This window comes from Capra hircus, chromosome 2 (assembly GCF_001704415.2).
Source record: "Capra hircus breed San Clemente chromosome 2, ASM170441v1, whole genome shotgun sequence".
In the NCBI taxonomy this organism is placed as follows: Eukaryota; Metazoa; Chordata; class Mammalia; order Artiodactyla; family Bovidae; genus Capra; species Capra hircus.
In genome coordinates, this window is record NC_030809.1 from 130,616,019 (window position 1) to 130,760,197 (window position 144,179).

Sequence of the window (144,179 nt, forward strand, 5' to 3'; positions counted from 1 at the left end):
GGGGAGCCAGATTCAGAGAATGTGCAGGAAACAGGGAAGTCCAAGTCTTAATGACTCTTTTCTTAACTCTGAATGAGGAAACGTTTTGATCTGAGACCAAGAGTGGAACTTGGGGGAGAGAAAGAGATGGGACGCCGTGAATCAGTGGTGACCGAGAGAGCTCTAGTGTGGCTTTGTAGGGGATAAAAGGAGAACTGGAAAGAGGAGCTGGTGTCGTCTCAACAAGTCTGATTTGTGGATGAATTGTGTCCAGTGGAAGTGAGCAAGAAGCCTAGGCTGGCATCCTAGCCCCGAGTGGTTCTGTAGAGTGGGGCAGGTGCTCCTACCCCACTTCCCACGTGGCCTCCATGGGGTGAAGATTGGAGACGGGGCCAGCAGAGCCCAGGACTCCCAGAGGAGGAGGAGTGGGTCCCTATGAGCCACATGCTCAATTCTTATCATTGCTCTGGGCATTTTTAGGGACGAGGTTAAGGTAGAATACCCTTGGCCCAAGGTAACCAAGGCCTTTCTCAGCAGAGCCAAGCCCAAAGCCCCCACACGAAACACTTAAAGCAGAACCATACAAAGTGACACACTCACTCACTATGACCTTTACAGAAATGCACTGATCCAATCCAGCATAGCCCAGCTTCTGTAGCTACTGTGGAGTGCGTTCTTCTGTTTGAAAATGATTTCTGGGAAATTGTGTTTAATGAACAGATAGAACCCAAACTCACCTTTATGAGAGAGTTTGAATAAAAGAGTTTCAAAAGTGTAAAAATGATATCCATTTACCTTTTATTTCCTATTAATGAGGTTCCCCTATTTTGAAGATGTTTTGCCTTTTAAGAGCGTCTCTGAGCCCTTGTAACTGGCCCTTTCGGTTGTTCCTGCAGGATCCTGCACAGTGATAGGCAGACTTCAATTGAGCAAGTCACAGTGACCTTTCCAGGACTGCAGGATCAAAGGTGTCCCAGTTATCACTCAGATGCTTTGTATTTCAAATGATTCCTTTTAAATATGTATTTTCAAAGTGATACTTCTTGGGGAAAAAAATCCAGTAAACTAAAAGAAAAAAATTAAAGAAACTCCTAATTTTACTTCTTAGAGATTACCCTTAGTAACATTTTGATATTATTTTCAAATCTTTTTCTAAAGTATATTTTGTATAAAGGACAAAATTTACAAATGTAAACTCTTACATACAGGATTGTGTCTTGCTTTTTCTCTACTTAATCCTTTTTTTTTTTCCATGAACATTTATCCATATTCTGTTAATTTTAAGTTCTGTTAAGTTCAGTTTTCCATCCTGTGGGTATAAGGTTCTTTTTTTCTCTTATGTTCAGATACATAATTCAGCTGCTTCTGTTGCTGATCACTGACTTTTTCTCAGTTCTCATCATTATGATAAACATCCATACACTTAAATCCTTGCCTTCTAGAAAGGCTTTTCTTCTACTCTCAGTTATTGAGAGTGCCTATTAATATTTATCTTTATCAGCATTGAATAATTTCATTTTCAAAAGTATTAGTATGGTATGTTTATTGCAGTGTCTTATTTAATGGGCTAGGTAATAAATCCTTTTCTGAAAGAAACTGATAGCACTTGGTAGCTCTGAATTCAACAGAGTCCTAACAGCATAAAAAGCAAGACAAATTAGATTACATATGCTGGGATGTGCTTAGTATATAAAATTTTGTTTTAAACTGCAGTGTAGTTAGGGGGTATAAGGAAAAGTCATTGGTGATAGCTACATGTCTATGGAAGAATGTATTTTAAACTGTGAGATCTATATTTTGATCTAGATTGTAAACTCATAAAAGACATGTTTGAGAAAGAAGCAACTATAAATTTTTGTTTAGAATGCCATGTCTTATATATATATTATACACTCTTTAAGCCTCTTAACTTTCTCAGTGACTAATAATGCCAGAAGAGCCAAGTAAGTCTTTTATTGAATAAGCCAGTCGTTTATTGAATAAGCATTTATCAAGCACCCATTATAAATATAGCATTATTTTACACAACTAACACATGTGCTGATGTTCTAACCCAGTGTTATATAACTAATACTTGGAGTTGTCTTTTTATCTCTCAGTATAATTCTTATTTTTCCACAGTCTAATTTCTTGTGTTTCTAGTATTTAGTATTTCCTGTATTTCTAGATTTTAGACTCATAGTCCTATAATAATTGTATTTGCTCAAGTCAGTCCTTTTCTGAACAAATTTGAAAAAAAAATGAATGTGTGTCTGTGTATATAAAGCATTCACATAGGTTTAAAAATAAAAAACCTTTTAAAAATCAAAAAGCATTTTAATAGAATTGTAATTCCTTTTATAATCATATATATTCTGTATAGATTGCTTCTGAAGTATAAAGTGGTACTTTACAGAGAAGAATCTAAAACTTTAAATAACTCAACTTTCATTATCAACCTTTTAAAAATTATTTGTTTTATGCTTTGAAAAGATAAGAAAAGAGAAAGAAAAGGTAAGATTTTTCTGTGTTAACTTCTTGGCAAAGAAACAAAGGTTGTGTTTATAATCATTAAAATGGTAAATAATTGGATAAGCGAGACAATTTTCAAATGATAAGGGTTGACTTGCTGTGGCTCCCACTGTAACTGGGTTTGTGCTCGTGTTGACCAGGTCTCATGCTTTCCTTTTTCTCCCCTCTTCTAACGCAGTACCTGTTCTGTTACCTTGAAGGTCTTTGCAGACACCATGGTTCTCGGGCTCCCACTTGACGCTAATTGCCCTTGTGGGGGCCCCTGTCTGAGAAACTGCATAATGTCAGAAAGCTAATCGGAATTGCATGAACATTTATTAGAGAAGAAGATAATATGATGGTTGCATCAGCATACATTTGAAAATGAGTGGAACATGTATGTACAACGCATTTATTCAGTGGTTTCAAAGACCGCTGGCAGGAACTCCACATTTTCATAGGTTAGAACTGTTGCCCTGGAGGAGGCAAGTGGCTGGTGGCGCCATGCCCACTTCCGTGACTCCTGGATGGAGGAAAGTGGATGGGGAACCTCTGAGTGGGCTTGTCTTTCATGACCTGTTGCTTATATTACAGGTTGAAAAGTATTGAGAACGAATTTCCCCTAATTTAAAAGTTATGCACGTTGTAACTTTTAGCACTCTTGGTTCAGTCATCTGAGTACCACCATTATTTGTAATATTATATCAGTGGGGAAAAGGTTTCTAAGCTTCAGCTATGGAAGTTCAATGAATATTGGAAACCCAGCCTATTCAGGAGCTTGGTTATTCTAAACAGTTTCATTGATGCAACTGACTATTGATCTTCGTTTAGAGAGAGATGACTGTGCACTGATTCTAATTTTTACAAACCTCTGTGACCCCCTTAAATCCTTATATTGTTTTTCTTCTTGACAAATAAATACAGAGTGTCACTAACAGCATGTCTAGTAAATTTCACTTCCAATTTTGAACACTTATTGGATTTTTTTGGTTTGGATAAATTAACAAGATATAAAAAATTCTTTTTAACATTTTTTTTCCATGCTATACTACCAACTGTTGCTTGTACCTCACACTGGGCTTGTTTTAAGACAGGAGGTTTATTTGAGAGAGAGAAGGAAATGAGGTTCTGGGCCTTGCTTCAAATTTATTCTGTAACCTCTTGACATAATATTTAACCAAAAGCCTTAAAGAAATGAATAGAAATCTGCTTCTATGATGGCTGATAAGGTCTGAGAATCTAAATTACAATTTTTAAAATTGATATTTAAGTGTATCTTTCACAAAGTAGAAGTGAAAATCCACTTGGCTTTAATCACTAAAACCTTATTTAGGGTTAAAGTCTATTCTGTTTCCCCTCTTCTTGAGATGAAAATAATTTGTTCTTTTCACCATCTTAGCAAGTGAAGGAAAATATGTTAGAGATAATTTCACCTCCTTTCTTTCACGTTTGCTATGTTACAAATATAATTAAAATGTTTTTAAGGGGGCTGTATTTTATTTTTTTACTTTACAATATTGTATTGGTTTTGCCATACATCAACATGAATCTGCCACGGGTATACACATATTCCCCATCCTGAAGCCCCCTCCCACCTCCCTCCCCATACCATCCCTCTGGGTCATCCCAGTGCACCAGCCCCAAGCATCCTGTATCCTACATCAAACCTGGACTGATGATTTGTTTCACATATGATATTATATATGTTTCAATGCCATTCTCCCAAATCATCCCACCCTCTCGCTCTCCCACAGAGTCCAAAAGACTGTTCTATACATCTGTGTCTCTTTTGCTGTCTCGCATACAGGTTTATTGTTACCATCTTTCCAAATTCCACATATATGTGCTAGTATACTGTATTGGTGTTTTTCTTTCTGGCTTCACTCTGTATAATCGGCTCCAGTTTCATCCACCTCGTTAGAACAGATTCAAATGTATTCTTTTTAATGGCTGAGTAATACTCCACTGTGTATATGTACCACAGCTTTCTTATCCATTCATCTGCTGATGGACATCTAGGTTGCTTCCATGTCCTGGCTATTATAAACAGTGCTGCGATGAACATTGGGGTACACGTGTCTCTTTCAATTCTGGTTTCCTTGGTATATATGCCTAGCAGTGGGATTGCTGGGTCATGATGTTTTTGAACTGTGGTGTTGGAGAAGACTCTTGAGAGTCCCTTGGACTGCAAGGAGATCCAACCAGTCCATTCTGAAGGAGATCAGCCCTGGGATTTCTTTGGAAGGAATGATGCTAAAGCTGAAACTCCAGTACTTTGGCCACCTCATGCGAAGAGTTGACTCATTGGAAAAGACTCTGATGCTGGGAGGGATTGGGGGCAGGAGGAGAAGGGGACGACCGAGGATGAGATGGCTGGATGGCATCACGGACTCGATGGACGTGGGTCTGAGTGAACTCCGGGAGTTGGTGATGCACAGGGAGGCCTGGCGTGCTGCGTTTCATGGTGTCGCAGAGTCAGACACAACTGAGCGACTGAACTGAACTGAACTGAAGGCAGTTCTATGTGCAGTTTTTTAAGGAATCTCCACACTGTTCTCCATAGTGGCTGTACTAGTTTGCATTCCCACCAACAGTGTAGGAGGGTTCCCTTTTCTCCACACCCTCTCTAGCATTTATTGCGTGTAGACTTTTGGATCGCAGCCATTCTGACTGGTGTGAAATGGTATCTCATTGTGGTTTTGATTTGAATTTCTCTGATAATGAGTGATGTTGAGCATCTTTTCATGTGTTTGTTAGCCATCTGTATGTCTTCTTTGGAGAAATGTCTATTTTGTTCTTTGGCCCATATTTTGATTGGGTCATTTATTTTTCTGGAATTGAGCTGCAGAAGTTGCTTGTATATTTTTCAGATTAGTTGTCAGTTGCTTCATTTGCTATTATTTTCTCCCATTCTGAAGGCTGTCTTTTCGCCTTGCTTATAGTTTCCTTTGTTGTGCAGAAGCTTTTAATTTTAATTAGGTCCCATTTGTTTATTTTTGATTTTATTTCCAGTATTCTGGGAGGTGGGTCATAGAGGATCCTGCTGTGATTTATGTCAGAGAGTGTTTTGCCTATGTTCTCCTCTAGGAGTTTTATAGTTTCTGGTCTTACGTTTAGATCTTTAATCCATTTTGAGTTTATTTTTGTGTATGGTGTTAGAAAGTGTTCTAGTTTCATTCTTTTACAAGTGGTTGACCAGTTTTCCCAGCACCACTTGTTAAAGAGATTGTCTTTTCTCCATTGTATATTCTTGCCTCCTTTGTCAAAGATAAGGTGTCCATAGTTGCGTGGATTTGTCTCTGGGCTTTCTATTTTGTTCCATTGATCTATATTTCCGTCTTTGTGCCAGTACCATACTGTCTTGATGACTGTGCTTTGTAGTAGAGCCTGAATTCAGGCAGGTTGATTCCTCCAGTTCCATTCTTCTTTCTCAAGATTGTTTTGGCTATTTGAGGTTTTTTGTATTTCCATACAAATTGTGAAATTATTTCTTCTAGCTCTGTGAAAAATACCGTGGGTAGCTTGTTAGGGATTGCATTGAATCTATAGATTGCTTTTGGTAGTATACTCATTTTCACTATATTGATTCTTCCAATCCACGAACATGGTATATTTCTCCATGTATTTGTGTCACCTTTGATTTCTTTCATCAGTGTTTTATAGTTTTCTATATATAGGTCTTTAGTTTCTTTAGGTAGATATATTCCTAAGTATTTCATTCTTTTCATTGCAATGGTGAATGGAATTGTTTCCTTAATTTCTCTATTTTCTCATTATTAGTGTATAGGAATGCAAGGGATTTCTGTTTGTTGATTTTATATCCTGCAACTTTACTATATTCATTGATTAGCTCTAGTAATTTTCTGGTGGAGTCTTTAGGGTTTTCTATGTAGAGGCAATGGCACCCCACTCCAGTACTCTTGCCTGGAAAATCCCATGGATGGAGGAGCCTGGTAGGCTGCAGTCCATGGGGTTGCTAAGAGTCGGACATGACTGAGTGACTTCACTTTCACTTTTCACTTTCATGCATTGGAGAAGGAAATGGCAACCCACTCCAGTGTTCTTGCATGGAGAATCCCAGGGACAGGGGAGCCTGGTGGGCTGCCATCTATGGGGTCGCACAGACTGAAGTGACTTAGCAGCAGCATGTAGAGGATCATGTCATCTGCAAACAGTGAGAGTTTTACTTCTTCTTTTCCAATTTGGATTCCTTTTATTTCTTCTTCTGCTCTGATTGCTGTGGCCAAAAGTTCCAGAACTATGTTAAATAGTAGCGGTGAAAGTGGGCACCCTTGCCTTGTTCCTGACTTTAGGGGAAATGCTTTCAATTTTTCACCATTGAGGATAATGTTTGCTGTGGTTTGTCATATATAGCTTTTATTATGTTGAGGTATGTTCCTTCTATTCCTGCTTTCTGGAGAGTTTTTATCATAAATGGATGTTGAATTTTGTCAAAGGCTTTCTCTGCATCTGTTGAGATGGCTTTTATTTTTCAATTTGTTAATGTGGTGTATTACCTTGATTGATTTGCAGATATTGAAGAATCCTTGCATCCCTGGGATAAAGCCCACTTGGTCATGGTGTATGATCTTTTTAATGTGTTGTTAGATTCTGATTGCTAGAAGTTTGTTAAGGATTTTTGCATCTATGTTCATCGGTGATATTGGCCTGTAGTTTTCTTTTTTTGTGGCATCTTTGTCAGGTTTTGGTATTAGGGTGATGGTGGCCTCATAGAATGAGTTTGGAAGTTTACCTTCCTCTGCAATTTTCTGGAAGAGTTTGAGTAGGATAGATGTTAGCTCTTCTCTAAATTTTAGGTAGAATTCAGCTGTGAAGCTGTCTGGACCTGGGCTTTTCTTTGCTGAAGATTTCTGACTACAGTTTCAATTTCCATGCTTGTGATGGGTCTGTTAAGATTTTCTATTTCTTCCTGGTTCAGTTTTGGAAAGCTGTACTTTTCTAAGAATTTGTCCATTTCTTCCACATTGTCCATTTTATTGGCATATAATTGCTGATAGTAGTCTCTTATGATCCTTTGTATTTCTGTGTTGTCTCTTGTGATCTCTCCATTTTCATTTCTAATTTTATTGATTTGATTTTTCTCCCTTTGTTTCTTGGTGAGTCTGGCTAATGGTTTGTCAATTTTATTTATCCTTTCAAAGAACCAGCTTTTGGCTTTGCTGATTTTTGCTATGGTCTCTTTTGTTTCTTTAGCATTTATTCCTGTCCTGATTTTTAAGATTTCTTTCCTTCTACTAACCCTGGGGTTCTTCATTTCTTCCTTTTCTAGTTGCTTTAGGTGTAGAGTTAGGTTATTTATTTGACTTTTTTCTTGTTTCTTAAGGTATGCCTGTATTGCTGTCAACTTTCCCCTTAGCACTGCTTTTATAGTGTCCCACAGGTTTGGGGTTGTTGTGTTTTCATTTTCATTCATTTCTATGCATATTTTGATTTCTTTTTTGATTTCTTCTGTGATTTGTTGGTTATTCAGCAGCATGTTGTTCAGCCTCCATATGTTGGACTTTTAAATAATTTTTATCCTGTAATTGAGATCTAATCTTACTGCATTGTGGTCCAAAAAGATGCTTGGAATGATTTCAATTTTTTGAATTTAACAAGGCTAGATTTATGGCCCAGGATGTGATCTATCCTGGAGAAGGTTCCGTGTGCACTTGAGAAAAAGCTGAAATTCATTGTTTTGGGGTGAAATGTCCTATAGATATCAATTAGGTCAAACTGGTCTGTTGTATCATTTAAAGCTTGTGTTTCCTTGTTAATTTTCTGTTTAGTTGATCTATCCATAGGTGTGAGCGGGGTATCAAAGTCTCCCACTATTATTGTGTTATTGTTGATTTCCCCTTTCATACTTGTTAGCATTTGTCTTCCATATTGCAGTGCTCCTATGTTGGGTGCATATATATTTATAATTGTTATATCTTCTTCTTGGATTGATCCTTTGATCATTATGTAGTGTCCTTCTTTCTCTCTTTTCACAGCCTTTGTTTTAAAGTCTATTTTATCTGATATGAGTATTGCTACCTCTGCTTTCTTTTGGCCTCTATTTGTGTAGAATATCTTTTTCCAGCCCTTCACTTTCAGTCTGTGTGTGTCCCTTGTTTTGAGGTGGGTCTCTTGTAGACAACATATATAGGGGTCTTGTTTTTGTATCCATTCAGTCAGTCTTTGTCTTTTGGTTGGGGCGTTCAACCCATTTACGTTTAAGGTAATTATTGATAAGTATGATCCCATTGTCATTTACTTTATTGTTTTGGGTTCGAGATTATACACCCTTTTTGTGTTTCCTGTCTAGAGAATATCCTTCAGCATTTGTTGGAGAGCTGGTTTGGCAGTGCTGAATTCTCTCAGCTTTTGCTTGTCTGTAAAGCTTTTAATTTCTCCTTCATATTTGAATGAGATCCTTGCTGGGTACAGTAATATGGGCTGTAGGTTATTTTCTTTCATCACTTTAAGTATGTCTTGCCATTCCCTCCTGGCCTGAAGAGTTTCTATTGAAAGATCAGCTGTTATCCTTATGGGAATCCCCTTGTGTGTTATTTGTTGTTTTTCCCTTGCTTTCAATATTTGTTCTTTGTGTTTGATCTTTGTTAATTTGATTAATATGTGTCTTGGGGTGTTTCGCCTTGGGCTTATCCTGTTTGGGACTCTCTGGGTTTCTTGGCCTTGGGTGATTACTTCCTTCCCCATTTTATGGAAGTTTTCAGCTATTATATCCTCAAGTGTTCTCTCATGGTCTTTCTTTTTGTCTTCTTCTGGGACTCTTCTGATTCAAATCTTGGGGTGTTTAATATTGTCCTGGAGGTCTCTGAGATTGTCCTCATTTCTTTTAACTCGTTTTTCTTTTTTCCTCTCTGATTCACTTATTTCTACCATTCTATCTTCTACTTCACTAATCCTATCTTCTGCCTCCATTTTTCTACTATGTGTTGCCTCCAGAGTGTTTTTTATCTCATTTATTGCATTATTCATTATATATTGACTCCTTTTTATTTCTTCTAGGTCCTTGTTAAACCTCTCTTGCATCTTCTTAATCCTTGTCTCCAGGCTATTTATCTGTGATTCCTTTTGATTTCAAGATTTTGGATCATTTTCACTATCATTGTTCGGAATTCTTTATCAGGTAGATTCCCTGTCTCTTCCTCTTTTGTTTGGTTTGGTGGGCATTTCTCCTGTTCCTTTACCTGCTGGGTATTCCTCTGTCTCTTCATCTTGTTTATATTGCTGAGTTTGGGGTGGCCTTTCTGTATTCTGGCAGTTTGTGGAGTTCTCTTTATTATGGAATTTCCTGGCTGTGGGTGGGGTTGTACAGATGGCTTCTCAAGGTTTCTTGGTTAGGGAAGCTTGTGTCGGTGTTCTGGTGGGTGGAGCTGGATTTCTTCTCTCTGGAGTGCAATGAAGTGTCCAGTAATGAGTTATGAGATGTCAGTGGTTTTGGAGTAACTTTGGGCAGCCTGTATATTGAAGTTCGGGGCTGTGTTCCTGTGTTGCTGGAGAATTTGCATGGTATGTCTTGCTCTGGAACTTGTTGGCCCTTGGGTGGTGCTTGGTTTCAGTGTAGGTATGGAGGCATTTGATGAGCTCCTGTTGATTAATGTTTCCTGGAGTCAGGAGTTCTCTGGTGTTCTCAGGATTTGGACTTAAGCCTCCTGCTTCTCGTTTTCAGTCTTATTTTTACAGTAGTCTTAAGACTTCTTCTATGCCACATCATTGATAAAACATCTAGGTTAAAGATGAAAAGTTTCTCCACAGTGAGGGACACCCAGAGGGATTCACCGAGTTATATGGAGAAGAGAAGAGGGAGGAGGGAGTTAGAGGTGACCCGAATGAGATGAGGTGGAATCAAAAGACGAGAGAGAAGCTAGCCAGTAATCACTCTCTTATGTGCACTCCATAGACCGGACTGCTCAGAGATGTTCACGGAGTTATACAGAGAAGAGAAGAGGGAGGAAGGAGACAGAGGTGGCCAGGAGGATAAAAGGGGGGAATGAAAAGGAGAGAAACAGATCCAGCCAGTAATCAGTTCCCTACATGTTCTCCACAGTCTGGAACACACAAAGAGATTCACAGAGTTGGGTAGAGAAGAGAAGGGGGAGGGAGGAGACAGAGGCGACCTGGTGGAGAAAAAGGAGAGTCCAAAGGAGGAGAGAGCAGTCAAGCCAGTAATCTCGCTCCCAAGTAAAAATGGGTACTGAAGATGGGGTTCTTAAAGGTATTGATAACAAATACCAAAAAGCAAAGATTAAAAATCTAGAGTAGAGGTTGGATTTTCAAAAATACAATATTAAAGAAAAGAAGGAAAAAGAAGTCACAAAAATTATTAAATATATATAGATGAAGTTTGCTTTTAAAAAATAGGATCTTTTTTTTTGCAAAGTAATAGTAGGTTATAAAAATGAAAATTAAAGGAGTAATAGAAGACTTAACAATTAAAAAAAAAAGAATGATTGTAAAAATAGTAAAAATATGTCTAGGACTTTCTCTGGTGTTGTGGGCAGTGTGGGGTCAGTTCATTTTCGGATAGTTCCTTGGTCTGGCTTATATTTCTCAAGATCTATAGGCCCCTTCCTATGTAGTCAGTACTAACTACAGGGTTTTAATCTATTGAACCTTTCACTTCCAAGGCGGTTCCCTCTATTTTAGCTTCTTCTGTTTGCTGGTCTCTTCAGTGTCTGATTTCCGCCCTGACACAAGGGGAGCGGTGGTGGACACTTTTTTAGGCTCACTTGTTCAGTCACGCTGTGGGGAGGGATGGACTGTTTAAACAAATAACACTGGCATGTGCTCGCAGTGCCTCAGCCACACTTGCCTGTCCCCGCTCACGGTGCGTGTGCCCTCCCTGCCCACACTGCTCAGGCTCTAGGTTGCTCCACCGGGAACCGTCCGAGGCCGGCCCTGGGCTGCATGCACCTCCCAGGTCTAAGCTGCTCAGGCTCAGGCACTCGGGTAGTCCTCAGAGGCGCAGACTCGGTTGGGCCTGCGTTCTGTGCCCTTCCCAGGTCCGAGCAGCTCAGGTGCTGAGGTGTTTGGTGAGCACACTCGCTGCAACTTACGGCCTTCCCCGTCCCTGCCGCTCGGGTTTCTGGGCATACACCCGGCGCACCTCCTCAGGCAGATCTGACCGTCCAGAACCCTGAGAAGTCTTAGTTAGCAAAGAAGCCTGCTTGCAGTTTGGTAGATAATGTCTCTCTGGGGCTGCAATTGCCCCCTTCGGGCTCTGGCTGCCTGTCACCGGAGGGGGATGCAGCCAGCTAGTTCTGTTCAGTCCTTTGTTCTGTGCGCGGGCCTGGCGGTGTCTTAGGTTAGGGCTTTTCAAGTGGTAGCTATCCCACAGTCTGGTTTGCTAGCCCAAGTTAGTTGGCTCATATTGCCCTCGGGGCATTCAGGCCCGGTCCATACTCTGAGCAATGCAGCCCGCGCCTCCCTGCCCAGCCCCTGCTTGCTGGTGGCGGGTGCAGGCGTCTGCACTGCTTCTCTGCTGTGAGTTACCATTGGGCTCATAATCTGCGGGTTTTAATTATTTATTTACTTTTCCTCCCTGTTATGTTGCCCTCTGTGCTTCCAAGGCTCGCCACAGACTCGTCAGGAGAGTGTTTCCTGGTGTTTGGAAACTTCTCTCTTTTTAAGACTCCCTTCCTGGGACGCATCTTCATCCCTACCTCTTCTGTCTCTCCTTTTGTCTTTTATATTATTTCCTACCTCCTTTCGAAGACAATGGGCTGCTTTTCTGGGTGCCTGATGTCCTCTGCCGGCATTGAGAAGTTGTTTTGTGGAATTTACTCAGCATTTAAGTGTTCTTTCGATGAATTTGTGGGGGAGCAAGTGGTCTCCCTGTCTTATTCCTCCGCCATCTTAGGACCGCCCCCAGGGGGCTGTATTTTAAATGGATAGTTATTTCTTGCCTGGTTTACTTAATTATTGTAGTTCATAATCCAATAGTATGTCCTCTAATGAGCCTATGCACCTCCTCCCCACTCCCCAGCTAGGCTGTGGTCATCGAAATGGTTATGGATGTAAATTCATGAGCAATGATGGATAAAATATTAGCTGGGTTCCAGGGTTCAAGGGTGATGCCAGAGATTACCATGAGAACACTCGGGAAGAATGCTTTTGGAGTAATGGCAAAATAAGATCCAGAGTTGTAATGAAATATCATGCCCACCACCACCAAATTTTCCTATGTTGCTTTTGAGTTAGAAAATTTGCTTTTTCATACATTATTTCATTTAAGCCCCAGAATCCCTCTGAGAGTTAGTTGACTTGGGTTTGTGTTTTCAGTCTCCATTTTACACTGAGGAAAGGCAGGCTGAAAGAGGCACTGCTATGTCAAAGCCAGGAGAGCCACTGGGACATCTCTCTGCACTTCTAAAATAAATGTCTGCCACGTTAAGCCTTAGAAAAAACCTTTAGAATCTTGCCATCAGGTGTTTGTAAAAGATAACCAATGTTTATTGAGAGCTCAAGAGTAAAGGGCGATATACTGAGTCCTGGATTCTTCCCTCAAGGTGTTTAAAATCTAGTTGGGGCACACAGGAAATATCTATTAAAAGAGCAGTAAAATCGCCCCTAAATCATGCAACAGCTCAGGTGTGAGAGCAACCTCCAGAAGTTGAGGAAGGAGTCAGGAAAATACTACCAGTTTATTTGATTTGTAAAAGATTGCATTAGATTCATAAAGTTCCATCTATCATGGTTCCATCACAGGATATTAGTATTTGCAATTAGTGTTAAGTGCAGTTGTTGTTGTTTAGTCGCTTAGTCGTGTCTGACTCTTTGTGACCCCATAAACTGTAGCCCGCCAGACTCCTCTGTCCATGGGATTTCCCAGGTGAGAATACCGGAATGGGGGGATCTTCATGACTCAGGGGCCAAACCCACATCTCCTGCATTGCCTGGCAGGTTTTTACTATTGAGCCACAGTACAATAAAAGATCAAATGTTAGGAAATCCTTAGTAGAGGTTACAGTAGCAGAATGCTGACGATCTGTTTTCCATACTGAAGCTCTGATGATCGTTGCAAAATACAGATGTTATCATTCTGCCCTCCTCTTCTCTTTGGTGGCCCTCCATTATGCTCAAAATAAATAGCATGCACACGTTCTTACAGATCGGGCGCCATGCTAAGAGTTCAACAGGCATCATCTTTTTTCCATCCTCACAGCTACTCTAATGGAAGAACATCCATGTATTCCACATATTGTAGATAAGAAAGAATAAGACTTTGAGAAGCTGAAAGCCTTCCCAAGGCTACAGAGCTGGGCGGTGGTGGAGTGAGGCTCTCAGTCTCTGCCCATCTCACTTCCCACTCAGGAACGCCTTGGCATCACGCTCAGCACCTCCCTTGCGCCTCCTTTGCGGGTGTCTCCTACTCATCCTTTAAGACTCCCACTCTGTTAAGACCCCACCCCAGAGACTCCTGTGTTACCCGTACCTGCACCTGCCTTTGGCTCACCACGGGATTCGATAGCAGGACAGCAGGCTCTTCACTGTCTGAATTGTTGCTCACCAAGCTTGCATCCCATCTAATAGTTGATGCTAGATTTGTGGGGTTAAAAAAAGAATGTCTTCATTGCTGTTGTTTACTCACTAAGTTGTGTCCAATTCCTTTGCGATCCCGTGGGGTGTAGCCTACCAGGCTCCTCCCTGTCCTTAGGCTTTCCCGAGAATACTGGAGTGGGTTGCCATTTCCTTCTCCAGGGGTCTTGCCAACCCAGGGAGCAAACCCGCGTCTTCTGCATTGGCAGGCGGATTCTTTACCACTGAGCCACCAGGGAAGCCTTTTATCTTCATTCTCAGTCCCTAATGTAGTATTTTGTATTCTATCCATTCGTTCCATAGCTTACTACTTGAGGCTCCTATAAGCTATTACTGTCTGCTCACCTCATTTGCCCATCAGCCCCAGGGTTAACCTTGTAAGGATGTCTTGCTGTCTTTTCTTTCCCCCATCCCAGAGTAGTTTTCTCATCCTCTTTGCCTAAAGCCTAACCCTGCACATCTGTTAAGGGTCAGGTTAAGTCCCTCATGCTCTTGACAGCTCCCATCTGGGATCTGCACTCTCTTTTCTGAACTCTGGAAGCACCCCTATTGTCAGTAACATTTTTTGATGATTATGCAGTGTTCTGTGGCTTCTGTTATTCTTCTAACTTGTCATTTAAACCTTCCTTGTGTTTTGGGCTCACCTTTGAACTATGAAGTCTTTGAGACCCAAGACCAGGTCTTTGGCTCCCTGTCTAGTAGCTGCCCAGCATGTCAAGAGGCAGTAACTGCTAAGAGAAGAGACTTCTCGATTTGAATCCCGGCTCTGCCACTTATTCCCTTGGGGTAATTATTTACCTTCTTTGTTTCTCATTTCCTCGTCTGAAACGTGCGGGAAGTAATCATATTGCCCCAGAGATCTGTTGTGAGGAATAATGAGTTAGTCCATTTTAAGCCCACAGCAAGTGTTGTGTTTTATTTAGTAATAATAGTGAGAATAATATACCCCACTAAGCTCCTATTAAAATACAAAAATGTTGTCTAAAGTGGGCAGCCGCAGGCTATGAATTAACCACCATATGGATCAGTTTGTCCCCTAGCAGACGCATTTTGCTACAAGCTTGGGAAAGGTCCACCATGAATGACAAACGGCAGGTTCTGGGTTCTGGGAAGGGTTGTGGGGAGTCTGTGGGTAGCACTGAGCACCCGCAGGGCTCCAGTTGGACCCTAGAGAATCAGACAGGATTGACAAGACTAGAACTGCTTTGGATCTTTCACAATTTCTTGCAGCCATAAAGGAGTCATGTCAAAATGCTCCCAGAGGAAAAGGCAGATTCCACAACAGTCATTCACCTTTGCATACCTTAGTGCCCTTGCAGCATGTGGAACTGTTATAAAACCAACCTTATATTTCTGTGTCATGACGTTTTGGCTTAGTGTGTAGCAGATGCTAAAGCAGTCCTTATTGAAAAAGGTCTGTTGGAATTGACATTGAGTGCTGTGCCTTTAAGGAAAACTCTATTCTGGAAAACACTGGGGGGTGAATTGAATGGTTCACAGTGTAGTGTGTGAATACCAGGATGCTGCTGCTGCTGCTAAGTCGCTTCAGTCGTGTCCGACTCTGTGCGACCCCATAGACAGCAGCCCACCAGGTTCCCCCGTCCCTGGGATTCTCCAGGCAAGAACACTGGAGTGGGTTGCCATTTCCTTCTCCAATGCATGGAAGTGAAAAGTGAAAGTGAAGTCGCTCAGTCGTGTGCGACTCTTCGAGACCCCATGGACTGCAGCCCACCAGGCTCCTCCATCCATGGGATTTTCCAGGCAAGAGTACTGGAGTGGGGTGCCCGATGCTAAGGCTCATTCACAGCGGTTTCTCCATGTCTGTGTTGGGAATAAATTGCAGCCATAGGTAAAGTTCTGCTCTATGATCTGAGTTGCTCAGAAGCCTAGTGAGTGGTCCATAAGAGCTAACAGGGTAGCTCTTTCCCCATCTGCAGCTTCAGTTCTGGTCTTTGGGCAGCATCACGTTAAGAGAGCAATGTTGCCAGGAGGGAATGTCTCCCTTCTGGGTGAGCCAAGGGTTGGCTCTCCATCACCGATGGTTATGTCACTGCTACAGTAAAGCACACATCATCGTGTGTTGGTAGAGCTGACCTTTGGCATTTGTTGTTCCAAGTAATATATTCAGGTTTAAGATTTTTTTCTTCAAAAGTTGAATCTACTTCAGTACTCATCTACTTATGGATAACTCAATATATGTTTTAGCAGTTTGAATTTAAATATTTAATGAAGAAAGCTATCAGTTTTAACAAGAATGATTTCATCACCTCTCGTCAATAATTCAGAAATACCTGCTATTTTTTAATGACTCGGTGTAGATACTAGTTGAATGCCTTTCCAGGTTTTCACAGTAATAATGTTGATTACTATCAGTAGAGAGTGCCAGGTGAGAAAATTTTTCTGATTTCTGAAAAACAAAAGCCTCCCCTGCCCTCTTCAACCAAGTAGGACTGACTGCAAACCTATAGTAAAGATTTCCCAGAGAAGTTCATAGATTTGTTTTTGCTTATAATTTAAAATGTCTTCTCTCTTTCTAAAAGTTTGTTTTAAAAAATCTTTAAGATTCAGAAGTTTAAAACAAAATATTAGCTTAATGGGGTCAAGTTGATGGACTGTTAAATAAACAAAATCTCTCCTATGTTTGCAAACAAAGTAAGTACTTCATCCAACATATAAATATTCTTACTGTTCCCTATACTTATTCTGTCGATCCTTATGGCAAATTAAATGTAATCTAAGTCAGCCAAAGCTGAAACTCCAGTACTTTGGCCACTTCATGCGAAGAGTTGACTCATTGGAAAAGACCCTGATGCTGGGAGGGATTAGGGGCAGGAGGAGAAGGGGACAACCGAGGATGAGATGGCTGGATGGCATCACTGACTTGATGGGTGTGAGTTTGAGTGAACTCCAGGAGATGGTGATGGACAGGGAGGCCTGGCGTGGTGTGATTCATGGGGTCACAAAGGGTCAGACACGACTGAGCGACTGAATTGAACTGAAGTCAGCCAAAGCATGTCCTGCTTTGGGACACTTTTTTAAAATTTTAAATTTATTTATTTTAATTGGAGGCTAATTACTTTACAATATTGTATTGATTTTGACACGTTTTAATTTTATTAAAACACAGAGGTTTTGCGGGAGTTCATTTGTTTCTTTTTTGTTCCTGATCTTTTAATTACACAGATGGCTATCAGTTCAGTTCAATTGCTCAGTCCTGTCTGACTCTTTGCGACCCCGCGAACTGCAGCCCGCCAGGCCTCTCTGTCCATCACCAACTCCCAGAGCTTACTCAAACTCATGTCCATTGAGTCGGTGATGCCATCCAGCCATCTCATCCTCTGTTGTCCCCTTCTCCTCCCGCCTTCAATCTTTCGCAGCATCAGGGTCTTTTCCAATGAGTCAGTTCTTTGCATCAGGTGGCCAAAGTATTGGAGTTTCAGCTTCAGCATCAGTCCTTCCAGTGAATATTTAGGACTGATTTTCTTTAGAATGGACTGGTTGGATCTCCTTGCTGTCCAAGGGACTCTCAAGAGTCTTCTCCAACACCACAGTTCAAAAGCATCAATTCTTCAGCGCTCAGCTTTCTTTATAGTCCAACTCTCACATCCATACATGACTACTGGAAAAACCATAGCCTTGACTAGATGGACCTTTGTTGGCAAAGTAATGTCTCTGCTTTTTAATATGCTGTTGGTCATAAGTTTTCTTCCAAAGTAGCGAGCATCTTTTCATTTCATGGCTGCAGTCGCCATCTGCAGTGATTTTGGAGCCCAAGAAAATAAAGTCTCTCACTGTTTCCATTGTTCCCCCATCTATTTGCCATGAAGTGATGGGACCAGATGCTATGATCTTCGTTTTCTGAATCTTGAGTTTTAAGCCAACTTTTTCACTCTCCTCTTTCACTTTCATCAGAGGCTCTTTAGTTCTTCACTTTCTGCCATAATGGCAGTGTTATCTGCATATCTGAGGTTATTGATATTTTTCCCAGCAATCTTGATTCCAGCTTGCGCTTCATCCAGCCCAGCATTTCTCATGATGTACTCTGCATATAAATTAAATAAGCGGGGTAACAATATACAGCCTTGACGTACTCCTTTCCCAATTTGGAACCAGTTTGGGACCAGTCTACAGATGGCTACAGTTATACCTTATTTTGTTTCTGTATTCACAATGTGGATTATCTCAGTTCCTTTTCTTCAGTATCTAAGGATGAACTGAAAATTTTAGAGTCTAAACACTAATATCCTGAGTTGAAACGAAAAGTTTTTGTTAGTATTTTTAGATTTGAAATTCATATAAAAAAGTTACTGAATGTGACATTCATATAACAGGTACTGAATGTCATATTACATGAACATTTTCTTCACTACCTTGCATTGGTTGATACTATGAGAACTACTTAACACCTGGACTCATGTAACAAGAGAAACCTTTCATAACCTTATGATAATCAAAAATCATTTGAATCTGATGGAGAGGAAAGAATGGTTTAGGGGAAAGTCACTCATCAAGGTTTAAATCAACCTGCTGCTGCTGCTAAGTTGCTTCAGTCGTGTCCGACTCTGTGCGACCCCATACGGCAGCCCACCAGGCTCCCCATCCCTGGGATTCTCCAGGCAAGAACACTGGAGTGGGTTGCCATTTCCTTCTCCAATGCATGAAAGTGAAAAGTGAAAGTGAAGTTGCTCAGTCGTGTCCGACTCTTAGTGACCACATGGACTGCAGCCTACCAGGCTCCTGCGTCCATGGGATTTTCCAGGCAAGAGTACTGGAGTGGGGTGCCATTGCCTTTTCCGAAATCAACCTCCTAATGTAAGATATTTTGCAACTTTGAATTATCATTTGGACATTAGTTCTGCATCATCCCTTGAACAATTTAGAAATTATGTTTTTTAAAGGCAAGTTTGTGTCCTTCTCTGACCTACTGTTATAGAATCAGCAGTTGATTTATGAGGAATAATTAAATAAAGGCCAGCTGGCTAGAATTCATGCAGTTAGAATTTGATCTGTACAAATCTGAAAAGTCTTTTTAGTCTGTGATGGAAGGATGCTAGTAACTGCTTTTGATTATTATCTTTCAGCAAGACAAAGCTCTTACAACTGCAAAATTATTTCCTAGCTTTGATTTTTATTTTTAAATTGAGTTATGTATATACAAAGCTTTTTTTAAAAAAACTGAACAAGTTTGCAGGGCTTTTTTTTTTTTTTTTAATTAGACTTCTTACACCATCTTGCCTCATTTCCTCTCTCAGAGGCAAATATTAATACATTCTCTGCTTTTAAGATGATTATTTTGATATTCACCAGTGTGTTTTGAAACAAAAAGCTTGTATTCTGAGTTCGTGGTTTTTAAATGAAGGCATTATCTATTGTTTTCCCATGGTGGAAGATACAGAGCTAAGTGTCCATCCTGCCTCGGCTCTCCATGGCCATTCAGCCTTCTCATTTTCCTATTTTCTTCATACAGGTACGTGACAATTTTGAATAGTTTAATAGTCACTGCTTACATTACTATGACCATGTAGCTGAGACATGCGTGAATAGTGAAGCATGATTATTTGTCTTTTCCTCTGCAACTTTTTGCTTTCTTATAGGGTTTTATTTACCTTTCTCTACACTTACAGTAATTAATCCCTAAACTCTCACCAATGGTCTAACCTTAGGACATTCAGATGTATTGGTATTCTGTCAATGTCACTTTGCTGACAAAACGTCTGCTTGGAGCCTGCAGACCTGCCCCAGTGACCCCGCCCTTTGCGTCACCCTAGGACCTCTCGTCAGCATCACAACATCTTTCCTTTGCCTCTCTCCTGTGTTGGTCCTCTTACTTTTTAAATTCCGTGTCTTACTCTCTCTTATTTTATTCCCTTGTTTTGGCAGTGTTCAACCTAAGAAAGGATATATGAGAGGTGCATTTGTTTTTTGAGAAATTGCATATGTAAAGTGTCTTTTTTCCCCCTATAAACTTGAGTGATAATTTGGTTTGGAATAGCTTCCAGGATTATTGCTGAGATTCCTGAAGCCATTCTGGTTCCTGGTCTTTAGTATGTGACACATTTTAGTCTCTGAAAGTTTGTAGGGCCATCCGATTGTTCTCGAGTTCTAAAAGCTTGCTCATGTGTTTTGGCTTGGGTCTGCTTTATCCACTATGTCGGTACTCCACGGTCATTTCAGACAACTCATATCTTCCAGTTCTGAGAAAGTTTCTTGAGTTAAAAAATTCCCATCTCTTCATTTTCTCTGTTTTGTCTCGGAGTTCCAGTTTTTTAGATACCTGTCTTTCTGGGTGAGCCTATAATTGTCTTTTCTCTTCTACTTTCATCTCTTTTCTTTTTATATTTTAAGTCTTTAAGTTCATTTTTTTTCTGTGCTTCACTTTATTTTTTTAATTTTATTTTTAATTGGAGGATAACTGCTTTACAATGTTGTGTTGGTTCTGCCATACAACAATGTGAATTAGCCGTGAGTATATGTGTGTGTATGTGTGTGTATATGTATATATATCCCCTCCCTCTTGAGTCTCCTTCCCACCCCACCCCCCCAAGTTAATTTTCTGTTGAAAAATAATATAGTTCACTGACTTCTTACAAAGTGAACACTTCCATTTAATAAAAGATGCAGATTAAAAAAGAAAACAATTATCAGGACCCCAGACCTTCTTCTAGCTACTACCTCACCCCAGGGTAACTGCTATCTTAAGTTTTTAAAATTAACATCTTTTATTCTGAGATCATTGTAGATTCACATACAATTATAGGAAATAATATAGAGATAGCCCATTTACCCAGTACCCACTCTTCCCCAGTGGTAACATCTTGCAAAACCGTTAGGATAACGGCTGACACTGATACAGTCAAGATGCAGAGCACTTTGAGGGCACCAGAGCCCTCCTGTCGCACTTTCGCAGCCACCTCCTCTTCCCTCCCACGCCACTCCTGGTGAGCCCCAGCAGCCTCTCTTGTGTTCTCCATACCAGTAATTCTGCCACTCCTGGGACGATCTGTGAATGGAATAATGGAGTACATCATCTTTTGAGATTGCCTTTTTTCACTCTTCTTAATTCTCTGGAGATTTATTCAGGTTACTGTGTCAATCATTTATTCCCTTTTATTGCTGAACAATTTTCAGTGGTATTTAGGTGCCAAGGTTTTTTTAACCATTCATCCACGATGGACACCTAAGCTGTTTCCAGGTTTTGGCTATTACAAATCAAGCTGCTTTATTTGTGAACAGGTTTTAGTGTGAAAACAAGTTTTCACTTTTCTGGGATAAATGCCCAAAAGTGAAATTGCTGGGTCACACGGTAGTCACTGTTTAAATTTATAAGAAATTGCCAAACTGCTTTGCAGAGTGGCTATACCATTTAACATCCCTAACAGCGATGTATGAATGAACTAATTTCTCTTTATTGACATCAGAATTTGGTGGTGTTACTATTTTTATTTTATCCATTCTTATAGATATGTAGTGGTATATCATGTCTTTACATTACATTTTCTTTACATATATCATGTTCTTACATTTTCTTAATGGTTAGTGACAATGAACATTTTTTCACAAGTTTATTTGCATCTGTATATCCTATATATTCTCTTTGATGAAATGTCTCTTCATGTCTTATCTGTTTTTTAATTGGATTGTTTGGTATATTTTCTGTTGAGTTTTGAGAATTCTTTACATATTCTAGATACTAGCCCTTTGTTGAATATGTGGCTTGCAAATATTTTCTCCCAGTCTACAGCTTGTCTTGTCTTTTTTTTCTGGCTGTGATGAGTCTTCGTTGTGTGGTGTATGGGCTTAACTGCCCCTCAGCATATGGAATCTTCCTGGACCAGGGATTGAAACCACTTCTGCACTGGAAGGCAGATTCTTTACCACTGGGCCACCAGGAAAAGTTCTCTTTTCATTCTTTTAATAGAGTCTTTCCCAGAGCAAAAGTTTTTAATTTTAAAAACATTTATTTATTCTTTTACAAGTGGTTAACCAGTTTTCCCAGCACCACTTGTTAAAGAGATTGTCTTTACTCCATTGTATATTCTTGCCTCCTTTGTCAAAGATAAGGTGTCCATATGTGTGTGGATTTATCTCTGGGCTTTCTATTTTGTTCCATTGATCTATATGTCTGTCTTTGTGCCAGTACCATACTGTTTTGATGACTGTGGCTTTGTAGTAGAGCCTGAAGTCAGGCAAGTTGATTCCTCCAGATCCATTCTTATTTCTCAAGATTGCTTTGGCAATTCGAGGTTTTTTGTATTTCCATACAAATCTTGAAATTATTTGTTCTAGTTCTGTGAAAAATATGGCTGGTAGCTTGATAGGGATTCCACTTGTAAAAGAATGAAATTAGATCACTTTCTAACACCGCACACAAAAATAAACTCAAAATGGATTAAAGATCTAAATGTAAGACCAGAAACTATAAAACTCCTAGAGGAGAACATAGGCAAAACACTCTCAGACATAAATCACAGCAGGATCCTCTATGATCCACCTCCCAGAATTCTGGAAATAAAAGCAAAAATAAACAAATGGGATCTAATTAAAATTAAAAGCTTCTGCACAACAAAGGAAAATATAAGCAAGGTGAAAAGACAGCCTTCTGAATGGGAGAAAATAATAGCAAATGAAGCAACTGACAAACAACTAATCTCAAAAATATACAAGCAACTTATGCAGCTCAATTCCAGAAAAATAAACGACCCAATCAAAAAATGGGCCAAAGAACTAAATAGACATTTCTCCAAAGAAGACATACGGATGGCTAAGAAACACATGAAAAGATGCTCACCATCACTCATTATTAGAGAAATGCAAATCAAAACCACAATGAGGTACCACTTCACACCAGTCAGAATGGCTGCGATCCAAAAATCTGCAAGCAATAAATGCTGGAGAGGGTGTGGAGAAAAGGGAACCCTCCTACACTGTTGGTGGGAATGCAAACTAGTACAGCCACTATGGAGAACAGTGTGGAGATTCCTTCAAAAATTGCAAATAGAACTGCCATTTAACCCAGCAATCCCACCGCTGGGCATACACACTGAGGAAACCAGAATTGAAAGAGACACATGTACCCCAATGTTCATCGCAGCACTCTTTATAATAGCCAGGACATGGAAACAACCTAGATGTCCATCAGCAGATGAATGGATAAGAAAGCTGTGGTACATATACACAATGGAGTATTACTCAGCCGTTAAAAAGAATTCATTTGAATCAGTTCTGATGAGATGGATGAAACCGGAGCCAATTATACAGAGTGAAATAAGCCAGAAAGAAAAACACCAATACAGTATATTAACACATATATATGGAATTTAGAAAGATGGCAATGACGACCCTGTATGCAAGACAGGAAAAAAGACACAGATGTGTATAACGGACTTTTGGACTCAGAAGGAGAGGGAGAGGGAGAGGGTGGGATGATTTGGGAGAATGGCATTGAAACATGTATACTATCATGTAAGAATCGAATCGCCAGTCTATGTCTGACGCAGGATACAGCATGCTTGGGGCTGATGCATGGGGATGACCCAGAGAGATGTTATGGGGAGGGAGGTGGGAGGGGGGTTCATATTTGGGAACACATGTAAGAATTAAAGATTTTAAAATTTAAAAAATAAATAAATAAATAAATAAAACAAGAAAAGAAAGAAAAAATAAAAAATAAATAAATAAAATAAAACTCTGGTCCAAAAAAAATTAATTAAAACATTTATTTATTTTTAATTGGAGAATAACTGCCTTACAATATTGTGTTGGTTTCGGCCAAAAGTTTTTAATTTTGATAATGTCTAATTTATCAATTTTTCCTTTTATGAGTCATGCTGTTGATATTAAGTCTAAGAACTGTTTGCCTAGCACTAGAATCTAGGGGGTTTTTTTACTCTAAAAGTTTTATAGTTTTACATTTAAATCCATGATGTATTTTGAGTGAGTGTTCATATAATGTATGAGCTGCCTCAGTTATTTTTTGCCTCAGTTCAGTTCAGTTGCTCAGTCGCGTCCCACTCTTTGCGACCCCATGAATTGCAGCACACCAGGCCTCCCTGTCCATCACCATCTCCCGGAGTTCACTCAGACTCACGTCCATCGAGTCAGTGATGCCATCCAGCCATCTCATCCTCTGTCGTCCCCTTCTCCTCCTGACCCCAATCCCTCCCAGCATCAGAGTCTTTTCCAATGAGTCAACTCTTCGCATGAGGTGGCCAAAGTACTGGAGTTTCAGCTTCAGCATCATTCCTTCCAAAGAAATCCCAGGGTTGATCTCCTTCAGAATGGACTGGTTGGATCTCCTTGCAGTCCAAGGGACTCTCAAGAGTCTTCTTCAACACCACAGTCCAAAAGCATCAATTCTTCGGCGCTCAGCCTTCTCACAGTCCAAATCGATGTCTAATTGCGGCAGCACTGTTTGTTGAAAAGGCCATCATCTTTCTCTCACCAAATTGTTTTTGCATCTTTGTCAGATATCACTTGGACATGTGTGTATAGATTTATTCCTGAGCTCTCTGCTCTGTCCCACTGATCTATGTGTCTGTCCTTCTGCCAGTATCACACAGTCCTGATTAGTGTGTGGCTAGGTGATAAGTCTTTTTCAGTGTTGCTTCCCTGGTGGCTCAGATGGTAAAGCGTCTGCCTGCAATACGGGAGACCTGGGTTCGATCCCTGGGTTGAGAAGATCCCCTGGAGAAGGAAATGGCAACCCACTCCAGTATTCTTGCCTGGAAAATCCCATGGACTGAGGAGCCTGGTAGGCTACAGTCCATGGGGTCGCAAAGAGTCAGACACAACTGAGTGACTTCACTTCAGGTGATAAATCTTTTTCAATGTTGCTTTAGCTATTCTAATTCCTTTTCCTGTTCAGATAAATTTTAGCGTGATCTCGCCCAAATTCCCAGAAAGCCTTACTGAGATTTTGATAGGGACTGTGTTAAACCTGAATATAAATTTGAGAATAATTGAAGTCTTTACTGCGTTGAGTTTTGCAGCCCATGCAGATGATATAGCTCTCCATTTCTTCAGATTTATTTCTTTTACTGGCCTTTTGTAGTTTTTCAGCATATAGTCCTGTACATGGTTTGTTAATTTATGTTGAAATATTTCTTCTTTCTAGAAGCTTTTTAGATTTCTTGGGATTTCCTGCATGGACAATCGTGCCACTGTAAACAGAGACAGTTTCTTCCTTTTTGATCTGTATACTTTTTGTTTCCTGTATTTCCCTGTATTGCACTGGCTAGAACTTCCACCACGACGTTGCCTAAGAGTGATGAGAACATCTTCCCTTCTTCCCTGTCTTAAAGAAAAAGCATTCAGTCTTTCACCATTAAATGTAATGCTACCTGTGGGGTTTTGTAGGAGATCTTTATTGAGTTGAAGAAGATCCCTTTTATTCCAATTTTCTGAGACTTTTCAGGAATGAGTGTTTAATTTCGTCAAATGCTTCTTCTGCATCAGTTGTTAGGACTATGTTACCTTTTTTTTTTTTCATTTGCTTGTTTATATGGTGGATTACATTGAATGTCAAGTACTGCAGCAGCCTTGCATCCTTGGAATAAATCCCACAGGGTCATAGTGCACAATTCTTCTTGCTAAATTTTCTTTCTAATATTTTGTTAAGGATTTTCGTGTCTGTGTTCATAAGGGATATGGGTCCATAGTTTCCTGGGTTTTGGACTGTCTTTTTTTCTGGATACTGGATTCTTGCTTGACAGTTTTTCTCTTTCAACATTTAAAAAATATTGTATTCCTTCTTGGGTCCCTAGTTTCTGGTTTTAAAGAAACAAACATACTATCATTTGAATGCCTTTTCCCCTGTTGGTAAGTTGTGATTTCTGTCTCTGCCCTCAAGATTTTTTTGTGTGTTTGGTGTTTACAGTTTGACTATGTTGTGTCTCGGTGTGGGTTTCACTTGTTCAGAGTTCATTCAGCCTCTTAAATCTGTAGGTTTATGTCTCTTGCCAGTTTTGAGATGTTTTCAGCCTTTGTTTCCTTGCATGCTTCAGCGCTGCTCTTTTTCTCTTCTCCTTCAAGGACCATGATGTCATCAATGTTCAGTCTTTTGTTATAGTCCCACAGGTCCCTGAAGCTCTGTGAATTTTTCAACCTATTTTCTTTCTGTTGTTCAGATTGTATAATTTCTATTATACTTGCAGTTCACTGATTCTTCCCTCTCCTCCATTCTGCTGTTGAGTCCATCCATAGAGTTTTGGTATTTTGGTTATTGTATTTTCCAGTTCTAACATTTCCATTTTGTTTTTCTTTATATATATGTATTTCTTACATTGCTGAGACTTTCTATTATTTCTGTTCTTCAACTTTCTATTTTTTTCATTTGTTTCAAGCATGTTTGTAGCATGTATGTATCTTATTTATAAAAATATTAATATTATATTTAAGAACTATTTTCCTCCTCATAGAACTTCTGTTTTCTCCATATTGATTTTTTTCCCGTCTGTTTTGATTCCATCTTTCCTGTAAGAGCCATTTGTTAAATGTCTTGTAATTCTTGGTGACTGCTCACATTTAGTGACAGGGCTTGTTAAGACCCTGAGCTCCTGTGTGGAGTGATTTGGTTGGATTGTTTAGTTAGGGAGGTTTCAATATCATGATTGAGAGGTCATTTCTCTTGGGTTGGTCAAATTCTCCAGGGAAGAACCTTCCAGCCTCTGAGAAGCTAGTGTGGAAAGTGGGGCAGGGCTTGGGGTCCAGGCCAGGGCTTGAATCTGGGATGTGTATGTTCACTCAGCGGCCCCCTCTTTTCAGTGTGGTACCCGTACTCTCAGCTCTTACTGGTCCTCTGTGACTCAGGAACTCCATTTTATCCTCTCCAGAGGGATATCCAGTTGATTGGCTAGCTAGGTGGAGAGGGGAAGGGGACTGAGCCTTCTGCGCTGGGGTCCAGACTTTCTGGTAACTCTGTTGTTAGCAGCAACCCCTCCTTAAACACATGCCCTCTTACTTGCAGATGAACCTCATATGGCCAACCCGTGAGCCTTTGAGGGACTCTGAGGAAAAAATTGTAATTCGTTGTTCTTGGCTTTCCCCACTGTCAACCAGGGTTTCAGTTTTCTCAGATTCACCATTATTTACCAGTTGTCTATGTGTTGGCTTCCAGGATTTTATTTTAGTGCTATTATGTACCTTTAAATGTTCACAGCTTGGATTATGACTTTTAAAGCGTGGGTGTTCGTTGGTGTTGCCGTTTGAGTCAGGTTTGGGGACGCAGTGAAACAGATGTGCTCAATCTGCCATTTTTACCAGAAGTGTCACGTCATTTTTATACATTTTAAAAATGACAAACATTTCTTTGAAGTTTGAGCTCAAACTGAAATTAATTTAGAAAATAAGTCCAAAGGAGAATGACTGTGTTTTTCAGGTGATGAAATCGAATTGGAGGTGCTGACTTGAGTAGGTGCAGGCGCTAATGATGAAAGGAAAATAAGGGAGAATAGTGAGGAAAATCTTCTAGCCTGGCAGCAGAAGGTTGGATTTTGCTTTTCCTTCAAGTTTTGTGGGAGATGAAAAAAAGTTTTCCAGTATGATTAAGAAAACTGTGATTTGGGAACTAGAGAGAGGTGATGGTTGTACAACATTGTGAGTGTGCCAAATTCCACTGAATTATTCACTTAAAAATGGCTCCTTTTTTGTTACATGAATTTTACCTCAAATAAAAAAAAAACTTAAAAGAAATATATGAACGTTTTCAAAGCTAGAACTATGTTGACACCTGGCTTTTGGTGGTAAAAGATAATTTGACTTATTTGACTTATTACACAGGCCTCATCACGTTATGTTTCTACTGTCTGCCTGAAGCTAGGTAGAGATTCTTAAATGTTTACAAGCATGATTTTGGAAGATCTTCAGAAATTTACTTCTCATTTTGGGAAAACGGAGAGGAAAATGTATTCCAAAGGGTGGAGTTATTTCTCTCTAGTAAAGAAGATGAAAGGAATTAATAGGTATTTAATATGTACACCTCCTACATACAAATATACTCATTGCACCTTGACAAATCTTGATGCAAGCAAGACCTTTTGACTCTTTAATCATTTGTATAATAGAAGAAAAGGAAATTCTGGGGAATGTGGCATCATTCTGATAAGTTTCTGCCTTTGTTATATTATCTCTCATATGAAACACCCTGTCTCATAAAAAGATTTAGTAGCACTTTATTATCCAAAACGTGGTATTTGGCAGTTTAGTGTGGTATACTAGGGTATATGTCCTAAAGCCGTAATCTCGTTTTAGTCGCTAAGTCATGTCCGACTCTTGCGACCCCATGGACTGTAGCTTCCCAAGCTCCTCTTCCCAGGCAAGAATACTGAAATGGATGGCCATTTCCTTCTCCAGGGCATCTTCCTGATCCAGGGATTGAAACTGCATCTCCTCCATTGGCAGGTGGATTCTTTATCACTGAGCTATATGGGAAGCCTACAATCATAATATTGGAGTTCAAATCCTCGCTGTGCACATGTGAGTTATTTAAACTCACTACGCCTCATTTTTTCTCATCTGTAAAGTGGAGGAGACAATAGAGATATTGTGATGAATGTGAATTAACACATTTAAAGATCTTTCAGTGTGGTCTGGTGCAGAGGATGTACTCAGTAAATGCTATCTGCTATTTTTCTGACATTTTCTTAAACTACAGTCTATAAAAGCACATCTGGAAAATGTATGTAATATAAGCAGCATAAAGACAACTTCCTTATCAGGATATCTTTGTTATGGCTGTAGTGACCAAGTGCAGATACAAATGTGCGATTGGGTCCCTTTTTCTCATCACATTTGTGTTAGTGGTTAGGGGCTTATTTCTGTTTTTTTTCCAAGAAACTGAAATGGTTTTAGCTGTCTTTATTTTCTAAGCATTCTAGACTTCCTAGTGCAATGGATTTGTTTGAAAAATAAAACCAAGAAACTGTAAATATTGTTTACCCTCTATTTGGTTTAGATGTAATCCCTGTTATTTGTACATTTTCCCTAGGAATCAGTGAAAAGATTGAGAATGAACCTGAAGAATGAACCATTAGAAGATGTAATTTTAGCCAGTCAGTGGCCACAGAGAGAGCACTTGAATTTTGTAAAGTTATTTTCCCTTATCATTATTGTATGGCTGCAAGTGAATGGTGATAGTTTTCTCTCACAATTATTACTTTAAGTTGTAGTTTGAAACTCCTCTTTCCCACCAGGTGAAACTCTTATGTTTAAATGTTATCATTTTCATTCTAAGCCGCCTTTAAAATTTTTTTTACAGATCAACAGCCAAAATTTTGAAGGCCGTCAGCTTTCTGATGGTGGTGATAAGCCATGGCGACAGATGATAAAGTTGCCATCTTAACTGATGATGAAGAGGAACAGAAGAGGAAATACGTGCTGGCCGATCCTTTTAATGGTATTTCCAGGGAACCAGAACCACCTTCAAACGAAACGCCGTCCCCGTCTGAAACAGCTGCTATTCCTGAGGAGGAAATAGACTGGATAGAGAAACACTGCGTTAAGATAAACAATGATCTTCTCATTTCCAAGGTCTTTTATTTTTTCTTTTACTCTGCATATGGCTCTCTCTACCCCCTTTTGCCCGTGTATTACAAGCAGCTGGGAATGTCACCCAGCCAGAGTGGACTGCTGGTAGGTATTCGATACTTCATTGAATTCTGCAGTGCCCCCTTTTGGGGTGTAGTTGCAGATCGCTTTAAAAAAGGCAAAATCGTCCTCCTCTTTTCTCTTTTGTGCTGGGTTTTATTCAACCTGGGCATCGGATTTGTCAAACCCGCTACCTTGCGATGTGTACCAAAGATCCCCCCAACAGCTCATCCCACCAATTCAAGTCACCCATTCACTATCCTGCCGACAAATTCCTCCATTGTCTCTTTCATCACCACCTCTCCAAGAATTCGTGAGAAAAGGCACCTGCTTCCTTATGATGGGCCAGTGATGTCAGAAGCGGGGCCCAATGTCACAGAAACTGTCATCTTCCCGACAGCTCCAAACAAGACCAGCGCACCGACTCTGCAGCCTGAGACCGATGAAATTACTGACCATATTGTGACCTTGAACCCAAGCACTGCAACCTCCTCTGCCCCCCCAGGAAATGCAACCAGGGAGACAACCACTTCCATGGTCACTACCACCAAGCCTGTACCTTCTGACCGAGTCACTCTTGTTTATGATCAGCAAGAAGTGGAAGCCATATTCCTGGTGGTCTTGGTCGTCGTCGTAATAGGAGAGTTTTTCAGCGCCTCCTCCGTCACGATCGTGGACACAGTGACGCTCCAGTACCTGGGTAAGCACAGAGACCGCTATGGCCTGCAGCGAATGTGGGGCTCCCTGGGCTGGGGCCTGGCCATGCTGTCTGTGGGCATCGGCATCGACTACACCCACATGGACGTGCTCATCGAAGGGAAGGGCTGTAAGCCGCCCGAGTACCGGAACTACCAGATCGTCTTCTTCGTCTTCGGGGTCCTCATGACCATGGCCCTGATTGTTGCTACCCAGTTCCGGTTCCGCTACAGCCACTTCAAAAACAGTGAAAGTAAAGGGAAAGAGGTGGAGATCCCTCAGGTGGAGAGGAACAGCTCCACGGAGTCCTCTGAGGAGACACCGACCACCACCAGCCACTCGCAGGCCTTCAGCTTCTGGGACTTGATCAGGCTGCTTTGCAGCGTGCAGTACGGCTCCGTGTTGTTCGTGGCTTGGTTTATGGGTTTCGGATATGGCTTCGTGTTCACCTTTCTCTACTGGCATTTGGAGGACCTGAATGGAACAACAACTCTCTTTGGGGTCTGCTCAGTCCTGAGCCATGTGTCTGAGCTGACAGCTTATTTTTTTAGTCACAAGCTTATTGAACTGATTGGCCATATCAGGTAAGAGCATGCCTACTGTTGCTGCCCCTCAGCAGTTGAACTTCATCTTTTCATAGTTTATAGCTCCTTTGAGCACGTTTACGGATATTATAATTTGTGTTGGGGGTAAGGTTTAGGTGGGAGTGGGGATTTCTGTAGCTCTTTCTCTTTAAAATAGAATCAAAAGGAAGGAAATGAAGAACTTAGTTGAATTATCTCAAAATATGATGTTTCCCTTCTGTATGCTAAGAGACTCTTACATTAAGTGTTTTCAGGTATAAAAGCACCAATTTAGTCAACTCTATTACTCCATGGACCTTGAAGGGTCCAGCTGTCTAAGGCATTTATGAAGAAGAGTTTAAGTAGATAAAGAGGATTATGTTTTTTCAGCCTTCAGTTATTCTCAGCCACTTGCTGATGCAGAAAGACCTTGAATATATGGAGTATTGAAGATGTCCATTATATTTAATAAGGCTGTGCTGTAACACACCAAAATCATTAATCCATGATATTACATGGAAGAGCATCTTATATAATTTTTTCTGATTATTACATGGGTCTCTGCATTTTTATCTGCCATGAAAACATGGGATACTTAAAAATCTTTCTTCTACCTAAAATTTCCCATGTAATCTTTTAAGCAAAAAAATCTAGAAATACTTAGTGTTTTTTATGTAATGTTTCTTACCACTAATGTTTGTCTGAAGTTGTTTGACTAGTACCTTGCTCTTTATGTCTTTCTGCTTTGCTGTTGGCTCTAAAATGTGGAGCCAGATACACTTAAACCTCATAGAAAAGCATGGCATGTCTGTCCCTAAAATTTGAAGTTGCTGTAATTAAAAGCAACCGTGTGCGTTTGTGTGTATGTGGTCATCTTTAAATCTACTGTTTCTATGAGAAATTACAAAGGAGAAATAGACACTGGCAAGATCTGAGAAACACTGATCTTTTTTCCTTTAATATCCCTTTGACGAACTGAAGAAAATATTTTCTAATGTCTAGTTTCAACCTAGAATCTTTCTTTTCCCAGTGCGATTGTGGCTATTTTTCCTTGTTTGATTTTGCTTTGGGAGGCTGTTTCCCGTTCCTTCTCCGTCTCAAATCTCTGACCCCTTTGTTGTCACAAAGTCAGGCACTGTATGGACAGCCACCAGAGACACAGGGTCCCTGAGGCACACTCACAGAGCCTTGTGATATTATGGTCTGGGGTTATCCTTTAACCTTGTCCAGGTTATGTTTATGTTCTCCGAGCTGTGGTGAATTAGACTCACAGTGATGAATTTCTCCAGCTTGGTTGGGTTGTATGAGCAGGATCTCCCCTCACCTAATAGTGTGTTTAAAACCCACAGCCATTTATTCCCAGAAAGGTACCTTGTCAGGTCTTACTCATGAGTGGCTTTCCTAGACATCATGATTTAATCACTCAATAATGTTAATTGAATGTCGACTCAGTACACAGTATGCATGTAGGTTTTATTTTCACAGAAACTTTTAAGGTCTTCTCACATGCTAAGAAAAGTAATTTCTCTTCTATCTTTGCCTTTTCTCTAAAGTATATAGCTTTGTGATAGAATCCTAGCAGGTTTACTATTAGGTTTGGTAATTACATAAACTTGACACTTGTGTTTTCTTTTTTTAAGAGAGAACTCATTACATGAACGCTAATGTCTCCTTATGTAAAAATGAATGACTCACTTAACCTTAATATTCTAGTTTTACATACAAAAGCATCTTTTTTTCCTTAAATGATGTAATGGAAGAAGAAAGCTCTTGCGGTCACATTGTTGTTCCCAGAAGCCTACTGGGATTCCATCAGTTTGTGGTCATTTACTGCTTTTGAATTTTTATCCTGTTCATTGAAATGAATTAACTACTTTTAAAAGATTCTGATAGTTGTGGTGAGATTATGCCCATGTATTTAGGTAGAATGGATGTTTCCTTTAGTGAGAATTTTTGGAGTCAGGTTAGTGGTGGTTGAGATTTAAGGGCTTAAAAATTTAGTGATGACAGTTTTACTTTTTAATTGGAAGAATATCATGTTGCTAGTTGATAAACAGCAATCATCTTTCTATGAATTCATAGCCTTTATGTTTTCCTTGTAGGATCATACGGAGAGATCTGTCTGGCCCGTATATATGCATGCATGTTTTTCAGTATTCTGTGACTATCTTAGGCTTCCCTGGTGGCTCAGAGGTTAAAGTGTCTGCCTGCAATGCGGGAGACCCAGGTTCGATCCCTGGGTTGGGAAGATCCTCTGGAGGAGGAAATGGCAGCCCACTCCAGTATTCTTGCCTGGAGAATCCTATGGAGGGAGGAGCCTGGTTATGGGGGTTTGTTTAAAGGAGTCAGCATAACCATAAAAATTGTAACTATCCTAATATAGTCAAAAGTTGATGTATGGCAGAAACCAATACAATATTGTAATTTTTCTTCAATTAAAAACTAAGAAATTAAAACAACAACAAAAAGAATTTTTAAAAAGTAGATTTTCATAAGTTTATATAGGTTCATAGTGAAGAAACCATCATACCAGAAAACAATTTTTAAAACAGCATGTCCAGTTTTGAACCATTTACTATTGTAACAGTTCGGCGGCTTGGACCCCATTTTTCATTGACTAACATATCTATCCGTCTAAACACACACAGAGTAAATGATTTCTGATTTCAATCTTGGATTTTGTCCCCACTGGAAAGTGGCTATCTCAGGTAAATAGGATAATGCTTCCTATTTCCACTAAAAAAGTAAATTTCTTTTGATTCAAAACCACAAGACTTTGGTATTTACAGCAAGTGCATTTTTAGACTAATTTATGTAATGACTAGATTTCTTTATCTAGAAATATAAATGTATTTTAAGGCTATATTCACCTTGTTGAATATTTCAGCAACCATGAGTAGAGTTGTGATCAAAATACATTTCAATTAATCATTTGTTTGAGCAAACTTCAGGAGAAAGTGAAGGACAGGAAAGCCTGGCATGCTGAAGTCCATAGGGTCACAAAAAGTCAGACATGACTGAGTGACTAAGAAGAACAACAAAAATCATTACTATTTAATATTAGGCCATCACCTATGTTATGTGATTCAAATTGATTTACATTTTAAGGCACACACAAAAATCTACTCAAGCAGTTCTAACTTTGACCTGAAATTGTTATACTCAGTCAGTTTTGTCATGCAAATACTATCTGGAAGCGATAATATATTAACCATCATTAGCCATTAATTACTACTAAATAGTTGCTAAGTATCCAAATGAGTTGGCTGGTCATTTAGGGAGGAGAGAGGGAAATACACGACGCTACCAGCAAGAGGAGGAACACAGACATTCCTGGTGGGCACTGCACAGAGAGCAAGAGCGGACAGCAAGACGCCGGCCCACAGCTGAGGACACGCGGGACAGTGTTAGCAGTCTGTCACTGGAGGGATAGCCGTCAGCGTCAGAATGGGGAGGAAACTGCAGTTGGCGAGATCAGGGGAGCGGACCTGGAGCTGGAGATTTAGGACTGTGTTTATGATTGTATTGCTTCGTACCCTCTCCCTTGTTTCTACCTGCCTCTTTGGCCTTGTTGTTGATCCTGGCCCCTTGGCTCTCGGGGCCTCTCTGCACCTTGCGGGGCCCAGTGCAGGCTTCCACAAGCTGCTTCTCCCAGCCCCTGGTCTGCTGGGTTCCGCTGCTGCAGTGGCTTTTAAAACTCCTAACGCTCCCGCTACACTTAGACCAATTGCCTTAGACGGTCTGGGGGTGTGTACCTAGGTATTCCAGCCGGGGTGGTAACCGCCAGGCTGGTGAGAGGCCCGGGTGGAGGACGAGAGGGTGTGAAGAAAGGGAAAAGCCTTCCCTCTTCCGTCTTGGGTGAACTTTGGAGATTGTCCCCTTTAATCCCTTTAATTCCTGTGGTTCTCGCCCCGGCTTCGGTGGTTTGCTCAGATGCAGGTGTTGGCCAGCACTCAGCTGGAGACTAGGGCCGCCCTCTGCAGCCCTCACTTGGTGTGCTGAGAGTTCCCTCCTTTGCGGTGCTGAGCCCTGCTCCCAGACTCAGCCCTGCCTCCTGCCAACCCGAGTCCTCCATGCCCTGCCAAGTCGCCTCTCACCTGTGGCTCTGCATGGTGTGGGTGACTTTGAGCTCTGGTAACACGGCCCTCACCCTGTCCTTCAGACCTAGGCCTTGCGGAGGCTATCTGGGGCTTTCTCCAGGTTCTCTGGCTTCTCAGCTCTTCCGCCGTCTATCTAACCACCCTGAATTAAGGTTGGTGCCTGTTTCCCTGTTTCCCTGTTTCCCTGGTCATATCCTGACATCCACAGTCCTTAACTGCTTAGCTGGCAATCGCCACAATGAAGGGAAAGAATGGAAATAGAATAACTCAATTCTTGATTTAAAAAATAACAACTGAGGAGGGCCCTGAAGATTTTTTCCTTCTCTTTTCTTAATGGAATGTTATTTTTTATTTACAAAATGACTTTACCACAATAGAAAAAAAATGATAAGGCCTATTTCTCACATTGTCATTATAGTTCAGTCACTCAGTTGTGTCCGACTCTTTGCGACCCTGTGGACTGCAGCACTCCAGGCTTCCCCGTCCTTCACTGTCTTCTGGAGCTCGCTCAGAGTCATGTCCATTGAGTTGGTGATGCCATTCAACCATCTCGTTTGAAATTATACATGATCTAAAGGAGTAACTATTGCTCTTATCGTTTAAAAATCAAAACTCTGCAAACTTGTGAAGTTTAATTGAAGAGTTTAATTAGGCCTGGACAACCCAGTTTAATAGGATGCAAGGATGAACACTAAAAGGAAGGGGGTTGGAAAAGATGGGGAGATTGAAAGCCAGGTAGGAGCTGGGATTAGGAAAGGAACTTTATCCTGGGTGCAGTAGGGCATCGTGGCGAGGTTTGGAGCAGAGGAGAGCCAGCGGTGTTCATTTATTTGGAATGCAGTGGGGAACTTTGAAGCAGAAGCCCCCTGAGAAGGTTCTTAAAAGAGTCCAAGTGAGAGATGATAGAGGCCTGGAGTAGAGCAGTAGCAGCAGAAGCTGAGGGAAGGAGTGTGGGGGGAGGTAGAATCAGTGGAATGGTTTGGTGTGAGAAGTGATGAAGAGGCCTTCGTGTTTCAGTTTGGGTGCAGTGGTTCTGCCAAATCCAGGAGGAAACTGGAGAAGATACAGAATAGAGGAGAGAGTGGAAGTTCATCAGAATCCAGCGATCGGTTGGTTTACCTTAAAATTGAAACATCTATGTGGGAATGTCTAACAGACAGTTGACTGTTATAAAAGCCCCCAAAGAGGTTAGGGTTGGGAATACAGATTTGGGATAGTAAAAACCAGGAACATGAGCAAAGTGAGCAAGGAAATCTTGTTGTGGAAGAAGAGAAATGGGCTGAGGGAAATCAGTTATGCTTGTCTCCAAGATCCTGTTCTGAGTTTCTGATCTTATTGAAATGTTGGTCTCTGTTTTATGATTTAAAGTAGGTATCCTTGTATCCTCATGTTTATGGGGAATTGTATGATACTGTAACCTGTTTCTACGTCTTGCTTCAGGAGCAAATGCCTTTCTGAGCACCCCTCCAATGCCATCACCTGAGCCTCGGTCTTCTAGACATGTTTACAGTGGACCAAGGGAGACGTGAGTTAGGGAGAGGGAAAAATAAAGGGACAGGAATAAAAGAAACAGGGATCAAGAGTAAGAAAATAGAGAAAGGAAATAGCTGCGGTCTCCAGGGAAAGGTCTCTTCCTGTCCTTATTCATGAAAGGCAGTGTCCATAGTGGTTACAAGCACGGACTGGGAGGCATGTTGCCTGGTTTAGAGCTTCACTATGCCTCTTGGAACCATGTGGCCTTGGAGAAGTTATATAATTTTTGTATCTCTGTTTTGCCATCTATAAGTAGGAATATCATTAGTATTAACCTTTTTTTTCATGAAAACTAAATGAGATAAAGCACATTAATTGCTTAGAACAGTGACTTGCATATATTAGTTCTCTTGATTTTTTAAATTATTATTTAGCCAATATTCTGGTAGATTATGTTGCTTGATAACCACTGTGGAGACCAATTCAGCAGTCCATGGTAATGTAAAAGTTGGACATTTCCTATGGCTTGATAATTGCATTTTAAGATACTTACCTGCCTAGAGAAACGTTTGCTGTGTGCTGTGCTTAGTCGCTCAGTCGTAGCCGACTCTGTGACCCCATGGACTATAGTCTGCCAGGCTCCTCTGTCCATGGGAATTCTCCAAGCAAGAATAATGGAGTGGGTCGCCATGCCCTCCTCCAGGGGATCTTTCCAACCTAGGAATCAAACCCAGGTCTCCCATGTTGCAGGCAGATTCTTTACCTCGTGAGCCATCAGAGAAACTTTTACACACATGCAGAAAGACATGTACAAAGATGCTACTTGCTTACTGTAGCTTTCTAACAGTGAGAAAGAGAACTGGTCTAAATATTCATCAATTGGGGAATAGATGCATTCAGTGTAGGGTGGTCGTAAGATGGAATATTATGCAGAAAAGGAACGGACTATATCAGTATGTCAACATAGGAAGCTCTCAAACCATGATGTTGAATGGGGGAGAAGGCAAAATAATACACAGTTTGGTACACTTACGCAAATTTTAACAATGCATTTCAAAAGTTATACATACTTTTATGGATATGCCTAATTGTATAGAAAAAAAACCACTTAAATTTATGGAGGGAAAATGCATCCTGAGTTCATATAGCCCTAGCTTTCTGGACAGGATATAAAAAGAAGGGGACTGGTTGGGGAAGAAAGAAGATGGGGAAGCCCTCCGTTTATCTGTAACATTTTGTTTCTTTAAGAAAGTACAGAAAAATATTCAGTTTCCATTCTTGGTACTAGATGTATATATATTCTCTCCCTTTTTTGGTATTTTAGATTGGAAAATAGCTTGAAGCTTAGGTCAGTTTATAGTGGATCAATATAATTATCTTCCCATAAAAGAACCAGATGTGTGTGTGAGAGAGTGAGAGCGTGTGTATGTTTAAAACTGTATATGTTCTAAGGAGACATATTGTATCCTTATATATCAGGTAAAATAAACATTGAGATTTTGCGCCGTTAATATGTATGTGTCTCAGTTGAAGAAGGAAGTGGCAGCCCACTCCAGTATTCTTGCCTGGAGAATCCTGTGGATGGAGGAGCCTGGTGGGCCGCTGTCCATAGGGTCACACAGAGTCAGACACAATAGAGGCGACTTAGCATGCATGCATGCATTGGAGAAGGCAACGGCACCCCACTCCAGTGTTCTTGCCTGGAAAATCCCATGGGTGGAGGAGCCTGGTAGGCTGCAGTCCATGGGCTCGCTACTAGTCAGACACGACTGAGTGACTTCACTTTCACTTTTCACTTTCATGCATTGGAGAAGGAAATGGCAACCCACTCCAGTGTTCTTGCCTGGAGAATCCCAGGACAGGGGAGCCTGGTGGGCTGCTGTCTATGGGGTTGCACAGAGTTGGACACAACTGAAGCGACTTAGCAACAGCAGCAGTTGGGTCCAACGTTTTCTGACCCCATGGACTGTAGTCCTCCAGGCTCCTCTGTCCATGGAATTTTCCGGGCAAGAGTACTGAAGGGGGCTGCCATTTCCTCCTCCAGGGGATCTTCCTGACCCAGGGATTGAACCCTCATCTCCTGCATGGGCAGGACTCTCTACCATCGAGCATCTGGGTTTCCCGTATAGCTTTCCCTAAGTAGCATACATTTGAATGATCAAAAGCCTACTTTTACATAATTATCATGGCTTCAAGTCTTAGTTCTTTTTCTTTAAAATGAAATCAGATGGAAATTTATAGTACCTCATTAAGAATTAATATCAAAATGTATCAAACAACCTGACTTGGGCAGTAATTATAATATTTCTTTATATATTAAGAGATCAAGGTACTAAAAAGTCAAGTCAAGTGATATCCCAGAGATATTGCATTTTATTGCTGACACGAGTCCAAGTATGAGTGTTTGCACCAGCTGTTTAATTATCTCGAGTCATACAGTGTCAATTACTGCCTTTTTTGTGCAAGTCAAAAGCCTAAGCAGTGTGGCTAACTTATTTCTACTTATTCTTGGGATGCTTGGTAGATTTTAATTATATAATTACAATAAGATACTTTGAATAGTAGATAAGAATTTTTCTTCAAGCTTCCTTCATAGCATACCCCTCCAAAACCTTTCCAACTGGAAGAATTGCACCCCATTCTTATTTCTCAAGTATTAATCATCTTTTCTTTGCCTTTTGTCTGCTGTCAACAACATCTTTGAATAGTAGTCTGGGGGGCTGACAAACAGTAACTTGTTAACTTTTTCTTTCCTTTAAAAAGATAACATGTAGAAGGAAGCTCAGACATTTTCAGAAAAAATCAGTGTCGAGTTGCGTTTGTCTGGGGACCGTAGTTTTGGCCCATGATCCTGTGTGGTGTGGTTGGCTGCTGAGTGCAGTGAGGTCACCTCAGCAATGGGTGATTGGCATGGTCCTTGGTTGTAACTGTGGATGTCGGTCAGGCGTTCACTCCACTTAGGAGAATGAACAGGAGCAGAAAGTAAATTGGCCCAGGCTTGACCCTAGTCATCTTCCCAAACCCTGGTAGGAGTGTTGGGTAGTCTGGTAGCTCTCCTGTTTCCTTGTGTTCTTCTTTTTGCCGGTTCACCTGTAAAGAGTGCACATGTGTGCGTGTGTGCATTTGACCTGGGTTCAAATCCCACACTTGCTATAGTGTCTAACTTCATACCATTGTTAAGAGTAATTAGATAATGCATAGCATCTAGTAAGTGCTCAACTGTATCTGACCTTGGATAAGCCAGCAATTTAGCTTTGTTAAGCCTCAGGTTCCTCATTTGTAACATGGTGGTAATAATTGTATCTGACTTCATACCATTGTTAAGATTAATAAGATAATGCATAGGATATAGTAAGTGCTCAGCTGTAAACAACGGGTGGTGTTATTCCTGTTGTTATTAATTCACTCCTTCAACACATATTTCTTAAACATGCCTTAGGTGACAGGCACTTTTGTAGGTCTTGGTGTTATTTGGAATGTGTGATGAGATAGACAAAGGCCAGTCCTCGTAGGACGAACCTTCTATTGGGGTAGACAGTGAACAGTACACAGATTATCTCATTTCTGATCATGATGAATGATGACGTGGCAAAATTCACACAGGACGCAGGTTCCCAGAGCGACTGAGAAGAGGCGACTGTTTCCGCTTGAGCTAACAGAGGCTTTCTCTAAGGAAGAGACATCTGAGCAGAGTGGTGTTTGCACAGAAGCCACCCAGGGAAGATGAGGGAACCGCAAGTGTGCGTATCGCCTGAACGAGGAGTGAGGAGTGATAAAAGTCAGCAAGGTGGGCAGGGCTCGTGCAAGGGCTCCGGGTTCCACCGAGAAAGAGTGTGTTTCCCTAAGAACAATGGGAAGTCACTGGTGAGTTTGAGCAAGAGGTGGCAGGAACAGATGTCTGCCTTGATGTTTCTTTAAAACACTTCTATTGCAGAAGGGGGACCCCTTCCAGGGCCCCAGAGGGGGCTGTTGTCTAACACTTGGAAATGAATGTCCAAGGAGACACAGAGGGTGAGACTTTACTGGGAAGGGCGGAGAGCAGCAGGCTAAAGGAACCCAGGAGGACTCTGCTGCGTGGCTCGCCATCTCAGGTTTTATGGTTTGTCGGCTGTGTCTCCTTGGACCATTTGTTTCCGGACAATTCCTTTCTGAATGTTAGACAAGAACCCACTCTCAGGTCCTGGAAGGGGTTCCCTTTCTGCAACACTTCTCTGGGTGGAGCATTTATTATTGTTTATTCTGCCCTACTTTAGAGAAGTCCCATTTTACTTCGTTCCCTGAGTTTCAGATAAATAATGAGTTGTCCTTTCTTGCTTGAGTCACAAGCTGGTGACTCATGCATGACCTTTGTTGATGTTGTGCCTTCCACCAATCCCAGATAAAATTGTGGGTTCTTTTTTTTTTTTAGCAACTTCAAAATTGCAGAATAGCAATAGAATTGCAGAATCGCAAATTTTTTTAATTAAAAATTTTAAAATTTAAATTTTATTGAAAAATAAAAATTTTAAATTAAGAAATCTCCAAACTTAATAAACATTATAATTATAGTATAATATTGAGAAAAAGCGCTTATTACATCCAAGTGCCCTCCAAGGCACTGGTGAAATGCTTTACCTTCAGGCCCCCATTTATCCTTGCAGTAGCCTTGTGAGTTAGTCATTGCTGTGTCTGTCTCAGAGAGGGGAAGTTCAAGGTGCTAAGGTAAGTTGCCCACAGTCATACAGCTGGTAACTAGCAGAGGTAGAACTCAGACCAGCCACTCAGACTCCAAAGCCTGTGTTCTCAGCTACCTTGTAGGTTCATAGGCACGGTCTTAGATTGGCGAGTATATTGTCCCTTTATGCAGCCCAGCCTCACATCTTGGACTGCTCTGAGTGACCAGTGTCTGATACAACTTTTTCACCTGCTCCAACCACCCTCTTTTGTCTTCCTGGTGAGCTCTCCCTTCCTCTAAAATACTCAATTCTCTCAAATTATCTTTTTTTACCCCCAGTGAAATTGTCATTCCTCCGGATTAACTACCTTCAAGAAGTGTTAGGAAGAGAGTAATGTGATTAAACCAATTCACACTGTATCTAAGTGGCAAAAATGTTTTTAATGATGACTAGGCATCATACAGAAATGCATGTATGATGACTAGTTATCAGACATGACTAGGTATCATACATCATTAACAGAGTTAGTTCACAATTAAATATTATGTTCTTTCAGTGTTTCTCTAAAGAAGTCTTTATTAAATGATCAGGTTCTATTCTGGGAATACAGTACTGAACCAGACAGATAAGGTTCCTCTCTCACAGAGTTCACTTTCTGGTAGGGGGTGGATGACCATAGCATAAAAGGAAAATACTAGGTGTTACAGAAGTGTTAGCTTAGGTACCTGAGACACTTGGAGCTGCAAAAGAGAAAAGCAAGTAAAATCAAGAGTTTTGGGGGGGCAGGGCCTAGTGTAGGTGGAGTGAGAAAGAAGAGTTATCTTGTGAATTGGGCACCAAATGGGTGGTGGTGCCACTCACCAAGCAAGGAAACCCAGGGAAGAGCTATCAGTGCGGAAGAATGGGGCTTGTGGAGGTCCTATCAGATGAGAAAGATGCCCATTGGGAAGTTGTGTTTATGAGTCGAGATCTTGGGAGAGAGAATGAAGCCAGAGATGTTTGTGGGAAACCTTGGCACATAGCTGGAACAGCTAACTTCAGCCCGGGGTTTCTGTAACCATCCTCCTCCTCCACTCTCCTCCCTTCCCTTCAGCTAGTAAAGCTATCTGGGGCAAGACACATGACGCTATCAGCGTTACTTCTGGAAGCTGTGCCATGGAACAGGACTTTCGGGAAGTGACAAGTTCAGTGCTTCTGAGGGGAAGAAAATTATATTCTAAAGTCAGGACATGAAGTCGTGGCCATATCTTTAATGCTCTTTTGGTGTTATTAACTCATAACTGAAGGAGTTCATTCTAGAGAGAGTCTCCATTCACCCTTAGGACTGTGGCCCCTCATTTCTGCCTGGAGAAACGCAATACTAGAGGGAATGTGATGCCCCAAACGGCCTAATGGCTTAAGCGTTATCTTCCGTGGCTAGTGTTTATCTGTTAGGTGCGATCAAACTGGGAAAGAAAACAAACCAGGACTAGACCAGCAAACAAATCAATTATTATTGTTTTTTAACACAAATGCCCGAGTGTAGGATTGGTTTTTATTACCTTACCTCAGGAATGCTACTAATAGCTGTAATATACTTTATTCCACAGAGAAGATTCTTGTAGTTTTTATAGGGGAACAGTTTTATGTTCAGTGTCCTAGTTAGGCTAAATCAGAAAATCATTGTTTCCATTTCCAATTCCTAGATCACCAATAGAACTAAATCTAAACGATATTTTTGTAGGCTTTATAATTTGAATGTGTGAGCATGCTGAGTTGCTCCGTCGTGTTTGGCTCTGTGACCCCATGGGCCATAGCCGGCCAGGCTCCTCTGTCCTTGGGACTCTCCAGGCAAGAACACTGGCGTGGCTCTCCATTTCTTCCTCCAGGGGATCTGCCCAACCCCGGGAGGGAACCTGGGTCTCCCACGTTGCAGGTGGATTCTTTCCTGCTGAGCCACCAGGGCAATCCCTCTGCTCCTTACCCAACCCAAACCATACAGTCAACTTCTGATTATTTGATTTTGAAGTCTGCTTGCTGGAGGCAGCCCTTTTCCAGCCCGTGGGTGGAGGCAGAAATGCTGGTTCACCTTGTGTCCTGCCACAGCACTGGTACTTGAGGTCTCTGGTTCTGCATCAGTAGAAAGGGTCTTTTGAGCCATTCCCTCTAGGAACCCCAAATTTTGTTTCTGGGTCAATTGTTTCTTTTGTGATCCAGGATATTGGGCAGCTGTTGAGTGGCCTTTGTGTTTTCTACTTTCCTCTTCCCTCATTCCTACCAACTCATCAAAGTTTAAAATCTGAACCGTCTTCTAAAGTCGACCTAAACATACACCCAACTTCCTGAATCCAATTCAGAGGTGTTTCTTCGAGCCCGTGTGTAGGTTTGACTTTGCGCAGGGGCCTCGCAGTAGGAGCAGAGCACTTTGTGGCCGGCCTAAGAGCCACAGAGCAGAGGGCCCTTGGCCTGCCACTGGCCTACTAATGGTGGCCCTATCCCGCCTCTCTGTATTTTCCTGTCTCTGGGAAACAAGGGTGTTGGATTTGATGGCGTGTCTTTGGTGACGCTACTGATCTAAGTTCTCGCTTTGCTTGGTTTCTCTATGTGAAACCCGCACGTCCGATCTCACTCCTCCCTGGCCACCCCACCAGGGACTTAGGCTTCCATGGGTTTTGCTGATGAGTCAGCAATGTACACAGAGCCACTCATGCTGGCTCATCCAGGCCATGCCGCGGCAACAGACCGTCGAGTCAGCGACGGGGGAGGGGGCAGACGATAGCAGTCACTGGGATCTGTATAGAGAATTTCTTTCTCCAGCACCAGCTGACTTCAGTGGATGTTAGAATCCTAAACCTTAAACATTTCTCCATGTGCTGGCTCAGACGGAATTTGTAAAAGACTTGGCTGCTCTCGCTGAAATATGTGCATTGTATCTAATGGTAGTTTACACATTTGCATTTTTCTTAACGTGCTTATTTGATCTTTTCAGAATGCCTGTAGTATGACCCAGGCAGTTATGACCATTCTTGAGAAAAGTCCCCTTCCTGTGGCCTGTGCCCTGGATGCCACCACTTCAGCCCGAATGCAGCAGGCGCCCTGTTGCACTGCCCCTTGTGAAAATGTGTTAATTAGCACTGTTTGTCAAAGCCTTTCATTTTACATCAACCTCTGGAAGAGTAAATAGCAATGCCCTAGATAACATAAATGAGTAAATACAGTAGATTGGGTTATACAAAATGCTAACAATCCTCCCCTAGGGATGCAGACTCACTTTGACTTTAGAGGCCCAGAGAAGCTGCCTCTGCTTGCACAGGCTCTATTTCTGGTCCACGGAGCAGATGGCTTTTTTTTTTACAGTCACACTTGCCAAGTGTATATGTTTTTTTCTGTTTAGCTGCGCTGGGTCTTTGTTGTTATATGCAGGCTTCTCCAGTTGCACATGAGAAGGCGTGGGGGGTGCTCCCCAGTTGCAATCTGTGGGCCTCTCTCTGCGGTGACTCTCGTTGTGGAGCACAGGCTCTAGGGTTCTCTGGCTTCGGTAGTTATGGTGCGTGGGCTTAGTTGCCCCAGGACATGTGGGGTCTTCTGGAGCAGGGATCAAACCCGGGTCCCCTGCATTCGCAGGCAGATTCTTAACCACCGGACCACCAGGGAAATCCTAGATGGCTTTTGAGGAAAACAAACTAGGACTTTTTACTCAACTTTCTTTCATGTTGGAGTTGTAAGTAGGCTTAGAGGTCATTTTTGTGAGCTGAATTGTGGCCCTTGAAATTCACCCCTTAAAGTCCGAATCCCAAGTACTCCAAAATGTGACTGCATTAAGAGATATGGTCTTTAGAGAGGTAAATTAAAGTGAGGCTATGAGGGAAAGACTAGAGTTCTTGTCAAGAAAATTAGAGATACCAAGGGAGGATTTCATGCAAAGATGGGCTCAATAAAGGACAGAAATGGTATGGACCTAACAGGAGCAGAAGATATTAAGAAGAGGTGGCAAGAATACACAAAAGAACTGTACAAAAGGATCTTCATGACCCAGATAATCACGATGGTGTGATCACTCACCTAAAACCAGACATCCTGGAATGTGAAGTCAAGTGGGCCTTAGAAAGCATCACTACGAACAAAACTACTGGAGGTGATGGAATTCTAGTTAAGCTATTTCAAATCCTAAAAGATGATGCTGTGAAAGTGCTGCACTCAATATGCCAGCAAATTTGGAAAACTCAGCAGTGGCCACAGGACTGGAAAAGGTCAGTTTTCATTCCAATCCTGAAGAAAGGCAATGCCAAAGAATGCTCAAACTACCACACAATTGCACTCATCTCACACGCTAGCAAAGTAATGCTCAAAATTCTCCAAGCTAGGCTTCAGCAATACGTGAACCGTGAACTTCCAGATGTTCAAGCTGGTTTTAGAAAAGGCAAGGAACCAGAGATCAAATTGCCAACATCCTCTGGATCATCGAAAAAGCAAGAGAGTTCCATAAAAATATCTATTTCTGCTTTATTGACTATGTGGTTCACAACAAAATGTGGAAAATGCTTAAAGAGATGGGAATACCAGACCACCTGACCTGCCTCTTGAGAAATCTGTATGCAGGTCAGGAAGCAACAGTTAGAAGTGGACATAGAACAACAGACTGGTTCCAAATAGGAAAAGGAGTACGTCAAGGCTGTATATTGTCACCCTGCTTATTTAACTTATATGCAGAGTACATCATGAGAAATGCTGGGCTGGATGAAGCGCAGGCTGGAATCAAGATTGCTGGGAGAAATATCAATAACCTCAGATATGCAGATGACACCACTGTTATGGTAGAAAATGAAGAACTAAAGAGCCTCTTGATGAAAGTGAAAGTGGAGAGTGAAAAAGTTGGCTTAAAGCTCAACATTCAGAAAACTAAGATCATGGCATCTGGTCCCATCACTTCATGGGAAACAGATGGGGAAACAGTGGCTGACTTTATTTTGTGGGGCTCCAAAATCATTGCAGATAGTGATTGCAGCCATGAAATTAAAAGATGCTGACTCCTTAGAAGGAAAGTTATGACCAACCTAGACAGCATATTAAAAAGCAGAGACATTACTTTGTCAGCAAAGGTCCATCTAGTCAAGGTTATAGTTTTCCCACTAGTCATGTATGGATGTGAGAGTTGGACTACAAAGAAACCTGAGCACTGAAAAATTGATGCTTTTGAACTTTGGTGTTGGAGAAGACTCTTGAGAGTCCCTTGGACTGCAAGGAGATCCAACTAGTCCATCCTAAAGGAGATCAGTCCTGGGTGTTCATTGGAAGGACTGATGCTGAAGCTGAAACTCTAATACTTTGGCCACCTCATGCGAAGAGCTGATTCATTTAAAAAAACCCTGATGCTGGGAAAGATTGAAGGCAGGAGGAGAAGGGGATGAAAGAGGATGAGATGGTTGGATGGCGTCACTGACTCAATGGACATGAGTTTGGGTGGACTCCAGGAATCAGTGATGGACAGGGAGGCCTGGTGTGCTACAGTTCATAGTGTCGCAAAGAGTCGGACATGACTGAGCGACTGAACTGACTGATTAGGGTGGCCCCTGATCGAATACGACTGATGTCCTTTTGAGAAGAGATTGGGGCACAGACACGTGGAGGGGGTGCCCTGTGAGGACACAAGCGGAGGGTACATCATCTACACGCCAAGGAGAGATGCCTCAGAAGACCCGGATCTTGCCGACACCGTGATCTTAGACCTAGAGCCTCCAGAGTTAGAAGAAAATATATTCTGTTCTTTGAGCTGCCCAGTCTGGGGTATTTGTTATGGTGTCCATTGCTTAGTCGCTGAGTTGTGTCTGACTCTTCATGACCCCATGGACTGTAGCCCACCAGGCTCCTCTGTCCTTTGGATTTTCCAGGCAAGAATACTGGAGTGGGTTGCCATTTCCTCCTCCAGAGGATCTTCCTGAGCTAAGGATCAAACCCACATCTCCTTCATCTCCTACATTGGCAGGTGAATTCTTTACCACTGTACCACCTAGGAAGCCCATTTGTTATGGTAGCCCCAGGAAAATCACAGGGGCCTAAGTTCAGCCCAGTTGGGTTCTCTCCCCCTAATCCTTGGTAGATGGTTACTTAGCCTTTGTTTGGACCCTTCTAATCATGTGGAACTTGCTACCTCACAAGGCAGCTAAGATCTTGGGTCACTTAGGACTCTTTCACTTGAGGTGGCAGAAAACCTTACCCAGGGTATCTTAAGCAAAACAAAGAGTGTATTGTCTAGCTGAACAGTCCAGCAGATGGCCTGAGGTGTGGCTGTAACTGGGTCTCTAAAGGTGTGACCAGAGCCTGCTGTCTCCTACCGGCTCTCGCCTATTGGGTATATTCCAGGCTTTCACCGGAGGTCCAGGCAGGTCCACATCTTCCCAGGATCAAATGCAGCTAAAAGGACAAAGTGCTGCACTCCCGTAGTTTCTGCTTAGCAGCTGAAGCAACGTGCCTGTTCTGCTGACTGCTCACAGGTATGACTCTGGGCCCACACAGCCCACTCCCTGTTCAGCAGAAAAGCCCCTCACATATCTGAATGTCCCTCCCACAGCTTTGCTTCTCCAGTTCCCTCAGGGATTTTCCGCAGAACATCTTATCCTAGACTCTCCTCTTTTTATCTTCCCACTCATTCAGACTCCTTTTTTTTTTTTTTTTTCCCTTTGGTCAGTGATCTCCTAATTGTAACCACTTCCTGCTGTGGTCTGGCCAAAGTCACGAACAGTAGGATTATTATGTCCTTTTGGCTTGGTCATAATATTCCTTCAGCCTGAATTTCGATGGACTTGTTTACAGCATGCTGCTGCTGCTGCTGCTGCTAAGTCTCTTCAGTTGAGTCTGACTCTGTGCGACCCCCTAGGCGGCAGCCCACCAGGCTCCCCCGGCCCTGGGATTCTCCAGGCAAGAACACTGGAGTGGGGTTGCCATTTCCTTCTCCAATGCATGAAAGTGAAATAGGGTCAACTAAAACTCCTGAGGCCTTTTTCAAATTAATTGCTATGACAGATGTCAGTGGTTCTTGTCTGGAAATTACAGAGTTTGTATTTTATGTATACTTATGGAAAATTTTTAAACAAAATCGTGGTGTGTGTGGATGTATATGTATGTGTATGTATATGTAAGTGTAATTGGCCATGTGATTTTTGCCCAAATGGAAAGTATAACAACATAGCAGCATATTGTGCCTTTCAGCTGGTTGGGCTCCATTAATCAGGGGTCTGTTCTGTTTTTGTTTTTTCCATTTTATTTTAAACATCCTTAGTTTTCTACCTAGAGATATACACAAGCTGAGAAAAAGTAGATTGACAAAAACTAAAAGGGCAATGGAGAAATGTACAAACGGCCAGGAACCGGCACCTTGACCTGGCCGATGGTTACCACTGTCTTTCTCTTGGCTTAGCTTATTGGTCATTTGGAGAAGAAAGATTTGAAGGCAGCAAATAAAGAATGACTAAGACTTCACTTTTACCTTCTCTTTCTCCAGCAGAAAAAATAGAAGGAAATATTAGCAGCTGTAGAGAGCATACACAGCTAAATGGATATTCTCCCCCAGCCCCCGAGTTTACTCTTCTGACGAATGGTGTGAGTCTTATGCTGTGTTCTATGAAGATGGGCTAGCGGCCAGCTGTATTTGGCGATAGAAGCTTGATGTCTTCCAGAGGCCCTGTCGGTGATCCCTCTGGCTGTGCTGTGGTTGGCATGGCAGCACCACTGACTGACTCTTTGAGCTTTGCGGCTTGTGTGCTGATTCTCACCCTGGTGAGATAGGCCTGTGGGTGCCCAAGAGCTTTGTTATCTGCTTGTGCACATGTGCTGAGGTTCCACTGAATACTACTTCAGGATGCCCCCCCCCCAAATACAAACTGCAGTCAACTATTCATTGAACTACTGTTTGTTCATAAATGACTGGATATTTGTCTTTAAGCGTAGCCTATTAACATTGATCAAAAATACTGCCAAATCTGGACATCCATTGTTTTAATCATCCTAGTTGTAGGCCTCTTTTATAAGACAGTTTAATTCTTTCACGTGAAAAGAAAAAGAAAGACCTTCAGCCTTTGGCTAAGTACACATATTTTCAGTCATTCAATCGTGTCTGAGCCTTTGTGACCCCATAAACTGTAGCCCACCAGGCTCCTCTGCCCATGGGATTTTGCAGGCAAGAAAACTGGAGTAGGTTGCCTTCCTTTTCCAGGAGATCTTCCAGACCCAGGGATAGAACTCATCTCTTGGATCTCCTGAACTGGTAGGTGGATTCTCTACCAGTGGCACCACTTGGAAAACCCATATACCCATCACTTATTCCTATACCATGATCAAGTATCTTATTATATTATACACATGTATGTAATTACAAGTATGCATATATAATCACCAATATAATGGGAGCCCGTGTGTTGCAAGAGAGTCAGACACACTCTTTTGCAGCCCTAAAGACTGCGGCCTGCCAGGCTCCTCTGTCCCTGGAATTTTCCAGGCAAGAATACTGGAGTGAGTAGCCATTCCCTTCTCCAGAGGATCTTCCCAATCCAGGGATCGAACCCAGGTCTCCCGCATTGCAGGTGAATTCTTTACCAGCTGAGCCCAGCAGAGAAGCCCAGCAGGTGCCTACATATACATATAATTACAAGGATAGTTTTGCATAGTTTACATTCATACCTTTCACTGCCCTATACCTGGCACTTAGCACAGATTATGTTCAAGAAATATTTGTTGTATGATGTTCTATTTAAAGTATTGATATTTTCCTACTGCTGCTGCTAAGTCGCTTCAGTTGTGTCCGACTCTGTGTGACCCCATAGATGGCAGCCCACCAGGCTCCACCGTCCCTGGGATTCTCCAGGCAAGAACACTAGTCCATGAGTATTCCCACTAGTCCATGAGTATTTATTGAGTGTGTACTATGTGTCAAGCACAGTGAATAAATCTATGTCAACATATTAAATAGACATCACCCTGCATGGAGCATACAGTCAAGCTGTACAGTTACAACCAGAAAAGGGTTATGAGGAGAAGCACATGACACTGTGATCACATATAAGGAGCTGAGTGAGCTCTGAAGGAGGAGTGGGACCTCAGGGCACAGGTAGGAATGGGTGGGGACAGTGGCCCAGTGGGTCCCTTGGGAATTCATGCAGCTAGACGACAGAGAGCAGGCAGAGCACTGTGTCATAAAGGCCACTGAAAAAAGCTGTATAATAGAAACTTTTTTGTTAGCAGTTTTGATTCAGAGTTCCGTATTGTATTACATATAATACTTTCAGTTGATCCAGGTAGCTCTTGAAGCAAATGAATACTTTCTTAAGTTTATCTCTGCAGAATGCCAATTTTCTTTGTCTAGAAGGAGCCAATCATGGCAATACTGAGTATTTCATGTGCCTTTCTTAACTATTTGTATGACTGTTTGACTTATATCTCATGATAGATTCAAATATGAAAATAATACAGAAGATTAATTAAGTTAGGAGGTTGTATTGCTTTTTCATTTAAGCGTGTGACTTTCTGTTGAAGTATAGCCGATTAACAATTTTGTGATGGTATCAGGTGAACAGTGAGGGACTCAGGTGCACACACACATGTGTTCTTTCTTCCACGATGTTGTATTGTTTTAAAACCAAAATAGGAATCTAGAAAATGATTCCCTCTGGTAGGAGAGCCATGGGTCAGACATCATGCATCATTTGCTGTGTCTTTATAGCTACATGAGACTTAATAACTGATCTCTATTCTTTGAGAAAGTAGATTTACACAAAGGGCTTCCCAGGTGGTGCTAGTGAAGAATTGCCTGCCAGTGTAGGAGACACACGAGGAGATCCCCTGGGGAAGGAAACAGCACCCCACCCCAGTATCCTTGCTTGGAGAATCCCATGGACAGAGGAGCCTGGCAGGCTACAGTCCATGCGATTGCGAAGGGTCAGACTTGATGGAGGAACTGAGCACACACATATGAGGGCACTGAAAGATAACCAGTAAGCCTCTCCATCCCACCCTGGGACAGCCCCTCAGCCCCCCACCGTGCCCCCTGGAGCCCCTCAGTGACATGAGGGCTAGCATCTTCTTCCAGAGATATTCTCTTCACATGTAAGTGCACACATGTGTATGTAACTCTCTTCCTCTGATGTGAGGATTAGAATGCTGTATTTGCTATTCAGCAGTTCCAAAGAACAGCAAGAAGAGCTAAGAAAGCCTTCCTCAGTGATCAATGCAAAGAAATAGAGGAAAACAATAGACTGGGGAAGACTAGAGATCTCTTCAAGAAAATTAGAGATACCAAGGGAACATTTCATGCAAAGATGGGCTCAATAAAGGACAGAAATGGTATGGACCTAACAAGCAGAAGATATTAAGAAGAGGTGGCAAGAATACACAGAAGAACTGTACAAAAAAGATCTTCATGACCCAGATAACCACAATGGTGTGATCACTCACCTAGAGCCAGATCCTGGAATGTGAAGTCAAGTGGGTCTTAGGAAGCATCACTACGAACAAAGTTAGTGGAGGTGATAGAATTCCAGTTGAGCTATTTCAAATCCTAAAAGATGATGCTGTGAAAGTGCTGCACTCAATATGCCAGCAAATTTGGAAAACCCAGCAGTGGCCACAGGACTGGAAAAAGTCAGTTTTCATTCCAATCCCAGAGAAAGGCAATGCCAAAGAATTCTCAAACTACTGCACAGTTGCACTCATCTCACATGCTAGCAAAGTAATGCTCAAAATTCTCCAAGCCAGGCTTCAACAGTACATGAACCGTGAACTTCCAGATGTTCAAGCTGGTTTTAGAAAAGGCAGAGGAACCAGAGATCAAATTGCCAACATCCTCTGGATCATCAAAAAAGCAAGAGAGTTCCATAAAAACATCTACTTCTGCTTTATTGACTATGCCAAAGCCTTAGACTGTGTGGATCACAACAAACTGGAAAATTCTTAAAGAGCTGGGAATACCAGACCACCTGACCTGCCTCTTCAGAAATTTGTATGCAGGTCAGGAAGCAACAGTTAGAACTGGTCATGGAACAACAGACTGGTTCCAAATCTGGAAAGAAGTATGTCAAGGCTGTACATTGTCACCCTGCTTATTTAACTTCTGTGCAGAGTACATCATGAGAAATGCTGGGCTGGAAGAAGCACAAGCTGGAATCAAGATTGCCGGGAGAAATATCAATAACCTCAGATATGCAGATGACACCACCCTTATGGCAGAAAGTGAAGAAGAAGTAAAGAGCCTCTTGATCAAAGTGAAAGAGGAGAGTGAAAAAGTTGGCTTAAAGCTCAACATTCAGAAAACGAAGATCATGGCATCTGGTCCCATCACTTCATGGTAAATAGAAGGGTAAACAATGAAAACAGTGAGAGACTTTTTTTTTTTTTTGCTCCAAAATCACTGCAGATGGTGACTGCAGCCATGAAATTAAAAGATGCTTGCTCCTTGGAAGAAAAGTTATGACCAATCTAGATAGCATATTAAAAAGCAGAGACATTACTTTGCCAACACAGATCCATCTAGTCAAGGCTATGGTTTTTCCAGTGGTCATGTATGGATGTAAGAGTTGGACTATAAAGAAAGCTGAGTGCAGAAAAATTGATACTTTTGAACTGTGGTGTTGGAGAAGACTCTTGAGAGTCCCTTGGACAGCAAGGAGATCCAACCAGTCCATCCTAAAGGAAATCAGTCCTGAATATTCATTGGAAGGACTGATGCTGAAGCTGAAAGTCTAATACTCTGGCCACCTGATGTGAAGAACTGACTCATTTGAAAAGACCTTGATGCTGGAAAAGATTGAAACTGGGAGGAGAAGGGGATGACAGAGGATGAGATGGTTGGATGGCATCACTGACTCAATGGACATGAGTCTGAGTTAACTCTGGGAGTTGGTGGTGGACAGGGAGGCCTGGCGTGCTGCGGTCCATGGGGTCACAAAGAATTGGACACGACTGAGTGACTGAACTGAGTGTTTTAGCTTGCTTTAGGTGACAGCATCAAGTGGTTAGTGGCTGGTGGATTATTGATGAAACGTGATATATTTAGAACTTAAGCATTTTAAAACACAAAAATATAAAAATGTTTGCTAATCTTTGGATGTAGGGCCAAACGTTTTCCTTGAAAATGATTCTGTTATTGGGGTTTATGATTTCCATTGGTTTTGGTTTCTTTAGTGTGGAACACAGATGTAAAGATACTTTAAAGACCGTCTGACTATGGAATTCTACTAGCCTTTCTGTTATTTTAGCCTAGGTTTTTAATGCTTGGTTTCCCGTGCCTAATTTTATAGTTTTTCCCATCTTTTAAAATCTTAATTTTTATATTGCACTCCGTAGACTCTGAATGGTCCATTATCACAAATCTCTAAGATAACCATCGGTCATGTTTTAGTGTCTGTTCCTTGTAGATTTGTTTATGTACTGATATAACTTGAATATGGAGACACACACTCAACATTATAACACAGTGACCAGGAGGCCTTTGTTTCAGAGGGATCTTTCTAATAGTTCCCAAAAGGAGGTTTAGAAGTGTATGTGTGTCAGGGGTGGAGGGGAGAGCATTTTAGTTTTTCCAGAGATTGACATTTCGTGCCCAAGAGCCAGGATCCTAAACATCCCCCAGTGAATGGGTGTGTCCCGTATGATGAAAAATTGTGCCATCCAAAATGAGAGTGGTGCGTCCTGAAATACTGTTTTCTTGAGAATAGTGCTGCTTTTGGTCCTCAGGTTTTATCCGTCTACATAGACTTTATTAAGTTGCTGTGACTCACAGAGTGCCTGAGCAGAGGGGCTCCTTTGAGAACACAGTGAAGGAGACCCAGCCCTTGCCTCCCAAGAACGCTCAGTCTTCTCTGCCAGTGTGGGTAGACTGTGATGAGCGCTCGGATGGAAACAGCGTCTAACAGAAGAACAGGGTGAGAGGGGATCAGTTATACCTGGGGACATTTGAGAAGGTTCCTTAGGAGAGATGAGCCCTTTCAAGGGTCGGACTCTCACAGTCAGAGATACTAGTGCCCAAGGTCGTGTCTTGGAAGAAGGAAGCGGCGGTGTGTCACCGGCCTGCCACCTCTGGGTGAGCGCGAGGCATGCGGCGTGGGGGCTGCCGCCACACGCTGCTCAGGTCCCTGGCTCTCGGCCACACCTCCACGCCCTGTCGGGTTGCTTTGCTACCACCGCAGCATGAGACGTGTCCATGATTTACCTCGGGTGGGAATTCCCAGGAATGCCAGCTAGGGTCCACTCAAGCCAGCCAGCCCTGGGTATGGGGCAAGAAAGGGGAGGCAGGACAAGAGGCTGCAGACAGTGACCGTGAACCCCTTCCTACTAGACAGGAGCACACCCACAGTGAGCGTCCCTCATGGAGGAGGGATGGGAGGAGGGGGATGGATATGAGGAACCAGGAATTCTCTAGCTAAAATGTAACTCTTCAGGGCTTAAATCTTCTAGTTTAGTTGTCTTCTAAAATGTCTGTATGTATGTTTTCCTACCTTTTAAAGCTGACAGTCGGGAACATCATCTTACTATAAGGTTGTCAGTATGAACTGGTAATTACACTGGAAATAAGCTTCATTCTTCATTCCCTGTTCACACTGAATGCTGACTTGAATTAGCAGCTGGTGTCTGCCTGCTCTAGAAAGACATCTGTAATGGTGTCTGAAGGAATTTGTTTGTTTGTTTGTTTTTCTGACAAGTTTATATAGACCAGAAAAGAACGACCTGGGAATAATGGAACGCAGCCTAAGGGTGAAGCCATATACTGTTCACCATTCAGCAAACCTAAGCTGACTCAGGGACGAGGCAAACCGCAGACAGTACTCCAAGCGTCTGGTACTTATGACCACTTCCTCCCCGTTAGGAATTGGTATTCCTGTGAAACTCCAGCCAGGTGTAGCTAAGGACATTGTCCTAGTGGTCTGTGACCTGTCAAAATGTTACTGTCTGAATCTTAGCTTGTTCCAGTCCTGGAGCGACACTTGTGTACATTGGAACACTGTGTCTTTGTGCAAGGACTTGAACCACAGGCTGAGAGCATGTTCAGTCTCCATCTGCAAATATTTCATGTCTGGTTGATTAAAAAACATCTTTACCCAGGGTATTTTGTTTTCTCCAGTGTTCTTTAAAATTTAAAAAAATCAAAAACTTTTTTTTTTTTTGGTTGTGCTGGGTCTGTATTGCTACACTTGGGCTGTCTGTAGTTGCAGTGTGCAGGCTTCTCACTGTAGCAGCTTCTCTTGTTGCAGAGCACAGGCTCTAGAGTGTGTGGGCTCAGTAACTGTGGCGCATGGGCTCAGCTGCTCCATGGCACGTGGGGTCTTCCTGGACCAGGGATCAGACCTGTGCCCTCTGCATTGGCAGGTAGACTCTTAACCACTGGGCCAACAGGAAAGCCCCATCCCATGGTTTTCCCTTTTTGAGAAACTTTTCTGTTTCTCCATTAGAGGCTTGGCAACATGCTTGCTGCCAGTTACTCATTCAGCTGAGAATGGGTTCTCTCCCCATGATACTGCTCTTCTGTCTCATTCGTTTGAGAGCGTTGTAGCATAATCCTTCTTCAGTCTTCCTCTGCTGCTCATAACCTGTATTGTCTCTGGAACAGGGGATAATTTCCAGAGTGGATCTGGACTGGAGAGGTTCACTCATCTCTTCATAAATCCTGAGACTTTGATCCTTCTTATATCTTTCAAACACTCTCTCAACCTACACATGCTTGAGGTTTCATGGTTAACCTTCTACTCTTTCCTCTGCCTGTGATGCTCAGCCCTCCCTCTTTGTCCATTTGCTTCTAACCCAGGTGCCTTGTGGAGAAGGCAATGGCACCCCTCTCCAGTACTCTTGCCTGGAAAATCCCATGGGCGGAGAAGCCTGGTGGGCTGCAGTCCATGGGATCGCTAAGAGTCAGGCACAACTGAGCGGTTTCACTTTCACTGTTCACTTTCATGCATTGGAGAAGGAAATGGCAACCCACTCCAGTGTTCTTGCCTAGAGAATCCCAGGGACCAGGGAGCCTGGTGGGCTGCCGTCTATGGGGTCGCACAGAGTCGGACACGACTGAAGCGACTCAGCAGCAGCAGGTGTCTTGGAACGTCTCCTTTGTCACAGCCTTAGCACTTTGTGCAGACCTCCTGGAGTACTGTATTTAACTTAACTTGCTTCTGTGTCTGTCTCCCCACTAGACTAAGTTACTTGAAGGCATGGAGGATTTCTCCATTTTTTAAGAAACATTTTTAAAATGTTTATTTTTGCTCATTTATTCTCTGCACTAGGCCTTAGTAATGTCATGAAGGCCCATCGACCTTTGTTGCAGCATGTAGGATCTTTTCATTGCAGCAACAGGGGACCTAGTTCCCTGACCAGGGATTGAACTTGGGCTCCCTGAGGTGCAAGCATGGAGTGTTAGCCATGCACCACTAGGGAAATCCCAATTTCACTTCATTTTTTAAAATTCCCCTTTAGTCCAGCATAGTGTATAGCACAGAGTGTTACCTCAGTTAATGTTTATTGAGCAAAGTTCGTGTTCTCTGTGGTTTAGAAACGTTCTCAGGGGGCATTCAGCCATGTTATAGATGGTTTGAATTACAAAAGTAGGGCATCGTAATTAACCCACAACTGTATTAGGAATTGAAGGATGACTCACAATTAATTATATCTGTATCTTGAATACGGTTTTTCTGGTGGGGGGAAAAAGTACCAGTTTTATTATAAGATAATCACCAATCAACTTATCTTGTTAATACTGTGAGTTGTGGTTTTGTAAGAAATTAGAATCTCAAGAGTACTTTTCTCCCATCATTATATTTTGCTCAAGCATCAAATCAAGGAGTTTGATGTGTGATTTGAGTGTTCTATGGTGTGGTATTTTCTGCTGAATCATCTGCTGCTACCAACTGTGTTCTTTACAGATAATTTATCTATGCCACCAGTTCTAAAATTGTCTTTATTCCCTGTCTACTTTTATACTTACTGACTTCCTGCTGTGAAACAGGAAAGCAGTGATATTGTTTCTGAGCTGTTTCACGATAGGTGTTTGGTAGGTCTCCATATCTCACTGAGAGGCATTTTTCAGACTCTTCTGTATTTCCAGACCTCTTAATGCTCAGGAAAATTTTTGGACTTCAAACGTGTGCTCTATATGCAGTATAATGAATTTGATTGTCCAGAAGATGATTTAGTAAAACATATTATAAATTCCTTTTTATTAGCAAGTTCTTAATTCCACGAGTGTGCATGTATTCATTTGCTAGAGCTCTCAGTCCACAAAACAGAAATGTTATTTCCTCACAGTTCTGGAAGCTGAAAGTCCCAGGTCATGGTGCTGGCAGGATGCATGTCTTCTGAGGACTTCTTTCCCTGGCTTACCTTCCACTGTCTTCACCTCGTCTCCCCTCTGTGTCTGTCGCTACCCTATCTTATCAGGGCACCAGTCACGTAGGATTAGGGCCCACCCGTGTTACATCACTTCCTGGCAAATAGATGGGGAAACAATGGAAACAGTGGCAGACTTTATTTTGGGGGACTCTAAAATCACTGCAGATGGTGACTGCAGCCATGAAATTATAAGATGCTTACTCCTTTGGAAGAAAAGTTATGACCGACCTAGACAGCATATTAAAAAGCAGAGACATTACTTTGCCAACAAGGGTCCATCTAGTTAAGGCTATGATTTTTCCAGTAGTCATGTATGGATGTGAGAGTTTGACTATAAAGAAAGCTGAGCGCCAAAGAATTGATGCTTTTGAACTTTGGTGTTGGAGAAGACTCTTGAGAGTCCCTTGGACTACAAGGAGATCCAACCAGTCCATCCTGAAGGAAGTCAGTCCTGAATATTCACTGGAAGGACTGATGCTGAAGCTGAAACTCCAATACTTTGGCCACTTGATGCAAAGAACTGACTCATTTGAAACAACCTTGATGCTGGGAAAGATTGAGGGAGGGAGGAGAAGGGGACAACAGAGGATCTTCCCCCATCTTCTGTACATTAGATGGTTGGATGGCATCACCAACTCAATGGTCATGGGTTTGGGCAAGCTCTGGGAGTTGGTGATGGACAGGGAAGCCTGGTGTGCTGCAGTCCGTGGGGTCGCAAAGAGTCAGACACAACTGAGAGACTGAACTGATGTTACATCATCTTACCTTAATTACCTTTTTAAAGGTCCTTCCTCCATATCCAGCCATACTCTGAAATCCTAGGGTTTAGGACTTAGAATTTCAGCATGCATTTTAGAGGGGACACAATCAGCACACAAGTCAGTGAATAATGTCTCAGTTTAAATATCCCATTCAGATAGTAGAGAGATTCTTAGCTTGCTGCAGTACTTTTCCGTGATTATTCAATAAATATGTATCTACTACTTTCTCTTTTGATAGACCAAAATGCTGTCTTCCTTTCTGCTTATCCTTTTCCCTTTGATTTTTTGAAGCCATTGGCTTCCCCAGAATGGTTGGTGAGGATGGAAAGTTCATGTCCACACTCTCTTTTGGAATTCTGGGATCAAAGTTAAAAACAGATACTTGGATACTTTTCTTTACTAAGACTAGTAATAATAACACCTTTCACTGAGTGCTTATTACGGGCAACTCACTGTGTTGTGATGATCACCATGAGCCTGCAGAGCTGATGTTATATCTACTTGATATATGAGGAAACTGAGGCTCTGAGACATGAAGTAACTGGACCTGGATACTTTCTCTGTGGTTTTTCCTTTAAGGCACATGTTTGGTCCTGAAGGACTATCAGTTGTGAGATTAGAAGTGTGGAAAAGAAGGATGTATCAACTTGTATCCACTGGGTTTATTGGTGGTAATCTGAGACCTAAAGCTCCCAAAAGTTACAGATTCCGGTGACTGAATTCCACATGGGCAGAGGTTTGAAGGCATAGCACAGTCCGCCTCTTACACTGGGCCAGTCGATTCTGGGTTACTTGGAGCCAAGAACTGTGGACCGTGGCCTGATTGAATAGTGGTTGTTGTGGTAACTGGTTCAAAAGTGGGCTTAAAAGAAAGCTTCAGGATAGGCAATATGACGTAAGAGACATGGGTTCGATCCCTGGGTCAGAAAGATCCCCTGGAGAAGGAAATGGTAGCCCACTCCAGGATCCTTGCCTGGAGAATCCCATGGACAGAGGAGCCTGGTGGGCTACAGTCCATGGGGTCTCAAAGAGTCAGACAGAACTGAGGCAACTTACCACGAACAGGCAATAAGAACACGAGGAAGTTGTATTACCCAATATTTCATGATGGGATTATGGGCAAGAATTACTGGGAGCTGCCTGGAAAGGGCTAGACCAGTGGTTCTCCATCTTTGGCTCAGTATCCGAATAACCTGGGGAGCTTTTAAAAGCACAGAGCCTGGGTTCAGCCTAATTGAGAAGTGGTATGGGCCTTGATGTCTGTACCTGTTAACAGCTGCCCAAGTAGCTCTGATGTACAAAGTTAAGAAGAACTAAGGAGCTAGGTCAGAGGCTGGCTAGCTGTGACCCAGGGGCCAGATCTGGCATGCTGCCTATTTTGTAGGGTCCAGGAACTAAGAATTGTTTCTACCCTTTGAGATGGCTGGGAAAAAAAAAATCTCTATTTTGCAACATGTGAAAATAACATGAAATTTACATTTCAGTGCTCCTAATTCAGTTTGTACTGGAACACAGCCATCCATGCTCATTCATTGGCGTTTTGCCTGTGGCTGCTTTCACGCCACAACGGCAGAGTTGAGTAGTTGCAGAAGATCCGAAAGCATGCTCACTATACGGCCCTTTATAGAACATGTTTGCTGAGCGTGAGTGAGGTGACGCTGATGTCATCATCAGCGCTGCCTTAGAACCTGGAAGGAAACATTTGTGTAACCTGCTTGTATAGTGTACTTGACATTTTAATCGCCTGTGGATTTTTTGTTATTTCCCAGCAGAAGGGCCCTGGTTGATGGATTTATAGCAAGTTTGTTCAGCTGACTTTTTATCAAACAGGTTTGAGACATACTTTTTCCCTCAAAACATACAAATAAGAAGAACACAGAATCCAAAGGTTCTGATAACCCAGGCCATTTCACTGTTGAAGATCTCCTAAATTGCCTAGTACCCATTTCCTAGCCCATCCCCACCACCTCAGTCCTTTTGTTGTCTTCCCCCATCTTCTGTACATGTTTGCAGTTAATACCAGCTGGATAGCTCCGAGCATTTCCTTTCCTTAATCCAGTGTTGGAAAAAGAGAACATTGTTTATAGGAATGATTTTAGTATAAAAACACAGTTGAGCAAAATTAGGAAAATAACTGCTGACTGTCAGACTGGTTTCTTTCTTTTACCTTCCAGTTTTCATTCACTTGGGTTTAGAAAACAAGAAAAGTATTAACTTTGGGAAAATTACCCAAGAAATGGAAAACAACCAAGAAAAGGAAACCCCCCAGGCTGTATCTTGTAGAGAGAAGCAGCCACCGTTTGCTTCTAAACCAGCCCATCTGTCTCAGAAGAGAGAGATCGTAGACTTGTGCTCGGATTCACCACTTTAGGCTTTGGTTTATTTGGTTTTCACTCGTAATTTTGGTGGTGGTGATTGCGAGGGTGAAAGCTAGAGGCTGATATACATTTATCAATTTCATAAGCATGTGATATCATGGATTTTTTAAAAATAATGAGCTTGTATCAATTGAACTCATAGGAGAAAAGTATTTGATTTCCAAGTAGTTTATTATTCATCATTGGAGGGTAGTTTTCAGTGACCCTGCGAGTCTCCCTGGGAAACCACTCGGTGTCTTACATGTTGGAAGTGAGGCCGCATATTCATACGTTCTCATTTTTATCCTGTCCTTCCCCGACATAGCGAGGTAGCTACAATCCTAGGCGTGTTTACCCTACAGCCACCTGGAAGGAAGCCAGCAATGTCATTACAGATGGCAGTGTGCCCAAACTATCTTAAAAAAGCATCATCTCTGTGACTAATTAAGTTTCAGGAAGGGCGATGTTCGCTTTTATATTAACAAGCATTTTGAAAAGGCTGAGAGCAGATATGTTGGAAGCCATCTTCTTCTTCCTAAGAGTTCATGGTTGCATTTAATTGTCCTTTAGTTTCTCCACTCCTGAGTTTGGAAAGCCATCTGCTGGATCAGGGATATTCTGGGCAGGGGGAAAGGAGTTGATGTTTGCGTGTTTTCTATTTCTACTAGTGACTCATTTTTCTTTCTTTTTTTTTTTTTTAGGGTTCTGTACATTGGTCTGGCCTGCAATACAGCTCGCTATATTTATATTTCCTACCTGGAAAACGCCTGGACTGTTCTGCCCATGGAAGTTCTTCAAGGTAAGTTAATAGTTGGAGTTAGGATTATTTTTCCACCTGAGTTATGACTACATGAAAGTTCAGCATCTGACTCTCCAGAGGAAGGACAGACCCACTGTTTCGTATGAGTTTGAAATGGCTGTGAAGGAGAGGTGACATGAGCGGGACTGGCTCTTCAGTTCCTCTGAGTGTTCTGTGTTTGTCAAGCCAAACAAAGCTGGATTATTTCCCACACCCTGTGATTCAACAAAGAAAGAGGAACTCTGCAATAAACTCTTACATGCAATTGTGAGGTGTGCACATCCAAAGGTGGTTTTAAATATAAAAGGATTTATGTTTTAAAGATTTTGGTGTTTTCGTCGATTAACTAATTGATAAAAAATGTTTGCCGTAATTATTTTATTTCTTCAGTTACTTTGATCACAGCTAGTGATTTGTAACTAAAGCTTTACAGTCAGACTGTTGTTTTCCCATGAACCTTTAAAATCTTTGCTCAAATATCCTGACCTAAGTTCTTCTCTTTGCTTCACTGGACTGTTTCCCTGAAACATGTAACTTTGAAAAAAATTTCTTGCCGTGTGGTTTAAGAGCAGTGAAAACATAGATTTCTGTTCATTAGCTCTATATAATCCAGACTGAATCCGGAGAGGCTCTGTTAGCAGCTTGGCTGTTCCATTTGGTGATTGGTATTATGATTAAAATAAAGGTTCAGGACCACATCACTGGAACTGAGGTCTTCTGGGACCACCCAGGCTCCTAAATCATTAGTTGTACCAAATAATCTGTGACTATATACAATTTCATTAGCCTTATGGATTGCTGTTATCATTTTCCATAACCATGAAGATAAAAATACAGTACCATCAACATAATTCTTCATCCTAATACAGAAGATGAAAGATTCACAATTATATATCTAAATGAAATATACTGAATGCAAGGTCATTCATCAAATGCCGTTTCAAGAAAAAAAAATATCCTAATTGAAAGGAGACATAATTTATAGTCATATGATAATTATAAAATTCAAGTATGTACACACTTTAAAGATGTTTTTCTCAGGTCTGATGCAGTGGTATAAATGATGAAAACAGATTCTATTTATAAATATCTATATAAAATGGAAGTTTGGTCTTATGGTAAGAAATTGTTTGTAATCATGAGAACTCTTGCAGAGTCTTAAGGTGGAGCATACATCTCAGTGTTCTGTCATATAAGAAAAAGCACAAAATATGAAATGCAGGAAAGAAATGTGCAATGATAACAAGATACATGCAACACAGTTCTTAGGAATTCCACCTCTAACTCCTGCTCTGTTCTATGAGGAGGATACTCACTTGATTTAACGGCTTTATTTATTGCTGTGATAGCAGGTGCAGACCCTTAACTAGAAACAAAACAAAAACCCGGTATAACTGTCATAATAATACATGCATATACTTTTTTCTCTCCTTTTAATTTAATATGAATTAGATGAAAAAAGATGGTTTGCATTAGTGACTTAAGAAAATAGAGCTAATGAGAGAAGGCTTTTTTTTAAATGATTAAAGAAGATATTTATAACCGAAGAATTTTTTAAGAGGGAATAAAACAAATGCTGTTGTGAATCGAGACACTTTTTTTTCCTGTTAATTTATCAAAGAAATGTTTAGCAGCCACCACAAGTCAAGCAGGATGCCGGGCCCTGGGAATGCGGGTGCTGGGAATGTAATTGAAAAACAACATATTAACTTAGCCCCCAGGGTCGCGCTGACTGTTCTGGAAGGCAGATGTGCAGACACATGCCTGCTTCCCTGTGTGTTAGACGGAATCAGGAGCGATGTGCCAGGTACCAGAGATGCTGCAGAGAGGGGGTGATCAGCTTTGTGAAGCAGAGATGGGAGGATGGAGATATTGGTAAAAGATTCCCCAGGGAGATCACAGATGAGCAGGATGTTGAAGGGGGACTAGGATCCAGCCAGGGACCTAAAGAGAAGTGGACATGTTGGCTCAGAGCAGAGCCCCCTGCCAAAGCAGTCTGTGCAGAGCAGACTAGCCTTCCCGGGAACCCGAGTGGGAGACCCTGGCAAGGGCTCGGCGGGTCTGTCGTCCTCAGCTGCTGACCCAGGCCTGGTTTTATAGAGTGTACTTACGTGCCACTCCAGGAGTCACCCTTGCCTCCTGTGGCAGGCTTCAGTTTATACCTCTGTGTTTGATTTTATTTCACCTTGTGCCAGCAGAGACCTAGTTATTGATCTGAAGTAAGTAAAAAGGGGGAATCTGTAAATACAAAGAGGCTCCTCGTCTGACAGGGCTCTGGGACTGGCTCCACAGGGCTCTCTGTGTCTAAGCCTGGAGGGCATGGGTCCATCCCCTGGCAGAAGTGAGGCCTCAGTGTTCTGGCTGTACACCAAAGACTCCCTTGCCTTTGTTTGACCCATGCCTGCCACGGAAAACAGTGGATTATCTGTGTGGAATAAATCCTGCATTTTAGGAACACACTTCTGACCAAACAGGGTTGTTTTCCAGTCTGGATTCTTCCATATTTGCAAGGCTTGTCCAAATGACTGTCAAGTCCCGGTGCTCTAGGCAGCTCTACTGGCGATGCAGTCAGACAAAAAATGATGACAAAGCAGAAACGATTTAATTACAGGCCAAGCCCGCTGTCATGACAGATGCCCCGTAACCCCGTGACAGGAACTGCTACCTGACAATGTCCAAAGCCCTAGCCATAGCAGGGAAGGCTGGGGTGGGGTGGGAGGCTGGCTTTCACCCCTAATGGTCACGACAAAACTTCCACTCTTTCATTCCTCCCCCACGCCACACGAGAGGGTCTTCTTAAACAAAAGAGGTGAGGGCTGGCTCCTCATCGTCCCTCTCACCCCTTGCCTCGTTCCCCAAACACCATGAGAACCAGTACCCTCTGAGCAACCCAAGGGACAGAGACAAGGGGTGTGCTTGAACCCATATCTCGGGCTGTTCCTCTCTTCCTTTTTGGGGCTGCCTGTAACCGATGGAGGAGGATGCCTTGTTATTCCACATTCCTGGAAGCTGTTTATCATCATCTTAGCATTTGGCTCCTCAGGCCGTGCTGATAATCATTGGCAGATGGGATGGGGATAAAACATATTTTTTCTCCTCTCGGCCCCTAGGAAGGAGGCCATGTGGGTAAGACTGTTGGGGATTACGAGCATGTTTCTTTTCCATGCTCTTTCTTACATTTAGTAGCCAGTGTCTCTTGCAGCAAACATGTTGTTCAGTAGGCAACTGGTGCTACCATGTAAAGAAGCAGAAAGATATATTTCCTATTCATAAGGAGCCTGTGGTGGTTTAGCACTAAGTCGTGTTAGACTCTCTGACCCCATGGACTGTCGCCCGCCAGGCTCCTCTGTCCACGGGATTTTCCAGGCAAGAATACTGGAGTGGGTTGCCATTTCCTTCTCAAGGGGACTCTTCCTGACCCAGGGATGGAACCCAGGTCTCCTGCATTGCAATGCAGGCCGATTCTTTACTGACTGGTAGTCAGTAGTAAGGAGCCTGTAATTTATTTTAAAAAGACATGGTGAGTCTAAGTGCCTCAAAGCATTGCTGGTTGCAATGGAGGGGGTGGGATAGTTATACTTATTTTAAGATCTCATTTTCAAAACCCATAGGTTTTTCTCCTTTACTTCTGTATGAGAAGCATTTAAATATATTCTTGTGAGCAGGAGTATGCACTTTTGATAAAAATCAAGGTCAGATGTGTTATGCTCATTTTCATGTGGCTGTTAGTTATAAACCCTTGCAAGACTTAGAGATGCATGTGATCCAAATTATTCTTGCTATTAACATGTATTTAAGGAGAGGCAGGCCAGACCAGGGCTGCTGTAACTGAAGAGGTCCTTCTGTGGCGCTCACCTTAATGGCTCAGGCACTGAAGGGTGAAAATGAGGTCTGTGTCGGTTCCTCGTGTGCAGGACGCTTGACCAGTAAGATATGGGTTAAGATTTTGATAGAAGATAGTTTTTTAATGTCACCAGTAGGAAGGCTTGAACTGACATTTATGCAGCTTTGCTTTCTTGTTTAGTATGCCTGCTCAGCCAAGTGAGCATCACATTTCCCGTCCTCTCATGTTCTGGTAGAGTGCGGAAGAATTATGGAAGCATTAGCTTTGCGGTCCTTATCTGACAGTGGAAATCCTAGCTGTGATTCTAGGCTGCTATCATCCATATTGGAAATTTTCTGTCTGACTTAACTCTTGAAACACAAGTAGCTTGTCACATGATTATATAATATATACAGAATGCTCTTGGTATTTCAGTGGGTAGACTGACATATGGAGGTCATTGATGTTACTGTGAATTTTTAATCAGAAGAATCTCATAAATTGTAACAGAGCAGTTTTATTCTTTATCGCTCCCATGCTTTACAGTTACTAAAAGTTTTTAATACATAGCATCTTCAAAATAGACATTATTTTGTCCCTTTAGAGTTTAAATATCTCCTGCCCCAACAATGCTTTGCTGGCAAATTGCATCTGACATTTAGCTCTTCCTTTTCTGAACTGTTCTCAAACTTAGGGACTATGGTACAGTTTAGCACTTGCTTGCTACCCAGATATTTTATTGAACAAATATTACTTCCTGACTTGGTTTTAACCCTTAAGAGCAAAGACCACATCTTATGCTTTTTGAATTTTCCAAAGAGACATGATCATAGGAAGACGTACTATAAATGCTTGTTTTTCTGGTTTCACAGTCCCCTGAGAAATGAACTGTAGTTGAAATTTTCTAATTAGTAAAGCTTATGAATAATAGAAGAGGTTCTCTCAGAGACTTACAAATATGGGAAGAAAAGCTGAAAACTAAATTTAAAAGTTGAATCTTTAATCTGCTAGCTTTTTCCCTAGGATGCCATCCTGCCATCCATTGCACCTTTCTAAAAACATCAGTGCATCTTAATTATTTACTTATTTACGCTCCTGCATCGTCCTGTATATTATTTGAGACAGCTTAGCAAAATATGCAATAATCTGCAAACCATACAATGCTTAGCCTTGAATTAGATCATCTTGCCAGCTCCCCTACCTGTAGGTCTGTGTCCTTTACACAAACTGCTTAATCACTCACTCTAAGCCTCTTAGACTTTGGTGCTACAGATTAGGCTGAAATAAGTGTTAAATAAATTAATTTATGCAAAGTATTTAGCATATTACCTGGCACATAGTTCGCTTTCAATAAATGTTAAATAATATGCATTAAAGTAAAATAAAGAATTATCATAAAAATTAGGACCAGGAGAAATATAATTTAGAAGATCCTACTCTAAAAAGTTAAATTGCAACTATGCATTAAAGCCTTGCCATAAGTGACTAGTCAGTGAAGAGTTTTTTAAAGTTATCTTCGGGGAAGTGAAATGTTAACCAGCTCTGCTAAAAAGAAGTTCTCCTGTGTGGCTGCTATGAGGAGACACTGAGTGACTAGTACATAGTGTCATTCAGTCTTGACCTTAAACACAGCAGTTTGTGGTGGCAACTTCTCAAACTCGTTTTAAGATATGCCAAGGGTGAAAAGAAGAGAAGCGAAAAGCAAAGGAGAAAAGGAAAGATATACCCATTTGAATGCAGAGTTCCAAAGAATAGCAAGGAGAGATAAGAAAGCCTTCCTCAGTGATCAATGCAAAGAAATAGAAGAAAACAATAGAATGGGAAAGACTAGAGATTTCTTCAAGAAAATTAGAGATACCAAGGAAACATTTAATACAAAGATGGGCACAATAAAGGACAGAAATGGTTGGGACCTAACAGAAGCAGAAGAGATTAAGAAGAGGTGGCAAGAACACACAGAAGAACTGTACAAAAAAGATATCCATGACCTAGATAATCACGACGGTGTGATCACTCACCTAGAGCCAGACGTCCTGGAATGTGAAGTCAAGTGGGCCTTAGGAAGTATCACTATGAACAAAGCTAGTGGAGGTGATGGAATTCCAGTTGAGCTACTTCAAATCCTAAAAGATGATGCTGTGAAAGTGCGGCACTCAGTATGTCAGCAAATTTGGAAAACCCAGCAGTGGCCACAGGACTGGAAAAAGTCAGTTTTCATTCCAATCCCAAAGAAAGGCAATGTCAAAGAATGCTCAAACTACCGCACAGCTGGACTCATCTCACATGCTAGTAAAGTAATGCTCAAAATTCTCCATGCCAGGCTTCAGCAATATGTGAACTGTGAATTTCCAGATGTTCAAGCTGGTTTTAGAAAAGGCAAGGAACCAGAGATCAAATTGCCAACATCTGCTGGATCATTGAAAAAGCAAGAGAGTTCCAGAAAAACATCTATTTCTGCTTTATTGACTATGCCAAAGCCTTTGACTGTGTGGATCACAGGAACCTGTGGAACATTCTGAAAGAGATGGGAATACTGGACCACCTGACTTGGCTCTTCAGAAATCTGTATGCATGTCAGGAAGTAACAGTTAGAACTGGACATGGAACAACAGACTGGTTCCAAATACGAAAAGGAGTACATCAAGGTTGTATATTGTCACCCTGCTTATTTAACTTCTATGCAGAGTATATCATGAGAAACGTTGGGCTGGAAGAAGCACAAGCTGGAATCAAGATTGCTGGGAGAAATATCAATCACCTCAGATATGCAGATGACACCACCCTTATGGCAGAAAGTGAAGAAGTAAAGAGCCTCTTAATGAAAGTGAAAGAGGAGAGTGAAAAGTGGGCTTAAAGCTCAGCATTCAGAAACTAAGATCATGGCATCTGGTCCCATCACTTCATGGGAAATAGATGGGGAAACAGTGGAAACAGTGGCTGACTTTATTTTTTGGGTTCCAAAATCACTACAGATGGTGATTGCAGCCATGAAATTAAAAGACACTTACTCCTTAAAAGGAAAGTTATGACCAACCTAGATAGCATATTACAAAGCAAAGACATTACTTTGCCAACAAAGGTCCATCTGGTCAAGTTATGGTTTTTCCAGTAGTCATTTATGGATGTGAGAGTTGGAGTATAAAGAAAGCTGAGCACCAAAGAATTGATGCTTTTGAACTGTGGTGAAGGAGAAGACTCTTGAGAGTCCCTTGGACTGCAAGGAGATCTAACCAGTCCATCCTAAAAGAGATCAGTCCTGGGTGTTCATTGGAAGGACTGATGCTGAGCTGGAACTCCAATACTTTGGCCAGCTGATCTGACTCATTTGAAACAACCCTGATGCTGGGAAAGATTGAGGGCAGGAGGAGAAGGGGATGACAGAAGATGAGATGGTTGGATGGCATCATGGACTCAATGGACATGAGTTTGGGTAAACTCCGGGAGTTGGTGATGGACAGGGAAGCCTGGTGTGCTGTGGTTCATGGGGTCGCAAAGAGTCGGACATGACTGAGCGGCTGAACTGATCTGAGCTGAAGGGTATAACAGCTTCCCAGGTGGCGCTAGTGATACAGAACCACTTGCCAATGCAGGAAATGTAAGAGACTCGGGTTTGATTCCTGGGTCATGAAGGTCCCCTGGAGAAGGGCATGCCATCCCACTGCAGTATTCTTGCCCAGAGAATCCTATGGACAGAGGAGCCTGGTAGGCTATACTCCATGGGCTCGCCAAGAATCGGATATGACTGAAGCAGCTTAGCACACATGCACGGGTATTATGCCAGCATGTAAAATTCACAAAGGCCCCCAAAACATTGGTGTAGTAACTATAGACTTTTTTTTATATATAAAGCAACTTATCAGTCTTTTTTTTTTTTTTTTTTTTGCTAAGTTAAGTTTATAGAAGCTTCATTTCTTCTTTCCACTTTCACTCACACATGAGAGTTAGTTTTCTCCATCCTTACCCAGGGTACCTTTTTTCCACAAATGCTTTCTCCTCACATCCCAGCCCGCAGGCCACTGCCTGCTGAGTTTCATTTCAGCTCTTTTGCTCAGCTGCCAGTATGTGTCAAGCCCTGAGCCAGGCCCTAGCCTGTTCATCCTCAGGGAGCTTGGTCAGCCCCTCCTTCGGGTGCATCCTTCCCCCTCCACCCTCGAGACTGTAAGCTCCGCAGCGCTTAGAGACGTGTTCTGCGTATCGCCACAGTCTCAGCGCAGAGCAGGGGCCCGGCACCTAGTCTGGCTGCTCAGCAGGTGCTGGTGAAGGAATAAACAAAGCAGGTTCTTGCAGCAGTTTCTTAAGTGTGTTGGCGGGCTTGGGAGCATTGACTGTTGCCTGCCACTCATAAAGTCACCTTCATGCCAGATGCAAAAGGTTCTTGAAGCTTCTACTAGGACCATTGTTCTTTGTGGGGTCCTCTACTCTTTTTGGAAGGTCCCTTGCTGTTGGTGGCCCTGACTTCGGCAGAGACTGGCTTGCTGTTTGCCTGCTGTGTCCCTTCTTCATAGACACACGCTGGCCTCCCCTTGCCTGTCTCCCTGGCAGTTCGGTATGAGCGGATGACTGATTCTGCCTGGTAGTAAGCAGGAATGATGTCGCTTGTAAACCCAGCCCGTAAAGGCTTCCCCGTGTCATCTTCTCCTCCCTCCTCTACCAGGCACCGCTGCCCAGGTGCCCATGTGTGGAGCGCAGCAGTGAGCCCACCTCGGGGCCCTGAGGGACTCCTTGCCCACTGGGCTTGACGTGAGCAAGGAAAGAAACCACGCAGTGGGTGAGGCCACCAAGGCTCCAAGGCCTGTCTCTTAACACAGGAGCATGACCGTAACCAGTACTGACTGCTTTTTGTATTGCCTGCCCAATGGAAGTTTTGTTTTTTTTCTTATTTTCTTGTGTTGTTTTTTGAAGAAGAGTCTCTTAGTGATTTTTACCACGTTGATCTCTCAGAAACGTCTTTTAATCTCAACGTTTGAATGGTCCAGTGAACTAATGGGAATGTCTGCTTTGGTCCATGCATAGAGAAGGTTTGTCACAGGTGATTTAGTATGCCAGTGCTAAAGCGATGTGTATATTTTGTTGAGTAAGCGCATGTCAGTGACAGAGCAAGAAAAACAAAGCAATCCTTGTTTCCCAGTACTTTGTCAGTTCTCACCCCTCCCTGCCATTATGATGTGATTTCCCCAAGCCAAGCAGGACTGTACAAAGAGCAGCTGTCTACTTGGGAAGAAAGGATTTTTTCTTGTTCATACCTGCCATGTATTGTAATAGAGCATGCCTGTCAGCCAAGACTGAACAATCTTGAACTTCATGTGGCAGAATCAGGTGGGAATGTTGAGTATTATAAGGTAGAGAGCTCTTTGGGGCATATAAAAAACTTGATATTATGTGTGCTGTGAGCACTTTTAGAAGGGAGGAGAAGAAGGCAGTAAGAATATACATTTTTAAAAATTGATAGGTTCTTTGGGATATTTGATATTATCAATAAAACCTCTCAAATTAGATGATTACCTTTATTATAGAATAATAAAGAGAAGGAAATGGCAACCCACTCCAATATTCTTGCCTGGACAACCCCATGGACAGAGGAGTCTGGACGGGTCCAGGCCATACAGTCACGAAGAGTCAAACACAACTGAGTGGCTAACACAATTATAGAACACTTTCAATAGTTATGAGAATGTACAGTATATTTCTTAAGCACTGAAGTGCTTCAAATTCTGTCCCACTACCCTGATGTCTGTATCACTTTGGAGAAGGCACTTTAATCTCTGTGCCTTGGTTTCCGTTTTGGAAAATGAAGAAAAAAATGGTACCTATTCTTAAGAACAACAGATGAGATAATGCTATATAAAATACTTAGCACAGTTCCTGGTAGAGTAAGCTGCTGTAATAACATCATTAATGGAAATTGTTGTTGTTGTTTAGTTGCTAAGACATGTCCGACTCTTTTTGTGATCCCATGGATGTCGCCCTCCAGGCTCCTCTGTCCGAGGGATTTCCCAGGCAAGAATACTGGAGTGGGTGCTGTTTCCTTCCCCAGGGCGTCTTCCCGACCTAGGGATCAAACCCACGCCTCTTGCATTGGCAGGCAGGTTCTTCACCACTCAGCCACCACAGACTTAAAAATTATCATTATTAATGGGAAAAGTTAACCATTAATCTTAATTCTTTCCAGTGGTTCAAGGTTATTGAAAAGTAGTGTATTCACAAACAGCTAAGGTCCTGGCAGTATCTCTAAATTTCTGTTAGCCTTGAAGGTGATCCTGAGGGACCCCAGGGAAGGTAAAAAAGGCTGAGAAGCTAAGTTTTCATGACCTGAGTGATCCTGGAGAATCACTAGTTGTCAGTTAACCTATGGCGTTGAATTGCCAGTCAAACACATTTATTAAGAACCTGTTATGTGAGTTGGTGTTGAATTGCCACTCAAAATTACCAGTGGTATGATGACAAGTAGTCAAGGAAGAGTAATACATATTGCAAGGAGAATCCGTTCATGTGCCTTTGTTACTATTATCAGTCAGGGAGGTAACATCTTTTTATTTGTGCTGTTTGATCCACCAACTTAGTTATCTCACACTACAAGGTTTAAAAATGGATAACTCTAGTATAAACATATTTACCCATGCCACTGAATACATTAGCTTATTTCATTATATACAGAATAATCATCTATTCCTTTTCATAGTTATCTAATAAAAGGCAAGCACATAAGAAACATTTTCTTCTTCCTGCTTATGATATCTCTTACCCTTTACATTTTAAAGGAAAGTTTTTTTATACCTAAAATACAATTTTACAAATACGGAAAATGGTGGGATTTTTTTTTAGATTTCTAGATTGCTTTATAATGATTCAAACTTAGAGGACTAGAACACAAGCGTAGTAAAAATATTGAAAGTGTTTCAGCTTATTAATATAATTACTAGAAGTTTGCATTAGTTTAAGAACAAGAACCGCAACTCCACAATAGTCTTTTGTATACAAGGTGTTATTATCAACTGAGTGCTCTCTTGTGGATTTAGATTTACTAGTTCTTGGAAGTAATATGGATTCTTCCATTTATATGATATTTTGAAATAAGGTATCTCAGATAAACCAATTTTAATTCTATACCTCTTGGAAAATGTTGGAGCATACAGACAGAATTGCTTTCATTCTTCTGCTTTTAGTACCAGAGAAAATTTTTTCTCTAAATGCTTTACTATTTTTCCCTTCAAGCCCTGAGTTGCTTTAAAGAATGTAGTTTCCAGTTATCTAATTAGTCCCTAAAAGCAATAAGGAAACTCTAGAATTCTAACTATAGAGAATTTTTTATAACTGCCACTTAATACCAGCCAACAAGTTTAGTTTAAAAGTATCCTAATTTTCAGTCATCCTGCTGGAAAATGCTTTAATTATCCTAAAAGACTCAAAGTTTTAGAAAGCCCTTAGGACTGGGAAAAAAAAAAGAAAAGAAACTCTTTATTATTGAAAGATTTTGTGTGTGTCCAAGGCTTCACATTGAAGAGAATAACTACTAGAATTATATTTGATATAGAATTATAGCAGAAATACATTTGTTACCATTTGGTCACGTAAAGGGCTTCCCTGACGCCTCAGCTGGTGAAGAATCCGCCTGCAATGCGGGAGACCTGGATTTGATCCTTGGGTTGGGAAGATCCAACCCACTCCACTATTTTTGCCAGGAGAATCCCCATGGACAGAGGAGCTTGGTGGGCTACAGTCTATGAGGCTGTAGACTCAGACACAACTGAGCATCATATAAATATGTAGACCAATCTATGTCTCCTTGTAAATCCTGTCACTGATTGCTGAAACATAGATATAACAATATTAAAATTAATATTTTAACACTATTAAAATTACTTTAAAACCATCTCATGTGGTTTCAGGTCTTTGATGATTCATCTTTAAGAAATGACTTCTAAAACCTATGCTGGTTATTAGTTAGAATTGATTTTGAATAAATTTCATTTATTATAATTTTTTGAGGTTTTTCCCTAAGTGCTAATGAAAAAATAGTCATATCTGAAAAGTTAGCCTCATCTTTAGTAATTATTGTTTACACAGATATATATAATAATATTTAAATTTTATACTACTGTCAACATTTATAATCAAGATTCTATCCAGGCATTGTTCAATTCAGAGAAGGCTGGCATTATCTAAGGTACTGTAGTTGTTAAGCCAAATAAAGCAAATATTTCATTTGAATTCTGTTGAAATTAATTAAGTATGCATACTGCCTCTAATCATCTAGTATATCTTTCTAGTTAAAAAACAACCTACTTTAAATGATTACTGAAACATACATAAGAAAAATTATTGTGCTATTTCTCAAGGCATATAATCTAATGTACCCAGTGAAAATAATGTTTATTCTATTATGGTCAACCACTGATGCTGAAGAAGCTGAAGTTGACCAGATCTATAGAGACCCACTGTATAATCATAAGGGATTTCATTTAGGTCATACCTGAATGGTCTAGAGGTTTTCCCTACTTTCTTCAATTTAACTCTTAATTTTGCAATAAGGAGTTCATGATCTGAGCCACAGTCAGCTCCAGGTCTTGGTTTTGCTGACTGTCTAGAGCTTATGATTATAAAGTAGAAGTGACAAATAGACTCGAGGGATTAGATCTGATAGACAGAGTGCCTGAAGAACTATGGAGAGAGGTTCATGACATTGTACAGGAGGCAGTGATCAAGACCATCCCCAAGAAAAAGAAATTCAGAAAGACAAAATGGTTGTCTGAGGAGGCCTTACAAATAGCTGAGAAAAGAAGAGAAACTAAAGGCAAAGAAGAAAAGCAAAGATAAACCCATCTGAATGCAGAGTTCCAAAGAATAGCAAGAAGAGATAAGAAAGCCTTCCTCTGTGATCAATGCAAAGAAATAGAGGAAAACAGTAGAATGGGAAAGACCTGAGATCTCTTCAAGAAAATTAGAGATACCAAGGGAACATTTCATGCAAAGATAGGCAGAGTAAAGGACAGAAATGGTATGGACTTAACAGAAGCAGAAGATATTAAGAAGAGGTGGCAAGAATACACAGAATAACTGTACAAAAAAGATCTTCATGACCCAGATAACCACGATGGTGTGATCACTCACCTAGAGCCAGACATCCTGGAATGTGAAGTGAAGTGGGCCTTAGGAAGTATCACTATGAACAAAGCTAGTGGAGGTGATGGAGTTCCAGTTGAGCTATTTCAAATCCTAAAAGATGATGCTGTGAAAGTGCTTCACTCAATATGTCAGCAAATTTGGAAAACTCAGCAGTGGCCACAGGACTGGAAAAGGTCAGTTTTCATTCCAATCCCAAAGAAAGGCAATGCCAAAGAATGCTCAAACTACCGCACAGTTGCACTCATCTCACATGCTAGTAAAGTAATGCTCAAAATTCTCCAAGCCAGGCTTCAGCAATATGTGAACTGTGAATTTCCAGATGTTCAAGCTGGATTTAGAAAAGGCAGAGGAACCAGAGATCAAATTGCCAACGTTGAAACTGGATCATCAAAAAAACAAGAGAGTTCCAGAAAAACATCTATTTCTGCTTTATTGACTATGCCAAAGCCTTTGACTGTGTGGATCACAACAAAATGTGGAAAATTCTTCAAGAGATGGGAATACCAGACTACCTTACCTGCCTCCTGAGAAACCTGTATGCAGGTCAAGAAGCAACAGTTAAAACTGGACGTGGAACAATAGAACTGGACATGGAACTGGTTCCAAATTGGGAAAGGAGTACATCAAGGCTGTATATTATCACCCTGTTTATTTAGTTTATATGCAGAGTACATCATGCAAAATGCCGGGTTGGATGAAGCACAAGCTGGAATCAAGATTGCTGGGAGAAATATAAATAACCTCAGATATGCAGATAACACCACCCTTATGGCAGAAAGCAAAGAAGAACTAAAGAACCTCTTGATGAAAGTGAAAGAGGAAAATGAAAAAGTTGGCTTAAAACTCAACATTCAAAGAAGAAGGGGATGACAGAGGATGAGATGGTTGGATGGCATCAGTGACTTGATGGACATGAGTTTGAGCAAGCTCTGGGAAATGGTGAAGAACAGGGAAGCCTGGAGTGCTGCAGTCCATCCATGGGGTCGCACAGAATCAGACATGACTGAGCAACTAAACTGATGAAGACCTACAAAAACTAAGATCTTGGCATCCAGTCCCATCACTTCATGGCAAATAGATGGGGAAACAATGGAAATAGTGACAAACTTTATTTTCTTGGGCTCCAAAATCACTGCAGAAGGTGACTGCAGCCATGAAATTAAAAGATGCTTGCTACTTGGAAGAAAAGCTATGACCAACAAATACAGCATAATTAAAAAGCAGAGACATTACTTTGCCAACAAAGGTCCATCTAGTCAAAGCTATGTCTTTTCCAGTAGTCATGTATGGATGTGAGAGTTGGACTATAAAGAAAGCTGAGCACTGAAGAAATGATACTTGAACTGTGGTGTTGGAGAAGACTCCTGAGAGTCCCTTGGACTGCAAGGAGATCCAACCAGTCCATTCTAAAGGAAATTGGTCCTGAATATTCATTGGAAGGACTGATGTTGAAGCTGAAACTCCAATACTTTGGCCACCTGATGTGAAGAACTGATTCATTACAAAAGATCCTGATGGTGGGAAAGACTGAAGGTGGGAGGAGAAGGGGATGACAGAGGATGAGATGGTTGGATGGCATCACCGACTTGACGGACATAAGTTTGAGCAAGCTCCAGGAGTTGGTGATAGACAGGGAAGCCTGGTGTGCTGTAGTCCATGGGGTCTCAAAGAGTCAGACATGACTGAGCTACAGAACTGATAAAGACCTCCAACACCTTCTAGAACTGACACCCCCAAAAGATGTCATTTTCATCATAGGGGACTGGAATGTAAAAGAAAGTCAAGAGTTACCCGGAATAACAAGCAAGTTTGGTCTTGGAGTACAAAATGAATCAGGGCAAAGGCTAACAGAGTTTTGTCAAAAGAACATGGTGGTCTTAGCATATACCCTTTCCCAACAACCCAAGAGATACCTCTACACATGGACATCACCCGATGGTCAGTACCAAAATCAGATGGATTATATTCTCTACAGCTGAAGATGGAGAACCTCTATACTGTAGTCAGCAAAAACAAAACCTGAACCTGACTGTGGCTCAGATCATGAGCACCTTGTTGAAAACTTCAGACTTAAATTGAGGAAAGTAGGGAAAACCACTAGGCCATTCAGGTATGACCTAAATCAAATCCCTTATGATTATACAGTGGAAGTGACAAGTAGATTCAAGGGATTAGATCTGATAGAGTGCCTGAGGAACTATGGATGGAGGCTTATAACACTGTACAGGAAGTGGTGACCAAAACCATCCCAAAGGAAAAGAAATGCAAAATAGCAATGTGGTTATCTGAGGAGGCTTTACAAAAAGCTGACGAAAGAAGAAAGTCAAAGGCAAAGGAGAAAGAGTAATATATCCAACTGAATGCAGAGTTCCAGGGAATAGCAAGGAGAGATAAGAAGGCCTTCTTAAACAAACAATGCAAAGAAATAGAGGAAAACAGTAGAATGGGAAAGACTAGCGATCTCTTCAGGAAATACCAAGGGAACATTTCATGCAAGAATGGGAGGGAGGTGGGAGGGGGGTTCATGTTTGGGAACGCATGTAAGAATTAAAGATTTTAAAATTAAAAAAAAAATAAATAAATAAATAAATTGCCTAGGGAAAAAAAAAAAAAAAAAAAAGAATCCCACCAGTTGTTAAATGGTGATTTATAAGGGTGATTGTTCAGTCTATTCTAAGGAACTAGTATGGTACATTTTTAAAAATCACACAAAAAAATCAATTTGAGAATAAAATAATACAATGTTAAATCATTAATATACCAAATGTGACATGAGGGCTTCTGTTTCACAGACATGTATGGCTTTACATGTGAAATTAATCCATGGAGAGAAAGTCAAGCATTTTGCTATCTATAAAAATTTGGCATTCCAAAGTATAAGCTGAACTGTACTGTGACCTGGATTTCAATCATAATGCAGCAGGAGGGAAAATGTCGGTGAATTATGGTAAAATAAATTTTATTTTCAGCAAAAAAAAAAAAAAAAAAAAGAATGGGCATGATAAAGGACAGAAATGGTAAGGACCTAATAGAAGCATAAGAGATAAAGAAGAGGTGACAAGATACAAAGAACTACATAGAAAGAGGTCTTAATGTCCTGGATAACCGTGATGATGAGGTCACTCACCTAGAGCCAGACATCCTGGAGTGTGAAGTCACGTGGCCTTAAGAAGTATTACTATGAACAATGCTAGTGGAGGTAACAGAATTCCAGCTGAGCTATTTAAAACCCTAAAAAGCTGATGCCATTAAAGTGCTGCACTCAATATGCCAGTAAATGTGGAAAACTCAGTGGTGGCCGTAGGACTGGAAATGGTCAGTTTTCATTCCAACCCCCAAGAAGGGCAATGCCAAAGAATGTTTCAACTACCATACAGTTGCTCTCATTTCACATGCTAGCAAGGTTAGGCTCAAAATCTTTCAAGCTAGGCTTCAGCAGTATGTGAGCCAAGAATTTCCAGATGTACAAGCTGGGTTTAGAAAAGGCAGAGGAACCAGAGATCAAATTGCCAATGTCCATTGGATAATAAAAAAAGCAAGTGAATTCCAGAAAAAAAAAAAAAAACTGCTTCATTGACTACGCTAAAGCCTTTGACTGTGGATCACAACAAACTGGGGGACATTCTTAGAGATGGGAATATCAGACCACCTTACATGTCTCCTCAGAAACCTGTATGTGGGTCAAGAAGTAACATTTATTACATTGGTGTGATGTAACTGCAGTTTTGGATCATGAACTTGAAATCATTTTAACTAGGCTTAAAACATTTTTATTAATCAAAATAATAACAATTACAGTCAACACATTTTTGCCAATGAGAAATAAATTTGTTTATTCCTGTAGCATAAAAATCCTTTCTTCAGGATTCAATGAACTCTTGGAAAGCATTTTCTGCCTCCTGCTGGTTGTGGAAGGCTTTTACCTGCAAAAAGTTGTCGAGATGCTTGAAGAAATGGTAGTTGGTTGACGCGAGGTCAGGTGAACCTGGCTACTGAGGCAAAACTTCAGAGCCCCATTTGTTCAACTTTTGAACCGTTGATTATGCGACATGCTGTCGGGCGTTGTCATGGGGAAGAACTGGGCGCCTTCTGTTGACCAATGCCGACTGCAGTCATTGCAGTTTTTACTGCATCTCACCAATTTGCTGAGCATGCTTCTCAAAGGTAATGGTTTCACCAGGATTCAGAAAGCTGCAGTGGATCAGACTGGCAGCAGACCGCGAAACAGTGACCGTGGCCTTTTTGGTGCAAGTTTGGGGCTCTGGAAAGTGCTTTGGAGCTTCTCAGTCAACCACTGAGATGGCTATCACCAGCTGTCATGTAAAATCCACTTTTGGTCACAATCTGATGGAGAAACGGTTTGCTGTTTTGTAGAATACGAAAAGACACTTCAGAACGATTTCTAAAACTTTTTGGTCAGCTCGTGAGGCAACCACTTACGGAGCTTTTTCACCTTTCCAATTTGCTTCAATACTAAATGACCATAGAATGGTCACCGTTGAGTTCTTTCACAGCTTCAAGATGGTTCTTGGTTGTCAGCTGCCGCTGGTCGGCCACTGCACTCCTCGTCTTCAGGGCTTCTGTCTCCTTTGTAAAACTTCTTGAACCACCACGGCCCTGTGTGTTTGTTAGTAGTTCCTGGGCCAAATGCATTGGTGATGTGTCTCTGCTATTTTATGACTCATTTTGAACTTGAATAAGAAAACTGATCAAATTTGCTTTTTGTCTAACATCATTTCCCTAAGATAAGTATAAACAGCAAATAATGTCATTAGCAAAAAAATGAAGCGCGAAACGCCCATTAAAATGATGTGTAACATAACCACATATATTTAAGAATGTATTCTGATATCAAATGGTGAAGTTCTGCAGTGCAAAACTGCAGTTACTTTTGCACCAACCTAATAGAACCAGACATGGAGCAACTCACTGGTTCAAAACTGTGAAAGCAGTATGACAAGGCTGTATACTGTCACCCTGCTTATTTACCTTATATGAATGGTACAACATGTGAAATTCTGGGCTGAATGAATCACAAGCTGGAATCGATTGCTGGGAGAAGTATCAAAAGCCTCAGATATGCAGATGATATCACTATAATGGCAGAAAGTGAAGAGGAACTAAAGAACTTCTTGATGAAGGTGAAAGAGGAGAGTGAAAAAGCTGGCCTAAAATTGAACATTCAGAAAACTAAGATCATGGTATCTGGTCCCATCACTTCATGGCAAATATTAGGGGGAAAAGTGGAAGCAGTAACAGATTTTGTTTTCTTGGGCTCCAAAATCACTGAGGATGGTGACTGCAGCCATGAAATTAAAAGACGTTGCTCCTTGGAAGGAAAGCTAGACAGTGTATTAAAAAGCAGAGACATCACTTTGCCGACAAAGGTCCATATAGTCACAGCTTTGGTTTTTCCAGTAGTCATGTACAGATGTGAGTTGGACCATAAAGAAGGCTGAGCACCAAAGAACTGATCCTTTCAAATTGTGCTGGAGAAGACTCTTGAGAGTCTAGGCAAAGCTATGGTTTTTCCAGTAGTCACGTATGGATATGAGAGTTGGACCATAAAGAAAGCTGAGTGAGGAAGAATTGATGCTTTTGAACTGTGGTGCTGGAGAAGACTCTTGAGAGTCCCTCGGACAGCAAGGAGATCCAACCAGTCCATCCTAAAGAAAATCAACCCTGAATATTCATTGGAAGGACTGATGTGGAAACAGAAGCTGCAACACTTTGGCCACTTGATGCAAAGAGCTGACTCACTGGAAAACACCCTGATGCTGTGAAGGACTGAAGGCAAAAGGAGAAGGGGGCAGCAAAGGATGAAATGGTTAGACGGTATTATCGACTCAATGGACCTGAATTTGAGCCAACTCTGGGACATAGTGAGGGACAGAGGAGCCTGGTGTGCTGCAGTCCATGGGGTGTCACAGAGGCCTACACAGCTTACCAACTGAATAGCAATGTATTTGATTACATGCTCAACACTGTGAATTTTACGTTAGGTGCTGGATATTTTTGCTTTCCTACAAATATTCTTGAGCTTTGTTCTGGAACATAACTAAACTTAGAAATAGTATGACCCTCTTGAGTCTTGCTTTTAAACACTACTTAGATGGGACCAGAACGTCGTTTAAACTAGGGCTAACTCTTTCATAGTACTAATACACGACCTTTTGTTTGTTTTTATCCTCAGTGTTTTTTTAAAAACTTATTTTGTGTTAGAGTGTAGCTGATTAACAACATTGTGAGTTTCAGGTGGACAGCAAAGGTACTCAGCCACATGCAAACATGTACCCATTCTCCCCGAACTCCCCTCCCATCCTCGCTGCCATGTAACAGTAAGCAGAGCTTGCTGTGCTATACAGAAGGTCCCTGCTGGTTGTCCTAAAACAAGACCCTTTTGAATCTAGCAATCCCAGGAGTCATGAGTTTTTCCAGTTTGGCTGGTAGAAACAGATACTATTCCCAGCCCTGGATGGGTTCTGAGGAGTGTTTTTTGTACTGACTTGGGCAGTTCTTTACCTGGCTTTGGATGGTTCCTGACACACGCACTTGTTAATCAGTGCTCTGCTGCACACTCGAGGGAAGCCACCTGCGGGCCTCTGGAGTCCCTGTGGAGCTCTGTCCTCTGGCTGTCTGACCTGGGGTCCCAGCTGCCCCGTCTGCCCCATCTCCTCAGTTTGCTGGTCTCAGTTTGCTCCTCTCTACCTTGCGGCTGTGGGACTCTGGCCCAGTGGGCTGGGCCCCGCACTGCTTCCCGTCTCTCAGAGATCACTGTCCTTATTGCTGACAGCCAGTGTCTTGGGAACTATTGTTTCATACATTTTGTCCAGTTTTTGGTTGTTTCAAGAAGGAGGTAAATCCAGTACCTGTTATTCCAGTTTGGCCAGAAGCAGACTGTCAGATTAAATCTTAAATGAATATTAATTTTTCAATTTAATGCTTTCAATTTTCCAAAACATGGGTTAAAACTTTCTGATGCTATTATCTCCAAGTGAGATTATTTTTCAGGAGCAAGTCCACATCTTAATGTAAGCAGTACCAGATGGTTTCTTAATCCTTTGCAGCTGTTTATAAAACCTGTTGTGACAATATCTTCCTGTTACATGTAAAGCTGTGTTCTAATAAAGATTTAAATTCATACAATGTGTAGTTCCTATACGTTAATGATCAATTTTTTTCCAACCTGTTATCTTTATCCTCCTCTTCCTGCCAACCAATAGTGAAAATATAATGAAACTGGTAATGAGGCATTGTAAATAGTCCCTGCAGTCTTTTGGAAAACAAACTGAAACTATATATTAAAAGGCAAAATCAAAAAAATGATTATATCCTTCAAGTCATTAACCCCACTTATAGAATTATAGCTAATGTAAATAAGATACATAAAAGCTATCTCTCTGAAAATGTTAATCATAGTGCTAATATAATGGAAAAACTGGAAATAATATTTTTTAAAAATTGTATTGATTTACAATACTGCATTATTTTCAGATGTACAGCAAAGTGATTTTTTTTTAGATATTTCATTATAAGTTATTACAAGATACTGAATTTCCTGTTATACCGTAAATCCTTATTGCTTATCTTTTGTACAGTAGTTTTATCTGTTAATTCCATATTCCTAATTTGTACCCCCCTCCCTCCCTCTCCTCTTTCATAACTATATGTTTGTTTTCTATGTCTGTGAGCCTGTTTCTGGTTTGCATAGATTCATCTGTATTATTTTTACATCCCACATATAAGGGATATCATATAGTAGCTGTATCTGACTGACTTCATTATACCATTTCTAGGTCCATGCTGTTGCTGTAGATGGGAATCCTTCATTTGGGGGCTGGGTTATAGCCCACTGTGTGTCTGTGCGCCACATCTTTTGAGGCAGTCATGCACTGACGGGCATTTGGTTGCTGCTCTGTCTTGCTATTGTAAATGGTGCTGCTGTGAACATTAGGGTACACGTATCTTTTCAAATTAGAATTTGTGTCTTTTCCAGATAATTGTCCAGGAGTTGGATTACTGGGTCATATGCTAGCTCTGTTTCAGTATTTTAAGGAGCCTCCAAACCTCTTCTGCCATAGTGGCTGCACAAGCTTACATTCCCACCGAAGAGCAGGAGAGCTCTCTTTTCTCCACACCCTCTCCAGCACTTCCAGACTTTTTAAATGATGATCATTTTGAATAGTGTGAGGTGATACCTTACTGTGGTTTTGACTTGCATTTCTCTAAGAATGAGCAATGATGAGCATCTTTTCATGTGCATGTTGGTCATCTGGCTGTCTTCTTTGGAAAAATGTCTAAGACTTCTGCCCATTCTTTGGCTGTGTTGTTTTTACAATATTGAGTTTTATGAGCTGTTTGGAGATTTTGGATATTAACTCCTTGTTGGCCGCATCACTTCCAAGTATTTTCTTCCATTCCTTAGGTTATCTATTTATTTTGTTGGTTTCATTTCTGTGCAAAATCTTTTTAAGTTATATCAAGTCCCATTTGTTTATTATTGCTTTTCTTTCTTTTTTGCTTTGGGAGACTGATCTAAGAAAATTTTGCTACAATTTATGTCAGAGAATGTTTTTACCTATGTTCTCCTCTAGGAATTTTATAGTGCCATGTCTTACATTTAGGTCTTCAAACCATTTTGTTTTGTATACGGTGTGTGGGAGTGCCCTAATCTCATTGACTTACATGTAGCTGTCCATGTTCCCCGACACCACATGTTGAAGACACTGCCTTTCCTCCAGCGTATATTCTGGTCTCCTTTGTTGTAGACTAATCGACTACATGTGCATGGGTTCTGGGGTCTATTCTGTTCCATTGATCTATGTATCTATTTTTAATGTCAAAACAGGTACCCCAAAAAAGGTTTTAATATCCAAAATATATTTAAAAACGACTACAACAGCAAAGAAACCCAAACAACCCAATTTGAAAATGAGCAAAGACTTGCACAAATTTTCTCCAAGAAGATTTACAGATGGCTAATAAATGAAAAACATTCAGTATCAGTAGCTATTCAGTTCAGTTCAGTCGCTCAGTCGTGTCTGACTCTTTGCGACCCCATGAATCGCAGCACACCAGGCCTCCCTGTCCATCACCAACTCCCGAGTTCACTCAGACTCACGTCCACTGAGTCAGTGATGCCATCCAGCCATCTCATCCTCTGTCGTCCCCTTCTCCTCCTGCCCCCAATCCCTCCCAGCATCAGGGTCTTTTCCAGTGAGTCAACTATTAGGGAATGCAAATCAAAACCACAGTGCGATACCACTTCACACCCATTGTGCTACGTCGCTTCAGTTGTGTCTGACAGTCTGCAGCCATGCGGACTACAGCTTGCCAGGCTCCTCTGTCCCTGGGGATTCCCCGGGCAAGAATACTGGAGCGGGTTGCCGTGCCCTCCTCCAGGGGTTCTTCCCGACGCAGGGATCGAACCCGCATCTCTTCATGTCTCCTGCATTGGTAGGGGGGTTCTTTACCACTAGCGCCACCTGGGAAGCCTGGACACCCATTAGTATTGCTGTTATAAAAACACAGAAAATAACATCTGGTGCGATATGGAAAGACTGAAATCCTTGAGCACTTCTAGTGGGAATGTAAAGTGGAGCAGCTACTGTGGAAAACAGACCCTCAAAGTGTTAAATGTATTATTACCATGTAACCTAGTAATTACACTTTAAGGCATACACCCCGAAGAACTGACACGGGGACTCAGACACTTGCACGTCAATGTTCACAGCAGCAGCATTCGCAACAGCCAGAAGGTGGAAACCCAAGTATCCATCAAGAGATGAATGGATAAATGGAGTGTTACAAGGCTACCTATCCATGAGCCGTAAAAAGGAAGGAAATTCTGGCATAGGTAACATGGACGAACTCTGAAGACGGTATGCTAAGTGAAAGAAGCTAGACACCAAAGAACCAACCCCGTATGAGCCCACCTGGATGAGGTACCCAAGCAGTCACACTCACAGAGATAGAGTACACATGGTGGTTCTCAAGGCCTGGAGATGGTATTGTTTAACGGGTGCAGAATTTCAGTTTGGGCTGAAAATAAATTCTGGAGATGGACGGTGGTGATGGGTGCACAAAACTGGAACTGTACTTAAAACCACTGAACCATACACTTAAAAATGGTTAAATGACAAATTTTGTTACGTGTATTTTACCACAAAAAAGTATGCATGTTTGTTCGATGTGCATATATGCATGTGTGTGTACACATGGATGCTCCTCATTAGCAACTCACACTCCGAAACAGAGCAGCCTGAGGAGTGCTGACCAGCCGTCCCGCCTGCCCCCTCTCCCCAGGAGTGACACACGCGGCCATCTGGGCGGCCTGCATCTCTTATCTCAGCGCCGCGGTTCCCCCTGAGCTGAGGACGTCTGCCCAGGGCATCCTGCAAGGCCTTCATCTGGGTTTGGGGAGAGGCTGTGGTGCCATGATCGGAGGCGTGCTAGTCAACTTTTTTGGTAAGAATGGCTTGCTTTCTTTCCCTTTCTTCTTTGATGAAACCTTACAGTTTTTCAGCAACACCTCCATAAACACTCAGATTACTACTGAAGATTGCCAGACTCTCGTTTTCACATTCTTTTTCTAGCTCTCACAGTAGTCAGAACTGCAGTGCAGTGTGCTTTGGTAGTTAAGATGATTAGAGCAGACGGACAGTTAGCCGCGTGCCACACAGATGCCTCAGAGGAGCCAAATGAAGGAATAATCCCGCGTGCTTTTGGTTTGAAGTGCCCTAAACCTGTGGATGAAAATGCTGGAGAAGAGATAATTCATCACTGTTTTTCCATCTGGCTTTGGTGACGTCCCTGCATCTGTGATAACAGTCTGTTTGCTCCATCGGTTCCTCGTTACCGGAAATACAGGGGCCAAGGTGGAGGTGGGATTATTCTGCTCCAGGATCTTCACTACTCAGTGGGCTCACAGATGTCTGAATTTATAGCACCTATTGAGCTTGGCTGTTTTAACTACAGATTAATAGGACTGTTTAATAGGTAGATGGCCCTTATGAAGAGGAGAGCCCACTGCATTTTAAAAAGGCACTCAGAGACAGTCTTTTATTTTATAAATGCAGTTTGAAAATCTGATCAATGACAGATATCCAATACCAGCTCTTGGGTCTCTTGACAACTACCCAGACCTGTGTTTTTCCTTCGGTATGAAGCTAATGGCCACTCTCAGCTTTAGAACATGGACAGGCCTGGGTGAGGGCTACCCGCCTTTCCAGGAGCTACTCTCTAGAGCGTCACTTGTTTTCACAGGGGCTGCTGCAACCTTCCGAGGAATCGGCATGGCCTGCCTGGTGATCCTCCTGCTCTTTGCCCTGATCCAGTGGCTGGCGGTACCAGATGAGGAAGAAGGTAGACATGTGCATTGACCCTTAATGGTTCTAAAGGCTGAAGCCAAGGGGAGTTCTGCACAGACCCCTGAGAAACCCAGAGGTGCTAACAGTGTGCCACAGACCCGCATGGCTCTGAGCTCGTGTGCACCATGGCTGGAGAGATGCCACTTGCTGTGTTGAAAAGAATACTGGTTTTTTAAATAGCTTGTGGTTTTCTTCCTTTTGTTAAGGTTCTGGGGAAGTATTGGTTTTAAATTTCTCTGGTATTCTAAAGAGATTTAAATTTTAAATACATAAAGGACTATACAGTAATTTTACTATTAGGGACAGGAAGTGACATTCATCTCTGTGCCTTAGCTTCATCTGAAAAAAAAAAGCCTAAGTGTCAATTTGAAGTTTTCCCTTAATTAGGCATGAGAGTGAAAGTGGTAGCTGCTCAGTCGTGTCTGAGTCTTTGCGACCCTGTGGACTGTGGCCCACCAGGCTCCTCGGTTCATGGGATTCCCCAGGCAAGAGTACTAGAGTGGGGTGCCATTCCCTTCTCCAGGGGATCTTCCCAACCCAGGGACTGAACCCAGATCTCCTGCATTGCAGGCAGATTAGGTATGGACTTCATTAAAATTATTATACAGCAAGAAGGTTATATCCAATATAATACGTGGATGAAAACAAGTTTTCAACTTATTTGGGCAATCAACTTTTTAATTTTCTTTTTTTGAATGAAGAAGGCCAACCATTATTCTTTCTCAGCTCTTGAGTCCTGGAACAGGCTCATCTTCTACAGTGTCTTGTCCTTTGAGGAGCATTTGCCTCAAGTACTCAAAGTGCTTCTATTCAGAGAAACACTAACTTGTTACAGAAACCCCAACGACAGATTTTAATTCCAACAAGTTACTCAGAAAGAAAGACCAATACTGACTTTTCTCACTCTTGTTCTTCCATAATCCTAACCAGATCATATCTCTTACGTAGCTTGGTCCATGCCTTCAGTAAAAGTCTAATAAAAGCATCTGTCATGTGAGTTTCCTGTTTTGATGCTTCTCTTTACAACTTCAGTACTGTAAGTGGTTATACCAAAGCTATAACCTATGCCCCACAAATACGACATACTGATACACGAGCAATACATTTCATACATAGGTTCGTGTCTGTTAGGCTCTGGAAGGAGACCTGGAAGGCAGACATCACATTCATTTGCTCAGTAATCGCCACCAGGTGGGAAAGCCACCCTCGCTACACTGCCACCTGCTGCCGTTCCCAAGCACACGGGCATGGGCTGGTCGAGGCTGTCTGTCTGTTTCTCACTATTTATATATACTTACATGCGTCTGTTTAAATACGCCGAAAACTGACAAATGACTTAAACATGATTTTCTCTCCAGACAAGACGATGTTGGCAGAAAGGATTCCCGTTCCCTCTAGCCCTGTTCCCATAGCAACCATCGACCTGGTCCAGCAACAGACAGAAGATGTTATGCCACGCACTGAGCCCAGACTTCCACCCAAGAAAACCAAGCACCAGGAAGAACAGGAGGATGTGAACAAGCCAGCCTGGGGGGTCAGTTCCTCCCCCTGGGTGACCTTTGCCTACGCACTCTACCAGATTAAAGAGATGATGCAGCTCACAAGGGACAGCCGTGCTTCTGAGATACAGCCTCTGCAGGTAAAGGTCCTCTGCTGCTCCCCCTTACATAGGCCTGGTTGTTTCAGATATTCGCTCAGCGAAACTTCTGGGAGGTCTGACGGGGAAATAAACATGCAGACAGGTAATTTCAGTACTTTTGTGACAACTGTGTTACAGAGGTGTATACAAGGTTTCATAGAGGGAAAATTCTGCCTTACACAGTTCAGAAAGGCCTCACAGAGAAGACAGTACTTCTTGAAAGAAATTCACTCTGATCTTCTATATTTCTTTAGAATGTCTGTGTTGATGGACACTAGTTACTGTGTGGATATATGGTTCTTGCCTTGGTGGATTATATATATTAATCTCTAAAAATTCTAGTGGGGACTTTCTATATAGTAGTACATCAATAAATATCTGATGAATTAGTTAGTACTCTGAGCCACTGTAGGGGTCTTATAGGATACCCAACTGAGTGGAGTGTGGATTTGCTGGTGGGCTCACCTGAAAGATAAACAGTGTGGTTTTTCTTACCCTTAGAGTTGTGGTCTCTCCTGAGTAGAGTCGAATCTCATGGATAAAACATTGTAGGTAATTGTCACTGAAGCTATGTTAATATTTTTGGAAAATGATTAAGTGTGACTTCTATGAACAGTTTAGCCAAAGTAATGCGTTTAACGTCCCTGTGTTTTTTTAATCAAATCATTCTCTTTCATGGGATGAGTCATCAGTTTTTTATCTAGAGCAGTTTCAGAGGACATAGGAGGAAAAAAATAAAGGAGAAAGACTTAAAAAGTAATTTGATAATTTGTTTAATTTGAAATACATTAATTAATTTATCATAATTTTGTAAACTAACATAATATTTCTATAGCTTAAACCAAATCTGATTCTTTGCTGGTAACGTCTAGTCCATGCATGATCTTATTGGTCTATCAAGATAATAAACTCATGCAAATCCTCTGCTCACAAGTCAAGAGGGACGATAAGAGGGTGGGAAGAGCGTATGAAGGAGGTGAAGCAGGAGGAAAAATGAGGTCTTCTGCCCAAATGGCAGTGTTTTCCTACTTCGGACACTTATCCTCATTTTCACAGAAGCCTTTGAGGCTTAAGCATCATTAAACATTTTTTTCTGGTATGTTAAGATTAATTAAAACTCGCTGGTATAACTTATTCTTATAAAGAAGTCATCATACAATTTTTTCTTTCACATTTTAGAATCAATTACAGAAACAAAACTTTTTGAAGTGATGGGTATTAGTTCAGAGAGCAATCCATTAAAGAAAAACAAAAACATATTTTCTGATTTTCAGAAACCAGGAATATGGTATTTTACAGACACGGTATAGGTGATGTTCTGGAGTGACAGGTACTCCCTCAAACCAGCTGGTCACATAGGGGCTCGTTTACTGTTTTTTTTTTTACATGGATGTTCTGCCTTACTTGTTTAGTTAAATACACATCAGGATTCTTCATTTCGGGACCTTTCTTTTCCTGGTCCCTTCTCCAAGGCCGAGAATGCCTTCCTCACTCCCTGTTAGACAAGGTGCCTTCCAGCCTTGAAGGCTCTGGCCTCAGCAAACAGCGTGAGTTTCCACTCCATGCTGCTCACCCAGCGACTTGCCACAGTGGCCAGTGGGAGCGCAGGAAACACCTGCTGATGCGGACTGTTTTCCTAGGAGTAGCAGGCATTGTGGTAGTAATGTATCCTCTATCCACAAGGTACATCTGCTTACAGTGTTTATGTTTTTCATGCGGCTTTGGCAGTTGCACATAGGAAAGGAGATGAAAGGTAAGCCGTTCCACCCTTATTCCTCTATCACTTGCTTCCTGAAGCGGTTGCTTCAGGATGCTCTCCCCATACTGCCTCTATCTCACTTGAAAGCATATAGAAAGTTTGCTAGCACTGACCATGGGGCACGTCCTATCTTTACCTTCCAGGGGACCAGTGAGAGTCAGAAACATTCTGCAGCTGGTGGAGCCCAGCCTGGACCATGTGAGGCTCCCCCTGACCCACCTAGAAGCCAGCCATCCCCTCCAGCAGCCGCATCCCAGACGCAGAGCAGCCCTGCTCACCCCAGTGTGGACCCGCGCACAGAGGACAGTGAGGACCACCAGGCTCCGCCTGCCGCTGGGGGACACTGAGGCGTCCCGCTCACCTCACACCCTGCATGGAGCTGGGCTCCTCTGCCAGGACAGAGGGAGAGGCGCCTGAACCCAGGACACGCCTCACTTGAGTGGCACAGCACCACACACGCTTCTAACACCTGAACTCATCGCCAAGGAGACACCCACACACAAAGGAGCTACAGTACATGTTGGCAGGGACAGGCCACCTCCCACAGCCCCACCGGAGTCACAGGAGGAGAATGGAGTTCAGTGAGGGCTTTCGGTTCTTGGGTTTGTAGGTTAAGGACCACAGGACTTCTCTGCCAGGGCAGTAAGAGTTGGAACCAGCAGTTACACTGAATGGGTGGAGGGCAAAAAGTGTTTCAAGGTGAATGCTGATATAAGTTCCCTCTTCTGATTATTTATTCTAATTATTTGGTTCTTAATGCAAATGGAGAGGAAACAGAATACATCTATAATTTTGTTTCTTTTAAAAAGAACCATTTAAAAATTATAAGACTTATTTTAAAAGTAACCAGATAAAAGTTGGTAGCATCTATGTTTTTGTTTAATAAGAAAGAAAAACAAAGGAAAAAGTTTCGTCAGAAACTGGGGATATCTCTAGGAAATATATTTTTATATGTGTATGGTATATGATGAAAATAGTCAATTCTTGGAGCAGCAAAAGCTGTTACTGACCACTGCAAGCTAAGCTGAGCTTTAAAATGCCTTCTGTTTTAAATGGCCTTTAAGACCAGAGGAAGGAATATTTGAAATCAACCAACCAACTCAGTATGCTGTGGCTTGATAGACAAAGGTTTACTAAATATATTGATACTGTAAATAGCCTCTATCACTATTTACAGCTTTCTAGTGATTTGGGCTCTAATTAGCTGATGGAAGAAAACAAACGCAAAATCAATGAATTCCTAAGGGTTTCTTTTAATTAAGCAGTACTACTTACAAATAACCGTATGAGATTTAAGTGCCTGGGGGAGGGATACAAGTTTTTAAAATTACGTAATGGCTCAGTTTTTGTTTTGTTTTTTGGTGAGGGGAAAAAAAAAGGTGGTGAACAGGAAGCCAGGAGTGGGAAAGACAGAAGTAAGTACACTTTCCAACGACTTAAGACACAAATATCAGTCTATTCTTTCCCGTGAAGACACAGTCAGACACTGGACAGTTCAGGTATGAACACACTACTGTAAATACTACAGCTGCAGTCAGGACAGTGGCCAGGTGACTCCCGCATCAAGCTTGCTGCTCAAAGTGAACGCTGAGGTTACAGGAAGCCTTGGGGGAGGGCTGTGGGCAAGGGAACGCTGCTTTAGCTGAAGGAAGGGCGGTTATACAGTGTGTACAGTACTGTGGATGAGCACAGAGGAGAGGAGAGAAAAGAACAGAGTTACAAATGAAAAACTCACCTTACTCTCTGACCCTGATTAGGCAGGACCAACTGTAAAGTAAGGGCTTCCCCACGACACCACACTTCTGCCCACAACAGCATCTGGGAGAAGGAACTCGACACTTGGATATCTAGCTTCACCACAGAACACAGCCTAAAAATAAAATGGGAAGGAATAGAATTAAGCAAATAGTTATTTTTGCACTTGACTGAAATGTACTGTACTGTAAATTATCATAACTCATTTTAAGTGACCTTTAAAAATCAGATGTATTTATTATGCTTATGTAATTATAGAAATAGATGGGTGACAGGCTGAACCTCACCTGTGAATATACAGTATGTGGATTTGTGAAACTGACTGTAGGAAGTCAAAAAACTTCTGTGTCTTGTGTTTACAGTTCTGATTTATTCCTCTGAAAAGCCTGCTGTTTTGGAAATGCACAGTTGACATGTTCAAATAAAACTAAATTCCATTTTTAAATGCTTCCTAAATGATAATGATGTGACCAGACAAATAAAAGTCCCTTGCTCTGTAATGAATGAGATCAAATTCTACAGGCCTTTATTATGAGACATTTACTGTGAGAGCTGACTCAACAATGCAGTAATTTCCAACCTTTCAGAACAGACACCTTCATGGGTTTGTAGACTTTGTGACTTCTGTCTTTAAAGTGCCATTAAAAATAGAGTGCAAATTAAATTTTGATTTTATAATTTTATAATCCTTTTGAGAACCCCTGGAAATACCTAGGGAAGTCACAAAGCCCAGGCTGGCAATCACTGCCTTAATGACCTGTTTCATAGTTTTCCCTTAATTGCAGAAAAAGTAAATTACACAAAGCGCTGAGCTCCTGTGGTATCTGAAGAGGTTAGTTACGAATTAGTAAACTATTGCTCAAAGCCTTCAGTAGAATAACAGATGACAGACACTAACACATATCCCTCCACCTACCAAAAAACCTCATGAAAAGTGTAAGGAATTCACAGGAAGAACATCACAGCCTTACTGGCTTATTCATCTTGTCATGGGCCACAGGAAGCAGAATGCTGGTGAACTGCTTCCCTCTGATGGCAGTTCCTCCAAAACTGCCAGGGTGGAGGCTGCCAATGGCGCTGGGACCATTGTTTAAGCAGTCTTAAACCTAAGTATGAGGATTCTGCAGCTAACTCAGCTTGTGTTATGGGGCCCGGGTCACAAAGCCAGGATTCAAAACTCAAACCCACCTAATGTCCACCCAGGACTTTCCCTGACCCCAGGAGGCAGGGAGGCCCTTCCCTGCTTCTGTTGTGGTAAAATGAGCCTGAAAAAAAGCCCTGGTCATTCTGAATCTGCCCATCATGTGCCTGGTACTCACATGGCATGGTTGTAGCTCCATTTAGGATCACTAGATATTCCAGATACGTGGAAGTCCAGCACCTTCAAACTCCGGCGGTTAGTCTTGAGTGCCACCCTGGAGGTAACTTGGAAGGTTTGGCAACCTGCAGAGAAAACTTGGAGGTCAGCAGGGATTCTGAAGACCAATGCCATGGAGTCGGGAAGGGCCAGCAGACATGCCCACTGCTCGATGCGCCCTCTAGTGTGGCAGCCATTAGCCACAGGCGGTTCTTAAGTGGTTGCCATGTGGCTAGTACATCTGAGGAATTCATTTCTCTTGCTATTTAAACAGCCACATGCGGCTCCTGGCTATTATGCTGGACATGCAGAAACAGGAAGAAACCACCTTTGGGAGATCTCTGGGTCTTAGTTTTCTCATCTTCACTGTGAAAGGCTGGCCCCTAAAATTAACATTATTTTGTGAAGAGGCATTTCGTTACACCACCTGGTGTGGTTTTAAGGACAAGATGACAAGGTCATCAGCACACAACAAGCGCCCGGTAACAATGGGTGTGGCTTCCTGTGAGTGACTAACCTAGAATCACTGCCTAACTCCACATCGACTCTTAGGCTGTGACAAAGCTGAATGTAGGGAGGCAAAATATGGTTTTCTCTTCAGAAATTCTTCTATTCCTGGGTGCAAGAAACAGAGAAAGCTACTTCTGAAGCCCCAGAGCACTCCTGTGAACCCCTGGCTCAAGAATCCCAAATCACCAGGCAGACGGGGAAGAGGCTGGTGTCTGGACAGAAAGAGAATAAAGGAGGAAGGGGAAGTGGGCTCTCAAATCACAAAGCGGCTTACCTTATGCAAGGGCTAACTGTGGTTTAAAAAAAGACAGTAGCCGGAAACTTGGCGATGTCCAGAGGGGGGAGATATGAGCCAGTCCAGGTGAGTACCTTGCTCTCACTCAGCTCCCACCTCCTTCAGGTGGTGAATGCAGGACCACTTACCCCACTGCGGCTCCAGGGAGGTCCCCACTTTCGGACGGCAACCCAAGGACCTTAATAGTGCTGGCCGTGGAGCCACTGTGTGGATGTGCGTCTCACTGCCGCCAGTGGGGACTCACACCTGTAAGTAGCCTATGTGGCATTAGGGACCTCCTCTGTAAAATTAAGGTCATCGCAGCATCCACCTTACGTTTGATGTGTGAATGACATCCCTTACACAGTGCACACTCCCTAAATACTGCCAGCATTTTTGTGTGGCAAACAGACACAAATGCTGTCTCATTTCTCCAATCAAGTTCTAGCTCTCTGAGTATGTTGTGACATTTAAATCCACTGTATGCTCCCAAACTATAGTACTGTGTTACATGCTTACATATACCCAGTAAGCTGTCTAATAAGGCATTCAGTTCCAACATGCACTGTAAACATTAAGTGGTTAGAGATATTAGTTAAGGGATAAAATTAATCAAAACATAAGTTGAAGAGGATGGGGGGATAAATGACAAGTAACGTTATATGCCAACAAACTCGACAACCTAGAAGAAACAAATTTCTAGAAACATACAGCCTGTCAAGACCGAGTCAAAAAGAAACAAGCAATTTGAACAGATCGATCACTAGAAAAGAATCTGAAATAATAAAAACTCCCTACAAACAAAAGTCCAGGACCAGATGGCTTCATTGGGGAATTCTACCAAACATATAAAGAGGAATTTATACCTATCCTTCTCAAAAAAGAATTCAAAAAAATCAAAGACAAAGGAACACTCCCAAATTCATTCTGTAAGGCCACCATTACCCTGATACCAAAACCAGACAAAGACAACACAAAAAAAACTACAGGCCAATATCACTGATGAACATAGATGCAAAAATCTTCAACAAAATTTTAGCAAACAGAATTCAGCAACACATCAAAAAGCTAATACACCATGGTCAAGTTGGGATTATTCCAGCAATGAAAGGATTCTTCAATATTCACAAATCAATCAATGTGATACACCATATTAACAAATTGAAAGATAAAAACCATATGATAATCTCAATAGATGCAGAGAAAGCCTTTGACAAAATTCAGCACCCATTTATGATCAAAACTCTTCAAAAAATGGGCATAGAAGGAACCTACCTCAACATAGTAAAGGTCATATATGATGAGCCTACAGCAAACATTATTCTCAATGGTGAGAAACTGAAAGCATCCTCCCTAAGATCAGGAACAAGACAAGGGTGTCCACTTTCACCACTATTGTATTATTCAACATAGTTCTGGAAGTCCTAGCCACAGCAATCAGAGAAGAAAAAGAAATAAAAGGAATCCAGATCAGAAAAGAAGTAAAGCTCTCACTGTTTGCAGATGACATGATACTGTACATAGAAAACCCTAAAGATAGTGTCAGAAAATTACTAGAGTTAATCAGTGAATTAGGCAAAGTTGCAGGATACAAAATCAATGCACAGAAATCACTTGCATTCTACATACTCACAACGAAAAATCGGAAAGAGCAATTAACGAATCAATCCCATTCACCACTGCAACGAAAAGAAATATCTAGGAATAAACTTACCTAAGGAGACAAAAGAACTGTACACAGAAAATTATAAGACACTGATGAAAGAAATCATAGACAACACAAACAGATAGAGATTCCATGTTCCTGGGTAGGAAGAATCATTATTGTGAAAATGATTATACTACCAAATGCAATCTACAGATTCAATGTGATCCCTATCAAATTACCAATGACATTTTTCACAGAACTAGCACAAAAAATTTCACAATTCATATGGAAACACAGAAGACCCCAAACAGCCAAAGCAGTCTTGAGAAAGAAGAATGGAGCTGGAGGAATCAACCTTCCTGACTTCAGATTATATTACAAAGCTACAGTATGGTACTGGCATAAAAAAAGAAATACAGACCAATAGAACAAGATAGAAAACCCAGAAATAAACCCATGCACCTATGGGTACCTTATTTTTGACAAACGAGGGAAGAATATACAATGGGGCAATGACAGCCTCTTCAATAAGTGGTGCTGGGGAGACTGGACAGCTACATGTAAAAGAATGAAATGAGAACACTTCCTAACGCCATACACAAAGATAAACTCAAAAGGGATTAAAGACCCAAATATAAGACCAGAAACTCTTAGAGGAAAACAGGCAGAATGCTCGATGATATAAATCAAAGCAAGATCCTCATTAGTTCCTGCTGCTAAGTCGCTTCAGTCGTGTTCGACTCTGTGCGACCCCAGAGACGGCAGCCCACCAGGCTCCGCGGTCCCCAGGATTCTCCAGGCAAGAACACTGGAGTGGGCTGCCATGCAATGCATGCAATGCATGAAAGTGAAAAGTGAAAGTGAAGTCGCTCAGTCGTGTCTGACTCTTTGCGACCCCATGGACTGCAGCCTACCAGGCTCCTCCGTCCATAGGATTTTCCAGGCAAGAGTACTGGAGTGGGGTGCCATTGCCTTCTCCCATTACTTCCTAGAGTAACGGAAATAAAAACAAAAGTAAACAAGTGGGGCATGATTAAACTTAAAAGCTTTTGTACAGCAAAGGAAACTATAAGCAAGGTGAAAAGACAACCCTCAGAATGGGAGAAAACAATAGCAAATGAAACAACTGACAAAGAATTAATTTCCAAAATATACAAGTAGCTCATACAACTCAATACCAGAAAAACAAAATAACCCAATCAAAACATGGGAAATAGACTTACACAGACATTTCTTCAAAGACGACATACAGATGGCTAACAAACACATGAAAAGATGCTCAACATTGCTCATTATTCAGTTCAGTTCAGTTGCTCAGTCGTGTCCGACTCTTTGCGACCCCATGAATTGCAGCACACCAGGCCTCCCTGTCCATCACCAACTCCTGGAGTTCACTCAGACTCACGTCCATCAAGTCAGCGATGCCATCCAGCTATCTCATCCTCTGTCGTCCCCTTCTCCTCCTGCCCCCAATCCCTCCCAGCATCAAAGTCTTTTCCAAGGAGTCAACTCTTCACATGAGGTGGCCAAAGTACTGGAGCTTCAGCTTCAGCATCATTCCTTCCAAAGAAATCCCAGGGCTGATCTCCTTGCAGCCCAAGGGACTCTCAAGAATCTTCTCCAACACCACAGTTCAAAAGCACCAATTCTTCGGTGCTCAGCCTTCTTCACAGTCCAACTCTCACATCCATACGTGACCGCTGGAAAAACCATAGCCTTGACTAGACAGACCTTAGTCGGCAAAGTGATGTCTCTGCTTTTGAATATACTATCTAGGTTGGTCATAACTTTTCTTCCAAGGAGTAAGTGTCTTAATTTCATGGCTGCAATCACCATTGGCAGTGGTTTTGGAGCCCAGAAAAATTAAGTCTGATACTGTTTCCACTGTTTCCCCATCTATTTCCCATGAAGTGGTGAGAGAAATGCAAATCAAAACTACAATGAGATATCACCTCATACCAGTCAGAATGGCCATCACCAAAAAGGCTACAAACACTAAATGCTGGAGATGATGTGGAGGAAAGGGAACGCTCTTGCACTGTTGAATGTAAACTGATAGAGCCACTATGGAAGACGGTATGGAGATTCCTTAAAAAACAAGAATAAAACCACCATATGACCTAGCAATCCCACTCCTAGGCATATACCCTGAGGAAATAAAAACTGAAAAAGACACATGTATCCCACTGTTCCCTGCAGCACTATTTACAATAGTATAACATGGAAGCAACCTAGATGTGCACTGACAGAGGAATGGATAAAGAGGCTGTGGTACATATACACAGTGGAATATTACTCAGCCATAAAAAGGAATGCATTTGAGTCAGTTCTGATGACATGGATGAACCTAGAACCTACTATACAGAGTGAGGTAAGTCAGGAAGAGAAAGATAAATATCATATTCTGACGCATATATATGGAATCTAGAAAAATGGGCAGCAATGGAGAAACAGACATAGAGAACAGACTTACGGACATGGGGAGAGGGGAGGAGAGGGTGAGATGTATGGAGAGGGTAACATGGAAACTTACATTACCATGTGTAATAGCCAACCGGGAATGTGCTGTATGACTCAGGAAACTCAAACGGGCTCTGTACCAACCTAGAGGGGTGGGATGGGGCGGGAGATGGGAGGGAGGTTCAAAAGGGAGGGGATATCGCAGCCATGAAATTGAAAGATGCTTACTCCTTGGAAGAAAAGTTATGACCAACCTAGATAGCATATTCAAAAACAGAGACATTACTTTGCCGACTAAGGTCTGTCCAGTCAAGGCTATGGTTTTTCCTGTGGTCATGTATGGATGTGAGAGTTGGACCGTGAAGAAGGCTGAGCGCCGAAAAACTGATGCTTTTGAACTGTGGTGTTGGAGAAGACTCTTGAGAGTCCCTTGGACTGCAAGGAGATCCAACCAGTCCATTCTGAAGGAGATCAGCCCTGGGATTTCTTTGGAAGGAATGAGGCTAAAGCTGAAACTCCAGTACTTTGGCCACCTCATGCGAAGAGCTGACTCACTGGAAAAGACTTTGATGCTGGGAGGGATTGGGGGCAGAAGAAGAAGAGGATGACAGAGGATGAGATGGCTGGATAGCATCACTGACTCGATGGACGCGAGTCTGAGTGAACTCCGGGAGATGGTGATAGACAGGGAGGCCTGACGTGCTGCGATTCACGGGGTCACAAAGAGTCAGACACGACTGAGCGACTGAACTGAACTGAACTGATGGCTGATTTATGTTGAGGTTTGACAAAAAACAGCAAAATTCTGTAAAGCAACTGTCCTTCAATTAAAAAATAAGTTAAAAAAAAATATTATACTAAATGAAAAATGCCAGAAACCAAAGGCTACAAATTGTATGAGGCTTTTGACTGAAGCTACAGAGCGCGCATGCATGCACTGATATGAAACGTTCAGAATACGCACGTATAGAGGCGGAAAGCAGACCTCTAGGTGCTGTGGCTCAGGGAAAGACGACGGGGGCCAAGCAGTGAGTGGCTGCTGACGGGCACAATGGTTTTTTTCAGAGAGATGGAAATGTTCTAAAATTGATTATGGCAATGGTTTTACAACTCTGAAGATATTAAGAATCATGAACTGTACACTCTAAATACATGAACTATATGGTATATAAATTATATCTCAATAAAACAGTTATTAAAAATATGTAAAAGAGGAAATAAAAAAATACAGAAAGCATCTGGCTCTTAGGGTCAGCTAAAAATACCTGTCTCACTGCAAGTGTCTTCAAAATTCTACATCCATTCTGTTATTTTTGCATAGGATCCTTCTTTCAGTTGGACCAAAAAAAAAAAAAAAAAAGTGATTTAAACATTGTACTTCTCTTAACTCGGGAGTAATAATCACATACAGAAAAATGTAAGAATCTTTGTCTTTTCTTGATGCTATTCTGGGGGTCTTAACTGTGTCACATGTTTAGATATCAAATATTCCAAATCTCTTAAAATCTAAAATTTCTTACATTTCTAGATTTTAAAAAAAGAGTCATGAATTCAAATACTGTCCTAAATGTCAGATGGACACTCTCTTGTAATCCAGCCCTGAGTATTATTAGTTCACAAAGCAATTTTTGTGATATATGTTTTAAAACCTTTAAAAAATAATATAGAATGATATGATTATTCAAACATGGCCACCTACACTACATCTCACCCACATATGTTGGTGTCAAACAGTCCAATTTGCTAGCAACAGTGAGCTTTTACGAGGCAGCCTGTGGAAGCAAAACACAACAAAGGTTCCCTTGTGCTCCCCAGCTACACGCCCACGGTGGCATGAGGCACAGAACCCATGCCAACCACCTGAGAAGGGCAGATCCCTTCACTCAACGCAGATGAGAGACGGGGATGTCTTGTTCTTTATGCTGCTGCTCCTCGTGGCCCCCCACAGCAAGAGAGTCCATATTTGATTCCTAAAGAGAGTCAGCTCAACATCATCTGAACCCTTGGGTCGTTGTGCCACGTCCAGACCTTTCCTCAGACCTATGTTTTGGCCTCTTTTCCTCAGGGTCAAAGCTCACAATCAGTCCCTCACTTCACTCCAGAATTAACATCATGAATCAAGAAAAAGATTTGTTCTCTATAAGGAAGAACACAAATCTGTTTCGTAGGAAATTGTTATATATAATTACACAGTTTTAAAAAATAGGCCAGTAAACTTGAGGCTAAATTTCAACATACAAAGAAATACAAAAAGTAGTTCAACAATTTCAACACACACAAAAAATTTAGAAAATTCTAACTTCTAATCTTTAATATATGTCTATAAAAGTCCTGTCAAAACTTTAAAATATAACCTTAGGAAATGTTTCTCTTTATTGAAGTTATCAGTTACTTGGGTATTATTAAAAAGTAAAAAAATACGTCAGCAATATTGTTAAGACCCAAGGCTGTGGAGAGACGGCCCCTCAGCTTGCTTCTAGAAGTCTCTTCTACCTGAATCACAGGAAAGAGTAGGGCTGGAATTCTAGTCCCAGAGCTGCCTCTAAAAATCTCTGTGGTCTTGGATAAGTTATTTAACTTTTCCAAGTCTCCATTCCTCCACCATCAGCATTTTCTAAACATTCTGTCCAAGGAATATTAATGTCATAAAGAAGGGTTCTGTTTTCAAATTAAGTCAGAGACTGCTACACACCATTTCTCCTCTTCAGGAGGCTCACACAACAGGCATCAGCATTACTAAAGGCTCTGATAAGTCCTGCAGTATGTTTATCTAATCGTGTATCCATCTTGGTTGACCTCAGGATCCCTTAGCTGCTAACACGGCAGCATCCTGTGGACTACGCTTTGGAAAACATTGGTCCAGGATATCCCAGGTCTCTCCCAGCCCTTACACTGATAACACACAGGAAGAGCAATGCACTATTTTGTTGCAGGTTCTGGGGTTTAAGAGACGCTTTAATGCCCTGGAGTTGACAAGGAACTTATTCATATTAATTGGACCTTTGAAGATCAACACGATTCCCTTGTTCCTAACGAGTCTTCATTCAAGCAAAGTGATAATGACCGTCACACGATCTCAGTGGCCACCTACAGGACAATACACAGAACTGACCAAGAAGGATCAGTTATCTTCAATAAAGTTTAGCTTTCCTTTCCAGTATGGTTTGATGTTTCTCTGTGGCGAATGCTTTGGCCACTGCTCCTTGGAACAGCTCTGCATCCCTGCGCATGCCCACTTCCTTGTCCAGGATGAAGTCACTGTGCAGGCAGACTGTCAGGAGTCCTCAGGTTAAAGAGCTGCTCTTCCAAGAAGGCGCCCCCAAGGCCATATTGTTCCTCATGGAGCCTCACTTCTTCAGGCGACAAGTGGCTTCCTCCCAGAACAAAGTCTGCAAACCTAGTATTTATTTCAAATAAAGTTAATGTTATCACAGAAAGCTTTGTTTGGAAGATATCATGTTCCCTGGCTGCTTATCCCCCTTAATTAAATTTGGCTTTGCATCAGTAGAGGATGGCATTTGCACAGTGGGTGTGAAAACAAGAAGGCTGCGTGCTCCTCCAGACGCTCAGGGAAGGACCAGGAAGCAGGCAGACTTGGAAGCACCAGGTGCTGCTAAACAGATCCACTCCAGTTTTCTAATTCCTTTTCTCTTATTAAATGTTATTATTTATTCACTACTTTAGTGTCTTTCCCCCTTCAATTTTTAATTTGAGGGCACTGCTGTTTGGATAAAGCTTCAGAGGCTGGGGCAGAGATTTCTTTCTTGGTGAACTTTATAAATGAGTTTCCACCCCTAAAGTATGAGAAGCAGAGGACGCATCCCATTCTATCTCCCTTCTCCTATGAGTGGTCTTTATGGCCTTCCCTATACAATACATCGTATGAGAAGCAGAGGACGCATCCCATTCTGTCTCCCTTCTCCTATGAGTGGTCTTTATGGCCTTCCCTATATAATACATCAGATCAACATTTTCTCCGACCCTGGCAGTTCTAAGGTGCAATGCAGAACACTGAAGCAAAAGAAGCTCGACAGCTTCCACGTCATGTTACCCGGGAAGCTGTGTTTCCAGCCTTAAGCACCTGATCCAAACTGTTGTGTTATTTCCGGGGTAACGCCAACCCAGCTGTGGTGTGGGCAGCGGGGCAAGGCTTACTTTTTCGGCTCCTGGAGCCTGGAGACCGCCAGCCAGGATGGGAAGCCGGGGCTGCGGCAGGCCTGGCGGAGCTCCTCCAGGGCGCAGGTTGTGGCGGCATCAGCTTGTTCCCTGTACTGGTCTTCAGTAAGAAGCTTCACCGCCAGCTTCTCTGATGTGAACCATTTCTTCATTTTCCTAAAACAGGCAGCATTTGGTTGCTAGATTCCTGGCCATATCTGGTTGCTCAATGCAACTCTTAAGATTTATAAAAATACATTTCTTAGAAAGTAACAATTCTTAACTTCCTCTATAACATACTCTACTTATTTCTCTTGTTATCCCAACTGAGGTTTACAGAATGTGTAATTTGGGCCTAACTGTACACTCCCCCTCTTCCTGGACCAGCTGAAATAATGTCCTAAGGCACTGAGGATCCTTTTTTTTTTGGCTGTGGCATCGTCGTGGCAGCCCATGGGGTCTTACTTAGCTGTGGCACGTGGGATCTAGCTCCCCAACCAGGGACTGAGCCTGGGCCTCCTGCATTGGCAGTGCAAAGCCTTAGACAACTGGATCACCAAGAAGTCCTGAGCATCAATTTCTGATAGAGACATAATTGTATTTTTCTTTCTCGGTGATTTCAAATCAGGCAATTAAAAACCTGGCTTCTTTTTGCCTGCCCTGCTGATGTTCTTGGGCGCCAATACCAGCAGCAAACCTTTGAGATGACCTTCTATGGAGACCCAGCAGAATCGCTTGCCACTGAGTCTAAGCAGAGAAGCTGGGAAGATCTGTGCGGTATGGCCTCCATCTAGTGGTGGAGAAGCTGACTAACCTCAGAGGAAGTAAACACACTTCCCCTGAGTACAAGGGTCGTGTACACACAGTGATTCATAATGTTAAAATCATTATTCTCTTGCTACATATGGAGGGGGCTCACGATTGGAACTTTTTTCCAACCAAAACAGTCCTAAAGAGAAGAATCCCATAAAGAATGGTAATAATGAAGAGGTTTTAACACGTGTATTTATCAGTGAGTTTTAAAAAAATGTTTTAGGTGGTTTAAAATTTAACCAAAGATTCCCAAATACAAACGAGCGACACAGTCACCAGGAGGTGTTTTAACGCATGTTTGTTTTCTTGAGGTTTGGGGCCTGAAAATCTTTAAACTTTTACAGCTCGTCTGGTGGTTGATAACCTGGATTAGGGAACCACTGACATTATTTCTTCCTCCTTTTCTGAACACCTAGCCTGGTCTCCATGGAGGAAAATGCCCGAGCTCGGAGCACAAGACGGGGACACGGTTTCAGCTGTAAAGTTTACCCACTGTGTGAGCTGGGCAGCTCCTTCACAGTTCTGAGCCTCACTTTGCTCACATGGAAAAAAAGTTAAAGCAACATGGTCTACCTCAGGAGGTCACTGGACAGATGAAAAATATTACTTTGCATCAAATGCTTAGCACAGTGAACAGCCTACAGTAAGGTTCAACAGAGATAAAATAATAACTAACCATATATTATCAAAATGTATTCAAACAGCTCTTTGTAATCTAGAAAGTACTATACATTCAAAGCATTATTTCTTTGGCTTATTGTTCACCCTGTGAGTTCCTGTTTTATTTCCTAATCCTTCACATAATTACTTACCAGCAGTATGAAAAGTTGAGGAAGTTACAGTACATTTCGATTGTTAGTTCTGTGTTAAGAGAACGCACAGCAAACACATAAGAGCATTACCGCGCAGGTAAGAGAACACACTCGGCTCTCGGCAGGGTAGCGGACATTGACAAGGAAAGCGGAAGGCATTCGCCTGGGCTCCTCAGGCCACAAGCCAGACAAGGGATGCGAGGCCTCAAGGGTGTGCAGTGGCCGGTCCCCTCCTGGCAGGGGATCTCTGAGAGCCCCAGTCACCGTCTGCCTCCGAGACAGGGCAGAGAGAAGCAGGTGGCAGCAGCCTTGCCAGCATCCTCTGCAGAGAGGCCCTGCCCTGCCTCTGGTGCCTCTTTTAACCCTGTGACGTCACCACCCGTGGAGTCAGCAGATCCATAAACTAGCAGCTGTCACAGAATCTCCTCCTCACAGTCAAGTTTACCTCATGAACGTTCACTAACTCCCTCTTCTAGCCTTGCTCTCACTGCCCTGCTCCAGGCCCTGCTCACCTCTTGCCTGGACCACTGTGACGTCTGATGACTGGTCTCCCGCCCCCAAACCTGCCCTTAACCTCCACCCTCTGCACCCAAAGACAGATGGGCCCCATCTCACCGCCCAATGAGTGACTGGCTTCTGCTTGGATTCTGGCTTGTTGACTGTGTTTTTATTTTCATATTAGTTAGTTGCCACCATTTAAAAATCCTGAGACTTGACATTCGATCCATGTTCCCAGCTTTTCTAGAAAACGAGGCGATCTGGCAAGGCCCATATTCCCAAATGGCAATCATCAGCTCCAGCTGAGTGGTAACCAACCCCGTTTCTCTCGGGCAGTGTTGCAGTACTTGGCATAATCCTCACCACTGCCTTCCCTCTGCTCGGAATCCTTCACTCAGTACCTCCTGGGGCCCCAAGCATTTGATTTCTAACTCCTGTCCGGAGAGCAGTCGGAGTGCATTGCCTGACATGCAGAAAGGGCAGTGCCTCCACCATGTACAGGATCAGATTCGATTCTCTAGCACTGCCTGCGAGGCCTCCACATCCTGGTGGACACCCACCTCACTCGCCTGCTCTGGGATGGTAGCAAATGGGGCTTTCTCCCTTTCAGGAAGGCCTTTCCTACATTTATTCATCTGGCTGTTTTGATTCATTAGGATTCAGCCCATGAGTCTCTTTTCCAGGAACTTTCCTGAACTTTCCCCAACGGCTCAGTGGTAAAGAACCTGCCTGCGTCACAGGAGACCTGGGTTCAATTCCTGGGTTGGGAAGATCCCCTGGAGGAAGAAGTGGCAACCCTCTCCAGTATTCTTGTCTGGAGAATCCCCATGGACAGAGAAGCCTGGCAGGCTACAGTCCATAGGATCACAAAGAGTTGGACACAGCTGAGTGACTAAGCAAGGATACTCCCTGGGCAGGCCTATCTGAAAACTTGTTCTAGCACCAATATGCCTGAGTCTCTACGAGCACATCGCCAGGGTAGGGGCCACTCCTTAACCTGCGTACCTGGCACAAAACAGGTGCTCAGACTCCACGGCAGAAGGACATTTAAGCCTTATCTTAAAACCTAAGAAAAAAGAAAGCCCTGATTATATAAATTGTAGCTTTCAACAATTTGTTATTCGATTCTGTTCCCTCGTATCTCGTAAGCACAACGAATAGCCCCAAAGCAGTCCTTGGGCCCAAAAGGAAGGAAATACAGAGTGAAAAAGAGCTGTTAGGTGATGCCACGCCCAAGCAATTTGTCACTGATTTTAGTGAGTTCTGGGTGAGCCGTCATTACCTGGTAATCGGTGGCTCTGGAAGATTAACGACGGCTAGCAAAGGAGGTTGGATCAGGCACTAACATTCTCTAACCACCCCCTTCTCAGAGGGAAATCTGAGATCTCCAGATCAAGTGGAGTGAATTGTGATACCAAATAAGACATGTCAAAAAATTCCCCCAAAGAATAAATAAAGCCAGAGCTCAGAACATCAAACTAATGATGGAGGAAAGAAAAGAGGCCACACACCTCCCGACACAGGCGAGTGCACTTGGTAGATAGCAGCGACTCCCGGACGCCAGGACGAGGAGCAGGGCGGCCGTGCAGGCGAACTGGGGCGCGGCCACCCCCATGTACACCAGGAGCAGGGACAGCAGCCGCAGCAGCCATGCCAGGAGCACCATGTCCCTCTCCTCCACCAGGGGCCCGTGCTTGTAGCAAACAGCAAAGCTGACGCAGCCAACTGTCAGGATGTAGCCTGGAAGAGCAGAAAGGTGCACAACAACGTAACGCCAAATTTGAAAGTTATGGGGAAAACCTGGCAGAGTCACGACTTAGAGCTAAGAACGTATCAGAACACCTGCATTTTTCTTTCCCCAGTGAAGCTGAAAAATGCATTTAGGGCTAGTTATTCCTCCCCTGTGAGTGCTAGGTGGCCTCTGCAGTACTTAAGGATGTATAATAATACATTATTATAAGTATACCTGTTTTCTGGCCCAGAGTTGTAGAGGACAGATGTTATCACAGCTGCTTTGGTCAGGAATAAGCCTTAGTGTACGTCATAGTCTGCCACAAAACCCGTTTTTAATTTTCTAATCACTAAATCAAAGTGTGATTTCACAGTGAAGGGATCAGCTCTCACCCTTGCATTCTGGTGCTCAGCTTCCGTGCTGTGAACAGAGGGACAAGCGGTGCTCCAATGTCGAGAGCACATCACCTCTTAGGTACTCAGTGAGCATTTCATTTGTATCTAAGCAAGTCTCAAGACCCAATTTCCAGCTTATATAAGATACAGGAGAGAAACAAGTTAAATTATACCACAAAGGAATAATCAGAGAAACCTAGAAAGTGGAGCATGCTGTAGGGCAACTAACTTTGTCTCTTCAGCATATCACTGAGATGGGGGAAAAAAACCCCAAACCAGACACCTGTTATGGATTAAATGAGACTTATGGGACACAATAAAAGCAAAATGTGATTCTGGACTATATCCTACCTTATAAAACCAAACATCAAGGATGTTTAGGAAATCTGAACATGGCCTAGGTAACAGATAATCTTATGTAACTATTAATTTTTCAAGATTTAGTAACTGAACTCTAGAGGAAAATGTTCTTGCCTTATAGAAAAATTAAGACAAGTATTTAAAGAAACACACCATAGCAGCAGTAATTTACTTTGAAAATACTTTACTATAAAAAGAAAAATGGACTAAAAACATAAAAGCTTCAAGTGAAACAAAAATCGATTGCTTTTGCTTTGGATGGGTGTACTTATATGAGAAATTCGGCACTAAGAGGTTAGGAGAAAATGGATTCTCCCATTCTCTGTTATTTCCCAATTAAAACACTCTAAAAAGTTGATATTTTTGTTCTTTTAAATGACAAGAACAAGTCTCTGTTTCTAAAAGTCACGTTTTCATTGGTCATTTATATTTACAATTTCTTACCTTTTGTAATAAATACATTGAAAAAGAAATAAAGAGTCGCATTTTAGAGCAATTTTTTAGTTACAATTTAGAGGTGGTCAGAGCTTAACTGCAATTTAAAAGCATATGCAGTCAAAAAGGGCAAGTGCTGTTTTGTTCTTTTGATCACCAGAGCAGAAAACTAGGAAGAATGTCAAAGAGAAATAGTCTAAAATGATATCTAATGAACTGAAACCACCAACTGTGGGAATAAAATATTATTTTTAACAGTTCTTCTCCTTAGTTCACAGTGAAAATCTGAATGCTGGAGCGTATGTCAAGAGAAGGCCCCTGGCTGTACTTTTCAGCTTTACCAATAACAGACTGTATTTTTAAAATCTTTACCTACCTAATACACACATCCTGCTTTCATACCACCGTCTCTTCAGCTCTTCCATCAGTTGCCCCAGAATATACACTGAAGCAAACCAACAACCAAGCATTAGAGCCCAAAAGGTGCTATACTGTGTGCGGAAGAAAATAAATCACATGGTTTTTGGTTCATTCACTCTCATAAAAGTAGAAGTAAACAAACAAAACCCTTTTGTATTTGAAATCTGTATATCAAACTACACTGAAGTGAAGACAAGACACTCTTCTCAAGCCTCACTAAAGGTATGGTCCACGCACCAGCAGCTTCAATGTCATTAGGATCTGGTGGCAATTGAGATTCTCAGGCCCACAGTAGACTCCTGAGTCAGAGACTGCACTTCAACAGGACCCCAGGCGACTTGCATGTACATTACAGTTGCAGAAACATTGTTCTAAAGAATAAATTTATCTCAAAATAATGCTGGTGTTGTAGGCTTTCATCAGAGTAAACCCAACATTAGCATCCTGAACGAATACGTATGTATCCTCAGCTAAGTGCAGGCCATTCTTTTATGGAAGGTGTTTTGGGGGAACTAATAATGATGAAGAAACCCCCAGGTGTTGCAACACCGTTATTCAAGGCCCTGATGGTTCAGCATCATGACATTCCTCAACTATGCCAAGAGAAATTTTCATTCAGCATAGGATGAGTCCCCATCACTCATAAGAAAATGCACTATCTAGAAAATAAAAGGGTCTCAAAAAGAGTATGGCCAAAATGTAATACTGAAACCTATACACTGTAACAAATGAAAATAGAATCTCTAAGAAAAGACACGATTTAAGCCAGTTTATACAATGTAGAAACTAGGAACTGTCATAATAACCATGAATTAATTTTAATCAATTTTTCATGTTTATGAGATCATGATTTCCATTTTGTAATTCATCTGTACCTGATATACCTACCTTAGGAATGAACTTTTTCACCAGCAACAGGACAAAGACTAATGTCATTAGAACACCTAGCACAGTCCCCGAAGAGTAAAAGAAAACGGGGCTTCTGTCAAGACAAGCAGAAAAAAGTCATTTAAATGCCAAGTCACACTTTCAATATTAGAAACGCTGGATTTGACAGAAGCCAAAAAGAATACTAAAAGGAAAAACTAAGATGGCAGCTTAACTCTTAAAAAGTGAAATCTCTACTTGAAATTTATGGTAAACAGCTTCCCACTGACTCAGAACAGAACGTCTCGGTTATCTTCTGTGTTCAGAATCTGGTCCAAGAGTAACTACTGGAGCACCTATCATGTGGCAGGCACTCGCCTGAGAGCTTCACGTGCATTCACAGTAGCCCTGTACAGGAGCTACGTGTATGCTCAATTGCTCAGACATGTTCAACTCTTTTGCGATCCCATGGACTGTAGCCTGCCAGGGTTTTCCAGGCAAGAATGCTGGAGTGGGGTGCCATTTCCTTCTCCATGTACAATATCTATCCATGTCTCAGTCTTAAGTGGGAGGAAACCCAGGCGCCAAGAAGTTAAAGACCTTCCTCAAGTCAGTATCTGCCAGTTGGGAGGATTCAGGCTTGCAGCCCAGCTCCTCTGAATCCAAGCTTTACTCTTCAGGTTATGCAAGCAACATATAGTTTATTAAGACCATGGAGGACATTAAATACACACTGTTAAGCTCTAACAAAAAGCTCAAAAATAAACAATGTTCAGAATAGCAAGTCAAGAAGTAAAATATTACTGAAAAGAAATTTTTCAAAAAAAAATTATAAGAAACAAAGCATCAGGATAATATGTTAAATTCAACCTTTTGTATCAGAATCACAAATCTAGGAGCTGGTACAAATATAAGAGAGAAAGGCATGGCATCAGAAAACCTGAGTATGAATTTCAGTCTTGGCAAGACTAGTCTTGTGATGATGGATGTTGGTTTTCTCATCCATAAAATGAGAATAATAATCCAGAGCTCACATAGTTGTTAAGAGAAACAAATCAATTAAAATAACGTATACTGATACAAAATAATGCATGTGAAAGCACCGTGTAACCGGAGCATACCACGTTATACAAATAACTCTCACTGGTTTTAAAAACCTTTTCAAAACTGTCTGGAGACGTCTTGTTGGCAAAACCTAAAGCAAGAACCACAACTAGTATGGAAACGTTTAGCACAAGGTCGCAAGTGTCCCACTCTTCTTCTTCTTTTCCTTCCTGGCTATGCCCTGTGGCTTAAGCCATCTCAGTTCCTCGACCAGGGACTGAACCCGGGCCCTTGGCAGCGGAAGCCCAGAGTCCTAACCGCTGGACCACCAGGCAATCCTCCTGTTCTACCCTTTAAGACTCACAAAATTAAGAATGTAAAAACGAATACTTACTGACTCAAGGTCTCTGCGTAAAAGAAGAGGAAGATGCCCACCACAAACACAAAGACGAGCTTGAAATCCACAACTGGAGCAAAAAAAAAAAAAAAACACAGACACACAACAAACAAGGATTCTGCGTCAGTGCAGTCAGTGAAAGACAGGCAACTTACTGAAATGTCACTCCAGAAAAGCTGAGCCAGAAAATCACGTATAATAAAAACAGACTTACTGTTTTGTTTCACACTTATTGTATACATAAATATCTTCCTGGCTGGCTTCACAGAGAAACAGACAGTCTGTCCGTATGGATGGATGATTATGGTTCTATCATTAGACTCCTCTGGTGTCCAAAAGTTATGAAACATACATCTGATGATGGAGAGGATGGTTTCTGGATACTGGCAATTATACCTTTCTGTGATATATACAACACTGAACGGGCCTGGACTGGTAATTTGCACCTATGAAACGAGAATCAACAAATTTTCAAACAGAGAAGTTAAAACTTCTTATCAGCTTCTCAAAATTATGAGCAAAGGAATAAAGAGAGCCCAGAACTGGCTGAGTAAAGAACACTCAGTGTACTTGGTCACGTTCTGACCCCAGGGATGGACCTGGATTTCCGGTTTAGCCAACACATACGGGAGCACAGACACTTCTGAGAGTGGGCGCGGCTTCCCGAGCTGTGGTTGATTTAACACCCTCTTCCAGCGGGCTACTGTGACCAGAGGCCGCATGAAAACAGATGAGAGGAAATAATGGGCAGCAACTACTGGGTTATAAACCTCATGAGAAGAGGATCTCTCTCTCCACCGTTCCCGCTGCGACTGAGAAAAAACACTTCTATCTTCCGGGCCAGCTGAGCATATGCAATTCAGGCTTCTGTCTCCACGTCCTCTGAAGACGGACCCAACCCCAGGTCCTATTCAACTCCCGCAGCAAAGCGCCATCTAGAATGCCAAGCAGAGGCCAACAGCCCAGGGACCATTAAACAACACCGCTGCTGCCTTTATCCCTCCCTTCTTTGTCCAAGGAGAGGGCGAGCCTGAAAAGGGGAGTGCGAGCACCAGCCCTGAATCTCTGGCACCAGGTGGCATCACCCACGATCTGTCTACCTACACCCCAAACCGTTGCTCTCCAAATACTACTTCCTGCTATACGTCTCTGGGATTAAGTTTACACAATACACACATCCTGTCCTTCCAATATCCTGGCCTCTTGGTTCCCCGAACTACTCTCCTCTTACAGCTCCTGTCCTCCACACACCTCAGGTAATCACTCTCAAGGCTATGGGCTAAATACTGTCAGTCCCAAACTGCAGCCCCAAATACAGGCTGCATGAAATGCATCCCACTAGACAACCGCCACCTATCTTTCCAGCATGCCCTGCTGACTCCCGGCTGCCAGCAAGCATGGACCCCAGCACTGATCACGCCTCTCTCCCCTCCTCTGCACCCTGGATGGCCTCAGCCCCTTCTTTTCCCGCTGAGTTCCGTGATCAGTCGTGAAACATTCCCTCACGTGCATCCTCGTCTGTGCCCCTCGTGCTGTCACACTCACTCGCAAAATTCACCCTTTCCCACTTCTGCATCTGCACCACTGTGCTGGGAAACCAGCGGTGCTCTCTCTTCAAACCCGTGTCCGGGAACCTGAAGTGGGACCAGAGGGCTGCCTGCCGTCACGCCACCCACTCCTGTCCGGTCACTCTTCCCTTCTCCCCAACCCCGACCTCACAGCTCTCCGTCCTCAATACCCCAGTAACTCCTCCCCTCCTCACTCTTGGCTGAGGATCCTCCCAACTTCACAGAGAATGGAAGAGATCGAAGAGAACCCGGACGGGCTCCTATCCCCATATCTCCCCACCTGTCAGCACCTGCAGGGACACGCTCTGCTTCCGGCTTGTACATTTCAGAGGAAATTTCCACCACAAGGAGACTGACATACTCCATTCTAAAGATAAGCCCCCAACCTGTGCCCTGGATCCAACCCACTCGGCTGCTCAAGGACATTCCACCAGAACCTCTTTCCACTCTACTAGACCCTTCCCATCAGCTTACAGACATGCCAGTATTTTTCTCATTGAAAAAATACATATATACACACATGAAAACCTTCTACTGACTTCCTTTTACCCTCCAGCTATCACCCCTTTCCCTCGCTTCCCACTGAAATTAAATTTTTCTGCATTCTCCAGTTCCTCTCCCCTCTTTCTGTCTTTAGCCGCTTCAGTCAGGCTTTCGTTCCCAACAGGCTGCCCCTGACAAGGTCACCAGCGACCTCCATGTTGCTAAACCGAATGGTCAACGCACTCCCTGTCATCCTGTCTGACCCATCAACAGAGTCCGGCAGGGCTGGGCCCTCCCCACCTCCTCCCTGCCGCACTTCCTGGCGCTCCCAGGGTACCTCCTCAACCTGCTCTTCCTTCTCTCTCTCCTCTGCTGCACCCCGCACCCCGCACCCCCTCTACCCCCCCCCGCCCCCCGATCTCTTGATAGCAAACTGACCCAGTCTGTCGCTGGTCCTTTCCTTTTCTCTATCTAAATTCACTGCTTAGCCTCGTGGCTTTAAGCATGATCTATAAATATGTCTCACTGCTGCTTTTGCAAAAAGAAACACAGGAAAGATAACAAAACTGATTCCCTGCATGTACTGAGTGGGAAAGGGTTAGAGGGATGAGATGGAGGGACACTTCTCTGAGAGCATCTTTGCGTAGTTTTGACTTTCGGGCCTCTAATATTGTACCCTTTTAATACTGTACACACTAAAAAAAAGACAATAAAATCAACTAGGATGAGGAAAAATTCTGAAATGGTAACAAATAGGAACAAACGTATTCCAAATGAATAATATAACCAGATCTGAGGGAGATGGGTGGGAATGCATGAACCCAAGTAACTTTTGAGCACAGTGTTTAGATTTGTAACCCCATTAGCATTTAGATGGTGCAAACTATGAGGGTGAAACATTGTAAACAAATGCTGAGTTCTGGTTACTAAGTTTGCTTTTCACAACCCTATGGCTTAGCAACTCTGAAATTACTCTAGGAACAGGAAATGAATCAATATATTGAGGATAATGGGAATCAGGTTTCTCACAATCCGAGAAGAGAGTTACAGAGATCGAAAGGACGAAGACTCTAGAATCCAGTGGTACTGGAGAGAGAAGAATGCATGGTTTTTGACAGACAGGAAGGAAGGAAGGAAGGAAGGAAGGAAAGAACAGTTACGTGTACGGGAGTAGGGATGCGTATGTGTGTACACACACATTTGACAACGATACCCAGTAGTAATGAACACACCTAACACTTAAGGCTCCTGAGAAAATGCATGACTCCAGAGCTGGGTCTAAGAAATCACAGGGTAAGCCTGGGAACATCTTATTTGCCAGAAGGTAAAGAAGTGCTCGAATAATGATAAACACAAGGTAAAAGTCACAGGAGCTGGTCTGCAGGGGCTCTTACTGGCCAAATCCAGGACAATATGAATATGAAAATAAACAACACAAGTAAAGAACTGTAGTCCAGCGAATGAACTGGCAATCCACGAGACTATATGGATCTAAATAAAACTGGAGAGGTAAATTCTTCCTTACAGAAGAATGCCAATTTCCATTTGATAAACACTGTGATGATAACTGATTTAGGCAAGCATCATCAATGGATAATAAAACTAGAAGGTGAAAGTTTGATGAGCAACAGAATATATACCTAGTCTCAAATTATCCCCTCAAAATATTCATTCATCCCAGAGGTGAAAAGAGTCATTTTGTAGTGGTAAAACTGCAAACTGATAACCACCACCTTAAGTAAGTGACCAAAAAGTGAAAGCGAAAGTGGAGCCGCTCAGTCGTGTCCGACTCTTTCCGGTCCCATGGACTGTAGCCCACCAGGCTCCTCCATCCACGGAATGTTCCAGGCAAGAGTACTGGAGTGGGTTGCCATTTCCTTCTCCAGGGGATCTTCCCGACCCACAGATCGAACCGGGTCTCCTGCACTGCAGGCAGATGTTTTACCCTCTAAGCCACCAGGGACCAAAGTGGTATACATTATCAGGAACGGTACAAAGCAGCATCACGTGCCCACTGACGAAGATGACGTGCCAGCTCTGCCCTAGCGGAGAACACGCTTTCCTCAGATTTCCTGCTGGGTAACTCACATCACTGAAATCGTACTCAAATTTCCGATGAGAACTCGCCCAAGCGCTCTTTTCAGTACTGCAACTGGCCCCTGCTTCTGTCGTTCTTATCTTCCCCCACACTTTTCTTCACAGCACTTACCAGTTTTATGATTTTCCCTTCTTTTACACATACGGCTAGCCCTGCCCTACTGCCCCAGCTACCCCCCATTCCCAAGAGTGTTAACATCACAGAGGCAGAGATCCATTCTGTTCACTTATGGACCCTGAGAGCTTAGAATAATTCCTGGCACTTCAGTTGCATCCAACTCTGCGACCCATGACTGCAGCATGCCAGGCCTCCCTGTCCATCACCAACTCCCGGACTTTACTCAAACTCATGTCATTGAGTCGGTGATGCCATTCAACCATCTCATCCTCTGTCGTCCCCTCTCTTCCTTCCTTCAATCTTTCCCAGCATCAGGGTCTTTTCAAATGAGTCAGCTCTTTACATCAGGTGGCCAAGGTATTGGAGTTTCAGCTTCAGCATCAGTCCTTCCAATGAACATTCAGGACTGATTTCCTTTAGGATGGATTGGTTGGATATCCTTACAGTCCAAGGAACTCTCACGAGTCTTCTCCAACACCACAGTTCAAAAGCATCAATTCTTCGGTGCTCAGCTTTCTTTATAGTCCAACTCTCACATCCATACATGACCACTGGAAGAACCATAGCCTTGACTAGACAGACCATTGTTGGCAAAGTAATGTCACTGCTTTTGAATATGTTGTCTAGGTTGGTCCTAACTTTTCTTCCAAGGAGTAAGCGTCTTTTAATTTCATGGCTGCAGTCACCATCTGCAGCAATTTTGGAGCCCCCAAAAATAAAGTCAGCCACTGTTTCCCATCTATTTCCCATGAAGTGATGGGACCGGATGTCATGCTCTTCATTTTCTGAATGTTGAGCTTTAAGCCAACTTTTTCACTCTCCTCTTTCACTTTCATCAAGAGGCTTTTTAGTTCCTCTTCACTTTCTGCCATAAGGGTGGTGTCATCTGCATATCTGAGGTTATTGATATTTCTCCTGGCAATCTTGATTCCAGCTTGTGCTTCTTCCAGCCCAGCGTTTCTCATGATGTACTCTGCATAGAAGTTAAATAAGCAGGGAGACAATATACAGCCTTGACAAACTCCTTTTCCTATTTGGAACCAGTCTGTTGTTCCATATCCAGCTCTAACTGTTGCTTCCTGACCTGCATACAGAGTTGTCAAGAGGCAGGTCAGGTGGTCTGGTATTCCCAGCTCTTTAAGAATTTTCTACAGTTTGTTGTGATCCACACAATCAAAGGCTTTGGCACAGTCAATAAAGCAGAAATAGATGTTTTTCTGGAACTCTCTTGCTTTTTCAATGATCCAGCGGATGTTGGCAATTTGATCTCTGGTTCATCTGCCTTTTCTAAATCCAGCTTGTACATCTGGAAGTTCACGGTTCACATACGATTGAAGCCTGGCTTGGAGAATTTTGAGCATTACTCTACTAGCGTGTGAGATGAGTGCAATTGTGTGGTAGTCTGAGCATTCTTTGGCATTGCCTTTCTTTGGGATTAGAATGAAAACTGACCTTTTCCATTCCTGTGGCCACTGCTGAATTTTCCAAATTTGCTAACATATTAAGTGCAGCACTTTCACAGCATCATCTTTTAGAATTTGAAACAGCTCCATTGGAATTCCATCACCACCAGTAGCTTTGTTTGTAGTGATGCTTTCTGAGGCCTGCTTGACTTCACACTCCAGGATGACTATCTTGACCATATGTGAGATCATAGGTAACTTCAGAATTTTTATAATATACACAGAAAGGTTTGAGGCAGCAATTATTTTGAAAGTATGTGAGAGGATGTTGTCCTGAGCCATGTCTAAACAGCAAGCATGCTGCATCGTACAGTATATTTACCTGGAGTGGATGAAGAAGGGCTGATGCAGCGCACGGAGAGTTTATGCTTCTACCACAGTCCTCTGCTTGAACTACCGTGTGATTCCCCAGGCAGCTTTCCTGCTGGCAACAGCTCTACGTCATATAAAAGCTCTATGTCTACTTCTACTCTTGAAATAGCACCTTTAAAGTCTCTGTTCCTAAGACATAATTTGAAAGTAAGCTCTTACCTGCACAGTTGACCATATATACTTCCATTTCACTTGGGAATTTTGATTGTAGCAGTAACAGTCCGACAGAGAAGCTTTAATTAAATCCATCTCCTTCAAAGCTTTACACCTAGAAACTGAGAGATGGAAAAGAGAATGTATTTCCTAAATACATAATTGCCCAAAATCTTTTTTATTCACAGGGTTAATGATGGCTGGTTTTATACTTTATGAACATTAAATTCTTCTAGGCAGTAATTATAGTCCTTCAGTCTTTCCAGCCTAGCAGGAGATAAAAACATTACAGTCTAATATGAAGAGTCACATGACAGATGCAAGGACGCTAAGAGCAAGGAGAACAGGCACATCTTCAGTCTTGAAGGAGAGGGCAAGGACTGACCGAGAGGCTCCCGGAGAGGGGGAAATGTGAGTGGACCACTGCTCACAGTTGGAGGCCGTGACCTAGAAGTCAGCGGGTGGGGGTGACAAGTCCGCAGAGATCCACGGAGATGAGGGAAACGATGGAAGTGGTCTAGCCATTCACGAGGACGGAATGCAGGGAACACACGAGGGCATTTTAACACCTGCAGCTAGAGAGCTACGCAGCAGTTATCACTGCAGTGAGTAACACGGACTTCTGGCTGAAAGCAGAGCACCAGGGGATTTCAGGCAAACAAAGTTTCAGCAGGAAGCTGTGACATGCCAGACGGTTTAACTGAGAAGAGTTCAGTGAAGACGTGGCCAGACGTTCCCAGGCACCGACAACAGCAGAAAGCCTTCGACCTTCCTAGGCCTGAGATGCCAAAGAGGGCCCGCTGTCACTGGCAATGCCAGAGCTGAGAGGACAGCAATCCAAGGGACACAGACACGGCCAGGACTCCAGGGGCAGCCCTCTCCTGCCCCCACCCCCTACCAGTCTCTCATCGGCCAGACCCAGTGGGAAGCCAGAGGGCGGAGAAGCCCGCAGAGGCCAGCTCCCTGGCACTGTGCAGGGGAGAGGAGGGCAGGGAACGGACCTGCAGGGACAGAAAACACAGGTGCATCTTGGAAAGAGCATTCTGGAAGCCATGTGCAATGTCAGAGGGGAAGAGCACGGCAAGCGTAGCTGTGGGGGCTCCTGAAGCAATCTGAGTAAGAAATGAGCCAAGCAGGAGGGAGAAAGAGCAGATCAAAGACACCTAGAAAGTGGAATCAACAGACAGAGATTCAGAACCTGATGGTTTTGGTGAGCGGGGAGACGGTGAGGCCCTTTATCCACATACAGAACACCAGAGAAGAAGCAAGTTTGCCCAGTGAAAAGGGAATGAGCTCAGTTCTAGATGTACTGAGTCTTGGTTGATGGGACTAGGTAAAGATGACAGGTCTGGAGCACAGGAGAAGTCTGGCTCAAAACAGATGCAGGACCTACATGTGTGTGTGTTCCAGGTAACATGCAATATATAGTATGTAACATATAACACAGCATAACACAGTAACACAGAAGACGAGCGCTGCGTTACAGATGGCAAACGACTGTAGTAAATGCCACAACCAAACTATAAAGTAATGGGGTTCATTCTACTCTGCAGCTGCTGCTACTGACTTCAAATAAAGGGAGATGAAAGTCAAGAGCCAGTCCTTGACCCAGGACAGGGTACCACCACCACATTTGTCAAATATGGAACATCAACAGGGCACACAGAGAAACTACAGGCCAACCCCCGACTCCTCTAAGGAGAGTGTGATCAGCTGTTTCTCCAGGAAGATCTGAAATGAAGCCAGAACCGCCTGCTGCTACACCAAAGCTGGGGAAGGACGGGGGGACCGTTAATGACTGGCGAGGAACCGCGTGGAATCGGTCAGCCAGAGCGGAGATCTTGCTGCTGGGAGTCTCCAATAAAAGAGGGGATCCCTGCCTGTCACTGCGAGGGAGCACGCGTGGAGGCGGAGGAGAGGCAGGTGACGAGTGGGCTGCAGACCCCGGCAGCCCAGACCACCACGAGAACGCAAACCCCAGCCTGCTCCTTCCTCAGAGTTGCTCCTCAAACCACGCGTGCCCCCTGCAGGGGCTCTTCCTGTGGTCCTTCCTCTCAGAGACTACTTCACACAAGTATGGGAACTGACGGCTAGTGGGCTTGTTAGAGGGCAGAGGAGATGTGCTGTGGAGCCTGAGCTTCACAAGCAAACGTTACCCTCCACTGAGGCTTTTCTTCATTTTGGTCCTAAGACTGTCTCCTAAATCATTTGATATTTGTAACTCTTCAGCTAAGAGCAAGATGATGCAATCTGGGTACAGTGCAATAGCTTGACTTCAGGAGCAAATATTCCTGTCGTCCAGACGGTGGCTTCATGCACTTGGATGAATGTAAAGGACTGCGAGCTGGTCGGCTCCCAGAACCGCCTCAATTCCTCCCCCCCCTCAACCTATCCTCTTACCAGCACACGGACCTTTAAGGAACATCAATCAGAGCACATCGTTTACCTGCTCAACCACCCCCTCCCCAAACGACTTCTCAAAGCAAAAGCTGCTCTCCTTTCCTGGGACCCAGGCACCTCTAGCCTTCCCTCCGGCCTTATCGGTCAACCTGTCCTCAGGATGCTGAGCTGCCCCCGCCTCAAGCTTTCCTGCATGTAGTTTCCTCCGCTTGCAACTGCTTTCCCCAGATCTTGGCAGAGTTTCTCCTGCCAATAGATAGCAGTTGTGTGCTCAAACGTCCCCTTCTCAGCAAGGCCTTCTCTGACCCCGCTGTCTAAAACGGCACACTCCAACCCCTCCCTTCTTACTCTGCTTTCTTCTCTTCATATTACATACATAGCTTTTAGTTGACACTCTCCCTTCATGAAGTTCGGGCCACGGCATGTTCATTACTGTATCCCCACATTTAAGTACTCGTCTTTACACGTGTGCTCTAATTGCAGCGGACTGGTGGGTTATTTCGGAGAAGGCAATGGCACCCCACTCCAGTACTCTTGCCTGGATTTGGACACGCAGAGTTGACCTAGTGAAGGCAAGGCTATCTCGCTGTATCTCACTGTGCGCGCTGTTTGCTGAGCCCACGGCAGGCAAGGCACGAGCAGGGAAGCTGGAAGAAAACTCGAGGAGCCACAGGAACTGCAGACACACTGTCTTCTCTCCTCTCGTGGCTGACCCAGCGGACACAGACAGAACGCAGCCAACGCAGCCACAAGGTCACTTCCGGGTGGAGCTTATATGTGCTTAGAGAACAAAAGCAGCCCATGGCCAAGCGGGTAGCTTGTGACGTGCACGTGCAGCACTTTAAGTGATCTCAGCGGTCACATCATCACTAGTTACAAAACGTGGCACAAGAGAGCCTGACGCCGCCATCTTGGCCAATTTGCTCTTTCCCTGCAACGGCCAGTCTTCACAGGGGCCTGGCCAGTGCTGGCACCCTAAGACGGGGTGCTCCCCAGGCTCCCCGTGAAGCAACCTGATGCTGGACACCTGTCCAGCCTGCACCAGGGCCATCCCCCCACCACAGAACCTGCAGGCTCCACTGCCCCTTCCCTACCCCAGCATCCCTGTGCCCTGAACTACAGGGTGAGGGCGCGAACCCTTAACACCCCTTGAGCTGGGAACCATCTTCTCTCTCCTCACCAGGCAGAGGGCAGCGGGAGACAAGAGGTGGGAATCCGCTTGCCGTTGTTGTGCTCGACACAGTACGTCAGTGCATTCTGTGGAAGGGACCTCCCAGCTGGAGGACGAGAACTCGCTCTGATGTCACCTGGCCTTCACCCGGATTAAGGAAAGCACAGACAGAGGCAGGCTGCCCTGATTTTTGACACCTACGGATCCACTGCTAAGAGCATGTTGCAAACAGCACGTCCCCTGGAATCCTCCAGAGCAACGTCTGGCTTTGGAGGTGAGACTGACGTTGAACTCACACGGAACAGGAGACATCACAGACGAGGCGCTGGCATTTCATCACGATTTCATGAACATCACGATTTCGTGATGTTCTCGGGCTGCTCTCACTGTTGCCACTTGTCTCCTGAGGGGACTGCATCTCAGTCACCCACACAAGAAATCCTAACTACCTAAGGAGCTAGAAACTCAAGCCACAAGAAGCCGCAACCCGAGCTCCAAGGGAATTCACTCCAAGGAGTCTTAAGTCATGGACTAGCTGGACCAGAGTAAGACAGTAACTTTGACAACCAAGGTTCTTAACACAGCAGGCCTACTGTCTTCCTAGAGGGAACCAGATCTTTTCATTTTAGATGATTTATAAAGGTCATGTCTTTCCTAGGCCTCGTCTCCTTTCAGTTATCTTCTTCTAGAGACATTTCATCAGGCAGTTTCTACTTCCTCGACCTCCACCGGAGCGGGGGGAAACAAAAACTGTAGCCAGCTTGACTGATTAGCTGGACTTTGTCACCTGTTCAAGCTCTGACACTGAAGGCTATGAGGCTGCGGGCACGTCTGCAGGTGTCATTTATTCGTGCAGCCTCGGTCTCTGCCCATTCATTCAGGTAACATTGGAACTTCCTGGCGGTAGATCAGGCAAAAAGAAATATATCACAATAACAGCAACATCCCCTTACAAGGCAATCCAGAAAACAAAAGGGAACTTCTAGGGATTCATACAAATGTCCAACAATCATTCACTGAGTCAGAAGAGAGTAACACCTGCCCAGAAAGAGCCGCTGCTGCCCCCGGAGCTGAAACACATCTCCTTCCCAGGGGGTGCTCCCCCCACCCCCGTAACCTGGGTACTCAGTTCCTCAAGCCTGATTCAGGTCAGGAGAATGGTCTACAAGTGTGGGCCGGCCCAGCTCCGCCTCAGTTCCCAAGCACCTGGGAGTATCTGCAGGACCGACCCCAAGTGCCAGCCTTACTATGACGACCCAGCTAGGCCACCACCGAGCACAGCCCTTCTTAACCACCTGCAGTCCTCAGCAGGCTCTCCTGAACCTTTCAATAACCCCGACTCCTAGAGGACAGTGGGCTTTTGGCCAGTGTGCCCAAACTGCTATGACGAAGCTCAGTTCTTTTCCAAAGGATGTGAGTCAGGGTTCCCATTACCACTGCGCTTCCTTAGTTCTTTTAAAGTACCACTCTATTTGAAAATATTTAATCTAATGTTAGGACTACATATCATATACAAAAGAGACCACTTCACATCACTTGCTTCAATCGATAAATTTAAAATTACTCTTCTGTACTCTTTTGTCATTGATTAGTTTTCCTAAAAGTATAAGGATATAATTAAAGAGTTTAGTCAGAAACTAAACTTACCTTTTAAGGTAAAAATATTCAGTCAAATCTTCAAAAAAGGGCAGATAGTACTTAAACCTACTTATAGAATATGCTAAAAATAAAAAGCACAAACACTCTTCAGGTGTTTGCAGATTTTAAACAATCTCCAATGTAAAAATATTTCAGCAATGTTCCTTCTGAAAACTTAACCTTACATGCCCTTATGGGAAAAAATATCTTCAGATGAAATTATAATAGAATAATAAAATCACTTATTAAACCAGGCTGCCACTTTCCCCATCTGGCCTATATGACTGCTTTTCTTTTGGGATAAGGAAAGGGAGGGAGAAGAGTTAAAAAGCAATAAATTTGAACTGCTGAGAGTTCACAGGGCAGAAGGATTTTGGGGGGAATTATTTTGTAAGTTCAAATTCAAACTAATTAGCAGGTAGTATCAAAGTCACAAAGGAACTCTCTATTAACCGTACTTGTTTTTCTAACCTGGCTTGAATATGAATCTCGATCTTCATTTCTCCAAGAAGGTGTGTAGAGAATGAAACAAACTGTTGCATGCGAATGCAGACTCCGGTCTGACTTTAACTTCGAGTATTGATCTTCTTCCCCGTGGATGAATTTGAAAGCTGTAGTTTCAAATGGCCTATCACTATGGTTCAATCCTGGGAATTCACTGCAGCGCCCTGAACTACACCTAAGGACCTTGCCTGCTAGTTCCAAACTCCTGGTGACTTTTGGTTTGAAGGTTCTCTTCCTCTCAGCCAGACAACAATCTGCCCCTCCTGTATCAATTGCCGCTGACTTTCCTCCAAATGGGGAGCCAGAAAAGCTGTTCTGGCCTCAGTCTGGATGTTCTCCATTTTATGGAAGGGGGTGTGGGTGTGTGTGGGTGGGTGTGGGTGTGCAGGTGGGTGGGTGTGGGTGTGTAGGTGGGTGGGTGTGGGTGTGTGTGGGTGTGTGGGTGAGGGGTGTTTGGGGGGGTGTGTGGGGGTGAGGGTGGGGGGTGGGTGTGTGGGTGGGGGTGGGTGTGGGGATGTGTGTGTGTGTTATTGAAAGCAGATTTCTAGAGCAGGAAGTATCATCTCACATTACAGCTGGGCCCTATTTTGAAAACGTGGTACTAGCTGAAACCTGGAAAACAGGCTCACTGAGGCAGATAAAAGTAAAGAAAAGGTGGCGCACACAGTGTATGAGAGTCTGCCTGTCAATGAGGAGATGTGGGTTCAACCCCTGGTCCAGGAAGGTTCCACATGCCTCGGAGTAACTAAGCCTGTGTGCCACAGCCGCGGAGCCCACGTTCTAGAGCCCACGAGCCACAGAAGCCCACGCATCCTAGAACCCGCGCTCCACAACAAAAAAAGCCTTCACAATGAGAAGCCTGCACACCTGAACGGAGAGTAGCATCCGCTCATCACAACTAGAGAAAAGCCTGAGCAGCAACAAAGACCCAGCAAAGCCAGGAAAAAAAAAGATTCCCTTAAAAAGAGAAAAAGGTCAGGGAAATATTGGAGAACCTTCAGCAACAGATTTTTGTTTTACTGATGAGAAAACTATGGTCCTTAAAGATCATCTGCCTGGACCAAGGTAATTCTACAAGTGAGTGGCTGAATGTAACGACAGAAGAAGAAATCAAAGGTCTGGATGCTGGTCCAGGCTACTTGTAATGTTCTGGCTGCTGCCATGCTCCGAAACTCTTTCTTAGACAGATCTGTGCTTTATTTTTTTCATCAGTATATACTGGTTACCTCTCTTACTACCAAGCCCTCTTCTGTAAAATACATATATAAATGGTTTCTACCCTATAGGGCTACTATGGGTATTAAATAAGATAATGCAATCAAAGCACTTTTAACACTGCCCAGTACAAAGTAAACGCTTGACAAACTTCTATTCAATGAAAACTGATCTAGAATAGCCTCCCCAAGTACCTCACTGTGAGATTACCAGGAGTTGGCAGCTCCAGCCTTCATTCACAGACAATCCGGATTTTACCAGAAGGGGGCAGCTTTCCCCACCTATAAGCCCACAGGTGGTCGCTTCCCTTGCAACCGAAGGTGGGCAAAAAGATGAAGGGAAGTTAGTGGACAGTGAGTCCAGGAAATCTTTTAAAGGGTTTAATGGGGAAAGTTAATGAAATAGAAATGTTAAGCTCGTAGCAGAACTGAAGTTAGAACTCTTGCCCTGCCGGAGTCAGGCTCCTGAGAGCGCGCCACAGATAGCCCATAGCACCAGCAGCAGCTACCGTTTCCTGTTTCCTCTGGACCCGGCACTGCGCACACGTTACACATCACAACCATCCTGTGAAGTATTATTACCCGTGTTTTACCAAGCGTTTACCATCCCTGAGTCCAAAGTTGCAGCTAGATAGGGAAAGATTTTTCGACCTAAATTGATATATACAAATGTCCTGTGCTGAAAGTCTGGACACAAGGATCACTTGTAACAATGACTTGTCCTCATGTCCTTGGACAAATCAAAACTTCTCTGGGCTTTGGTTGCTTCTGTAAATCGTGGGGACTGGGCCAAAATGAACTTTGCAGCTGCTTCTAATCCTAAAATGCAGTCCCCGGCAGAGTCCAGGGAGGCCGCGCTCGCGGAAGGAGCCTTAAACCCGGCAGGGAGGCGCCGCCCACGCCCGGCTCCGCGCCGCCGGGGCGGGGAGAGCCTGGGTCCCCGCCGGGCCGGGGCGTGGGCGTGGGCGGGGACGAGGACGGGGACGGGCGACAGGAGGCCGGAGAGCGAGGGGGCGCGCGCGCCCGCAGCCCGTGCGCGCGGTTACCTGAGACGGCCGCCGCCTCCTCCTCCCCGCGCTCGGCGCCCGCGGGCTGCGCGGCCAGAGGCGGCAGCCAGAGCAGCAGCCAGCACGTCGTGGGGGGCAGCCTCATGCCGCTCGAGGGTCCGCGGCGCGCGGCCCCGGGAGGAGGCCGGAGAGGAGCGGAAATGGCGCGGGGCGGCCTGCGCGCGGGAAGCGCGGCGGGCCCGCCTCCCCCGGCGGAGGAAGGGTGCGGCCGCCGCCCCGCCCCGCCCCCGGGCTCCGCCCCGCCTCCCGCTGGAGGCTCCTGGGCCCGCTCTAACCCTGGAGGGTGCGGGCCCGAGCGGACCGTCTGTGAATTGTGCAGAAACCTGCCCTGGCGCCCGCTGCGGAGTTTTAGGGCTCAGTTTTCAGAGTTCCTTGCGTGACATCCCAGGAAGGCTAAGGCCCTTCAGTTCAGTTCAGTCGCTCCGTCGTGTCCGACTCTTTGTGACCCATGGACTGCAGCGCGCCAGGCTTCCCTATCCATCACCAACTCTTGGAGCCTGCTCAAACGCCTGTCCATCCAGTTGGTGATACCATCCAACCATCTCATCCTCTGTCGTCCCCTTCTGCTGTCAATCTTCAGCAACCCCCTTACTTATTAAAAAAATAGTAAAAATAAAAAAATAATAAAAATCAATTCATCTTTCATTTTCCTTTTTGTTTATAACAATAACAAATTGGCAGTTTGGTTGCTTAAATAGACTGACTTCTCACATTTCAGTACAAAGAGCATGTAAAACAGTCTCTCGGAGAAGACTCTTTGAGAGTCCCTTGGACTGCAAGGAGATCCAACCAGTCCATCCTAAAGGAGATGGACTGGGTGTTCATTGGAAGGACTGATGTTGAAGCTGAAACTCCAATACTTTGGCCACTTGATGCGAAAAGCTGACTCATTTGAAAAGACCCTGATGCTAGGAAAAATTGAAGGCAGGAGGAAAAGGGGACGACAGAGGATGAGATGGCTGGATGGCATCGCCAACTCAATGGACATGAGTTTGGGTGAACTCCAGGAGTTGGTGATGGACAGGGAGGCCTGGTGTGCTGCAATTCATGGGGTTGCAGAGTCGGACACGACCGAGCGACTGAACTGAAAACATTGTCTCACGAATATAACATACCGCTTGAAATTAGCTTGTGTTCAGTTCAGTTCAGTCGCTCGGTCGTGTCCGACTCTTTGCGACCCCATGAATCACAGCACGCCAGGCCATCCTGTTCATCACCATCTCCCGGAGTTCACTCAGGCTCATGTCCATCGAGTCCGTGATGCCATCCAGCCATCTCATCCTCTGTCGTCCCCTTCTGCTCCTGCCCCCAATCCCTCCCAACATCAGAGTCTTTTCCAATGAGTCAACTCTTCTCATGAGGTGGCCAAAGTATTGGAGTTTCAGCTTTAGTATCATTCCTTCCAATGGCAGAGTAACCAGAGATCAAATTGTCAGCATCTGCTGGATCATGGAAAAAGCAAGAGAGTTCCAGAAAAACATCTATTTCTGCTGTATTGACTATGCCAAAGCCTTTGACTGTGTGGATCACAATAAACTGTGGAAAATTCTGAAAGAGATGGGAATACCAGAACACCTGACCTGCCTCTTGAGAAATCTGTATGCAAGTCAGGAAGCAACAGTTAGAACTGGACATGGAACAACAGACTGGTTCCAAATAGGAAAAGGAGTTCATCAAGGCTGTATATTGTCACCCTGCTTATTTAACTTCTATGCAGAGTACATCATGAGAAACGCTGGACTGGAAGAAACACAAGCTGGAATCAAGATTGCCAGGAGAAATATCAATAACCTCTGATATGCAGATGACACCACCCTTATGGCAGAAAGTGAAGAGGAACTAAAAAGCCTCTTGATGAAAGTGAAAGAGGAGAGCGAAAAAGTTGGCGTAAAGCTCAACATCCAGAAAACGAAGATCATGGCATCCGGTCCCATCACTTCATGGGAAATAGATGGGGAAACAGTGGAAACAGTGTCAGACTTTATTTTGGGGGGCTCCAGAATCACTGCAGATGGTGACTGCTGCCATGAAATTAAAAGACGCTTACTCCTTGGAAGAAAAGTTATGACCAACCTAGGTAGCATATTCAAAAGCAGAGACATTACTTTGCCATCTAGTCAAGGCTATGGTTTTTCCAGTAGTCATGTATGGATGTGAGAGTGGACTGTGAAGAAGGCTGAGCGCCGAAGAATTGATGCTTTTGAACTGTGGTGTTGGAGAAGACTCTTGAGAGTCCCTTGGACTGCAACCAGTCCATTCTGAAGGAGATCAACCCTGGGATTTCTTTGGAAGGAATGATGCTAAAGCTGAAACTCCAGTACTTTGTGTGTGTGTGTGTGTGTGTGTGTGTGTGTGTGTGTGTGTGTGTAAAAAGATACAGAGAACAGATTGGTGGTTGCTGGAGACAGGGTGGGGAGACGAGGGAACTGGGTGAAGGCGGTCAAAAGGTGCAAACCTCCAGTTATAAGTTCTGAGGATGTTATGGTGACTAAAGTTAACAATACTGTAACCTATATTTGAGAACTGCTGACAGCAGATCTTAGAAGTTCTCATCATTTAAACAAAAGTGTGCAACTGTGAGGAAGTGGATGTTAAATAAATTGATATTTACAATATATACATATATCAAATCCCTATGTTGTACCCCTAAAACAAGCACAATGTTATATGTCAATCATATCTCAATAAAACTGGAAAAATATCTTGAGTGGTTTTAATAGCAATAATGAGTAGAGTACTCCTAGTCTGAAACACCGTTAAACTGTACTTTTTTTTTTTTTTTTTAAGGCACAGATCCTCTTCAGGCCTTGGAAACCCATTAATGTGATTCACTATTTCACACTGAACATTCAGTAGAACAAGAGCTCATTTCCTCTTTTCTAATTTTGGGCTTCTGCTAAGGTACCCAATTGTGACAGAAATCATCCTCTAAAAATAGTTTAGCCTCATTTTCCCCAAAGGTCTGAGTAGAACTCACTAGGATTTCCCCGGCTTCAAAGTAAAGTTAAACCAACTGCCTTCAAACCCCTGGTGCCATGTGTACACCCAAATATTGCTTTTTGCAAATTCAGAAATCTTATAAAAAAACTCTTGAGTTCAGAAATCTCCTTGTAAGGGGCTCTTGGGGAGGATGATTTTTACAAACAAACTGTTATTACTTGAACTCCTACCTTGTCTGACCCTGAAGACTACCTCCAGAGAAACAGCAGAGACCCTGACCCCACTTGCCCCTTGCACATTTTTTCCTAACCATCAGTTCAGTTCAGTCGCTCAGCTGCGTCTGACTCTTTGCGACCCCATGAATCACAGCACGCCAGGCCTCCCTGTCCATCACCAACTCCCAGAGTTCATATTTATTTCTATTTAGTCTAATTTTGTATGGCATTATGAAATGTGGCTAAAAGAAACAGGTATATTCTCAAATGACAGAAATGTTTTCCTACATCTGTATCAAGTAGAGGAATAAAAGAACAGGAAACAAGTGTGTATTAAATTAATATTTTAAGTGCTATTCATGTAGAATATTCCTAATAAATATCTTTAGCTTCTTATTAAGGAAGCTATATCAAAACACCACATTCTGCTTTAAAGGATAGCAATAAATATTTTCCTAGAGATAACAGAATCTTAGAAGGTGACCATTTTATCACTGAGGGCCTATGATGAAATTCAGCTAAACCTCCCCAAACTTTTCTCTCTTATGAAAACCTCTCATATGGAAATAGATAAGCTTTGTGATGACAGCGGCAATGAAGGGGCAGGAAAGATACTAAAGAACTGTGGAGAAAGAAATACAAGAAGACAGAGTAAGGAGAGTGGTCAGATTTGGGAAAACTCATGGGTTCTTTCACATCATTATGGAATACTGCTTCCTTTCCATGAGAAGCAGATGGGATTAACACGCTGTGATTAGTGCAGTCTATTGTGCTTAAATTACATCAGCATTTGTGGTGCCTTCCTAGAAGACAATGAGACTGATTAAACAAACCAAACCAATACCAAGTCCATATAAACAGGACTCCTGCAGAATCTTCTGCTCAAAGCTTTCTGGGATATTACACAGGTTTGCTTTCTATCTTTCTGTTAGATAACAAAGAATATGGTTGCCTATCAGTGGATTAGTGAGGTGACAAAGTTGTAGTCGGAGGTTGCCATTATACTTGCCCAGGTGATGTAAGACAATTAATTGTACATGGATTTCAACACCAGCCAATACATTTCTACCCCAAAAGAGATGCTTGAAAAAGGACAAAATTCATTGTCTATTTGAAGAAATTGCCCAATTGTATTGCCTACAGATTTCAGCTATGGATTTCCAGTAAACACTCTGTGGCAAACTCTAAGATGAACGAAGCACTGCCTGTCTGGATCTCATAGATAAGGAAGAAGTTGGAACTCTCAGCAGAACGCTAGTGGTGTGGGTAATATGTAAATATTTAATGCTGTAAAGGCAGATTCCCAGGGCATACCCTCCTGAGACTGAGTCAGTCCATTTGGCATAGAGACCCAAATGTCTCTTCTTAATATTTAACCCAAGTGATTAAAAAATATTAGGACTATGAGTCTTACAAGTTTCATGCTTGACTGGAAGTAGAATTTTGGGCAAGTTTGTACTCATAACTAAAATACTGTGTGTGCATTTTATGTAATTCATATTGCTAGAATATGACATCTACTTTTTTTTTTCAAAAACCAATGCATAATAAAGAGCTTCCTTAATATTATTTTAGTGACCCAAGTTCTTTAATTCCATTTGACTGTTTTCACATAGTATGATAAAGATTACAATTCAAATTTCAGCCTCTGCGTTTTTATTTCTGGAGTTCTTGCTCTTTGTAACTAATTAATTTTCTGTAACTGTCACAGGGTTATAATCAGTCATTATGAATCAGAAGTAAAATTTAGTTCATGTCAGAAATTATTTAGGAGCTTTCACTTGGTTTCTAGGTTGGTAGAAGTTTTAATTAAATGAATTAGAAGAAAACAGGGAAAGTTCTGTTACTTTGGATTCTTCCATAAAGGAAGATTTAGAAAGACTGTAATGATACCCAGCAATGCCACAAAGATTACTGAAGCTGTATGTCATCATTTCTTTAACAATTCCCATTTTTAGAATTTTATACATCAAGAGAAAACAACAGTTGTTCAAGATTTCTCATAAAAGAATAAAAAGAGACATTGACTTGTTGGATCATGTTTTTTGTAGCATATTTCATCTAGAAAATACTTTGAAATTGACTTGCCATATCCTAGCTCAGTAACTTTAATAATTCACATCAGATAGGTAGTTTTTCATTATGAATAAATGATGTTTGGAGGGATTAGAATAACTATAATTTATTAAGAAATACATCATGTGTTCTCTAAACTAAATTGCTAAAGACCTTGATAAAACATGATTGGTCAAATTCAATCTTTCTGTTCAAATTGAGAGCTGTGGAATTCTTTAAAGTAGTGGTTCTCAGATTTTGGTGTGGCTAAGAGTTGCATCTCCAAAGATCTTTCTTTTAGGTCCATGCAATGACATAGGAATCCACGTTTACAATTCTGAGGCAAATAGTCTTCTGACCATACTGTACAAGTCGTGGGGAAAAAATATTCAAGTGATTGATGATTAGTTGATGATGGCTGGAAAATAGTTATATATAGGAAACGATGTTGTTGGTTAATCTGAGAAAAAGAAGGTAGAAGAGCTGCAGTTTTCTAAGAGTTAACTGAAGGAACTAGGATATAGAAAAATAGTCACCAGTTATCTGTTCTGTTTTCAAAGAAATGAGCAAAAAGAAATAGCTTTAAACTGCAGTGAGTAAGCTTAAGATTGCATGTGTTAATAAATACATTTCCCCAGCACTGGGATCCTAGTTTATCTCTTACGTGGATACCATCCAATCCCGCACTCCAGTTGACTTGTTCCTAAAGAATCTCTGCCAAAGCTTTCTTTCCTGCCAACTCACCCTTAGGAAATTTTTTTTCTTAATCAGCTATTCTCCACAATCTAGGTGACACGCCCCGCTCCACCCCTCTGGAGTAGTCACTATGAGAACAAGTTATAGTGAGATAATTAAATGTGAAAGGCTTTTCTTCTTTCAAGGAAAGCTTTAAACAGCAGATATCCTTTCAGATGGGCTTCCTTGGGTGGCACTAGTGGTAAAGAACCCACCTGTCAGTGCAGGAGACATGAGAGACCCGGGTTCGCTCTCTGGGTCGGGAAGATCCCCTGGAAGGGGATGGCATGGCAACCCACTCCAGTATTCCTGCCTGGAGAATCCCCATGGACAGAGGAGCCTGGCGGGCTACAGTCCATAAGGTTGAAAAGAGTCGGATACGACTGAAGTGACTTAGCACGCATGCACCCATCCTTTCGGTTAAGTTCTTTAACTGCCTTTATTAGTCATTTATTGACACTGTAGAAGATCTGTGTGTAATTTAAGCAGCATTGGTGGTATAGTAGTGAGCATAGCCGCCTTCCAAACAGTTGACCCGGGTTCGATTCCCAGCCAACGCAGCGAGCTGACCTTTGTGACTTCTCTCGTGGCTTAGCCAGTAAGGAGTCTGCCTGCAAGGCAGGAGACCCAGATTCAATCCCGGGGTTGGGAAGATCCCCTGGAGAAGGAAATGGCAATCCACTCCAGTATTCTTGCCTGGAAAATCCCATGGACAGAGGAGCCTGACAGGCTACAGTTGATGGGGTCTCAAAGAGTCGGACACGACTGAGCGACTTCAACTCAAATAGAGATGCTCCTCGTGTTTTCAGTTTCACTGGGTACTTCGGAACTTCCCCGATGGTCAAAGGCTACCCAGAAAAATCCTTCAATCAGTATTCTCTCATGTGTTTTTGGAAAGAACTGAAATCTTTTGTAAAAAGAGTATGTGGAGCTGGGACACGGAGATATATGGTCTCAGATTTCATTCTTCTGCTGTTTCTCTCCCCTCTCCAAATCAGACCTCAATAGCCTCCATTTCCAATATTACTGCCTGTTCACATTCTATATCTGGCTGGACCCAAGTGTACTATGGAACTGTTATACAGATTTTTGACTTCTTTATTTTCCCAGGATGTTATAGTGGCCATGACGTAGAAAGATAGTGCAAACTACTGCTAGGAAGAAATTCATGTTTAATTTATAATAAAATAACTATTTTTCGAAGAAAATTGACACAAGAAAGTCTATCTGTTCTGAGTAGTTTCTATAACAAAACCATAATTTCTGGATTGGTCACGTTTCAATAGAGTGTGTGAAAAGTATAAATAATTCAACAAATGTACTTCTAAGTTTTGCTAATGTTATTGATCATATTTTGCTGATAAGAGTCTATCCGCCTGAAACTAAGTAAAGTCTGTAAAGCTGGATGAAAAAAGTAATAACAATTCAGGACATTTTAGCAAGTTTTACCCTAACTTAATTGCATTTGTTTGCTTTGATTTACACTGTGTCCTTATAGACTGGTTCAAGAAGTCTATCTTATTATCAGAGTATGTATTAGTTAGGATGTTTCCAACTACAAGTCACATAATTTCCAAGTAAAAGTGTCTTAAAACAGTGAAGACATGTATTGTGTCACATGGAAGTCCCATACAGGCTGATCCAGCAGCTTGATGATCGTGTCAGGGGCTCAGGTTGTTTTCAGTTCTTTACCACTCTCAGCTTGTTAGACTTTGTTTTCAAGCTTTTCTCCTCAAAACTGAAAAACAGCTGCCATTGCCACTGACATTGGGTCCTCACACAACTGTAACCAAAAGCAGAAGCATGCTTCCCCTTCCACCTCTTGAAGAAAGAAGGAAAGCCTTGATGAGAAACTCTCACCTTCACCCCCTCAGCTGACTCTCTCGCTGGTCCCATCAAGACTGGCCCAAGCGACTGGCTGACGCCCTTGTTAAACCTGAGTGGAGTGAATATCCCACATTTGCAGCCTTGATGGTGGGAGGCACTTTCACAGAAGACAAAAACTGGAAGAGCAACAGATAGGGAAAATTTATTATGTATTTATTATGTATTTCTACAGATTCCAAAAGCCCTCATAAACGTCTGCCAATGTTAGTCTGAAATTTTATGCTGACTTAGTAAGTGAGTTTTACCCATTAGCCTCAACTTTAATAAATGTGTTTTCTTTTTGAAATTTACACACTAACTCAAAATGGGAGTTGCTTCTACACCGGGGCCCCCAGCCTCTGGGATCCAATGCCTGATGATCTGAGGTGAAGCTGACATAATAGTAATAAAGCGCACAATAAATGTAGTGTGCTTGAATCATCCCCAAACCTTCCCCCTCCCTGATCCATGCAGATGTTGTCTTCCACAAAACTGGTCCCTGGAGCCAAAAAGCTTGGGGACTGCTGTGCTATACAAATCACGTGTTCTTCCCTCTGTTGGTCTTGTTTAGTGGACTTACATAACATCCTCATTCTAAAGCATTCAGTTTCCAAAATAGCAGATATTTTCTGTTAGAATAATGAAAAAGGAAAAATTAGACAAAGGAGGGTGGGTTATAATGGGGAAAATGAGGAGAGGATAATAGGAATAGTAGAAAATGAAGAAGGCAGGGGAAAAAAGGCGGGCTAGAGCAATGACGAATGTGGATGGTCTAATGCGAGAGTTCAGTTAACTAGGCCACTTGAACTGATGGGCAGGATAAGCCACTAGGACGCTGGAGCAAACGGAAGGCAAGTGGAAGGAACCTAACCCTTTTTCCAGGCTTGCATTTTGCAAGTTAGAATTTGCCTGTCCTAACCACACTGCAGGTGTGCCCCTAGAAATGCGTGTTCATGTGATTTGGCAGTCGTATTCTGACGGCACTCCTTTATTTTTTCATTTAAAGATAATTTGCCGAACAATGATGTGTAACATAATCCATCTAAATGTTTAAAGGCTCTTGTCTCAGCAATAGTTAAAGGAAGGAAATATTTAGGCTCTGAGTCTCAAAAGATCAGACTCCAAATGATTCGGGCTTTGTGAAGATTTATTTCTCTATGTAAAACCTAAACCCACTTTAGAAAAAACAGGTCACCTAAACCTACCAATATTGCTTGGGTTTGTTTTAGGACTAAGAGGTTTCTGTCCTTGCCTTTCATTTCACTATCTCTCCTGGTTCTTCTATTTTATGGGTTTTTTTTTTTTTTTGGCTCCAAGGCATGTCAGATTTACAACTCCACCATCTACTCTACCCTTGGAAACTAGAAATCTTGTTATGGAGGAAAAGAGATACAGATGAAGTAAAAGTATAAAATTGGCTAGGTTAAAATCTCACAGTACTGCCTTTTGGCTTCCCAGCTGGTGCTAGTGGTAAAGAACCCACCTGCCAATGCAGGAGAAGCCAGAGATGTAGGTTCGGTACCTGGGTCATGATGATCCCCTGGAGTAGGAAAAGGCAACCCACTCCAGTACTCTAGTTTCCAAGGGTAGAGTAGATGGTGGAGTTGTAATACCCTATAACACTCGTTTATAGTATCCCACACTGCATACAGAACAGGCTTAGAATAACTATACACATATCACCACCTCCAATATAATTACAAAGGACAGCTCAGGACTTCCCTCATGGTCCAGTGGTTAGGACTTTACCTTCCAATGGGGGCGACACTGGTTCGGTCCCTGCTTGGGGAGTTAAAATCTGACATGCCTTGCAGCCAAAAGAAAAAAAAAAAAAAAACCCATAAAATAGAAGGGATATTGTAACAAGTTCAATACAGACTTTTAAAAACGGTCCACATTAAAAAAAAATCTTTTAAATAAAACAATGGCTTAAATTTTTTTTTCACATGCTCTCCTTACCCTCATCCTATTTTTACAGTCATACTACAGCTACATTATGTGAAGATATAGCTTTTACATATTGTACTCTTTTAATTCTCATTGGAACTCTTAGCATTACTTCTTCAGATAACTGTTTCAATGTCCACCACCAATTCTTCTACTGATGTCTATCTAATCATTTTGATTGTTTAAAACTCATCCTCCTCTAGATTCTCCAGGAAGGGCTAATGAGAGCAATATTCTCTGAATCCTTGCATAATGATAACTGTCGTTCTGTGCCTTTTATGGTTGAAAGTCGGTTTTGCAGTATATAAAATCCTTGGTTTACATTTGGTTTCTTGTGTCTCTTAAATACGTTATTCCATCTTTTTCCTGGCATAAAGTATAGCTGTCAAAAACACCTGACGATAATCTACACTTTTTTACCTTTTAAGTCACTTTTGGTTTTGATTGCTAGAAATATGTCTTGGTGTTGATAATTCCGGGTCAACATTCTCAGCTACACAGTATGGTTTTTTTTAAAAAATATGTGACTTCATATTGTTTTTTATTAAAGAAAACTTCTCTTTAATTATAATTTTTAGTATTTGTCTTGTCCCCTTATTTTGCGTTTCTTCTTCAAAAATTAGAGATAATATCCTGCTCATTGTTTCTTAGACATAACTTTGCAAGAACATTTGGCCTCAGTACTTACCTGTTCCTCATTTTTATGTAAAAATGGCTTTCCAGAACTTTTAGCAGGAGACATGGCTTTGAGTGACTTTTCTAACTGCATAAACTCTCTCTTCTGTGGTTTTCAAGAAGCGTTAAGAAGACTCACCTTGCTTTATGAGGTTTCCAGATTCTGCTCCCTTCCACCGCTTTTATCTGACCTCCTCTCTGTTCTCTGCCCAGCTCAGTTCTGACTCCGCTCTCAGCTTTTCCCTTCAGCGGGACCCTCCGTCCTGGAAGGCAGGTCAGTCTCTAGGGCAGCTTAGGCGCCTTCAGTCTTTGTAGCAGACCCCTTGCACTCACCACCTACCAGCCTGGGCAAAACGCGCCCACTCGCTTTCCGATAAACAGCCCTTGCCATCTAGGGATTCTCTTCTCAAGTCCACTGAAGTCCGTCAAACTTCACTGCTTCTTTCGGCTTTTCCTGCCCACGTGTTGACACAGGATTCAGGTTTTGCAGCTGTTGGTGGTCTGCCCTCACTCACGTGCATTTTGAAGTTTGTATGGGTGCCTTGTAGCCAAGCATCAGTATAAATGTTGTCCATGGGATTTTAAGTTTTGCCAAGTTGTTGTTCTCTATGATTTTATGTTAAGATTTAGATTAAAAGTGACACTGCTGCTGCAGTCATCTCCCTAGAGCCCACCACATAGATTTGAACTACTCTAGGTAAAGCCCACATTTTCACAAGAATTAGGAACAAAAATTATTAATAACTTCCTAAGCTTTGATAATTTTATTATAACTTCAGCAGAGTTTAGAAAATGTATTTTCCATGTTATAAAATCCTAAGAACTTTGGAGCAGTGTAATATTTGTTTTATTTCTGGTGCAATTAAAGAGAGAACATTTCTTTGTTCCTGAACCAGTTAAAAATATTAGGTGCTCCATGTATTAATGAAGACTTCCCTGGTGGCTCAGACAGTAAAGCATCTGTCTACAGTGCAGAAGACCCGGGTTCAATCCCTGGGTCGGGAAGATCCCCTGGAGAAGGAAATGGCAACCCACTCCAGTACTATTGCCTGGAAAATCCCATGGACAGAGGAGCCTGGTGGGCTACAGTCCATGGGGTCGCTAAGAGTCGGACACGACTGAGCGACTTCACTTCACTTCACTTCCTGTATTAATGGAAACCAACTTTATATAAACCTTGCCTATATAACCTATATATATATATATAAACTTGCCTATATAAGGCAAGTATAAGCTGATGATCAAAGAAATGATAATTTTCATTGTAGTAAAAGAGGAGGTGTGTTTGCACAGTGTTTTCATATATGTTACCTTATTTCCTCCTCAAAATAACTCTCTTAGGGAGGTACTATGATGAGTCCCATCTTTCAGAAGAAGCAGTTGAGCTTAGAGGACTTAAAAGACTTGTTTCAAGACACTGGCTTTGGGACTGTTAACCCGTCTATGTGTTTACTCGTCCTCTGAGGGCTCAGTTTGGGAGAGATCCCTGTGCAGCCACGTGGGAGGAAGTGGAAACTGCCTGGCAAGCTCTGTGGTCAAATACTTCTTGAGGACCCATAGGGTGACAGGTGCTGCAGGCAGATCTCCCTCACAGGCTGGCTAAGAGCCTTGTAGCCGGAGACAGCGGCATTTGAACCTGAGTTTCTAAACTCCAGCGTCTGTGGTTTGCTTTTGCCTGCTGGCTAAGGTCAGTGCCAGCAGGGCGCTTTGTGTGGCCCGCAGCGCTTGGAGCGGCTCCATACGGCATCGCAATACCTGCATGTTGCTGGACATGAGTTGCTTCACTCCGTGGCAGATGTGAAAGGACAGGGTCGGCACTTCTGGAGCCTGCAGCACAGCTCTTCCAGTGTTTACTTGGCCTACTCAGAACGGCAGAGAAGAGAATCCTGTCCCAACCTCCAGGCATGCTAATCTCTTATTGTAAAATCCATGCACTTTTTATTATTATTTTAAAATTTTTGTTTGTGCTGGGTCTTCGCTGCAGCACAGGCTTCTCTAGCTGTGGTCCTCGGTCTTCTCTAGAGGTGGTGCTTGGTCTTCTCCCGTTGCCCAGTACAGGAGCCAGAGTGTGTGGGCTCAGTTGCCTCGGGGCCTGTGGGATCTTAGTTCTCTGACCAGGGATCAAACCTGTGTCCCCTTTTAATAAATCATCCCAGGAGAGAAGGGGGCAGGCTGCAAGAGAATGAATGGTCCTGAGGGGAGCAGAGAAAATCTGGCCCCAGGGAATGGGCATGCAAGCTCCCAGGAAAACAGTGGTAATGGGTCTTGAGGAGCTCATTGCCTCACCGCCTGGAAGGCAGATTCTTCACCACTGGACCACTAGAGAAGTCCCCTCGTGCAACTTTTAAATTCTACTTCACAATATATCTGTGCTACTGAATACAAAAAGCATATTTTCCATACACATCAGGAAGCAAAATTTTTGTGATAAGGAGACATAGCCTGTTTTCGGATGGCTCTTAGTACCTCCTGGCACATTACATACTCCTAAAGTGCTCCTCAGTTTGAAAGCACAAGAAGAAATACAGACATGTAGACTGGGGCTCCATCTTGGGAGTTTGAAGGTTTTGCTAAATCTCTGGACTTTGTTCTGTAGACACTGAGGGTCCAATAAAGCATTTCAAGAAAGAAAGGGAATGGGTCAGTTTTGTCCTAGAGGAATGGTTCTGAATTTCCTTGATCACCATCTCTAGTAAGAAATATGTGTTACATGCCAATTCATAGGCACATTATATATTCAGTTCAGTTCAGTCGCTCAGTCGTGTCCAGCTCTTTGCAACCCCATGAATCACAGCACACCAGGCCTCCCTGTCCATCACCAACTCCCGGAATCCACCCAAACCCATGTCCATCGAGTCGGTGATGCCATCCAGCCATCTCATCCTCTTTTGTCCCCTTCTCCTCCTTCCCTCAGTCTTTACCAGCATCAGGGTCTTTTCAAATGAGTCAGCTCTTCGCATCAGGTGGCCAAAGTATTGGAGTTTCAGCTTCAACATCAGTCCTTCCAATGAACACCCAGGACTGATCTCCTTTAGGATGGACTGGTTGGATCTCCTTGCAGTCCAACGGAAAGAGTCTTCTCCAACACCACAGTTCAAAAGCATCAATTCTTTAGCGCTCAGCTTTCTTTATAGTCCAACTCTCACATGCATACATGACTCCTGGAAAAACCATAGCCTTCACTAGACGGACCTTTGTTGGCAAAGTAATGTCTCTGCTTTCTAATATGCTGTCTAGGTTGGTCATAACTTTCCTTCCAAGGAGTAAGCATCTTTTAATTTCATGGCTGCAGTCACCATCTGCAGTGATTTGGGAGCCCAGAAAAATAAAGTCTGACACTGTTTCCACTGTTTCCCCATCTATTTGCCATGAAGTGATGAGACCAGATGCCATGATCTTAGTTTTCTCAACGTTGAGCTTTAAGCCAACTTTTTCACTCTCCTCTTTCACTTTCATCAAGAGGCTCTTTAGTTCTTCTTCACTTTCTGCCACAAGGGTGGTGTCATCTGCATATCTGAGGTTATTGATATAAATAAAAATTTGATGAAACTTTATTCACCTTTATATTGTCCACCCTAACTTCGTTCATCTAGGAAAAGTTAATGCAATCCACTAAATTGGTTGCACACCCCCTACTGCACTGCACTTCAGGTACCAGAGAATTTACATACTTCATTAATATTTCAAATGAAACAGAACTGTACTCATTAAGAAACACTTTAATGATTCTTCCAGGAGGGTTAGAGAGGTTACTGGGAAGGAAGAGGCAATGAGGTTCACAGGACCCATCTACCCATTACCTCTGTTTCCTGGGAGCCTGCACGCCCTTTCCCTGGGGCCAGATTTTCTCTGCTCCCCTCAGGACCATTCATTCTCTTGCAGCCTGTGCCCTTCTCTCCTAGGATAATTTATTTCAAACAGAGCCTTCTCCAATCATCCCACTTGAGAAGACCCGTAAGTGGGAGAGAGTAATCCCTGTCTTGAACTTTAACCCTCTCCCAGGTAGAGAACACCTGAGGGCAAAATGTGGCACCCCGTGAAGCCGTTGGCATTAGTTTGCTAAGGCTGCAGAGACCAGGTACTGACGACCCGGTGACTGACAAAACAGAAACGGATTTTCCCGCAGCTCTGCAGGCTACCGTTTAAGACTAAGATGTCAGCAGGGTTGGTTTCTTCTGAGGCCTCTCTCATTTGCTTGTAGACGGCTAACTTCTCCCTGTGTCTTCGTGGGATCTCCCTTCCGTGCGTGGCTCTGTGCTAATCTTACAAGGAGACCCAGTTGGACTGAATTAGGGCCCACTCATAAGACATCATACGCACTTAATTACCTCTTTAAAGACCCAATTTCCAAATACAGTCACATTTTGAGGCACTTGAGTTTAGGACTTCAACATGTGAAGGGGAGACAAAATTCAGCCTGTAAAAAATTAATGAACAGAAATCTCAGTTAAGGAGAGTTAAGAGACCAGAAGGGGGAGCTCTCATGCCCTCGGATGAGCCCAATAGGAAGAAGAAAGACTTCCCTGGTAAGAGCCCAGCCTGACAGTCAGAGCTCACCCGCTGAAAAGCCATGGACTCCCTGTTTACTATACTGCTTGCTCCGCACTTCTTCGCCCTCTATAAGAGTTCTCCTCTCCATTTTGGGGGGCATGAGGCTCACCATGGTTTCACACTGTGAACTGCAACTCATTGTTAATACTAAATAAGCCCATTTTTGCTGGAGAAATAACTAGCAGTCTATTTGTTTTAGGTTAGTCCACAGCACCATTGATGTTTATTTTTTATAAAGGAATCATTTTTTATAAATGACTTTATAAAGTCATTTTTATGTTCTACGAAGTAAATGCCAAAACACCAGCATTACAAACAACATCACAGCTATTCTCATAATATAATGAGTTCAGTTACTTAATTGTATTCTGGATAGATAGATTTTCCATTTTAGTCCCCCCCTCCCCTGCCCACCCCAGGAGAGTCTTGGAGGCTACCAACTTTACTTTTTTAAAAATAAGAAGGTTTTAGTTTTTTATTTTACTTAAAATTAAAAAGTGCTGTATACTTAACTGCTGCCCAACTTTTCATCTTACCCTTGACTGGATGTCCTCAACACATAAAAAGAAATTGCATGAAGAGCTGGTAAATGGTAATTAAAGGATTTCAGTAAAAGAGAAGAGAAAGACAAGAAATCTTTTATTTGGGATTCACTGGGCTGACTGAAAAGGAAAAATCTGACAAGCCCTTTCTCTCTTTGGGAAGTTCAGCAAGAAGCAAGCCCAGCAGATCGGAATTAGCTCAGAGGGAAAACACAGGCTAAGAACAGGAGCAATGGGACATGAACTCTAGCTAAGCTCTGGTCTGATAAGCCACTTCTCAGCCAGGAAGCTCCTATGATTACAGATGGACTGGGTGTCTCCTGCCCGGGCCTGCGGTCCACAGACGGGCCCTGCGGCACCAGACAGGGCTCTTCCTCATCTGCATCCTCTGCAGCGCCAGCCCAGTGCCTCTCCTCCTGCCTCTCACCTCTCTGTGGAGTTGTGAACGCTCCCCAGCTTCTGCCTCTGAGCTTCCCATTTAACATTTATTTCAGGAGGCTGCTGCGGGTGGGGGCCAGTGCCCTTGTTTCCCATTGGTCAGACTTCCTAGACTCCCTACTATTCCTTGGCCAAGTCCTTTTCAGCTCTCTGAATCTGTACTTCATTCTAGAGATGTGGTTTTTCATCAAGATGATCTCTATGATTCCTCTTCACCCTAATGTTATATGAGTCTATTCTTCAGTTTCACACTTTCATGCAGATTAAAAAAAATCCCATGTACAATTACAAAAGAAACTCAATATAGATGCCGTTGCCTAACAGATAGGAGGAGAAAAGTACCACCCTTCTTCTTTAAGCTTATTTTAGGTAGAAAATTTAAGCATACATCACGACTGAAGCGACTTAGCAGCAGCGCAATTACCTATGGGTCTTCAACTTGCTCCTTTGTTCTGCCTTGGGCCACTCATTTATAGAGACAACTCTGAATGAGTTCACTGCTGGAACTACATGTAAGCTGAAACATTCTCCTTCAGTGACACTGGCAGGTTCACCACTAATTATCAGGCTAACTCAATTCAGTTCAGTCACTCAGCCATGTCACACTCTTTGCAACCCCATGGACAGCAGCACGCCAGACCTCACTGTCCTTCACCATCTCCTGGAGCTTGCTCAGACTCATGTCCATTGAACTGGTGATGCTGTCCAGCCATCTCATCCTCTGTTGTCCCCTTCTCCTCCTGTCTTCAATCTTTCCCAGCATCAGGGTCTTTTCCAATGAGTCGGCTCTTCTCATTAGGTGCCCAAAGTATTAGAGCTTCAGCTTCATCATTAGTTCCTCCAACGAATATTTCCTTTGACTGATTGGTTTGATCTCCTTTAGGATTGACTGGTTTAATCTCCTTGCAGTCCAAGGGACTCTCAAGAGTCTTCTCCAGCACCACAGATCAAAAGCATCGATTCTTTGGCACTCTGCCTTCTTTATGGTCCGACTCTCACGTTCATATGTGAGAAAAACCATAGCTTTGAACTTAGTTGGCAAAGTGATGTCTCTGCTTTTTAATATGCTGTCTAGGTTTGTCGTCGGGCTAACACGCATATAATTCTGAAAAACGTCATTTAAAAAATTCAAAATGACTGTGAGATGGCATTTTCAGCAATGCTTTGTTTTTCAAAATTAGAATTGCTAATGAATTGTTTTCTAATGCTTTTTTGTATGAAATTAAAAGATGCTTACTCCTTGGAAGGAAAGTTATGACTAACCTAGATAGCATATTGAAAAGCAGAGACATTACTTTGCCAATAAAGGTCCATCTAGTCAAGGCTATGGTTTTTCCAGTAGTCATGTATAGATGTGAGAGTTGGACTGTGAAGAAAGCTGAGTGCCAAAGAATTGATGCTTTTGAACTGTGGTGTTGGAGAAGACTCTTGAGAATCCCTTGGATTGCAAGGAGATCCAACCAGTCCATTCTAAAGAGATCAATCCTGGGTGTTCTTTGGAAGGAATGATGCTAAAGCTGAAACTCCAGTACTTTAGCCACCTCATCTCCAATGAGAGTTGACTCATTGGAAAGGACTCTGATGCTGGGAGGGATTGGGGGCAGGAGGAAAAGGGGACGACCGAGGATGAGATGGCTGGATGGCATCACCGACTCGACAGACGTGAGTCTGAGTGAACTCCTGGAGTTGGTGATGGACAGGGAAGCCTGGCGTGCTGCGATTCATGGGGTCGCAGAGTTGGACACAACTGAGCGACTGAACTGAACTGAACTGATGGATATTTTCTTAAGACAGTCACATTTGCAAAATGGCTTTGCACTGTCTTCTCTTCGCGCCCACTCATGGCCCACACATGCCTGGCCTCCTCCTCCTTGCTGACTCACGGGCCCAGCCTCTGCCCACACTCACACTCAGTGACCTGGCAGCTACTGCCGAGCCCTCCTTTGTTCTCCCACAAGTCCGCCTGCGGGTCTGCTCTCCTTCACACAGGTAGACACATTCATGCTTCTCCTGCGCAGCACCCAAGGCACAAGCATGGCTTAAGGGAGGGGAGCAACAGTGTTTCCAATGATCCTCGTGTTCCATTTATTTAGCAAGCTCTATCCACACACGACTAGCTGACAAACCGCCCTCTGATTCTCAAACTACTCTTCCGAAACTCCCTCATACACAGTAATTGGGTTTTTTTATTAAAAAAAAAAAACCCTACCAAAATATATGTGTATTTTCATGTTGCAATTTTTTTCAGTGACCATAGCTGTCCTTATCTTTTGTCCACACTGAAATATTTTACTCGCATCTTGAAGCGAATGGGTTTACCAATGAGACAGCGGCTCGCTGGCATGGTTATTTGTAATGCCAGTACCTGAGCTAAAGCTGGAATCAACAGGCTGCCTGACAAGATTAATTGGCTGTGGGTCATGCCAGAGCAACTCCAGAGCCAACACCAGAAACAAGGGGCAGCCCACTCATTAAAAACCCGCCAAGGCATACTCTTGGGGAGGCAGGCCCCAGAGGAGGTAAGGAGGCCAGCCTGTACTCCCTGTGTGTATTTATAAGGCTACCAGAAAGGCCTTCCTCAAATCACCCTCAACCTGATGCTGCCATGCCTACAATCCCAGCATTAGAGAGTCATTCCTGAACCTTCTCAGTATTTAAAGTATGAAGAATTAGAAAGAGGCTGCTGGAGTTTCTTCCCATTTGTGGTAACTACTTATCTTTCCAAGGAGCTCAGATTATATGACACATGGTGTGAACAGAATCTATTCTTCAATATTACAGATCCACTCTTTAATAGGAAATATGAGCATTGGGGTGGATTTTAAGAAGCACACAGTTGAATTTGTGTTGATATTTTTTGGTTTTGGTTTGTTGTTTGGCTATCTTTATATTAAGCGATCCCATGGACTGCAGCCTACCAGGCTCCTCCATCCATGGGATTTTCCAGGCAAGAGTACTGGAGTGGGGTGCCATTGCCTTCTCCGATATTAAGCTGAAGTGCACTCTTTGAAGGAAGGCTAGGACCATTTCTCTTTCTTATTTATATTTCTGAGCTATTGTTCAGTCGCTAAGCCATGTCTGACTCTTTGCAACCCCATGGACCACATGGGTCCCTGTCCAGGCTTCCCTGTCCTTCACTATCTCCCTGGGTTTGCTCAAACTCATGTCCATTGAGCCAGTGATGCCATCCAACCATCTCAACCTCTTTTGCCTCCTTCTCCTCTTGCCCTCAGTCTGTCCCAGCTTCAGGGTCTTTTTCAATGAGTTGGTTCTTTGCATCAGGTGGCCAAAGCATCATGCCTAATAAGGCTGGAAAATTGTTACCTACCCCTGGTAATTTCTTTTATCAATACTAAACCTTTAGGGCCAATTTTATTTTACTTTTCATCCACCATTTTTTACTCTTTATGTTGAATATAACTACTTTTTTTCCTTTAAATTTCCACAATGTTGGGTCCACTATCTTACATATTTAATCACTTTCTCTCTTGTATCATATTTAATCTTAGAGCTCATCATGGCTTATAAGGACTTTTAAGTTAATCTCTATATGATTTATACATCCTATGCAAAGATCCCTATATTAAAAAAAAAAACTCCTCACATAGAAAGATGCAAGCAAAGTATGAAAAGCAAGAAATAAATGTCTCCTGGGCCACCCCACAGTGACAGAGGGGGTCTGATTGCCACGACGTTTCCAGCTGTGAGCTTCCAGTTAAAGATGGTGAAAGGAACACAGCACATTATCTCTTCTCAGCAGAAATCAGAAGAGGGGTTATAAATAGATGCAAGATTTCAATAAATATTTGGTGGAAAGAGAATGGAGGAAATTTAACTGGCCCAATGGGAAAGGAAGTCACAGTCTAAAGTATGTGTACTTGGGGATGCTGAAGATAAGCAAGTATTTCACTATGAAGAACCTGAAAGAGGGTCAGGACTTGGAGTCACCACATTTGGCAGAAAGTAAGGGTAAGGTGTGGGATGTAAAGCAAAAGTTGAAACCTTATATATGGGTCAGTCACTTACTCTCACAACCCCAGGCATAGAAAATCAGGAGCCAAGCTACTCCTTCCTTCTTCAAGGAGGAAAGTGAAGTCACTCAGTCGTGTCCCATTCTTAGCAACCCCATGGACTGTAGCCTCTCAGGCTCCTCTGTCCATGGGATTTTCCAGGCAAGAATACTGGAGTGGGTTGCAATTTCCTTCTCCAGGAGATCTTCCCAACCCAGGGACTGAACCCAGATCTCTGGCACTGTAGGCAGACGCTTTACCCTCTGAGCCCCCAGGGAAGTCAAGGAGGAGGAGGGATTTATTTCCTGGAGACACTCAGTAGGAAAGGCCTGGGCGTCAGAGAAATCAGGTCTCTAGGAGACATGGGTAAGGCATGGGGATGGAAACAGCCAAGTGAACTGGAGGCCTGCGTTGGGAACGGCTGGATCATCTGTCCCTCTCCACTGCCGTATCATCAAAGCACTGTTGACCAGGAAACTAACCCTGAGGCCAGGCTTCTTCAAACTGCGGGTTAGGAAATCAGTTCTGTTGAGTGGATGAGGAAATCAGTTTAATGGGTCATGACAAACACTGTCATTGGTTGGGCTCCCCAGGAAGCAGATTCTGAGACAGAACTGAGAGTTTAGAATATTCATTGTATGCTAAGTCATTTCGATCATGTCCCACTCTTTGCAACCCTATGGACTGTAGCCCGTCAGGCTCCTCTGTCCATGGGATTCTCCAGGCAAGAATACAGGAGTCTGTTGCCAGACCCTCCTCCACGGGATCTTCCTGACCCAGGGATCGAACCTGGGTCTCTTAGATGTTTCCTGCATTGGCAAGCAGGTTCTTTACTACTATTGACACCTGGGAAGCCCAGGAATATTCATCAGGGAGAGACTTTGAAACAAGAACTAGACAAAAAGGAGAGTAGAGCTGTGATTCAAGGTCCAGTGACTACTTCAGCCAAGCCCACAGGGGACACAGAAG

At 42.7% G+C, this 144,179-nt stretch overlaps 2 protein-coding genes and 1 long non-coding RNA gene across 4 annotated transcripts; 1 reads left to right on the forward strand and 2 right to left on the reverse strand.

Moving 5' to 3' along the window:
- Nucleotides 28,406-91,256, forward strand: MFSD6 (major facilitator superfamily domain containing 6). 2 transcript variants are annotated; one of them, XM_013967723.2, is made up of 8 exons: nt 28,406-28,491; nt 29,273-30,881; nt 61,246-61,343; nt 84,595-84,756; nt 85,555-85,653; nt 87,017-87,297; nt 89,026-89,050; nt 89,200-91,256. In XM_013967723.2, the coding sequence occupies exons 2-8, from the start codon at nt 29,326-29,328 to the stop codon at nt 89,208-89,210; spliced, it is 2,232 nt and encodes a 743-aa protein (XP_013823177.2). In that variant the 5' UTR covers nt 28,406-28,491; nt 29,273-29,325; the 3' UTR covers nt 89,211-91,256. The 2 variants fall into 2 exon arrangements, with proteins under 2 accessions (XP_013823177.2, XP_005675902.2); XM_005675845.3 differs by lacking the exon at nt 89,026-89,050 and having other exon boundaries at nt 28,471-28,491.
- Nucleotides 88,055-90,842, reverse strand: LOC108638407. Its single transcript, XR_001919795.1, has 2 exons — nt 90,792-90,842; nt 88,055-88,933 (listed from the first exon to the last, which is right to left on the reverse strand). It is a non-coding gene; the product is annotated as an uncharacterized LOC108638407 (long non-coding RNA).
- On the reverse strand, nt 99,402-123,405 carry NEMP2 (nuclear envelope integral membrane protein 2). The gene is made up of 9 exons (XM_018065645.1): nt 123,216-123,405; nt 115,249-115,364; nt 109,203-109,434; nt 108,986-109,058; nt 107,569-107,662; nt 106,637-106,751; nt 104,850-105,078; nt 101,216-101,392; nt 99,402-100,457 (listed from the first exon to the last, which is right to left on the reverse strand). The coding sequence occupies exons 1-9, from the start codon at nt 123,319-123,321 to the stop codon at nt 100,316-100,318; spliced, it is 1,284 nt and encodes a 427-aa protein (XP_017921134.1). The 5' UTR covers nt 123,322-123,405; the 3' UTR covers nt 99,402-100,315.

Bases quoted from the DNA above. Each gene is read 5' to 3' on its own strand.
- MFSD6 (XM_005675845.3), top strand. From the start codon at position 29,326: ATGGCGACAGATGATAAAGTTGCCATCTTAACTGATGATGAAGAGGAA. The intron at 30,882-61,245 runs GTAAGAGCATGC...TTTTTTTTTTAG, and splicing joins GAACTGATTGGCCATATCAG to GGTTCTGTACATTGGTCTGG. The intron at 85,654-87,016 runs GTAGACATGTGC...TTTTCTCTCCAG, and splicing joins GGTACCAGATGAGGAAGAAG to ACAAGACGATGTTGGCAGAA.
- NEMP2 (XM_018065645.1), bottom strand. From the start codon at position 123,321: ATGAGGCTGCCCCCCACGACGTGCTGGCTGCTGCTCTGGCTGCCGCCT. The intron at 109,059-109,202 runs GTAAGTCTGTTT...TTTTTGCTCCAG, and splicing joins AATAAGTGTGAAACAAAACA to TTGTGGATTTCAAGCTCGTC. The intron at 105,079-106,636 runs GTAGGTAAAGAT...CTGCTCTTCCAG, and splicing joins AAGCAGGATGTGTGTATTAG to GCTACATCCTGACAGTTGGC.